The sequence below is a fragment of the Dromiciops gliroides genome, chromosome 2, assembly GCF_019393635.1.
Source record: "Dromiciops gliroides isolate mDroGli1 chromosome 2, mDroGli1.pri, whole genome shotgun sequence".
Lineage (NCBI taxonomy): Eukaryota > Metazoa > Chordata > Mammalia > Microbiotheria > Microbiotheriidae > Dromiciops > Dromiciops gliroides.
In genome coordinates, this window is record NC_057862.1 from 507,511,480 (window position 1) to 507,633,520 (window position 122,041).

Below are 122,041 nucleotides of genomic sequence, written 5' to 3' on the forward strand. Positions count from 1 at the left end.
GAAAGCATACATCCCAATGAAATCACAGATTCTTTGAAGCATTGAAGTCATTCAGGTGAAGACTAATTTGAGAAGTAACTATGTAAGTGGATAAAGGTGAATTGACTGGAGCCCTACTCTCCAGTGTATTTTTGCCAAAGTGGACCTTCAGAAAAAACAGCATCACATGATAGACAGGTATACAGTGGGATACTGTAGGTTGTTGGGGTTTTTTTATTTAATATATTATTTTCCCCCAATTACATGTAAAAACATTTTTAAGCACTCATTTTAACATTTTTTTTTAGTTTCAAATTCTCTCCCTCCCTCTTTCCCTTCCCTCTTCATTGAGAAGGCAAGCAATTTGATATAGGTTATATATGTGCAGTCATGCCAAGTCATTCACAGTTGATCATCATACAATATTGTTTCTCCTGGTTCTGTTCATTTCACTTTGCATCAGTTCATATGTCTTTCCAGGTTTTTCAGAGAGCATTCTGATCATCATTTCTTACAGCACAATAATATTCCATCACAATCAAACAGAAATTGTTTAGCCATTCCCCAATTAATGGATATCCATAATTTTCACCACTAAAAGAGCTGATATACATATTTTGCACATATATGTCCTTTTTCTTTTTCAAAAAAAATATCTTTGGGATATAAACCTACTAGAGGTATTGTTTGGTCAAAGGGTACACATGGTTTTATAGCCCTTTGGGCATAGTTCCAAATTGCTCTACAGAATGGTTAAATCAGTATACAACTTCAACAACAGTGTATTAGTGTCATTTTCCTTTTCCCAGTGGGAGAATGTTAAGGACTATTCATAATAATTAATGGTCTATGTTTATATAGAAATAACAGTGGGCAAAGACCTGGCTTCACGTTCTGGCACTTCCCTTTATTGGCTCTTTGGCTTATAAAATGAAAGGGTTGTGGTATATTATTAGGGAGACATTGTGGTACAATGGAAAGAGCATTGGATTTGAAGTCAAAGAACCTATATTCAAATGTTAGTTTTGCAACTTTGTCCATTGTCATAAAAAATCTCAAATACATTTGTAGTGGCATTATTTCTCCCCTCCTCCATTTCCTATTGAGCCCCTTTTTTTCTGTAAATGTCCTTCCATATGCCTTCAGCTTTAATAAAATACTATTAATAGATAGCATTTGTATATTAGAGGTTTAGAGAATCCTTGAAAACTTCCTTGTTTGATGGTTTTTATTTGTTTTTTGTTTGTTTGTTTTTGCGGGGCAATGGAGGTTAAGTGACTTGCCCAGGGTCACACATCTAGTAAGTGTCAAGTGTCTGAAGCCAGATTTGAACTCAGGTCCTTCTGAATCCAGGGTGGGTGCTTTATCCACTGTGCCACCTAGCTGCCCCTGTTTGATGTTTTTTAAATGCATAAAAATAAATATATAGGATTATAAAGGAAATAAATTATGTTAATATAGTTATAAAATTTATTTTCATTTTCACATACCCCATTTCAGAAACTCAATTGACTAACCCCTTAATTTCTACATATTGTCTCTTTTTTCTAAATAAGAAAACTTAGATTCCAATGGGGAAGCACTTTGTCCAAGGTCAAATAGTTTATATCTGAACCTAATGTAGAACCTCAGGTTTTCCAGCTTTAGTTTAAGTTTTGCTTCCAGTTCATAAACTGGCACTAATTTCCTCTGAAAGGAGGAAGGGGAGTGTGCTTTAATAGAAAATTGAGTGCCTTTTTGAGACTGCTGATCACCCTCTTTGGTACTGTATTTTCTCTAGGTTTTCGAGGTTCCACTCTCTACAGGTTCTTCTTCTATATATCTGACCACCCCTTATCAGTCTCCTTTGCTGAATCCTCTTTTAAATCATGCCCTCTTACCTGTGAGTCCCATGGGATTCTGCCCTGGGCCCTCTTTTCATCTCCCTCTATACTATTTCACTTAGTGATCTCATCTGCTCCCATGTATTCAATTATAATCTCTATGCAAATGAATCTTAAACTCACATCTCCAACTGCCTTTCAGACATCTTGAACTAGATGTCTAATAAACAACTTAAACTCAACATGTCCAAAACTGAGCTCATACTCTCTCCCCTTCCTGACTTCCCTATTACTGTTGAGTGTGGGCTAATACCCCAGACTCTTAACCCAGATGTCATCCTCAATTCATTTCCTCTCACTATCATATTCATTCTATTGCCAAGGCCTGTAGATTTCACCTTTTAATTATTTCCTATTTATCCTATACCTAGCTTGTTTGCACATATTTGTTTGCTAGGCCCCCATTTGATTATGAGCTCCTTGAGGACAGGGACTGTCTTTTGTCTCTTTTTGTATTCCCAGCACAAGATACAATGCCTGTCACTGTACTGAGGGCTGAATGTAGAGTCTAGAGAGCCTGTGTTCAAATCCAAATGCTGATATTCCCTAGCTTTGTGACTCTGGGCAAGTGCTTTCCCATCTGAGTTTCAATTTCTTCCTCTGTACAAATGAAGGGCTTGGCCTACTAGGATTTTTTCGGGGGGCGGGGGGGGGGCGGGGCAATGAGGGTTAAGTGACTTGCCCAGGGTCACACAGCTAGTAAGTGTCAAGTGTCTGATGTCGGATTTGAACTCAGGTCCTCCTGAATCCAGGACCGGTGCTTTATTCACTGCAGCCACCTAGCTACCCCGCCTACTGGGATTTTTAACCTGGAGACTGACATTTAAAAAAAATATCTTGGTAATTATTTCAATATAACTGAATTCCTTTGTTGTCATACATATTTTATCTCATGTAATTAAAAACATTATTCTGATAAAGGGTCCATAAGCTTCACTAGGTTACCAAAGGGATCCACGACACAAAAATACTTCCGAACTTTAGGCCAAAATAATCTCTACAATCCTATCAAGCCCTGACAGCCTAAAGCTAACGCGATGCTCCTTGAACCCGATGGCTCCGCCCACCCCTTTGTGGCTCCGCCCACCCCCTTTGTATCCCGCCCACTCCTTTCTCTGTCCTCTGAGCAGATCTATTCACCACTCCAGGGCTACAGAATTTTAAGTATGGGTGGAGCGGGAGGAGGGGTGGAACAGAGGCGTGGAGGCCCCTAAGGAGCATGCGCAAACCGTGGAGTCGTAGGGCATCTCTGAATCTACTGCCCAGGGTAGCAACATAGACACGCGGAGACGGCACCAGCCAATCAGCTCACGGGGAGGGGGTGGGGCCTCTCCCCTTCGGCTTTAGGAGAAGAACGTTTGGTGACTTCCGGCAATAAGCAAGGGCTGCCCTCCGGGTTGCAGAGCGAGACACTTCCACGGGATCAGGGCAGGAGCCAGGTAAGGGGGAGGACACCCCAAGACAGGCTCCCCTCTGTGCTCGGGCCGCCCCCGACTCCTTTGAGGCCCGCTCTCCCTCCTCCCACGCCCCCTCGGTCCTCCTCCCCCACCTCTGTGATCTTTCTGTCCCCCCCAGCCGTACTCCCCATTTCCCAGTCTCCTCCTTGTATGCTCCCCCGCTCCATCTCCGGTGATCTCCATCCTCTCTCTCCCACCCGCCCGTTCATTTGATCCGTTTTCACTCCCTTTCTCCTTGCCTCTGCTCTTTCGCGATCCCCTTCCCACCCTCTGCCATCTCCTTCCATCTTCCCTTCCCTATCCTTTCCCTTCCGGCTTTCATTGGTGCCTGTCTCCCCACTGCTTCTGCTACCCTCCCTTCCCCTGCATCCATTTCCCATCCTCCCTCCTTTCTTTGTTTCCACCTCTCCTTTTCCTTCCTCCTCTTCTGGGCTCTTTTGAACACCTCTTCTCCCTGTCACTCGTGCTCCTTGGCTGCCTCCTCCTCCTCCCTTCTGTGCTCACCCTTCTCCTGGCCTTCTCTCTTTATTCTACCCTTCCTCTCCAGCCCCTTGTCTTCGTCTGGCCTGCCTTAGCTGTCTACCTTACACCTTTACTGCTGTCTTTGTTGTCTCTTCTCCCCAGGCTCCTTCAACTCTCAGCTAAAAATCCCACCTTCTTCAGTAACCCTTTCCCATGCTGGTAATGCTAATAATCTGCCCTCAGAGATTATTTCTTGTCTGTCTTCTATATATTTGTTTGAATGTAGTTGTTTGCATGTTATCTTCCCCATTGGATTGTAAGTTTCTTGAGGGCAGGAACTAGCTTTTGCCTTCCTCTGTATCCCAGTGCTTAGCACACAGTCCCTGGCACATTGTAGGTACTTAATAAATACTTCTTGTCTTGACTGGACTCACCACCAACATGTATTACCCCAACTCACTTCTTAGTAAATGGAATCATATAACTTGGTTACCTTTTTTCCTTACCCCTGGTGATTGTCTTCTTCCTATTGTTAAGCTGTAATTCTAACCACCCTTCTCTATCAGATGCTGCCTCTTTTCTCCATCTTGTTAAAAACCCAATCACAGAATCACATCAAGATGTTGGGTCCAGATAAGACCCTAGAAAAGTATTTGATCTGGAACATAGATTCATTCTTCTTTACACTATACCATGCTTCTCCCATTTATAAAGACTAAAAATGTATTGACCTAAACAACATGAGGCTTTCTTCCTGGCCAAGACACCATCTCATTCTTCCCTTTTTGAGCAATTCTACAAAAAGCCATAAACAAAAAACAAAAACAAACCAAAAACACCATCTCCTGACATCATATTTGTATTTATTTTCCTTTGGATTCTCTCTATTTTCAAGCAGTCTCACAGATTATTCTCTTTGTTTTCTTTAACTTTATTCTCAATACTCAACCCTAGATTGAATACTAAAAAAATGTTCATTCTCTATTTCTTACCTTAATGAAACTCAGCCTTTATGTAAACAATCTGGAAATAGAATGATCCTAAATTATTTGTATTAATTTATAGAAGAAAGAATTTGAGTGGGTATCTGTAATGAAGAAATGTCTTATGGATGATGAGGCGTGGTGTGACTGAAGACTGTGAAGACTCTACCCTTAAGAAATATAATGAAAAATAATAAACAATCAAAAATATGTACTTCTCTTGGAGATCCATTTACTACCTATAAAACAACCTTGCCATTATAATCAGTTGTTAATGTTGTTTGTTATGCTGTTAAACTTAAACTATTTATAGATCGTACCTTATACTTAGAGTTTTTATTATTTTGAATACCAGTTTAATAACTAGTTTAATGATTTTCAAAGGTGTTTAGTTGCTTCCACCTAACTGAGAAAGAGATGGCTAAACATAAAGGGTTCAGAAAGCTTTTTTTGAGGGTTAAAGTTACATTTTATTTGAATCATGTTTTCCATATCTTACTGTAAAAGGCATCGTTTCCAATGTCAACTTAATGTAGCTGAAAGAGTCAATAGACTGAAGTTTCAATCCTGCCTCCAATACTTAAAAGTTGTGTAACTTTGGGGAAGTCAGTTTCAGACTTGATTTTCTCATCTGTAAAATGGAAATAACAACATTTGCACTACTCAATTTCGTATAGTTGTTTTGAGGAAAGTGCTTTATAAACATTTAAGTATTACATAAATGCCAGTTATCTGTATTATTCATAACTTTAGATCTTAAGTGTTACACAGTACCATGATAATGTGGGTATTAAATTCTGTTATGATTCTAGTTGATTTGAGGGAAGCAAGTGAGAAAGAAAATGCTGTAATATGGTTGAAGGATCAACTATTTCTTTTCTACCCTTGCTTCTGAAATGGACAGGGTTTTCTACCCATACTAGAGCTCATAACTTTTACTTAGTGCAATACCAGCTGTGGTTTTCCTCCTAGTGAGATGAGAGCTCATTTCCATATTTAACATGACATCATTTGTGATGAAATATTTAGTAGACTCATTACAAGTAATTATACAAGATATCACATGAAAAGACAGCTAGATATTTACCCAGAAACTGGATACTTACACATAGAATACTCCCTAACTATGATTTCTATATCTGCCACACCAGAGTTTCTCCAGTTGCCTCGAAGAGTATTGTGAGACAAAATTAATTTCAATTTCATATATTTTCAAGTACCAGATAACAAAATTTTCAAAGTCTCAATTTTAAAAAATGTTTTTAATCATTATACCATAGTGCTTTGCACATTGTAGGCACTTTATAAAATATTTGTTAAATTGGATTGTGAATATTCCAATTTTGTTCCTAATACTTGGGCTGTTGAGAGCAAAGTTAGAGCCATACCTTTTTCTCTTGAAGAAGCCAAGCCTTTAGTTAAGGACTTGAGGTAAAATGAAGTTCTGGGGGGCAGCCAGGTGGCACAGTAGATAAAGCACAGGCCCTGGATTCAGGAGGACCTGAGTTCAAATCCGACTTCAGACACTTAACATTTACTAGCTGTGTGACCCTGGGCAAGTCACTTAACCCTCATTGCCCTGCACAAAAAACAAACAAAAATGAAATTTTTATTTGAAACAGAATGAGGCAATTCTCCTTCCTTTTGTGGCTAAATTCCTTGAGAAGGCTGGCTTTATTGGATTCCTTTGCTTCCTTTCTTCTCAGTCTTGTCTTTACTGTCTACATTCTCACTTCTGACCCCACCGATGATTCAACCAAAACTGCTCTTTCCAAAGTCACTAATGGTGAAATCTAATAGCCTTTTCTCAATTCTCTTCCTTTTTGACCTCTCTGTAGCCTTTTACTCTTTGAATCACCTTTAACATTCTCTTCTCTTTAGGTTTTCATGGCACTGCTCTCTCCTGGTTCTCCTCCTGCCTATCTTCTCAGTCTTCTTTGTTGGATATTCATTCAGGTTAAGCCCACTAACCTCAGATGTCCCATAAGTCTTTGCCCTAATCTTTGTTCTTTTCTTCCATCTCTACTATTTTACTTGGTGATCTCATATCAGTTCTCAAGAATTCAAATATAATCTCTATGTTGATGTTTCTCAAAATCAATTTATCCTGGGGGCAGCTAGGTGGTACAGTGGATAGAGCACCAGCCCTGGATTCAGGAGGACCTGAATTCAAATCTGGCGTCAGACTCTTGACACTTACTAGCTGTGTGACCCTGGGCAAGTCACTTAACCCTCATTACCATGCCAAAAAAAAAAATCAATTTATCCTGCCCTGACCTCTCTGTTGACCTCCAGACCCCCATCTCCAAATGCCTTTCAGATATCTTGAATTTTATAAGCCATAGACATCTTAAATTCAACCTATTCAAAAGTGAACTCATGTTTTCCCCAAACCCTCCCTTCTTCCTAACTTCTCTATTGTTATTGAGGACACTACCATCTTCCCAGTCACCCAGGATCACAATTTAGGTGTCATCCTTGACTCTTCACTCTCACACACATACCCCCCACACATCCAACCTGTTGCCAAGGCCTGTCGATCTCACCTTTGTAACACCTCCCCAATATGCCTCATTCTCTCCTCTGAACAACTGAAATCACCTGCTGGTTGGCCTGCCTGCCACAAGTTTCTCCCTCCTCCGGTCCATCCTCCACTCAGCTATCAAAGTAATCTTTCTAAAACAAAGTTTCACCGTGTTACCCACTTACCCCCAAGTGACTCAGTAAACTCCAGTGTCTCCCTGTCACCTCTGTGATAAAATATGAAGTCCTCTGTTTGGCATTCAAAGCCCCTTATAACTTGCCTTCCCCAATTTCCTTTCCAGTCTTCTTAGACCTTACACATACTCTGATCTAGTGACACTGGCCTCCTTGCTCCTCCTCGAATAGGACAGTCTTATCTCCCAACTGGCTCTTTTCACCTGTCTGTCCCCCATGCTTGGAATGTTCTTCCTCTTCATCTTTTCCTTCTGGCTTCCATAGTTTCCTTCAACTTTTGTCTCAAGGAGAGCTAAAACCCCACCTTCTACATACAGAGAAGTTAAGAAAGATGCGAATCACATTTCTATTAAGGAAAAATGGAACCAGCTGTATTTGTCATTCCCAGCAATCACAGAATGTCAAGAGTTGGAGAAGGGTATACATTCTGAACATGGAAGATAATACAAAGGCACAGAGATAAGCAGCCACTGCATGCCAGGTTTTGTGCTGCACTATGTGATCACAGTGAGGTTTGATACACAGTGCTCCCTAAAGAGGCTTACAGTCTACTTGGTAAAATATGACATGTACATACAAACTGTTTTTAATTGGGTAAAAGTGACCAGTGAATGGCATAAACAGTAAGTGCTAATGAAATTTAAAAGATAGGAATTTTGATAACAAGGAGCTGAGAAAGTTTTATGGAAGAAATATGAAATAAACAATTCCTTGATGGAAGAAGAAGTTTCAAGATTTGGAAGGGCCCTTAGTGGCTAACTAGTCCAACCCATGTGTACAAAAGAAATCCCCATGTAGCTGACAAGTGGTTGTCAGGTTCTGTTAGAACTTTTCCATTGAAATTTCCTTTTTAGCTCAAACACAACTTCTGATAGGAAGCCTTTCCTGATCCTCTCTGGCATGCCATTTCATTTCAAATTACTTTGAATTTATTTTTAAATACTTATCTATGTATCTATTTTGTTCCCTGTTAAAATGTAACCTTTGGAAGAGAATGTTTCATTTTTGACTTTATATCCCAGCACCTAACATAGTACATATAGTAGGTGCTTCACAAAGACTTGTTGATTAATTCTATCTCAAATTTATCACATGACTTTGCCCTTTATCCTTGATAGAGGAAATTCCTCTCCATAAGTTTCCTTCATGGAAGAAAAAAACAGGGCTGATAAAAATCCACAGCAACCACAACAACAAATTACTTTGTTTATAGTTGTCCTAGAGTCCTACCTTTAACGCTTTAATTATGATGTCAAAGGATGATTATAATAGCTGATATTTAAGTACATTAAAGCTCACAAAACATTTTCTATCTATTTTTTCATTTAAGTCTTGTGGCAACCCTTTAGCATGAGTATTATTACTTTATTTTGCAGACAAGCAAATTGATTACCTAAAATCATACAAGTAGTAAATTGCATAATTGGGACTCTTACACACGTCTTTAGACTTCAGGTCCAGTGTTCTTTCTGTGGTGAATTCCAAAGAGAGAGTGATTTGTAGAAATGTAGCCTTAGTAATTGTGTTTCATAACGTTGAATTCTCTGATGGCCAAAAAGAACTCATCCTTTCGCCAAACCTATCCCTTCTTCTTCACATCTTTTTTTATGTCAAGGACACAAGATTTGCTATCCAAGAATCATCCTTGATTCTTCCTTCTTCAATTCCCCCCTAAACCTGATCATTTGCCAAGTCTTGTTGATTCTACCTTCTGTGTAATTTAATGTTCTAAATGTGAATTCTAATCTGTTCCCCCAGTTTTGGGGGAAACTGACTAAAATCACTGATAAAACAAGTTTAGGTTTTTAAGGGTTTATTGGAAAATAGAAAGAAAAAAGATTGAGAACAGAATTCCAACAGCCTGGCATTCCTATCTTTCCTCAAATTTCCTGTGAAGTCCTCTGCCACCACCACCATCAAGTCAGGAACCCAAAAAGCCCCAGAGTTCTCCACGCAGGCTCCCTCTCCTCCTTCCTGTCTCCTCCCAGAAAATAGGAGGCTCCTCAAGTTGATTGGCTGGTAGCCTTGATAGACAGCCCCCATGAGCAAACGTCATTTTCTGACACCAAGGAAAAGCCACAATGCCTCTGAGGCATTTTCCTCATGGTGGAGCTTTCCCACAGCAAGTCTCCAGTAGGTGGCATCATTCCAATCATTACAGTCCCCCCTTTTGTTCCTCAAGAAACAAAATGTTTCCTTGACGGAACAGTAAAAAGAATATAATAACTATTGCTAACTAATAATATGTGAACAACAATATAGAAAAGGAAGAGAGGAAAGTTTTGTCCAGAGGGGCGATTTTTTTTTGTCCTCATGAACCGACGCTTTGACATTAGTCTTGCAAAGGGAGAGCCTCTGCAGAGGGTACATGTAACAAATGCTGTATATTATAACAGAAAGGAGATAGTAAAAACTAACAAAACAAAACAGTTCATATAGAGTCTCTGATTTCTCTTGTCTTCTTGAAGTGGTAAGATGTCATCAGGAGGAAGCTAGATTCTGGTCTGGAAAACTGGATTCTGGACTCTGGTCTGGATTCTGGTCTGGAAAAACTGAATTCTGGACTCTGGTCTGGAAAGCTGGATTCTCTTCTTTAACTGTTTGAATTGCTGTATTTTTACTAAACCTTAGCATAGCATTGTCAATGATCAAATTAATAAATTCCATTACACTTCCCAATGCCTCTTACATATATTCTTTTCATTTTCAAAGCTACTACTCTAACTCAGGGCCTCATCACATGTTCCCTAGATTTCTACAATAGGCGCTTAATTGCTCACAGCATCACATAATTTTTACAGTTGGAAAGGACTTCAGCAGACTCTAGGCCAACCAATACCAGAAAGGGATTCTCATTATAACTTAACTGATAAGTAGCCATCCAGTTTATACTTGGAAGACCTCCAGTGAGGAAGAACTTAAAACCTTCAGAGAAGTTTTTTTTTTTTTCTGACATCAAGCCTAAATCTACTTTGTAACTTCCATCTGTTGTTTCTGTTCTACCCTCTGAGATCAGTCAATCAAACAAACAAATAGTTCTTTTGCATGATATCCATTCAGATATATGGGATGACAGCTATGATGTGCTGCCTGAATCTTGTCCAGAATCCACCTCTTTCCTTTCTAATCCATCTTCCATACATCTTCCAGATTGTTCCTCAAGAAGCTTCAAGTGGTTCTCTCTTGCCTCTAGTATAAAACATAAACACTGCTATTTGTCATTTAAAGCCCTTTACAATTGATCTCTAATTTAGCTTGTTGATTACACATTACTCTCTCTACATCTTGTTCCATCCAAACTAGCCTACTATTCCATCTCCTGTTCTCACCCTTGCAAGTTTCCCCTATGCCTAGAATACACTTCTCACCTTGTTGAACTCCTAACTCCCCTCAAGACTTAGCTTAAGTCTTTCCTGGTTCCCCTAGTTGTTGGTGATTTCTCTAAATTACTTTGCAAATATTTTGCATATACTTTATATTTATTGTTCACTCCATATCCTAACTGTTGGAAAATCTTCCTGTTTCTATGTTCTCAATATCTCTTGTATAAGCCTCCTTCTCTACACTAATAGAACCACAAAGCCAGTTTAAACTCTCATGACCTCTTGTGTAGACTGTTGCAATAGCCTTTTCACTCTTCTGCTAAGCTCGTGTTTCTCCAATTCAATCTATCCTCTACTCATTTGCCAAGATGCTTCCTTTACAGCTCCAGTGGCTGCCTTTTATCTTCTCCATTTGGCCCTTAAAGCTCTTTATTATCTTATCCCTGCCTACTTTTCCTGCCTTCTTTTGCCTGATTTCCCTCCACACACTCTATTATTCAGCAACACTGGTCTACTTGAAGATCCTTAAGCATGACATTTCATCTCCCATCTCCATGCCTTTTCACTGGCTGCCCCACCCCCATCTCTGGAAAAACAGTCCCCCCCACCTCTGCCTTCCTTCAAGACAGCCCAGGACCACATTCTGCAGGAAGCCTTTCCCAGATCTCCCTTCTCCCTCTTGCTGCTAATGTCCTCTCGTATTACAGGTACTCTGTATATATTTTCTATGTACCTAGTTATTTATACTCTATCTTCTCTTTTAGAATATGAGCTCCTTGAGGGCAGGGACTGTGTTTTTGCTTGTCTTTGTGTCCCCAGTGCTCATCAGAGTGCCTTGCACACAGTAAACACTTAATAAATGCTTGTTGACTAACTCACTTATCTGCATTACGTGTTGTTTACACTGAGTTGAATGTAGACTTCTGGAGGGCAGAGTCTTTTTTATTTTTGTCTTTGTATCCCCAGCACCTAGCTGAGTGCCTTGCACATAGTATGATTGTTGAATTGAATTATATTCCTTGCAAAGAAATTAAGTTGAATAGTGTGCTAAAGTAACACTTAAACAAAAGTTTCTCTAGTCAATTTTCCCTAATTCTTTTTCAAAATTTCTATCTGAAGCCTGAAGTTCAGGCATATAGCTCTGTCATAGTTGAAGGGAGCATTGTAGACAAGATTCCCCATGGAGAATCTTACTTTCATTTTATGAATTAGATCCCACATATGGAAAGGGATGACACCATCTCATACCCAAATGATAGAGCCTCAGAGAAGAGTAGAGGAGGCTAATGGAAATGATGTTAGATTTGGAGTCAGGAACCAGGTTCAAGTCTTCCCTCTGCTACTTACTACTTTTGTGACCTTGGGCAAAGCATGTCCCTCCTCTGGGTACCGGTTCCCTATGAAATAGGGAGGTCAGACTAAATGATCCCTAAAATCTCTTCCCACTCAAAGTCTATGATCCTACAAACTTTATCTACTCTTTTCCTGTCCTTATTCTCTGGCCCCATTCTGATTATAGATCTGGGGGTGACTGGTAACATAAGTGGCTTGAATATTTTAAAATGTTCAGTGTCTAAGAAGCAAGCTTGATTTTATAAGTATTCTTTGTAAAAGTGACAGGAAGAAGCAAAGCCATTTTAAAATGTTCTCCTGTTCTATGCTTTTAATTGTCCTTCTAAGACTATTACTTTTCTTACAGTATACTCTACAATTAATCCACATGTGATGAAGAAAAATGTACATTTGGGTGTGCAGTTTAGCACTGATGAAGAAATTTTCATTCATTTCCATTTGGATGTCCTATAGATATCTCAAATGTTTGTATGTCCAAAGCAAAATGTATTATTTTCCCCCTAAGTTCATCCCTTCTTCTAACTTTCCTCTTCCAGTTTTTCAGGTTCATAACTTGAGTCATCCTTGATTCTTTACCTTCTATTACTTTTCACATCCAAATGTGTGTTCCTTCCCTCCCCCACCTCAGTCCTCTGTGTGCTGGGGGCCCCAGCAGATTGGATTCTGTGGGAAGCTATTCCCAGCCTTCTTGCCAATACTCCCTTCTTCTCTCTCTTTCTTGCCTAGATGTTGAAGCTGCTCACTTATCCACCTTCATCCTTGCCCCTACAAGAGAGAATTCAGAGTCTGATCTACTATGACCCTTGGACCCATTCCCCACATTCCACTAGTCATATACAGGACCCCACCCTCACCATGTGGGCATAATCTCTCATATTAATTATATGAGCAGGGAGTCACCAACTTCAGTCCTTTCTGTAAGACAGTGAACTCAGAAGGGCAGCTAGGTAGAGCAGTGGATAGAGCACTGGCCCTGGATTCAGGAGGACCTGAGTTCAAATCCGGTCTCAGACACTTGACACTTACTAGCTGTGTGACCCTGGGCAAGTCACTTAGCCCTCATTGCCCCCCCCCCCAAAAAAAGACAATGAACTCATGGACCTTACCATCTGCCTTTACATTTTGTTCTAAAGTCCATCAAGTCTGCATTTGCACTGCAATTGAACTCTCATATATGTGTTATCTCTCCCAGTTAGGGTATGAGTTCCCTGAGAGCAGGTGGTAAAACTCAAGGCATTAAATGCCAATATAAATATCCCATTGTCATAGGTAAAGAGCCAGATGTACCCTCATAAGTATCATGGATTTGGTGGGATGAAATGTGTGCCTAGACACTGCACAGGTTTTCTGAAACATACAGATTAGATAAAGGGGGGGGGGGGTTGTTCATTAAAAAAGTATATCTAATATGAGGAAATCCAGGACCCAGAGGAAGAGAAGAAAGCCAGAGATGATTTGAGTAACAGTCAGTGTCTAGAGAGAGAAACAAGTAATTTTGTCATTGGAATATAATATATACCACCTAGATAGAGAGGAAATATATGTAATAAAATTGTTATGTGACCTTAACTAGGTCCTCATTGCTACTAGACTAATCCTTCTGTACCTCCCTAAACATCTCACTTTCCCATTCATCTAAACTGAACCTTTTTGTCCCTCCTCAAACCTTCCATGACTTCTCCTTTCCCCCCACCCTCTCAGCTGAGTACCTTGCCTCATACTTTACTGAAAAAATTGAGGCCATTCACCCCTCTTTTCAACTCCTCATCTCACATCAGTTCAATGCCTTCTGCCACTATCTTCTCCTTCAGCCCCTTCTCACATGAAGTGACATTCCTCGCCAAAACAAACTCTACATTTGCAAGTGATTCCATTGCATACCAACTCCTCCAGCAGACTGCCCCCTCTGACATACCCACTCTCACTGATCTTCAATCTCTCCCTGTCTGCTGAGTTTCCCTACTACTTACAAACATGCCCAAGTCTTTCCCTGCTATTGTACCATATCTGTTTTTCCTTAACTCCTTAAAAAGGCTGTCTACAATAGGTGCCTCCACTTCTCTCCTCTCGCTCTCTTCTTAACTCTACAGTCAAGCTTCTAACATCATCATTCAGCTGAACCCCCCTCCCCCCCCCCCCCCCCCCCCCCCCCGCGACAAAGTTACTAATTTTCTTTTAATTACCAAATCCAATGGCCTTGGCTTAGAACCTCTCCTCCTTGTCCTTTGCAGCCTTTGACACTGTTGGTCACCCTCATCTCCTTGATACTCTTCTGGGCTTTCAAGACACTACTTTAATCTCCTGGTTCTTCTCCTACTTATCTGACCAATTCTTCTCAGTCTCCTTTGCTAGTCTTCATCCAGGTCATGCCCACCAATTTCAGGTACTTCATAGACAGCTGTCCTGGGCCCTCTTCTTTTCTTCCTCTACACTTGGTGACCACATCAGCTCTCATGAATTCATCTATCTCTATTCTGCCGATTCTCAAATCTACTTTTCCATCCTTAATATCTCTACTAACTTACTGTCTTGCATCAACAGATGCCTTTTAGACATTTTGAACTAGATATTCTGTAGACATCATAAATTCAGCATGTCTAAAACTATACCCTCTAAATACTCCCCAATTCCAAACTTCCCTGTTTCTCTCAAGGGTATACCACCATCCTAGTTACCCAGGTTCACAACCCAAGAGTCATCCTTGATTCCTCACTTTTTTTACTCTCCCCCATCCCCCATAATCCAATCTGTTGCTAAGCTCTGTCAATTTTACCTTTGCTACATTTCTCAAATATTTCCTCTTTGCTGTGCTACTGTCACAACCCTGGTGTGGGTCCTCATCAAGTTATGCCCAGACAATTCCAGTAACCTCCTCAATGGATGCCTGCCTCAAGTCATTCCCCACCCCAATACATCCTTCATTCAGCCACCAAAGTGATTTTCCTAAAGCACAGGCATGAGCATGTCATGCCCCCCAGTTAACTGCAGTAGTTCCCTATCTCCTACCGGATCAAATACAAAAATCTCTTTGCACTCAGAGTCTATCAGAATCTACCCATCACCTAACTCTCCAAATTAGTGCTGCCCCACCCCCACACACACACCATGACACCAGCCTCCTTGCTGTTCCTCTGAAAAAAATTACATCTCCCACCTCCAGGCATTTTCTCTAACTATCCCCATTCCTGAATGTTCTCCCTCTTCATCAATGGCCTCATTGCTCCTCTGACTTCCTTCAGATCTCAACTGAAATCTCACCTTCTACAGAAAGTCTTTCTTAATCCCTCATAGTTTAAAGCCTTCCCTGTTGGTTATTTCCTATTTATTGTATACATAGTTTGTTGGTACGTGATTGTCTGCCTATTGTCTCCCCATTAGACTGTGAGCTTCTTGAGGGCAGTGACTTTCTTTGGCCTTGTTTTGTGTCTCCAGTGTATAGCACAGCACTTGACATAATAGTTGCTTAATAAATGCTTATTGACAGACTGACTAAATAAAGAGTTTTGGAAATATCACATTCCTGGTACAGAGACAAAATCTAGTAGTGATGGGAATCTTCCATTATCGGGACATCTGCCAGAGCTGTCTCTTAGTGATAATTTTATCCTTCAAAAGGTAGAGGAACCAAGAAGAGGAAATTCTGTTCTGGATCTTTTTCTCATTAACCTGAAGGTTGCTGGAACAGAAATAATTGGAATCCTAAGTCTGAAGTAACCAGTCCTTCCTAGAGATTTTGATAGAGGAAGATAAATAGAGGAGGGAAAGAAATCTGGGCATTTTCTGACATGCTTTCTAATTTGGGGGAAAGAAAATTTCCAAGGATTTATAAGAAAGATAGGTAAGGTTCCATGGAATAAAAGGCCTACAGGAGAAGTCAGCCTAAGAGGGATGGGAGATGCTCAGGAATAAAATTTTGAAAACCCAAAGAAAAAGGAATAACAAAGAATAACAGTGACATTTATCTGAAGAGACCAATGTGGATTCACAAGGAACTTACTGAAAAGTCAGATTGTAAAGAAATATGCAGATTATAGAAAGTACAAGGCCAAATGCCCAAGGATGATAATAGCAGCAACAGCAACAATAATAGCTAACATTTATATAGCACTTACCATGTGCCAGATACTCTGCTAACCAACTTACAGTTATTATTTCATTTGATCCTCACACCTATTACCCCTCATTCTACAGATGAGGAAACAGATGCAGCAGAAGCAAAGTGCCTTGCCCAGTGTCACACAGCTAATAATTGTCTGAGGCCAGATTTGAACTTAGGTCTTTCTGACTCTAGGCTCAGCACTCTATCCATTGGGTCACCTATCAATGTAAAAGCATGGCTTGACCTTGTAAAAATAGTGTCGGAAGTACTAAGTTTTAGAATGAGTCAAGATTGGTGATGGAAACTAAGGGCAACAAAATGGTTTGGGTTGGGTTTTTGTTGTTGTTATTTTATTTTATTTTTTTTAAGATTTTTTTTTTTGTGTGGCAATGGGGGGTTAAGTGACTTGCCCAGGGTCACACAGCTAGTAAGTGTCAAGTGTCTGAGGCCGGATTTGAACTCAGGTCCTCCTGAATCCAGGGCCAGTGCCTTATCCACTGCGCCACCTAGCTGCCCCTGTTGTTGTTATTTTAAAACTATATTAGAGGGGCATCTAGGTGGCACAGTGGAGATAAAGCATCAGCCCTGGATTCAGGAGGACCTGAGTTCAAATTTCACCTCTGATGCTTGACACGTAGTAGCTGTGTGACCCTGGGCAAGTCATTAACCCTCATTGCCCTCAAAAAAACCCAACTATATTAGAGCAAAGAGAGGTTCAAAGAAGAGATAAGCACCTTTTCTCGGAATAAATGGGACAGGGATTACTGATTATAAAGAAGGATAAAACTGCCTTTTTTTTTTTTTTTGCTTCTATGGAAAATGACTATAATTGGCAAGTTTTCTAAGGAAAATGACCTTTACATTATAATTGGCATGAAAATGATTAACAGGGAGTTGATATCCAAGATGGAAGATAATAAGAGAGTGTATAGCTATCTTTGATGAATTAAAAGTCACATGGTGAAAGAACTGGCAGATGTGATTTCTGAGCCACTGTCAGGGATACTTCAAAGGTCACGGAAACTGAAAGCAGTGCTATAAGGTTGGAGAAAAAGCAGCCATTGTCTTGGTTTTCAAAAATGCAAAGAGAGTAGATCTTGACTTGAATTCCTGAGAAAATTCTGGAAGAGATCGTGCCAGGGGCAGCTAGATGGCGCAGTGGATAGAGCACTGGCCCTGGATTCAGGAGTACCTGAGTTCAAATCCAGCCTCAGACACTTAACACTTACTAGCTGTGTGACCCTGGGCAAGTCACTTAACCCCAATTGCCCCGCAAAAAAAAAAAAAAAAAAAAGAATAGATCATGCCAAACCAACTTTATTACTTTTTTGGGCAAGATTACCAAGCTAGGAGATCTGGGTATGCAAAGGATATCGTTTAGTTAGATATTAGCATAGCTTTTGATAAAATATTTTTTTACTATTCTTGTGGAGAATTTGGAGAGAGATGGGTTAGGAGATAACATGATCCAGTGGATTCAGAACTGGCTAGATGACTAGACTCTGAATAATTTTGTTAATGATTCAAATTCAGTGTCAGAGTAGCAGATCTCTAGTGGAATACCCCACAAGAATCTGTGCTCAGCTTTATGCTGTTTAACAGTTTTGTCATTGACTTGAATAAAAGTATAGATCACCTGCTCACTAATTGTGCAAATGACAAAAATCTGGGATTTTCAGTTAGTTAACACTACCAGTTAATAGAATCAGAATCCTGAAAGGCAGCATTGGGCTCATTCTAGCTAGCAAAATGAAATTCATTACAGATAAATATAAATACTTAGCCTTAGGTACCAAAAAACAAACTTTGTACAAGGTAGAAGTATGGTTAGCATTTGTTCTAAAAGCATCTGAAGGCTTTAATGGACTACAAACTCCATATGACGTAACAGATATAGCAGTTCCCCAAGAGGCAACTTAATTTTGAACTACATTAAGAAAGACATAACTTCCAGGATTAGGGGAAGTGATAGTCTTGATCTATTCTTCCTCTTCAGACTTTATCTGGAGTACTGTGGTGAGTTCTAGGTTCCATAATTTAAGAAGGATATTGCAGGGGGCAGCTAGGTGGCACAGTGGATGAAGCACTGACCCTGGATTCAAGACGACCTGAGTTCAAATCTGGCCTCAGACACTTGACACTTACTAGCTGTGTGACCTTGGGCAAGTCACTTAACTCTCATTGTCCCAGCTGAAAAAAAAAAAAGGGATATTGCTAAACCATTGAGTGCTCAGAAGAAGGCATTCAGAATGATTATAGACCTAGAGTCTATGTCATATAAGGATCATTTGAAGAAAGTAGAATGGTGTAGTATGGAGAAGAGAAGACGCAAGGAAGATATGAGATCTGTCTTCAAACATTTGAAGGATTGTCATATGGAAGAAGAGTTAAGACTTGTTCTGCCTGGCTGAGAAGGCAGAACCAGGAGCAACGGGTGAAAGTTGAAGAGGCAAATTTCAGCTAGATGTAAAGAATCCCTTCTATTAAAGCTAGAATAGGTCGCCTATATAGGTGATGGCTTTACCTTCCTTATTGGTCTTCAAACAGAAGCAAGACAACCACTTGTTGAAAATATTATAGTAGATTCCTTTCTTGTTTGGATTGAACTAGATGGTCATTTAGGTCCCTTCCAATTCTCAAATTCTAGCTCTTCCTCCTTGAATTGTTGAAACTTAATCAACAAGCATTTAGCACTTGTTTTGTGCCAGGCAGCATGATACTACATGCTTAGGGTACAAAAAAAGAAGTGAAAATCTCTACCGTCATAGACTTACTTTATAATGGGGTGAGGAATGGGAGAGGATGACTTGGTTTGCTGATAAATGTTTAACTACCATCTTGGGGGGGGGGGGAATGTGTGATACTTTAAAGTTTAATATGTATTTTTTACACTTTATTAAGTCCAAACAATCAACAATAACATAACAAAATGTTATAAACAATAACAATAAAAATAATAGCAAACAATAAATCAATTCCAGATTTGTAGTATTTTCTGATTTCCGAGTTGTAAATAAGCACTGAAAATTTAACAATCAACAGGATCTCATAGTTTGTTTAAGTTGGCTGTAATACACCCCTGTACTATACAAGATACATACAATACATATAGAGTAGGTAAAAACCAAACTACGAAAAGAAGTTTTTAGCAGTTGAAACAGCTTGGTTGTGAAGAGTTTTAAATCCCAACAAGACTTTATATTTGATTCAAGAAATAATATGGAGCCACTGAAGTTTATTGAGTACAGGAGTAGTTTGGTCAGACCTGTACTTTAGAAAAAAAAAACACTTTGGCAGCTGTGTGGAAGATGGATTGAAGTGGTGAGAGACTCAAGGGAAGGAAACCAGTTAGAAGGCTATTGCAATATGGAATTATGCCCAGAGAGTTATAAAACTGTGTAAATCCCTTGACCCAGCAATACCATAGGTATTCCCAGGGTGATCAGGGAAAAAGGAAAAGAACTTTATGTTCTAAAATATTTACAGTAGTTCTCTTCGTGAGAGCAAAGAACTGGAAATTGAGGGGATGCCTATCAGTTGAGGAATGGCTAAACAAGTTGTGGTACACGATTGTGATGGAATACTACTGTGCTGTAAGAAATGATGAACTGGTTGATTTTAGAAAAACACAGAAAGACTTGTATGAAATAATGAAAAGTGAAATAAGCAGAACCAAGAGAACGTTGTATACAATAACAGCAATATTGTTGAAAGAATAATTGTGAACAGATTATTCTATTTATTATAAATACTCAAATCAATTACAAAGGATGATGTTCTCTACCTCCAGAGAAAGAGCTGATAAATAGAAGTGTGCATGGTATGGTTCTACATATATTTATAAATCTGTGTCAAATGGTGATCTTCTCTAGTGCAGGGTACAAAGGGAGGAGGACAGCTGGGAACTTAAAATGCAACAAAATAAAAATAAAAACATGGGGAAAAAAGAAGGCTATTGCAGTAGTATGAGGAGTGAACTAAGCTAACATTGTTCTACTAGCTCTGGTTTCTAGTGCCCATAGTATGTTATAGAAAAAGGGTTAATGTAACCATTGTCAACATGAAGCAATTTTTAAAATTACATATACCTTATAACATAAATTATATATTTTTATAGGAAAAATATGCCATTTTTGGGTCAAGACTGGAGATCTCCTGGATGGAGTTGGATTAAAACAGATGATGGCTGGAAAAGATGTGAATCCTGTAGTCAAGAACTGGAGAGAGAAAACAACCAATGTAATATCAATCATGGCATGTAAGCTATCTCTGTCTATTTATTTGTGCTTTGATATAGATTCTTTTTTTTTAAATGACAAATTCATGAAATAGACATTTTTTACTTGTTAAAACATCTTTCTGGTAAAGATATGCAGTCGCTTTAAGCATGGGCTTGTACTTCCGTCTACTATTTTGTGAGGCATTTATAGTCTTCCAACTATTAGAATATGGTGATAATCAAAACTACTGTATTTTCTTATATTCATTTGCATTTTGGCTTCATTAATTTGTTCAAATAGACCAGATTGTAATTGCAATTATGTGCAGTGTCATCTCATTTTTGTCCTTCTGATTTGGTGTTGAGTTTACCTTTCCTCTGACTAGTTAATATACTGACTACATATCCATTATTCTGAAATTACGATGCCATCAGAAACCAATTTTTAATATATCATCAATTTCGTGTGTGTGTGTGTGTGTGTGTGTGTGTGTGTGTGTGTGTGTGTGTGTGTGTGTATGCTCACTCTGGTTCATCTTCTAGTTATAATTCTTAAAAGTAGTTGTTTTTGTTGATTGCCCTTCATTCTCAAAGAGGACATGACATTGGAGTGATGTCACAACTTGTAGTGAATTAGATTTAAGTGAGGCAGGACTTTGCAAAGTCACCAGCTTCACTTTTTCCTACAGAGCCATCTGGGTCCAGTGGCAAGATATATGTCAGGATGACTGGAGATGGCCCCAGATATTTAAGGCAATTGAGTTAATTGGCTTCCCCAAGGTCACACAGCTAATAAGTGTCTGAGATCACATTTGAACTCAGGTTCTCCCAACTTCAGGTCCAGTGCTCTATCTACTGCTCCACCTAGTTGCCCTTTGAAGGTAATATTCATCACCCATAGAAGAAAAGCTTAGCATACAAACCTTTGGCCTTTTTTCTTTTTTAAATTAAATTTGTTTTAAATCACCAAAAATCCTACTCCCTTTCCATTACCACTTCCTCCCCATTAAGTAATAAAGAAAAGGGGCAGCTAGGTGGTGCAGTGGATAGAGCACTGGCCCTGGAGTGAAGAGGACCTGAGTTCAAATCTGGTCTCAGACACTTAACACTTACTAGCTGTGTGACCCAGGGCAAGTCACTTAACCCCAATTGCCTCACCAAAAAAAAAAAAAAAGTAATAAAGAAAAACAAACCCCCCATTACCAACATGTATAGTCAAACTAAATAAATTCCCACATTGGCCACTGAAAAAAAAAATCTCAATCTACTCTGAATCTTTCTGTCAGGACATGGATCATCTTTCATCCTGAGTATTTTGGAATTGGGGTTATTCTAAAGTTCTAAAGTCTTTCAAAGTTGTTTATCTTTACAGGAATATTATTTTATAAATTATTCTGGTTCTGCTTACTTCATTCTGCATCATTTCATACAAGTTTTCCCCAATTTCTCTGAAAGTGTCACCTTTATAATTTCATGTAGCACAGTGTTCTATTAATATACCATAAATTGCTTAGCCATTTTGCAATTCATGGTTACTCCCTCACTTTCCAATTCTATGCCACAATAAAAAGAACTGCTATAAATATTTTTGTTCATATGGATCCTTTTCTTCTTTCTTTGATATCTTTGGAGTGTAAATCTAATATTGGTATCACTGGGTGTAAGGGCATGCACAGTTTAATAACTTGGGGGCATAGTTCCCAATTGATTTCCAGAACGACTGGACTCATTCACAATTCTATCATTTGTGTGTTTTCCCATAACCTCTCCAGCATTTATCAATTTCATTTTTTGTCACCTTTACCATTCTGATAAGTGTGAGGTGTAATTTCAGAGTTGTTTTAATTTACATTTATTTAATTATTAGTAATTTAGATAATTTTTATATGGCTATTGATAGCTTCTATTTCTTTCTCTTAAAAGTACTTGTTGGGGCCGGCTAGGTGGCTCAGTGGATAAAGCACTGGCCCTGGATTCAGGAGTTCCTAAGTTCAAATCCAGCCTCAGACACTTGACACTTACCAGCTGTGTGACCCTGGGCAAGTCACTTAACCCCCATTGCCCTGCCAAAAAAAAAAAGGACTTGTTCATATCTATCAATCTATTGGGAAATAGCACTTATTCTTATAAATTTAAATCCGTGGCTTATATATTTTAGAAATAAGATATTTATCAGAGAAACTTTCTACTAAGACTTTAAAAAAAAATTACCTGCTTCTCCTGATTTTAACCACATTGACTTTGTGTAAAACCTTGTGATTTAATCATACATATTCATTTTACCTTCTGTAATCCTCTCTATCTCTTATTTGATCATGGACTTTCCCCCATCCATCATCTGACAGATAATTTCTTCCTTGCTCCTCTAATTTATAGTCATACTTTCTATCCATGTCATGAACCCATTTGCAACTTATCGTGTTATACAGTATGAGATGTTTATCTATACCTAGTTACTGCCAAACTGCTTTCCAGTTTGGGCATCAATTTTTGTAAGTAAGTAAGTTGGATATGATAAGAATCAAATAAATTAACTGTGCCTTGATAGGGAGGAAATGATATAGGAATCATTTCAGAAGCAGTGTTATCTATGTACAGTCAGACAGCCTTCAACTAGTTAGAGCAAAAGTCAAAATCAACACCAAATTAGAAGGATAAAGATGAGAAGATAATGCTATCCATAGTTACAACCCCAAATCAAACTTATATTAGCTGTTGACTCTGAAACCTCCACAGAAGTACTACTTCAATCATCTCAGAAAGGAAGTAACTCTGGTTTCTGAAAGGCTATGCCAGCACAACACAGATTCAACTCTGAATGATATCATCAAACTAAAAAGGCTTCATTTATATTCTGGAGATAGACTATCTATTGTCTAACTAAGTACACAGAGGCTTATCAGCATTAGGTTGACCACTAGGTGATTAATTCTTTGGTCATGGCAACTTATAAAACAACCAGAAATACAAAATGGCTTTATAGGGGCAGCTAGGTGGTGCAGTGGATAGAGCACAGGCCCTGGAGTCAGGAGTACCTGAGTTCAAATCAGGCCTCAGACACTTAACACTTACTAGCTGTGTGACCCTGGGCAAGTCACTTAACCCTAATTGCCTCACGTAAAAAAAACAAAAACAAACAAACAAAAAACCAAAATGGCTTTATATCCTGTGTGTTCTCCCTCTCACTTCTGGGTGACTGTGGTAGAGTAAATGGAAAAGGGAGCAGAAGGTACTAAGAATTATACATCTTTTTATATTACTTACAAATCTTAATTTGACTCTTAGTACTCTGTATGTGAAATCATTGTCCAGTGAACAATCTGAGGACCAGAACTATAGCAATAACAGCATTCTTGCTATGAAGAAAACCAAAATTTCAGTGAAATGGAAGGATACGTGCCAGTTTTTCAATGGAATGTCAGTTGAAGGCATTGGTGTCATCATGTTCCAAAAGGGGAATAAAAAATAAGACATGTGGTCACCTTACCTTAACATTCATGATTAGCATAAGCCAAAAGACCACCATGAAGATAACTACACCTTATGCACTAACATCTGTTAGAAAGGATGAAGCAGAGAAATCTTGATAAGATCATCCAGACCAAATTAACATATACCTTGATACTTGCTAACTTAAATACAAAGAGGAGACAGAGGAGAAAAGTGAAAAATGTTGAAGATGATTCATTATTAAAATTTAAAGCAGATTATTTATAGCTAGGCTGAGCTGGTATTTTTAAAAGGAAGAGTGACCTAAATTACTTTACAAAGGGGGCAGCTAGGTGGCACAGTGGATCTGGGCCCTGGATTCAGGAGGACCCGAGTTCAAATCCGGCCTCAGACAACTTGACACTTACTAGCTGTGTGACCCTGGGCAAGTCACTTAACCCCAATTGCCACACACACACACACACACACACACACACACACACACACACACAATCCTTTACATGGGAATAATAATACTTGACTACCTATCTCACAAGGTTATGCATGTAAAGCAATTTGTAAACTGTAATATTCTGTACAAATACCAGCTTTTTGCTATTGCTGCTGCTGTTACTATACATGCTCTGCACTTCAGACATCCATGGTTTCATCAGTGTGGGAATTCCTTCCACTCTGTGTCACTGACATAGATGATTTATAAATCCCTCTTGATGAGCTCCTGTCATTATTTTAGTCTGGACCTGTGATTTCATTGGCATAGGTAAATCCTGGCATATGGCAACTTCCCCAAGAAATGCAAATTGGCAACTTGTGTGTGATGTACAGTCTATTATAGCAGGTATGTATCAGAGGCAAGAAAACAAGAAAAGTGCTTTTTTAAACTGTAGTGTTACAGAAGTACATTGTTACCAAAAACTTACACAATTCACTTAGCATCTCTAGCCCCTTCAGCTTTTTATACCTAGGTCCAAATCAGCCCTCTGTCCACTATACCACATGCCTGTCTGCTGCTATCATACCTCAAGATAATAGGGTCTTTCCAAATCAAAAATTAAAACAAATTATACAGTTTTTAAAAGTTAAAACTTAGAACAAATTATATCACTTTAAACATAATGGGGGAGGGGGGCTAATAAAGTTTTTGTTACACATATGTAGAAATGTTAGGTTTCTAAATTGTCTTTGCTGTACATGCCCAGTGCCCTTATAACAGTTATAGAGATTGTACCAGAATTTAAAAAATATGTGTGTACGTACATACATACATGCATGCATGCATGTATGCATGCACACAAACACCCTGAAGTGCTTTAGTACTTGAGAGGAGATGTCACAGATAGTTCTACCTCAAGGTCTATTTTTTATTTGATACTGCTTACTCATTTATTCTCCCACCCCTGCCCCAAACCCACAGTGCATATTTTGAGTAGCTGTGACTTTATGTATCACATATTTGTCTATTTCCCACATTTAATTAAGAAAAGAGCACAGAAACAAGGTTTATATGGTTAAAAAAAAAATTTCTCCCCTTTCCCCCTCCCAGCCTTTTTCTCCTTTGCAATAGCAGCTGAAATTAGAAGATCTTTTCTAAGTGGAATAAAACTTGGACTTGCTAGGTCAAAGTTAAATTAAAAGAGCTGGTTCTTTGTGACACTAGGTCAGGAGAAGAAAGCAGGTATCTACTTCAACTCAGCTACTTTTCATACCTTACCCTTTACTCCTTGCCTCTTTCTTAACTTTTGTAAATAAAGGGAAAGGGTAGGCAGAAACAAAGCTCTCAGCTTTCTAGTGAAACTTTAATCCTATGAAAGGGGGTTAGCATTGAGCAGGAACTTGGTTTATAGTGACTTCCTGATCCTTCTTTCCTTGGAATTAAAAGTGACCCAAACTCCAAACCTAAAATTTGAAAAGGAAAATAATCCTAAAATTATAAACAACACTTTTTGATCCACTCATAAATAATGTCATCATCTTATCTCTTTGCAAACTTGGTAATTCTGTCAAGGCTTTTCTGAAAGTATTGAATACGGAAGTGATTTAGTTTCTACTTAATGTCCCATTTCTTTTTGCAAAGGATGGTGAAAATAACCAAAATTAATGAAGGCTGCCACAACTGACTGTAGAAAAGACCGACATGCACAAACAATTCTGTGTAGCTTCTTTTTCTATTTTAGAGTAGAAAATATCAGTAAAAGGAAGGAGGAAATTATTCTTGTAAATTAAAGTATAAGTTACTTGTTTCCACAATACTTGGTCTAGTGGCACCCAACTAGTATCTATTTTCAGGTTTTAAAGGTATTTTTCTAACAGCATTCACTTTAATAAAGTTAATCCTAATCAGTCAAGTATATAACCAGTTTTTATGTGTGGTTCTACATTATATTTAATGCTATTTGTGTGCTGAAGCTATCTAAAGTACTTTGCTACTGAAGAGTAAAGAAAGGGGGCCTTATCATAGGATTTATAAGCTTAGAGGACAGCAAAGTCCCCATGAAACACTTTTTTTATGTTTGGGATGTTCTGCCTCTTTACAGTTTTATTTTCAATATCCAGGCTCCTTTCAAGACAACTTTAAGTGCTAACTCCTACACAAGGCCTTTTCTAATTATCTAATTGAAAGTATTCCTACATGTCCCCAAAATTTCTTTTGAGGACAGTGAGTTTTTTTGTTTTTTCTTTTATTAGTATCCCCAGTACCCTCAGATTTAGTTGATGCTTATTGAATTGAATTGGGTGCAGAATGATGATGGACCAAGGTGAATTGTAAAGTAAATAGATTTTGAGAATCATTTTGGAATGAATGGTATCATATAAACCATCCATAATATAGTAATATGATCCTTTTGAAGCAGATATGAAATAGTTTTTATCCCTCAAAGATACAGTTGAGGTACAGAACTTGAGACTAAGTTTCATAGTGAGAAATAGAACCCAGATTTCTTTGGTTTACCACTTCATTTTTGCTTCAAATTTTGCCCCATGAGAGTAATTGCAAAAATATATATTTCAAATAGAAGGAAGTTATAACTTGAAAGGTCCTTGGTGACCATCTACTCCAGTTCCCTTTCTGTGTGTTTTCAATTTTGTGTCTTTCCCTTTCTTTTTATTACTTGATAAATCCATGTTTAAAATTGACGCTTAATCTGGAAAATGTTAGTAACCATCCTTGTAACAACTTTTTCTTTAGAAAGTGGTTTTCTTCTCCCTTTTCTTATTTCATCACATTGATTAGGCTAATGGTATCCAATAAATCTTTTCAGCTTGTTCATAATTTGCCAGATTCTTTCCTATAATTATCATTGATCATATGGTCTTGAATTCATTTGTGAGGGAGAACTCTGTATTCATGGCACTGATGCATGCAGAATTAAGGATAGTCACCTGATATTGCTGTGCTCTGGAGAGAGTAACAGAAATCTTGGTGTCATGGCCAAGATAAAATCATTTGCTGCCATGAAAGTTGGGTTTCTTAAAATTTCTTCCTATGGAGGATGGTCAACACACATGGTGAAAGGTGAACATATTCAACAATCTAATGAAGCTTTCTTGTGAATACCATTATTTTTTCACCCTCAAAATATTTACATGTTCCTTTCCTGTTTCTACAGGATCATTTGACGGAACTTTAAATTGTTTTTTAATTGTTACTAGTTAAAATCAATTTATGTAGTACCTTGACCTTTCTTCTCAATTTGTCTAAGTTTGTAGCCAGTCACTATAACTAAAACCCCATTAAATGTCAGCATTTATTATTAATCATTTAACCAAAATTCTATTCCATTTCTTATTTTGTAGTGATGTGAACCTGAACTTTTTAAAGGCTCTGGTGGTGAAATAATAACTCTAGGTACTACTAGGCTAGAAAGGAATAGTATATCCTCCTGGTGATAGACATTGTATTTGTTGTCCTAGAACTGGACTAGCTCATCACCAGTGGATTGACCATCAGGTGATGCATATTTTTTGGCCATAGAAATTCACTGAATTGTGGAAACATGGAAATTCTTGTTTTTTAATATGCATTTTTATTCATATTTCAAAAATATAAACAATTTCTTTTGTGATCTGCATAAGTAGAAAGAATACATGTTCTGATTTAAAATAACGGATCCTTGAAATTCGAAAAATATTTCTTTGTACGTTTAGTGAAAAAGATGTTTGTTTTAGTTTTGACCTCATCATGTTTCAAATATGTATATGGAGTAGGAATTCAGTTCACTCAGGAAATAGTTGGTTTAAAAAAATCACTCCTTCACAATTCTTTTTTTAGTAAATTGCTATGTATGCCACATAGCTCAGCTTATTTAATACACTTAAACTTCTCAGCTTCTATATATCTTATTAATACAATACTCCTCTCCCAACTCAGATTGTCTTATCTCTATTTGTTTTCCTTTAGTATATACTATACTTTCTTCCTGCTCCCACTTCTTCCCAAACAAAAGAAGCAAACACAGGCAAAACTTTCTTTTTCCTCTGGTACTTCAAGGGTATTGTTTTCTTTGCTTGTTTTTTCCCCTCGGTGGTAGTGGAGAGAGGAAATACTAAAGTGTACTGAAACAACAGAATTATTCGCTTAGTTTGGGACCAGTTCTCTTTAGAGACCCTCATCTTTATCAGCTTGACCAACTGAAACAAAACTCCTCTTTGTTCACCAGAGGTAAATTAAACTAAAAACTCCCATTCTCCTACCTCCCTCCATCGTTTACAACATAGAGAACGGAAAGACAGGATGTACCTACTAAGATAATGGGGAAGTTACAAATTCACACAAAGAGAAGGGGGAGCCCCTTAGGATGCAAGGTTCTGTATGACCAATCCAGCAAAAGAATTGTAATTAATAAGTCAAAAGCATATATTAAACACCTGTGTACTGTGGCTGTACCATATTTGGCTAGGTGGCGCTAGAGCTCAGGGTCACCAGGAAAACTTGAGTTAAAATGCAGCCTCAATCTGGCCTCAGACACTTAACACTTACTAGCTGTGTGACCCTGGGCAAGTCACTTAACCCCAGTTGCCTCACCAAAAAAAAAAAAAATCCAGCCTCAGACACTTATTAGTTGTGTGACCCTGGGCAAGTCACTTAACCTCTGTTTGCCTTAGTTTCCTCAATTGTAAAATGATGATAATAAAAAGCACCTACCTTCCAAGGCTGTTGTGAGTATCAAATGAGATAATAACTGTAAAGTGTTTAGAACAGTGCCTGGAACATAGTAAATGTTATATAAATGTCAGAAATACTGCTGCAACAAGGCACCGGGGATACAAAGACAAAAGTGAAACAAACAGTCCCTTCAATGAGTTTACACACCGTTCAGAATCTATTTTGTCACTTGGAAATTTCTTGGTCTTTTATATATGTGGTGATGGAGATTTGACAATACAGATAGAAGGTCTCTCACCTACTCTCATTGGGTGACACTTGAATTTTGAAATAAATTATGCATTATGAAGCAATGATAAAGTGTGGTTTGGTTGAAAGAGGTGGAAAGATGGGAAGGAGCAGCAAAATGAGAAGTCACTAATTTAGTCTGTATGAAGCCCCATCTTATGTTCTGCATCACAGACATAGTCATTCCTATTGAACTGTAAAATGGAACTCTGTAGCCGACTATCATTTTGCTGGGTGGCATTTGTTAAACATATTCTAATTTTTGAAGTGTTTTGTTCTTTGTAGATGTTGGCATGCATTACTTAAATTCTCTGGATGACTTAAAAATGTGTCAGTCACTTGAATAGTTTGTGTTATATATTCAGTGAGCTCACTTTTAAATCTCAGAGATGAAACTTTGTTCCTAGTTAAGAAAGCATATGAACTTCATTATGGTTATAAAAAGGGTGCTCAGAATAAGACTTAGGTCCCTTACTTCTGCTGTAATATTTATGTTAAGTCTGCTTACTAGTTGAAAACATAGAGCTCATCACAAACCATTTGTGGTTCCTAGGATTTAGGGAAAGTAAAAAATATATGTGATTCTCACCCAAGTCTAAATATACTGTATAATATCAAATATGCTATCATAGATTATTATGTATTGTGAATTATGATGTAGTACATAGTGAAAAATATTACCTATACTTTTTTCCATTTTAAACTTGAATTAAGGGGCAGCTAGGTGGCTCAGTGAATAAAGCACTGACCTTGGATTCAGGAAGACCTGAGTTCAAATCCAGCCTCAGACACTTGACATTTAACTAGCTGTGTGACCCTGGGCAAGTCACTTAACCCTCATTGCCCTGCAAAAAAAAGGAAAAAAAAAACTTGAATTAAGATGAACTCAGTGATTCAGATCGCATTAATGAAGTTCAGCATACCAAGGCAGGGGGAAAGACAAGTAGTAATCTCCATTTGGAGTCATCATTTTGTCCTCAGCCTCGTTTATTAACTCATACAGACCTAAAAGACCTTGTTTGTAATCTTAATTTCTTCAACAATAAGCTGAACTACTAACTTCTGGAATAAAAGGGTGCTATCTCCTGTAAGAAGGCACTAAAATATGTCCAAAACATGAAACTCTGCTTGAGAACTATTAAGTATAAAGAGTATGCTTGGCATACCTTTGGGCATGTGGAAGTGATTGCACTTTTGCTAGAATTATATTTTGAGCATATCAATTACTGACACTATTTGTGAACAAACAGCAGAATTAGAAAAAAATACATTTAAAAAAACCAAATGAACATAGGCCTCAAAGAACTGATCCCAGGAAACAAAAATGAAGTAAACCTATTGATGGCTAGACTTGAAAAAAGTTTTCTTGCCTCCATATTATGCATTATACTTGATTTAATGAAAAAATTAGTCAAGATGATATATTGAAATGTTATAGGTTTTCTTTTTCTGAAAAAAATAACTTTGCAAGTCTGAGTGAGGCTAAAATTAAAGGAATATTTATGTATTCTCAAAGGAAGTGAGAAAATATGAACCTCTTGAAAGCAGGTGAATAAAGAAAATGCTACATAAAAATCATTATAAAAAAGTAAATAAAAGCTTTTGGGGGAAAACTACAAGTCAGAAAACTACCAAGAAATTGCCATTGATCTTCTCAAAGGCAGTGAAATTATGGGATATAACCTGTCACTCAAGATTCATTTCTTGATTCACATTTGGACTTCTTCCCAGAAAACCTAGGTGCCTATCAATCTGAGGAATGCATCCATCAAGAAATTTCCACAATGGAAAAGCCATATCAAGGCAGGTGAAAACAAAACATGCTGGCTGAGGAGGAATATTGGATATTGAGAATGGATATTCCATTGGTGGAACAACAGGAAATGGAGGGGATGTGGGAAAATTGGGATACTAATCACTGTTGGTGGAGTTGTGAACAGATCCAACTATTCTGGAGAGCAATTTGGAACCATGCTTAAAAGGCTATAAAACTGTACATACCGTGATCCAGCAATACCACTGCTAGGTTTATATCCCCAAAGAGAGAAAAAGACCTATTTGTACAAAAATATTTATAGCAGCTCTTTTTGTGGTAACTAAGAATTGGAAATCAAAGGAATGCCCATCAGTTGAGAAATGGCTGAACAAGCTGTGGTATATGATTGTAATGGAATATTATTGTACTATAAGAAATGACAAGTAGGGAACAGCTAGGTGGCGCAGTGGATAGAGCACCAGCCTTAGAGTCAGGAGGACCTGAGTTCAAATCCAACCTCAGACACTTAACACTTATTAGCTGTGTGACCCTAGGCAAGTCACTTAACCCCAATTGCCTCACCAAAAGAAAGGAAGGAAGGAAGGAAGGAAGGAAGGAAGGAAGGAAGGAAGGAAGGAAGGAAGGAAGAAAGAAATGACAAGCAGGATGATTTCAGAAAGGCCTGGAAAGACTTGTATGAACTGATGTATAGTGAAGTAAGCAGAATCTGAAGTATGTTATACACAGTGACAGCAATATTTGATGAAGAACTGTGAATGACTTAACTATTCTCAGCAATACAGTGATCCAAGACAATCCCAAAAGATTATTGATGAAGCATACTATCCACCTCTAAAGAAAGAACTGATATTGATTGAACACAGAGTGAAGCATACTATTTTTCATTTTATTTCTTTCATATTTTTATTCAAGTTTTCTTTTTTTCTTTCTTTTTTTTGTGGGGCAACTTGGGTTAAGTGACTTGCCCAGGGTCACACAGCTAATAATTGTCAAGTGTCTGAGGCTGGATTTGAATTCAGGTCCTCCTGAATCCAGGGTTGGTGCTTTTATCCACTGTGCCACCTAGCTGCCCCCTCGAGTTTTCTTATACAAAATGACTAATATGATATTGGTTTATGTAATTCCACATGTATAACCTGATTTCTTATTGCCTTAGGGAAGGGGGAGGAAGGAAAGGAAGGAGGGGTAGCATTTGGAACTTAAAACTTTAAATAAAAATGTTTATTTTAAAAAATAAATATGTAGGTACACTTGTAATATATCCTTATTCAAATATTCAGTTATGTGTAGACATACAATCAGATTAACCTCACCTTATGTTCTTGTAGAGCAACTTCAAATGTATTCATTTTATAAAGTACAGAGGAAATAGAAAGTTCTTTCTGAAGCTTCTTGGTAACATATTTCCATAGTTATGATAGAAATCATTGAGAAAATATGATACACAAATACAGCAAGACTTCCCCTGATTCCCCAGATATTTATTAAGTGCGTCTGCTTTGTTCAAGGTTAGATGTACTAGAACATATTAGAATAATTGAACTTTTAAAGATGCCTTTTAATTCAAAAGGATTTAATTTTGTAAAATTATTTAATAATTTCACAACCTCTTAAGATAATTAGTGACACTTTAGATACCATGAAACCAGGATGGCAGATTAGCATTTGTGATGACCAAATGATCTTTTTAATCTTTTGTTTACTTAATGCTTGAAATATCTTTAAATAATGCTAATTGGGATTTTAAAAGAAACGTTTACAATAATTGCTATTTATATTTATTAAACCCAACAGTACAAATTAGCCAACCTGGTTTGTAGGTAGGATACCTATTCACTATCATCCAGTGTCTAAATACCTCTATTACAGAGCAAGAGGGGTAAGACTATATTCCAAGCATATTCATTCTAAAAGATTGTACTGTAAAACCAAAAAAGAAAAAAAAAGTAAATTGATTCAGGGAGATGATAACAATGACAGTGCCAGGGGGTTTTCAGTTACATTGAATTTTATAATGATTCTGGTGTTACTGCAGGTGAATTACCAATCTCTCATAAATGAGTGGGAAAATCTCAAAGATTAATGAAGGTTCCAGAGGCCTCAGATTCTCCTGTTTAATATCTTCATTCACTGAAATAGTTACTGAAGCTATTCCACTACAATACAGTAATTGCTTTGTGATGATTCATATTCAAAAGATTCCCTTCAAAATCTACTGCTGAAGTTATTGAGACTTCTCATTAATTATCTTACTTTGATTTTGAAAGGTCAATTTAATTAGATGGACAGTTATACATATGCATGCATCCTTCAGCATCAGGAACAAATTTGGTCCTAACAACTAATGAACTAAACCAAGTGGCCAACCTTATAGGTGGGTGAGACTAATTCCTAAATTATCAGTGATATGTTATAAGTATATAAATTATCTAGAATAAGTACATATAAGTATAAATCATCTAGAATCTTTAATGTTGACTTACAAACATACAAGCATGAAGATGCTTAAAATTTAGTTCCTAGTGGATTTGCATGCAGTTTCAAACAAACTATATATAAGAAATCAATAAAAAATTTTAAAGTAATATTAACTACCAAAATTATATAATTCTTCTGTATATACTAAATGAAAGAAAATTAAGGTAGTAATCTCAGAGTCCGAGGGAATCATTCTATATCCAAAATGTTTTGCATTCTTGAGATAATACCATTTTTATAATTATTTTGTTTTGTTTTGGGGTTTTTTGTGTGTGAATGTGTGTTGTCATTTTAAAATGCATGCCATGTTTTATCATTAGCTTTTCAGTGCATATGAGTACCTATGCACCAGGGGGCAGTGTTGCTTCTATTGCCTGAGTTTTAGACTGAGACTTGTTCATCTTTTTTTTTTAAGCTGTTTAATAACATTGAAATGGGTTTAAGTTATCATCATCCTCATCTTCACACAAAATAGGTTTTGACATATAGATCTATTTCAATAATCTAAAACATAGTTGACATTTTCTCATCTTTTCTTGGCAGTTTTCTTCCAGTTTGTCTTTTAAACTACCTTTGGTATTCTATCATTATGCATTCATTTTGATAGCTTTTCTCTCACTTGCCCCATTCTAAACTACATGTAGAAATTCTCCAATCCCTGTTGTCCCAAATTTCTGGGGTTTTTTATCCTTTATAACAATTTTTAAAATGCTCCTTTTGCCATTTTGATCGTAATTTAGCATCTATAGTCATTTACTTAATAAACTTCCTTTCAGTTATGTAATTTATTCTCTTATACTTTAACACTGGAAATTTATCAGTTTGGGAACTTCTTCTCCCAAATCTGATGACAACAAAAGATAATTTAGTAGGTAAGTCTTATATTTCATTGTCATCAACTTTGGTAGAAAGAGTTCCTGGATTCCTGCTGTGTGCCAGTGCTTTACAGATACCTTATTTGATCCTCACAATGACACTGCAAAGTAAATGCAGTTTTATCTCCATTTTAAAATTGAGGAAATCAAGACAGATGGAGGTTAAATGACTTGCCCAGGGTCACACAGTATCTGAGGTTAGATTTGAAATCTGGTCTTTCTAACTCCAGGCCCAGTACTCTATCCACTGTGCTACCTAACTGCACTGACCCATACATTAGTGGTACATTTGGGTCCATTTGTAGTCAGTTAACATGGCATGAATGATTGGGAACTGAGAAGAAGTGATCAAGCATAGGAAAGAGCAGAAATCCAGAAAGAAGGAAATATTAAAGAGGAGAGGGTGATAAATTGTTCCAAGTGCAGCAGAGAGGTCAGAGAGTCAGGGGATTGACAGAAGACAACTACCTTGGGCATTTATACAGTAACCTCTGTGAGCAGATTAAGTTTAGTGGTAAGGTCAGAAGCCAAATTGCCAGGAATTGAGAAGATAGAGTAGAAAAAATGGAACTACCAATGGTTTGAGGATCAAGGATCCAGGAGACAAGAAGAGTTTGTAGATTAGAAAGAGAGGTGATGATAATGCAGGCAATCTGCTAGAGAAGGAGAAGATAGGGTCAGGGATGTATGTAGAGAGGTTAGCCTTGTTGAGAAGAGGTACTTACTTCTTCATCAAACATTGGAGTAAAGGAGAAAAAGGTGAGGAAATGGTGTCAAAGAGATGAGGAAGAATTGTCTGATGAGGAGAAGAGGGAGTTCTTTTTTTTTTCTTTTTTTGGTGAGGCAATTGGGGTTAAGTGACTTGCCCAGGGTCACACAGCTAGTAAGTATCAAGTATCTGAGGCCACATTTGAACTTAGGTCCTCCTGAATCCAGGGCCAGTGCTCTATCCACAGCGCCACCTAGCGCTGTGGATAGTATTTTAACAAGGTGAGAACACATCTCACCTAGTCTATCAAAGGCAATCTAGCTAAAAGTATGAAAGGATCATCTGCTCATTTTATATATTTCTGACAAGCCATTGAATGTACTGCCATGATAATTGTCAGAAAACCTCTTCCATTTGACTAAGAAAATTTGATAAAACTTGTAGGGCATGTTTTAAGCAAGGAATCTAGGTTCGAACCTGAGAGATTAAAGCAAATGGGAGCTGGGTCCTGCAAAATCCCTAAAGAGGACCTAGTAGGACAGGGAGATTGTCGGGGAGGACAGCCCTTTGACTTCCCTTACTAAATTCTAAGTCTAGCTGACTGTTCATAACCATATGGTTATCAGATAATCAGGGCTGGAAGCACGCTTGTGGGGGCTCATGAGCTATAGCCCTAGGAAAGACAAATCCCAACCCTTCAGGGTTACTCTTGGAATCCTGAGTGGGAAATGTAGCCAAGCTCTGGAGCGCTCTCTGACTCATCAGTATAAGTGGGAGTTGGGATAGTTGCCCTAGAGTATGTGCTACAAAAGTATGAGCAGGGGCATTAGGTGAAAGGGTGGGAGAAAAGTAATGTTGGAGACTTGAAGAGAAAATAAAAAAGTTTAAAGGACCTTAGAGCAGAATGGTATAAAGAATCAACTAAGGAGGAGTATAAGAATTACTTTGTTCTGGTCAAGTGCCAGTCAGGATTTAGAAAACAAATTTGTAGGAGCCATTCAGCATGATTGAGAGACTCTCTTCAGCTTCATTTAGTAGCATGTGAGGAAGAGCAGAAAAGGTGAAGTATGGGAGTGATCCAGGGCTGCAGTCCTCTTGTTGAGCAGCAATAAGACAAGAAAGCTAGAAAGTGGAGAAGAAAAGAAAGGGAAATAAGTACCCAAATGATACTTTCTATGTGCCAGACACTGGGTTAAATGCTTTACAAATATTGTCTCATTTGATTCTTACAAGAGCCCTGCAAGGTAGCTGCTATTATTATCCCCATTTTTGGGTTGAGAAAATTGAGGCAAACAAGGGTTAAGTGACTTCCCACTCCACTGTCCCACCAACGGTGACAACTGTGAGATTTAAAATTGGATATTAGATCATAAATCTCCCCTACTTAACCTTTCCCTTAATTTATCTCCCAAACTAGTAAATGGAAGCAGCTTTTGGTTTTCTAGATAGACCTTTTTATTTATAGTTATGATAGTCACAAGGTGATGTTGATTAGAAGGATAGGAAAGTAGAAACACAATACAAATCGTCTTAAGTCTAAGCTTAGTCTATATTCCTTATAAAAACTCACCAAACCGAAAAAGGCCACCTTTGGAGAGAGAGTCTGTGCCGCGCCGTCAGGAGTCCCGCCAAGCAGGCAAAAGGCCTCCTCTCGTTCTCTCCACCCCGGAATGTACCCGGCAGGCAGTCTGACATGCGCAGCAGGCGGACTGTTCATCTCCTCCCCAAAAGGGTGGTCCTTGAAAAACTGGCGTCTTTCAGTTATCCTAACCGACTGTTAAAAACTTTCATATTTTACCACATTTCCCCCCTTTGCTGACTAATAATATGCGAACAACAATACAGAAAAGGAAGAGAGGAAAGTTTTGTCCAGTGGTGCGATTTTTTTTTTTTCCTCATGAACCGACGCTTTGACATTAGTCTTGCAAAGGGAGAGCCTCTGCAGAGAGTACATGTTACAGATAGTATATAACAGAAAGGAGATAGAAAACCAAAAGCTGCTTCCATTTACTAGTTTGGGAGATAAATTAAGGGAAAGGTTAAGTAGGGGAGATTTATGATCTAATATCCAATTTTAAATCTCACACTAATAAATATTTAATATAAAAATGACTCTGAAAGGATGGTGTCATATCCATGAGACTTGTCTTATTTGTATTCCAGATTCTCCAAAATGGGCAAAATGTCATTATTTTAGAGCTATCTACACAGGCAGCTGGGTGACTCAGTGGATAGAGCACTGGGCCTGGAGTCAGGAAGACCTGAGTTCAAATGTGAACTAGGAAACTTATTAGCTCTGTGACCCTCAGCAATGGTAATTGCCCCAATTGCCTTAATCCACTGGAGGAGGATATGGCAAACCATTCCAGTATCTTTGCCAAGAAAATCTCATGAACAGCATGGTCCATGGGGTCATGAAATGTTGGACGTGACTGTACAACTGACCAACAACATATTCTGAAAGCAGTAGAGAAGTTCTATTGGAGATAAGGATGTACTCAGAAGAGGACAAATTAAGAAACATGGAGAATGTAATTTAAACCTCAATTATCTGTGTAGTATAACACAAAGAATATGAGTTTTAAAATCAGCTCTGCTATTTACTACTAACTGTGTGGCCATAGGCAAGTCAGGTAATCCCTAGCACTCAGTTTCCTCAATTCTAAAATGAGGTGATTAAACAAGGATCTAGATGATCTATCTCTAAGATCCCTTCAGCTCCAAAAATAATAAATCTTGTTTTTAAGACAGACATAAGCTTTACATTGAAAACCAGTGAGTTCTAAATAGAATTCCTGAGTTAATCTTACCATACTCTCCTGAGTTACAGTTCTGAGTTGTCATTGATTTTTCCAAGAAATAAGATTCTTATTAGTATAAAACATAGTAAAAGAATGGACCTCTGAAGTCTGCATTTTTCTGACATTATTACCATATTCTACAATATTGGTCAATGAAAACTTGGGTCTCTTTGTTTTCTTTTAATACACTACAAGATCAAACAGGGAGTCAAAGAAATTGAGTGAGTCAAGAAGTCAATAGAAAGGGAGGGACTGAAAATTAAAATGCTCTCCTTCATGCTTTCTCCCTCTGGCCCTTGAACTTCTTCTCTTGAGTATACCGTGTACATAATGTTATCCATATATCCCTTTTTGAGGATCTTGTTTCTTTTGATAATAATTTGGTTGTGGTTCTCATCCCATGAAGACATAGCAATGCCTGGGAGGTCAGATTTGCCACCTCTCAAGTCCATCTTACTTATGGAATAGTTTCAAACTTAGTATATTTTTGTATTGTATTTTGTATTGAATTTGAGGCTGGCTTTTACTACTACCTTCTTGTATTTTGTCTCCCATGAATACCTGTAATTTCAATTGCTCATCATCCTTCCTCATTATAACTTAAACAAAATTATATCTTTGAACCTTTGTTTGACAAGAAAAGCATGAATAGAGGCAATGTTGCTTTCTATAAAATGTAAAAATATATCATAGGGTACAAGTACCTATGTTATGCCAAACTCTGTGTTATGGTCCTTTTGAGTTTCTCAGGGTAAGGATAGGTGATAGGAATGTTGGAAAGAATTAAATTTTCTAATCCTTTCATGTCTAGAAATGAAAAGTACAAAACTATCTATTGATAATTTGCAGCGTTAATATTGATGACACATGTACATATATACTACATGAATATAATTTTAAACAGCTTACATATCAGTATCTCTCTTTGAGTAGAGTCAATCGATAATTACCATTTGCATTTACCTAGTTAACACCTGACTTTCCCGACATTCATCTTTACTGAGATGAATGTCCCTGAGTTCCTATGTACAGTTACATAATCCAAATATATGATTACCCATAGTAATATATAAGCACATTCGACAGTATTCACTAAGTGTCTATCTACCATACAGGACTGTGAGATGAGTATTTTGTGGATCTTAAAGCACAATATAAGTATCAGTTCTTATAATTACTGTGTTCAGAATGCTGAACTAGGTGCTAGAGAAGATAAAAAAAAAATTAAGTGGGACAAAGCCCTTTGCCTTAATGAAATTTATAGTACAATAGAGGGAAATGGTATACATATAATTATAATGCAGAATCAAATATAAATGCCTAATAGATACAAAGAATGTAAGGGAGGAAGAAAATCTGAGAAGTCTTCATAGAGGAACACATACATTAAAATGAGTAGTTACAAAAACAAAATGAGTGGTAGTTGAAATTTATAATTGACTTCTAAGACTTTAAGAACTCTGTTGCAATGACCAACCATGATTCTAAAGGACTGATGAAGAAGCATGCCATTCACCTGTTGACAGAGGTTGATGGACCCAAAATGCAGAATAAGATATACATTTTCAGACATGGCAAGTATAGGGATTTGTTTTACTTGACAATACATATTTGTTACAAGGACTTTTTTTTCATTGATAGGAGGGAGAAGGGAAGGAGAAGATAGGGTAGGAAAAAAAAAGGAGAAAAGCTAGTCAGTCAACCAGAAAGAATCACAGGCAAGTAAGATATCTTTGAAAATAACATGTGAAATATATATATATATATGTGTGTGTGTGTGTGTGTGTGTATGTGTGTGTGTCTGTATACATAGAAGCAAGCCATACATAAAAGATCTACAATCCCCTTATACTTTATATGGAAATAACCATTTTATTTAGTGATTTTTAAGGTTAAAATAAAATTTAAAAGTGTGCAAAAAATTACACTTGAGAGATAATTTAATGAGTTTTCATCTTTATGTATAGGAGAAAGTATGGACTAGATAAGAAAGGCTATAGGAAGGTAGTTCATAGTCAACATGGTTTTCAAAGATTTTAGTAGAGGAGGAGGAAATAAGCATTTATTAAGCACCTGCTGCATGCCAGACACCATATTAAACACTTTTACAAATATTGTCTCATTTGATCCTCACAACAATCCTGTGAGATAAGTGTTATTATGATCCTCGTTTTATAGATGAAGAAATTGAGGTAGACAAAGGTCATATGACTTGTCCAGCACCACACAGCTAGTGACTAAGACCAGATTTGAATTTCGGTCTTCCTGAGTTGTGGCCAGTATATCCACTGTACTACCTCGCTGTAGAATAAAAAGGAATTTGCCACTTCTGGTTATATAATTTGCTTTCTCTTAATTTAGTTAAACTGGTCCTGAAAAATGCAGTTTTCTACTGAAAAAAAAAAAAGAACCCAGGGATAAGATATTAGTGAATGATAATATTTGACATTTATATATGCTACTTTATAGCTTACTTAGAGATTTTCAAGCATTATTTCTTTTGATCATAATAGCCTTTTTAAGGAAGGAAGAACAAGTATTGTTACCCATTTTACAGATAAGATAATAGACTTAGTGAAGTTGGGACTTATCCCAAAGCCATACAACCAAAGTAATGGAAAGAACTGGGATTCAAAGCCAATTCTTGCGACTGACTACAAATCCAGGACTCTGGCATTACAGCTACCTCTCTACAGATATGCAAATGGTTGAATAGACATATGAAATAAATAGCGAATAGATTTTTAAATCTTTTTTTACATTAAAAAACATGCATTAGGGGCAGCAGTGGATAAAGCACCAGCCCTGGAGTCAGGAGTACCTGAGTTCAAATCCGGCCTCAGACACTTAACACTTACTAGCTGTGTGACCCTGGGCAAGTCACTTAACCCCAATTGCCTCACAAAAAAAACAAAACAAAAAAACCCATGCATTTTTGTATCTTGAAGTAATTGTTATTAGAAGAGAGTCTAGCATCTAAAAATTTTACCTAAGCAAAACAGTTTTGAGAGAGATATCAGAATATCTGCTTAAGAATTATTTCTTTGACTTTCTTGGATTAGAACTCTGACTATGTATATACCATGTTCATTTTGTTAAATGTGATCTTTCAGGGAACTCATCAGATATATGTATGTGTCCCTGTAACTTTCTCCATTTGAACGCCTGTAAAACTGGTATAGCACATATGCTTTCCCAAACTCTTGGCTCTCAGTGTGACAGATTAACCAGTTCAAGACAATCGAAGAAAATGGATAATGGAAGTAATTATCTTTATACAGCTGGTTTTATTATTTGACAAAATGAAAACCCTTTTCATGTATGTAAAAAAGAAATCATCCATTTTGTGGGCTCCGAGATAAAAGATTAAAGTGACAGATAGGAAAATTGAATGACTATGTCTTTTTAGTCTTTTAGTACTTTCATTAATTCTTGCATAATTTCATTCAAACAGTAGTAAAAAGAGAACATATTGTTATAGGGATAATAAGTGATAATGCAGGATAGTAAGGACTAAAGAATTAGAGACAGTTCATGAGATGAACTAGATGACCTAATGGGTCCCTTCTACCCCTAAATATATGATCATTTGGTCAAATAGGTGTTACTGCATTATGTTTTTGTTTTTGTTTTTAGTGAGGCAATTGGGGTTAAGTGACTTGCCCAGGGTCACACAGCTAGTAAGTGTTAAGTGTCTGAGGCCGGATTCGAACTCAGGCACTCCTGGATCCAGGGCCGGTGCTCCATCCACTGCGCCACCTAGCTGCCCCATTTTTTTTTTTTTTTTTAGTGACTGCATTATGTTTTAAACATTACCAAGTGAGTAAATTATTGCAGTACCATACATCAGAACACTTGAGCAGTCATCACAGCAGTAAATCTTGGACATAAAATAAGGGAGTCTGTCTTCAAGTCCTTTATTAAGTTATTTACTTGAAGTCCTTTATTTAAATTAATTTTTGAACAAGAAAAAAAACTTTTTAGGTATTCTAAACTCAGTAATTAATTGATCACCAAATTCTGTAAGATAAAAATTTGAATGAAAAGTGGAATAGAAAATATGATCTCCGGGCAGCTAGGTGGCGCAGTGGATAAAGCACCAGCCCTGGAGTCAGGAGTACCTGAGTTCAAATCTGGCCTCAGACACTTAACACTTACTAGCTGTGTGACCCTGGGCAAGTCACTTAACCCCCATTGCCTCACTTAAAAAAAAAAAGAAAATACGACCTCAACTAGTTTTCAGCAATGCTAACTGATAATGAGATGTCCATGAAGATGAGGGCAAACATTCCACAATATTTCCTGTGCTTGACTATGCACAGAATGTTAGTTTATAGCAATGAGGAAAGAACTGAAGTTTGTGCTTGTCTGGGGTAGATTGGAAATAATGATGTGTGTGATGTGCCAGCATGTTTATGTAATAGAAGAACTCCTCTCAAAAAACCAAAAATGACAGTTATATTAAAGGCAGTTTATCATGCAGAGAAATACTGAGTGGATCATGTAGCAAGAATAATAACAGATAGATTGACTGCTTGGTGTGTAGACCATAACCCGCTATTCTACAAATGGCTAACGGGAAGGTGGAAAACTCAGCGGGATGTGCCCAGTGGTTTCCCTATTTGGGCAGAAATGGAAATGGCAATTCAGGATGATCAGTTTCGTTATTCAGTGGCTTTGCTTCCAGTCAGCCAATGAAAGGTTTGAATGTAAATTATTTAGGGACTTCTGTAAAGTAAAAGTTGAGTGCCAAGCATAGCTGGTCTGATCAACAGCACGTACAATGAAGTATTTGTCCCCCTGTGAAGTACAAATAAATTAGGTTATTTAAGAGTTATACCTAAAACTGGAATGCCACTGCATGTATGGATTAACATGGGACAATTGGAAAACATTGAAAGTAAGGTTTAGATTTAGAAATATGAAGTCTCTGCTGGATGACTGGCTTAGGGGAAGGAAGAACAGAGACTAGATTAGTATTGAGGCAAAAATTGAAGAAACCCAAGAACTTTGTTTTCATCTCTCTCTCTTTCTCTCTCTCTCTCTCTCTCTCTCTCTCTCTCTCTCTCTCTCTCTCTCTCTCTCTGATCATTTATTCTTTCATATAGGTTTTTTCTCATATCAAAAAGCCAGGAGCAACTTAAATATTAGCAATAATTTACTTTTTTATTACTGCCACTGCCAAACTTGATTACCCAACTGTTTTTCTGAGCCACCGTTTCTTTATTATTTTTTTGTTTAGTTGTTTTTCAGTTGTGTCTGACTTTGATCAGATTTTGGGTTTCTTCTCCAGCTTATTTAAGAGCTGAGGAAACTGAGGCAGACAGGGTTAAGTGACTTACCCAGGATCACACAACTAGTCTTGAGGTCAGATTTGAACTCTGGAATGAGACTGCCTGACTCCAGTCCTGGCACTCTAGGCCCAACACTTTATCCACTGCAGTACCTATCTGCCCCACTTCTTACTTTCTTAAACCCCTATAATTTCTCATGTACTTCTCAAACCAGATTTGTCTGTGTGTGACACTTCTGAGAAAAATTTTATTAGCTTTTTGGGTTTTGTTTCATCTAACTAAAGTCAACTATCTGGTGGTCATCAACTATAATTTTATATTTTTTATGAAGTTTCTTTATAGGAGAAGGAGCAAACTGCCTACATAAAACTGGCAGAAATACCACATAGAGTAGAAGAGGAAAAAAAGGTCAAAGGCAACAAAATCAAAAAAAGGAACCAGCAGTAAAATTGTTGGACTCATCTGTTTGAACAAAGTATGGGTGACAAACAAGAACTAGATGTTCCAAAGCAAGGAGGCACTTTTGACCTCATAAGTATCATTGAGACTTGAATGGTAGGACTAGAGATTGAAATATGGTTCCTTATTGACAAGGAATGGAGTAGGTTATAAGGTGAGAATGGGTGGCTAGCACTGTATATTGAGAAGATATTCTCATATTAGAAAATCTAGAATTGTGCATAGATTTGAGTGAAAATCAGTGGAGGCAGAAATAGAAGCATTATTATCATAGAAGTTGACTATGAGGGCAGCTAAGTGGCACAGTGGATAGAGCACCAGCCCTGGATTCAGGAGTACCTGAGTTCAAATCCGACCTCAGACACTTAACAATTACTAGCTGTGTGACCTGAGCAAGTCACTTAACTTCAATTGCCTCACCAAAAAAACAAAAAAAAACAAACAAAAAAAGAAGTTGACTATGGACCACTTGGACAGAAAGAAAATATAGGTGTATTCAGGAAATAGAACACAAACTTAGCACAGAAGCATGATTTAGTAGTTGTGAGGATCATATGATGTAAAGTGCTTTGCAAACCTTAAACAGCTATATACATAATAGCTCTTGTTATTGTTGTTATTAGTAGGGGGTCTCCCATTACTGTATTCAAATATTTGTTGGAGTTCAATCTCTGTCCCCTGTGCCAAATGGACCTCTGCCTAATCTTGGCTTCTTAGAATCCCAGGCTTCTTTAAAGATTCAGCTCAAATAGTACCTTCTATAGGAATTTTTTTCCTGGTCCTTCAGGCTGATTATGCCTTCTGTTATAAGGTTTCCTTATATCTCCATAGTATGTGTCTTGTTTTTGTAGTTGTTGTTTGTCCTTTGTTCTCGAAGAGGGCCATGACATAGGGGTAATGTCATGACTTGCACTTATTTGGATTTAAGTGAGGGAGGGTTTGTGCAAGTTTACCAACTTCACTCTCTCCTCCAGAGCTGTCTGGGTCCAGTGGCAAGATAATATATCAATACAACTAGAGATGGCCCTGGATATTTAAGGCATTTGGGGTTAAGTGACTTTCCAGGGTTCGCACAGTTAATATCTGAGGTGAGATTTGAACTCAGGTCCTCTTGACTCCAGGACCAGTGCTCTATCCACTGCACCACCTAGCAATACATGTATCTTGTGTATGCCTATTTATAGATGTGTCTTCTCCTCCATTAGAATGTCAGCTCTTTCAGGACAGAGACTTTTCATTTTTTTTTTAATTTGTATTCCCAGCACTTAGTACAGTGCCTGATGCATAGTAACATGCTTACTAAATGCTTGTTGATTGATTTCTAATATAGAATAGCAGAAAATTTCTTGACTTATTTTGATATCATGTTTCAAAAAGCAGAAGAACCAATGAAGATTGACAAGGAGGATTGCCATTCTGTATATGATTCCTACCAACAAGACCAGGTTGCTGAATTAGAAATGATTTGTGATAGAGAATGAAAGGAAGCACAGATATAATGTGACCACCATAAATTTAGTAGTAATGGATTTCAAAAGTTTTAGAGACAGGCTAGCCAAAGTCTTGTTGTTAAATATTCCGTAGGAAACTTCAACCCAGGAAGAATGAGAAGAATGAAATGCAAAAAAAAACAAAAAAATGGGATCATGAAAAAAGGAACTATCTAAAGAAACCAATATGGTTTCTCTCTCCATTCCCACAGTGTAAGCTTAATAAAGGCGGAGATGGTTCTGTGTTTAATAAAGTTTTTTTTGAATGAATGAATCTTAATTTAAAAAAAAAAAAGACAGTATAAAAGATGTAGGCAACGGTGGATAATGGAGGATATGTACCAAAATCTAGCAAGTTCTGTAAGAATAGTGCCAGGAGGCCTACTGCTGGGGAGCTAATAACAGCAAAAAGTCTCCTTCCCCTTTCTCCCTAGAAAGAATAGGACTGATTGACATGAATGAATGATGCTAGTGGATGACAGAGAAAAGACAGAACTGCTTAACTTTTATTTTGCTTGTTTTCTCTGCCAAGGAGAATAGTCATCACACCAAAAAGATGGAACACAAATGGTTCAGAGAAAGCTGGAACTGAAGATAAGTAGGAGATTATAACATTAACACCTAATGCCCTTAATGCCAAGGGTATTTAACCATTTTTGTGTTATAGTCCCTTTGGCACTTTGGTGAAATCAATGAATTCATTCTCAGAATAATGTTTTTAAACATGTTAAATAAAATGCATAGGATTACAAAGGAAACAAGTTAAGGAAATTAAGTTCACAAACCCAAAGTTAAGAACTTTTGTCTTCATGAGTTTTAGATGGCAGGTATAAACAAACTATATCCCAGAGTACTGAAAGTATCTCTTAGCCACCATGAACTCTTAACCACTCTCAGTGGTCTTTGATAGAGAGGTGTTGCAGCATTAGCAAATAGCAAATGTTTTCCTGATTTTTAAGAAGGAAAAAGAGGGATAGGAATGGTGACGCATGCCTATTATCCCAACTACCAGGGAGGCTGAGTCTGATCTCTTGAGATTGGGAGTTGTTGAGCTTCCAGATGCTATACTGATTGGATGTACACCTTAAGTTTGGTATTATTAATATGGCAAACCCCTACCAGGTTGCCTGAGGAGGAGCAGACTGGAACAGGGCTTCTTAAAATTTTTCCACTCATGACCCTTTTCACCCATGAAAATTTTTATGGGACCCCAGGCATATAGGTATATAAAATAGGTATACATAACCTTTTGCTGTTGCCAAATTTTTCATAACCCCCACATTCATTTATGTGACCCCAAATGGGGTCACAACCCACAGTTTAAGAAGCTAGGAACTAGATCAACTCATAACAGAGCAGATTAAAGATCTCGTGCTTATCAGCAGTGGTATTGGGCCATAAGTAGCTCCTGAACTTCCAGCCTGGGTGAGATAGAGAGATGCAATCTTTTTTTTTTTTTTTTTTAAGTTGTGGGCAGGGGGACTAGGAGGGGAAAAGTAGACTTTGCAAACTACAAGGCCAGTGAGCTTGACTTTAATTCCTAACAAAATTCTAGAATGTGTTATTAAAGGGATGGTTAGTAAACACCTAGAAAAGGACGTTATGATCATAAACAGACAGCATGGTTTCATTAAAAACCAGTCATTCAAGTCTAACCTCATTTCCTTTTTTTTTTGAGTGGGTTATTAAACTGATAGTTTACAAAGTAGATTTGGAACTAATTGAATGAATTGAACTTAAAAGGTCTTTGTCAGTTTGAAGAGAAATCACTAGTAGACTGACTGCCTAAAGAATTTGTGCTTGGCAGTGTGCTATCTTGATGTTTTTATCAGTGACATGTATCATGATATAGATGGAATAATTGACAAATTTGAGGCAACACAAAGCTAGGAGAAATAGCTAATATGTTTGTTGAGAGTGTTCAGGGGTGGCTAGGTGGCGCAGTAGATAAAGCACCGGCCCTGGATTCAGGAGTTCCTGAGTTCAAATCCGGCCTCAAACACTTGACACTTACTAGCTGTGTGACCCTGGGCAAGTCACTTAACCCCCATTACCCTGCAAAAAAAAAAAAAGAGAGAGAGTGTTCAGATATAAAAACAATCAACAAGCATTTATTAAACACCTGCTGAATGTCATGCACTGTGCTAGGAGTTGGGAATACAAAAAAAAAAGAAAACAGTCTCTGCCCTTGGGGAGCATATGCAATACCTAAAAAGAAGGCTGAAACTGTAACTCAAATCAAATAAGACATCATTGAAAAGAGATAAGTCTTATACTTTGGTTTTTAAAAATCTATTTCATAAATACAAGTTTGGGGAAACATGGCTAAAGAGCTCCTTCTGAAAGACAAGTTTTAGGGGTTTTCTGGACTGTGAATATAATGTGAATTAATAGTATTATAACACAACCAAAAAATTAATATGAGCAAAGGCTGCATTAAAAGATGTGTTAGCTGGGACTCAGGAGATGATAGTCCCTCTCTACTTTATCCTAGTCAAACTATATCTGGGATGTTATGTTCAATTCAGAACAACACATTTTGAGAAAGACATTGATAAGCTGAAGAGTATCTAGAGAAAAGAGACTAGTATGGTCAGTGAGATCATATGATATAAGGAGCAGTTAAAGCAACTAAAGATAGCTGAGAAAAGAGAAGGATTATAGGGGGGAACCATTGGCCTATGTTTTGCAAATGTCTTCATGTATTTATTTGATTGACCGTTGTGTAGAAAATGGAGGGATTAGAGTTGTTCATCTTGACCCCAGAGAGCAGAACTAGGAGCAATGAGTAGAAATTGCAAAAAGGCAGAATTTAGGGAACACTTTGTTACCCAAAAGCAATATCAGCACTCTCAGGAGGTAGTGAGTTCCCCTGCATTAGAAGCATTCAGGCCAAGACAGGATGACCACTTTTGCATGGTATATTATAGAGTGAATGATTTTTTTCAAGTACAGTTTGAGTTGTTTTTCAGTGCTGAGACTGTGATTCTAAGTATCTTAATATAATTGTTGACATCTAATTACCAGAACATAAGAATCATACTTTTTTTAGGGCTGAAAGAAATCTTAGAAATAATCAAGGGGCAGCTAGGTGGCACAGTGGATAGAGCATTGGCCCTAGATTCAGAAGGACCTGAGTTCAAATCCAACCTCAGATACTTGACACTTAATTAGCTGTGTGACCTTGGGCAAGTCACTTAACCCCAATTGCCTCACTCAAAAAAAAAAACCAACCAGAAATAATCAAGAAGTATGATTGACAAAGGGGTTATATTTTATAAAAGTGTGATTTAATATGGAATTTTAAAAATGAAATTGGGTCTTCAGTGGTCAAGAAAAAGAAGTATTGAAATTGGGAGTAGAGAAACTTTCCCCTTGTCAAGGTTTAAAAAGAATGCCACTCAGAGAAGGAAGAGAAAAAAGAGGACCACTAACTCTACAATTAGAGCTGGAAAAGAAATTGAGGCATTTCCTGATGAGAAGGAATCTGAAAACTCTTGAGGAGGGAGGAGCTGTTTGACTTCCAAGGAGTGATGAAGTAGAGTTTTATTGGATGAGGAATCATCCAATAAAAATCAACAAAAGGGGAAAAAGGGGTTTTTGTTTGTTTAGCTATATTATTACAAGAAAAAAGAGGATCACAGAACGGATAGGACTTTTGTTTGGCATGGAAAGGACAATGATAATTCAGGCTAGATAAAAAGGAAAGCTGGTTCATTCATATTTTGCTTCTGTTTTCTTTGCCAAGAATACTATTGTGCTGGAAATGACTAAATAGTAAGAAAATAATAAAACACACTGAGTTGTCCTTGACTAATTTAAGTCAATAGGCCCAAACGAACTCTATCTTCAGGAACTGAAATAAGTGTCATATGTGATTTGTGAGCAGGGAACTATGAGTGATATGTCAAAGATTTTGAAAAACGATACATGCCACAAGGTTGAGAAATGTAAATATTGTCCTAATTTTTTAAAAAGGGGGTCCCCAAACTATAGGCCTGACCTTGATTTCTGGGAAAATCCTAGAATGGATTATTAAAGAGATTTTTGGTAAATGTTTTGTCATCGTTGTTGTTTGTCCTTCGTTCTCAAAGAGGGCTATGACATCAGGGTGATGTCATGAGTTGCACTGAAGTAGATTTAAGTGAGTGAGGGTTGTGTAAGTTTACCAACCTCACTCTCTCTTCCAGAGCCATCTGGGTCCAGTGGCAGGACGACTGGAGATGACCCACAATGTTTTTTAAGGCAATTGGGGTTAAGTGACTTGCCCAAGGTCACACAGCTAGCAAGTGTCTGAGGTGAGATTTGAACTCTGGTCCACCTGACTCCAGGGGCAGTGCTCTATCTACTGTCCCACCTAGCTGCTCTTGGTAAATGTCCAGAACAAGAAGCAACAAATAAAGAGTTAGCATGGTTTCATCAAGAACAAATCTGATAGACTTATTTCCTCTCTTGGCTGTTATTAAACTAGTATATGAGGAGACTTTTACAAATGTAATATACCTAGATTATGCAGAGCATTTGATAAAGTGTCATATACTGTGCCTTGTACTTATTAGAGATGTAAACTAGAGGATAGTACAATTAGATGTGTTCAGAACTGATAGAATGACTGAATTAAAGAATGTTTTAATGCTTTCACGTCAGCTTGACAGAATGTTACCAATGGAGTGTCCCTATACTGTTGAACATTTTTATCAATCCAATCATCCTAGTGAAGCGATGGATGATGCAGCTCAAAAGGATAGCCAACACTAGGTGTTAATCAGGATCCAAAAGAATTATAACAAGCTAGACCATTAAGCTGAAAGTTTTGCTGCAGGGAAGGGATGAAAAAATATATTTCCCTCCCATCTTTTCAGAGGTGGACGCCTTTTGATGTGGAACACTTCACTCAGTTGATTTATTAGTTGGTTTTACTAAATGTTCTTCCCCACTTTTTTATCCTTTGTTACACTGGATAGTTCTTTGAATGGGGGAGAGAAGGAAAAGAATATATTTGGAAATGAAGATAATGTAAAAATATATTTTATTATAAGTTGAACTGAAATAAGAAACTCAGTAATGATATCTCTTATTAGCATTCAGTAATTTAACTTCACATGTTCAAGTCTGGAGAGGAATAGTTAAACAGCAGTTTGGCTTAAAAAGATATGAATACTTTAGTGAATTGTAGATTCATTAGGATCCAGCAGTATGATGTAGCAGATTTAAAAAAAAAAAAAACAGCTAATGTGATCTTGGGCTGCATTAAGAGGAGAATAGCTTCCAGCATAAGGAAGTGATATTCCTGTTGTGTTCCTCTCTTGTTGCCCCATATATTATATTTAGTTCTGAGTGGCACATTTTAGGAATGACATTGATAAACTGAATAGACTTCAGAGAAAAGCAAGCAAGATGAGGAAGGTCCTTGAATTTGTTCCATACAAGGATCACTTGAAGAATTTGGGGATGTTCAAACTGGAGGAAAAAAGCCATGTTAATTGTGATCAATTGTTTGAAGAGCTTTCACATGTGGAAGAGAGATTGGATGTGTTTTGTTTGGCCCTATAGGAAAAAACTAAAAGCAACAGGTGGAAGTGACAAAGAGACAAATTGAAGTGTGATGTAGAGAAAAAATTTCCTAACATTGAGAGCTGCCCCAAAGTCAGCTTTGCTACATACTGCGTTCTTCATTAGAGATCTTTAAGAGCCTGAATGATCTTTTCTATATATGTGAGAATTCTTCTTGGTTATAGGTTGGACTAGATGTTTGCTGAATTCCTTTTCTAACTCCTTTATTATGTCAGTCTTAAAGAGTGCTTGTCCAATTAGTTAAATAATGAATTTGGCTTCAACATATTTTAACTTATTGTACATTGTTTCAGCTTAGCATTATTTAAGCACCCTAAAGGTAAATTGGTATTCCCAGGAAGTGGTTTAAAAAAAGCTTTTTTTGAGAATTTATTCAACATCCCTTCCTGCCCTTAATTTTTATCACCAGAAGGGATAAAAAATATCTCATTGAGAAGCTTTGTGCATTCGCATACTTGTTGCTAGATGGATTATAGACTGAAAACCGAAGGGTCAGTGAGTCCAGCCTATTATTTTACAGAAGAGGAAACTGAGACTTCAAAGAGCCTAAATTTCTTAAGATTCACACCAAATAGGGGCAGCTAAGTGGCTCAGTGGATAAACCCCCGGCCCTGGATTCAGAGGTCCCGAGTTCAAATGTGGCCTCAGACACTTGACACTTACTATCTGTGTGACCTTGGGCAAGTCACTTAACCCTCATTCCCCAGGGGCTGTGGGGAGGATTCACATTAAATTGCAGGGCTAATATTTCAACCCTGAGCCTGTGACTCCAAATCCAGCACTTTCCAGTGAAGCATTTGCAAAAGGAAGGGGGTGGGAGAAATTTTCCCTTCAAATTTTTGTTCTCTTTACATTTACTTCCCCTCTTCCTAAGACTCTTGTGTGGACAGTGGTGCTGCAGTTGGAAAACTTTTCATCTTGGTGAAACCAGATTTCATAATTTTTTGTGTGTGGGGGGCAGTGAGGGTTAAATGACTTGCCCAGGGTCACACAGCTAGTAAGTGTCAAATGTCTGAGGCCGGATTTGAAATCAGGTACTCCTGAATCCAGGGCCAGTGCTTTATCCACTGTGCCACCTAGCTGCCCCCCAGATTTCATTAATTTTTGAGGCAATCTAAGACAATGAATGGAAGCGATTTTAGTTCCTTTTTCACTGATGGGTATATCTTTCAACAGATTCTTTGATTTATCCCTTTGGTTGTCCATTTGAAAAACTGCAGTGATATAAGATACTTTTGATATAGAATCATAGTTCTTCATTGGTAGGCAAGCACATTAAGAATTCTTTGCTTAAAACCCTAAAGTTCTTTGGAAAATGGTGCTATATACCCTCTTGCAAGCCCTCATCACTCTATAACTGGACTATTGCAATAGACTGCTGGTTGATCTCCCTATGTTGTCTCTCTCCATTCTGGTCTGTCCTCCTCTGCCTAAAGTGCATGTCAGACCTAAGCATCCCCCTATCCCCTCTGTCCCTCCAGTAAACTCCACTTCCTCCTTGTTGCTGCTGGTATCAAATATACAATTTTCTGTTTGGTTTTCAAAGCTCTTAATAACCTGTCTTCTTTCTGGGCTTCTAACACCCCCAACCCCAATGTACTCTGTGATCCACTGACACTGATCTTCTTGTTGCTTATCACACATACTTCATCTCTCAGCTCTGGGAATTCTCACTGGCTGTCCCACCTGCCCAGAATTCTCTCCTTCCTAATCCCCACCTCTTGGCTTCCCTGGCTTCCTTCAAGTTTCAGCTACAATCCCACCTTCTGCTGGTAGCCTTTCCCATTCCCCTTTAATGCTGGTGTATTTCCCTTGGCTGATTATTTCCAATTTATTTATATCTCAAGTATATTCACAGTATATATTGTGTTTATCATAGTAGTTTACATATTGTTTCCCCCATTAGACTGTGAGGTCCTTGAGAAGAGGGAATCTGCTTTTCTTTGTATATACCCAATGTACAGTGCCTGGCATATAGTAGGCACTTAAAAAATTTTATTGATTGACTGTCCTCTCCTTTAAGGAATATATAATCAACAAAGGAAATGTGCATCCTTTTTATTTATGGTTTAATATTAGAATACCAGTTACAATTTAGGTAAATAATCATTGCAACCATGGATGATATTTGAGGCATATTTCTAGCCTTTAGAGTAAATTATTATATGAACTTAAATTTCTGTGCCTTGGGATCATAGAATCATAGGTGTAGAGCTAGAAGGGACCTCAGAGCCCATTTAGTCAAACAACTTCATTATAGATGAAGAAAGCCCAGAGAGGTTAAATGTCTTACCTTTATCTGATTGCTTCTATTTAGAGATGGTTTGAAGATTCTTTCACATTTTTAGCCTCTTTTTTTCATTGCAAATAATTACTTTTGATAGGCACATGCTGCACTGTTGGATGGGTTTGTTCTAATATGTCTGTAAAAGGATTCCTGTAGTTTTAATTACATTTTAGGCAGTTTGCCTAAAAGAGAGTGACTGAAGTGCTACTGGCACACTTAACTTTTGATGAAAATAATTTTAAATTCTGGTGGTATAATATGTCAGACAAATTGTAGATTTATGAAGACCTTGTACTTGAAAACTTATCAGTTTTTTGCACTTAAAACTTGTCGCATCATGTAAGTACCATTCTGTTTAAAAAACTTATTTACCTATCAGGGTAAGTGATGATTAGATTATCATGCTTGTAAAAGCAGGCCATGAAGTTGTCCTTTGAGATATAAGCACATTTTACAATTTTTGGAGATAGTAGATAAACTACTTTGATTTGGGGAAATACAAGGCATGTTTAATAAGATTTATACAGCATTAAATAATATTAAACGAATGTACTATTTTACGTTAGGAATGCTATCTTTTGTAAATATTTATTGTTCTGATTCCTTTGAAATTTTTAATGTTTTAACTGTTAAGAATTCTTCCATAGAATTACTCCATCTTTAAATAATATTGGCAGAAATACTAAATACAAAGAAAGTTACATTTAAAGAGCCTTCTACTTCTTAATTTTTTTTTCTTTTGGTAAAACCAAAACTTGTCACTGGTTGTTTCCCCTCTTGACTTTCTTACATCTCTCAATTGTATTGTCATATGCCCAGTAACCCATGCTTGAGACCACAGAGTCCTATTCCCTAGTTCCCAAATCCAATTTTTCATTAGATCCTATTGATTCTATTTGCACAATATATCTTCAATATATCTCTTCTTCTCTATTGTTCCTGCCAGTGTATTATCTTCATGTGATCTACTGTAACACTTCTCATTCAAAAACCTTTACTAATTCCCCACTGTATAACAAATTAAGTCAACTTACAATAAATGTTTTATAGCCCCCCCACACACACTTCCCAAGTAGTCTCCTCTCTCCCAAACTAAGTCTTTTTTTTTTTGTAACAAAGAAGTTCAGATAAACAAAACAAATCAATACTTTGGCCATGTTTGATAGCTTATTCATCACTCCACAGCTGAAGGCCACCTCCTCTGTCCTGAGCATGGTAAGTCGTACTTTACCATCCATCCTCTGACATCACAGTTAGTTACTGAATTGAACAGAGTTCTGAAGTCCTCCATTTTAAAAAATTTCATTATGGTCATCTTTGCTTTGCTTCTATTCATGCAAGTCTTTCCAAATTTCTCCAAAACTTGTTTCTTATTACACAGTAGTATTCTATTGCATTCATATACCACAATTTGTTTAGTTATTCCTCACCTTATAAGCACCCATTCTTCTGCTATCCCTTTGCTATAATAAAAAGTGCTGCTATAAATATTTTTGTAATGATAATACATTTCCTTTTGACTGTGATTTTCTTGGAGAACGTTTAGTAGTGATTTCACTGCATCAGAGGGAATTTACAGTTTAGTGATTTCTCTAGTCAAATTGTTTCTCAATAGTTCAACCAACATGTATTAATGTGTCTGCCTTGACATAGCTCTCAAACATTTACCATTTTATTTGTAAGATGAGACTTTAAAGCATTTTAAATTTCCTTTTCTCTTATTATTAAGTGATTTGTGGTATTCTTTCGTATGGTTGTTGATAGCTTATATCTTCTATTGAAGTTTTTGAAAATTGACTGTTCATATCCTTCAGTGATTTATCAGTTGAGGAAGGATTTGTGTGTATGTATGTTTGTGTAAATGTTTATGTGTATATAGACATACAAACATATATGTTCATATATGTATTTGTGTATATATTTATATATGTGAGTGGGTATGAATGAGCATAATAAAGATATACATGTTCACATATTGATAGGTGTGTGTGTATACACACATACACACACATATATATATATATATATATATATACATTTTTATCTATCATATATAGTTTAGATTTTTACCTTTACTGGATATATTGGCTATGAAGATTTTTTAAAAGTCTGACATTAGCCTAACATTTTAGAAGTTCTGTGTAATCCTAAATATTTCCAGATCTTTCTTTCCCTACTCTTCTTCATGTATCCTATATTCTAACCAAAATACTTATCATTCCCTATATGCATCCCATGCTTTCCTCCTTTTTGCCTTTGTCAATACTCTCTCCACTGCATAGAACGACACTCCATTTCCCCTTTTCTTTTTAACTAAATCTGATATATCCTTCAAGGTCTAGTCCCAGTGCGATATCTTGCATGAACCCTTTCTTTTTTCCCTCTGGAAGAACTTGTCTTTCCTCTGAATTTGTTTAGTAGGGCTTTAGTTTTTCTTTATTTTAGGAACTTACTACATTCTGTTTTGTGAAGGATTATTTGGAAACAATACATCTCCCCTACCATACTCTCAAGTTCCTTTAAAGCCTGTCTTTTTCATCTTTTATAACCCAGCATGGTATTTTGTTGTTGTTGTTGTTTTGATTTTTGCCCCCAAAGGCCAGTCTGGTTCCTGCTATGTTAAAATGGGTCTATGTACTCTGAACCTTTTAAAGGAATCCAAGGAGATCATAGGCTATGCCATCCTTGGGGAAGCCTTAGGAAGCTGAAGTCAACACAAGGAACTGTGTCCTTATGATCTTCTAGAAGCTCAGGGCAGCTAGTTGAGCCACCCCTGTGATTTCATAGAACCAAAATCCTTCTTACCTATAGACAAAACAATCAAAGACTCTTATGGGGTCTTCATAACTGGAATAGTGTCTTCCATTTGTATAGTTAACATTAATTATAGTTTGCAAAATATTTTTTTTATACATGAGGCTGTGTCAAAAGCCACAGGACCCTGAACCATTAACAAACTGGGCATGGGCATTTTCTCTCTTGAATTCTCCTATGTGTTAGACTTTCTTTGGGACATCAAAAAATAAAATTGAGTACATTTCCATTTCTATCTTTGCTTCTGCCCCTCTTACATCACTGTAGCACCTTTTAGATATATGGCATCTGTCTTCTCTGCATTCCTTCTTGCTCCTCAGTGTGAGATTTAAAATTGGATATTAGATCATAAATCTCCCCTACTTAACCTTTCCCTTAATTTATCTCCCAGACTAGTAAATGGAAGAAGATTTTGGTTTTCTAGATAGACCTTTTTATTTATTGTTATGGTAGTCACAAGGTGATGTTGATTAGAAGGATAGGAAAGTAGAAACACAATACAAATCGTCTTAAGTCTAAGCTTAGTCTATATTCCTTATAAAAAATCTCACCAAACCGAAAAGGCCACCTTTGGAGAGAGAGACCATCTGTGCTGCGCCGTCAGGAGTCCCGCCAAGCAGGCCAAAGCCTCCTCTTCCATTCTCTCCACCCCGGAAGTCAAGTGCCCCGCAGGCAGTCTGACATGCGCAGCAGGCGGACTGTTCGTCTCCTCCCCAAAAGGGTGGTCCTTGAAAAACTGGCGTCTTTCAGTTATCCTAACCGACTGTTAAAAACTTTCATATTTTACCACATCAGTTTATAGGGTAAAAAAACACATCTGTCTTCACTTTCATCCGCATTACAAGGCCTATTTGCTAACATTGTTGAAACAATAAATATGACTCTTTATTTGATATAGTTAGGTTTTAGTCAGGAAGGCTTCCAGATCCAAAAGCTGCTATACTCAATATTTGGATAGTTTGACAGGAGATAGTTTAAGATTGAATATTATTAGATTTAACCTGGATCAACACATCACTGTGGATTGGAATTATTTAGTGTTTGCTGTTGAATGCTAGATTTGTTTGTATGAGGTTGTGTTTTTTTTCCAAAATGCACTTTTGCTTGTCTTGTTGATTTACAACTATTGCTATTTCTGCTTAAGTCTCTTCTGACAATGATAAATAGATTCATTTGGCAAACTCAGCTGTTTTTATTAAAAGTGAATGTTTTTGAGTAGAAAGGGGCTTGTATACAATTTTCTTGTCAAAGAACCATGATGGGGAAATAAAGCGATGTTACTTCCTTCTTGTTGAGCATCAATTCCACATACCTTGAGCTATTCTCAGCTTATCTTCAGAAGGCTCTTACTTTCAAACTAAAGATGGTGTTAGTTATCAGTGTATGTTGGGAAAAGTGTATGATTTTATCTTTATTTTTTGTAAGTCTAGGACTGATACATTTTTCCATGTCTGGGAAGTAAAAACTTTAGTCTAAAAAAAAATACACAAAAGAATGGAATACATGAATGACTTTTGATTTTGTTCTTTTCCCAAATAAAAAATGTATTTTTAAGAAATCACAAAATCTGTGTGACTGTTTTTAATGTATAAATATACAAAGTTTTCCTATATAGGTTTTCTTGTTTTAGTTAAGCCATGTAAAATGTATAATATATTTGATTAATAGCTAAGAAAATATTACATTGCTGTAATAATTTAGGAGACATTTATTGAATACTTACTGTGTTTGATGGTGCCATATTTAAAATGGTATCTGTATTAAGAATGTGTATTAGACATTCAAGCAGAAAATAGGAAAGCCCTTTAAAAAGCTTTTTTTTAAAAATAAATGCTTTTATCTAGAAAATGGTTCCCATTAGTGGTTCATGAACCCCATGGGGTGTTCACAACAATGGTTAAAGGGGAATTTCACTAAAAAATGTTTAATGGTGCCCTAAGCAGGAAATAATTGCAGAATATTATGAGTACTATATTAAATTACCCTAGGGATTCACAAATTTGATGTTGTTGAAAGGGGTTCATGGAACAAAAAAAAAACAACATTGGTAACCACTGTTCTAGAATATCATTGTGTTTATAATTATTTGTAAATTCTATCAGTGTCTGAAATGGCTTCAACCTAATATGCCAAAATTCTCCTGAGGATCTAATAAATTGTTATTCTCTTCCTGGCATAGTTTTTTTGATAAGTTATCTCCTGGCCTCAATTTTCAGAGGAAGCAGGGTAAAATTTCAGATTTCCACAAATAGAAGTTTCTACCCTAATAGTTTCAATGTGATCTATTATTCTGTAAATCCTCATTTTAATTTTAGAATGAAAATATACATTTTGATACTCAATGCATCAGTTTGGGTGTGTCTTCCACTATTATATCACATCCCATTTGTATCTTCTCATCCTGTGTATTTCTTGTTCATCAACCTATAAATCTTCCAAACAAGAGACCCCATGTGCTGAAAGCTTTCTGTGGGTCTTTCAATATTTATGTGTTTCATCTGGAACTGTCTTTATCCCTAACCCTTACATCTTTTTTTCCTATAAAAAATTTCCTTGATAATAGTTTTTATTCCACTTCTTGCACACAGATCATATTTGAAAATGTTACAGCCTATGACTGCCTACCAAGTATGCCCATATGTCTTCAGAATAAAAATATGAATGGATGTTTTTCCTTGGTCTCCCAAATTCTAAGCTCAATTTTTATTGATACCCTCTTATAATATTGTGTGGTAGAGGAAAAAGTGAATGAAGAGTTTGCTAGATGATATTTTTAATAAAATATATCTGTTCTTTCAGTATTGTAAATAGTGAGGATGAAGATATATTCGACCCTGGAGAGTGTGAATTTGCAGCCAAAAAAAGGAAAAAGGATCACTTTAGGAAAAGCACAAATACTCAATGTAAGATAATTTTCCATAACATAGTTTAACACATATATGTATATGTGTGTATGAGTGTGTGTCATTGAATCACTTATTAACTTTGATACTTATTAAATAGATAGGAGAGGCTTTTTGTTTTTTTGTTTTGTGTTATTTGGGTTTTGGTCTGGACCTCTGATTTTATTGGTGTGAAGGAACACGTAGTATAGAAATTCCTTATCCATGCAGCAGCTCATCTGTAATTTAAATATAGTCTTAAAGAGATACTTGGGGCACTAAGAGATTAAGTGACTTGCCCACAATCACACAGTTAGTAAGTGTCAGAGACAGAACTTGAACCCAGGTCTCCAAGGCTGAGACCATATTTATCCAGTATGCCACATTATATCTGTATGCATTTAGCTCTGCATCTTTTTTTTTTTTAATGTCCAGGTTTTCAGGTTGGGACAATGGGGACACTGTTAGACTTCTGGGATGTAAAAAGTGAAATAAAGAAAAACATGCTGTCTGAGTGACTGGCAGAGCTATCACAAAACCTAATCATTTCATTCCTGTTACAGGAACTCAGGCCTTCAGTTGAAGCCGTTAACTTAAGCCAGTTATTTTATATTGTGTAGAATTCTAATAATTTTAGTTAACTTGTTTCCTAACCTGAAGCAATTTAATGGGCGGGAGGGAGCCAGAGGAGAAAATTATGATAGCAAGAATTAACAGCTGATCAGCCACCAACATTGGGGGGATATAAAAACTATTTTTAAAAGAAATAAAATATAAAAGTACAATAATCTAATGCCTGTATTGAGAATTTCAGTAGCCTCTAAAGGAATCACTGTTCTAGAACAATGTGTTAATTGATGTGTGATGATGATGCTTCAAATCATCAAAAAGATTAAACTGTGCTTGTTTAAGAAGAGAACATTTTAGAAAGATTTTGGTCCAAAACAGTTAAAATTAAGTTTGGAGGCTTTAAAGAAAATTCCCATATATAGAACACCATATTCCATGATGAAGGAAGCATTCATTTTCTGGGGTCATTGGTAAGGAAAATCCTACTTATGAACTGGAAACCAATATCATTAAAAATACTTAAATTGGGGCAGCTAGGTGGCGCAGTGGATAGAGCACCGGCCCTGGAGTCAGGAGTACCTGAGTTCAAATCCGGCCTCAGACATTTAACACTTACTAGCTGTGTGACCCTGGGCAAGTCACTTAACCCCAATTGCCTCACTAAAAAAAAAAAGAAAAAACAAAAAAACAAAAACAAACAAACAAAAAATACTTAAATTGTTTAAAAAAAATTAAGAAAGAATTTAAAAAGAAAATTTTAAGTTAAAATGTTTGAATATTTTAATTGTTTCTTCCCCATAACCTGTATCTTAGATATCTCTAGCTTCACTGATACCACTTTTTATTTGATTCTTCTAAATTCACAATATATCATTGGTATTTGCCTTAATGTGATTCATTTTTTTCCAAAGAAATAAGTTTTAGAGACTACTTGTAAGGCCCTGAAATAGCTAATAAAAGTGATTATTTTTTCCTTAGCTAAGTAAATTAATGTGGTTATGATTATCAAAACCCTACCAGTTCTATTCAAAGTTGATATTATGAAAAAATTTTAGAAAAACATAAAAACAATGTATTGAATTTTTAAGTTAATCTTTATTTCAGGTTTTTATCGTGAAAAATGGATTTATGTGCATAAAGAAAGCACCAGAGAAGTAAGTATTTTATCATATGTAGAATGAAAGGTTTTGTAATGTTGCATATCTTTTTTTCTGTTTTACTGAAATAATTATCTACTTGTCAAATAAGTTTTGATGAACATTGAAAATTGAAAAAAAATTTAAATTTTCCATCATCTTTTTTTTGGTGAGGCAGTTGGAGTTAAGTGACTTGCCCAGGGTCACACAGCTAGTAAGTGTCAAGGGTCTGAGGCTGTATTTGAACTCAAGTCCTCCTGAATCCAGGGCCGGTGCTCCATCCACTATGCCACCTAGCTGCCCCTCCGTCATTTAATTTAACAAATATTTTAATACATTCTACATGTAAGGCATTTTGATAATAGAGATAATACATGGTTCCTGCCCTCAAGATGCTTACAATTTAGTTGGGGAGATAGAGAGAAGATATCAATTATATAAATTACAAATTTAAGACAAATGTCTTAAATACCTTAGTATTTAAGTAATATAAAGTACTATGGAGATTCAGGGGAAGAAGGAAGCAGACTCTACAGTTAAATCCATGAAAATTTTGTGGAGGGTTAGCATTTGAGCTGGACCTTAATAGATGGGTTCATTTCACATGAATCAGTGAGTCAAGCAGCATTTATTAAGCATCCACTACATGCCAATCACTGTGATAGGTGCAGGAGAGACAAAGACAAAAGTGAAAGACCCTTCATTCTTAAAGAGCTTGTTTCTGTCTTGGAAACAATAATGCACATAAAGACCATGAGGATTCTGTTCTATGTGTATGAAAAAAATAGGCATGGGAATGATGTTTACTGTCTGTGTGACCTTGGACAAATCCCTTTAGCTCCCTTAGCCTTGTTTTTTTTTTCATTTAAATATGAAGAGGTTGGAGTAAGTGGGCTCTGTAGTCCCTTCTAACTCTAGAACTATTATCCAGGGATGTTTGCATCAAGTTGTGAGCAGAGATTGGGATTGTAAGAAATGGTCACTTCAAGTATAATAAGTTAAAACTTTTCCTTTCTTTGACAAGCCAAACTTGGAATTTTCACAATGCCTCATCTCTGGCAGAACTTGGGCACTTATTGTGTGCTCAACTGTGTGCAAAGCTTAGTTTGTCCTTTAGACCAAGGAACAAATATATTCATTCAGCATGCTTTGTGGCAATTGAGGAAAATGGCTCAGGGAGCAAGTAAGTGTTCATTATGTACTAATTCTGCCAAGCTAAGTTAAGTGAAAGCTTCCAAGAATGTTTATGGAAAAATTTGTCAGTTTAAAAGATACCAGCACCCCCAAAAAGCTCTCTAAAGACCAGAACATAAAAAATGCAATTCATTTAACTCATTTGGTGGCATTAAAAGTATTTAACAGATATAGCTCCCTCTGTCCTTGAAACTTCATAAGAAATTGTTTTAAAGAATCCTATTTGATTTGCAAAAAATACAAAGAATTAGAAATAAATATATGAAAGCCTATTACATTTCATATTATTTGCCAACATAATGAATTCTTGCAAATCTTGGGAGGGCAAACAAATATTTAGAATACATCTCAGTGCTGTGTTCTGTTTCAGTAGGCAGTACAGGATTTTGTCCCTCAGTTCAGTTACACTTTGGCACTGAACCTGTCCTTGGGAGGCTTGCACAAGAGTAACCTGTCCCTTTACCATGCACCTAGAAGGAGAGAAGAAGAAAACATACCTTCTCTTCTTGTCTCCACTTCTGAAACTAGCCTTTCTGAGATCATTTTGAAAATTTTCAACCCCTATGTATATAACCTCGAGCACACTATATTCCTTTCACTTCTAACTTGAAAATGTTTTGCCTATTTAAAGCACTGTGTGTCTTGAATCAGGTTTAAATTGTAATAGATGAACTATGGAATTTGACATGCAAATTGGTATGGAAGATATCTGATTTATGTTGTCCTTGGAGGGAGATAAAGAGAGAATCTTACAATAAGCATTCCAGGAGACAATAGTAATGTTTAAGGTGTGTTTCTGGATGAAGAGTTGTATTTTGAAAAGAGAGACATGAAAAGAATGAATTCATATAGCTTTTGTGTAGTGTGAACATCAAAATCAGAATAAAGTAAGGAATGAGTGAAATATCTTGGGTAAAGAGGACAGTAGTGTTAAAAGGAAATTTCCCTCATTAATAGACCATGAGGATTCTATTCTATGTGTATGAAAAAATAGGTGTTTGCTGTTGGATAAAATTTTGTTTATCTAAAGAAAAATCTAAGTTTAAAACCTAATTATATTAATGTATTCCCAAATAAGTAATTTTTTTTCTGTTGGCTCAGTTTTCTGTTAAGATTCAATTTACCTGTTAGATTGATATGATTTGTCTTTTAATCCAAACCTACAGATAGCTGCTCACTCTCTATCATTCTGAAATCATCTTGCTTGTCATTTCTTACACCATAATAGAATTCTGTCACAATCATATACCACAGCTTATTCAATCTTTCCCCAACTGAAGGGTATCCCCTCAATTTCCAATTCTTTGCCATTATCATTCACTCACAAAATGACATCACAAAATGATAGGAGGAGGCAAAGTATTCTCTTAACTGGTTATACCTACTGTTACCCAGCCTCTTGTAGCAATGGCCTTCCCACCTCCTTCCTTTGACAAATGAAGCTTAACATTTTTAGAATGCCTGGTAGAACTTAAGCATTTATTGTATGCTTAACTGTGTGCAAAGCTTTTGCTCACTTTGTTAGCCTGACTTATAAAGTAATTCCATCCTGCCAGGTTTTCACTGGATTCGGGCTTATTTTTCAGCCTCAAAAAAGGCAAAATATCAGTTTTTCTTATAAAGTGACTTTTAGGCACACATTTTAAAAAACCAAATCCATAGGCATCTGGAAAATAGCACTATCATAACTATAGACAAACCTAGTAGCCCTTCACCGGATTTCAGATAAATTGAAATTTGGTTTCAGAGTGAAAGCTGTAGCCAACTTGCGATTCTCCTGTTAAGACTCGGCATTTCTTCCTGAATTACAGGTACCAGTTCAAATTTAGGTTTACTTGATGAATAAGTAACCAGGGAAAATGGTTATTACAGTCTTGAATATTTCTTTCCAAGCCATGGCAGAACCTGAGAATACCACCCATCTTTTGGTGTAGGAAATATATCTGTCTATGCCATAGCATAATAGCCTTTTAGGTAGAGCCAAGACTATGGAAAGGACACTAGCCATTTTCAGTTTTCTTTTTTCTACAGTTGTAGTTATATGTTCCATATTTCTTATTACATCATTTTACTTATTCCTATTATGTTAATAACATTTGACTATGTAAAAATCTCCTTCATATTGATTGAATCATATTTCTGTCATAGCATGTATTTACGTTGAAGTATAATGTTACTATAAGTAATAGACAAAAAGTTTTCTTCCATTTTTGTCTGGCTTCATTTCATTTTTCTTCTCTTTAAGCCTTTAGATCTCTCTCTGTCTGTCTATCTATCTATCTATCTATCTGTCTAGTCACAATAGCTGTGATTAAAGTCCTAGCAAGTACAAAAGTGACATGACCCTTAAGTTCTTGTCCTGAGATCCATATGACATTTTAGGTTGTAGTCCTACCTTTGCAATTTCCTGATTAGGAAACCCATGGTTTCATGTGACTGATTATCAAAAGAAGACATTGGGAATCCAAAGGCAAAGGTGGACAGTCCCTGTCTTCAAGGACTTTACACTATTTTCAGGAAGACAGTGGATCTCAAGTATGTAGCTATTGAACTCTTATAAATATTTAAACACCTCTGATATTATTGGTATGGATCTTCCCTCTGATCATGTGGAGTCTTCAGGACTTATCATTGCTGAAAAACTCACCACCCAGAAGCCTATTTGATTATGAGTCCCTCCAAACTTAGCTAGACTGGTTCATTCAGTCCATTACCAAGTCCATACTTGAAGCCCTTCTAGCCTGATAGAACTGTTAAGGCTAAAATTCTAGCTAGTCTGTCTAAAATATCTAATGAGTGGTCACCAATAAATTATAAGCTTTAGCAAGAGTTAGGCTTTTAAAAATTTATTAAGGAGAATAAGAATTTGGTAAAGAGAGAGAGAAAGGCCTACATTCCTCTATTTATTAAACGGAGAGAGCATTCCTAGCTCCGCTCTCTGCCAGAGTCCACATGAAAGAGCCCCAGTCAGAGCACCAGGCTCTTCCTTCTTCCTCCCACAAGCAAACATCACTTCCTGACGCCAAAGAAAAGACGCATGGTCTTGCCCTCAAAGACCTTCACCTCTTGGGCAGAGCTCTTCTACAGTAAGTCTCCAGCGGGTGGCGTCATTCCAATCATTACAGAACTTACCAGAGCATTTTGGGACAACCATGGAGAATTCTAGTCATCACCTGTTGTTGTCATCATGCTTCTTTCTTTTCCTTTATTTTACTAGAATGATTTGTCCTTTCCTTCTCCAGCTTATTTTACAGATGAGGAAACTGAGACAAACAAGGTTAAGTGACTTGTCCAGTGTCACACAGCTAGTAAGTGTCTGAGACCAGATTTGAACTCAGACACTTCCTGACTCTAGGACTGGAGCACTATCCACTGTACCACCTACCTATCCCATATAATTTTTAGGGGGTTTTTTGTGTTTTTTTGGGGGGGTTTTGGCAGGGCAATGAGGGTTAAGTGACTTGCTCAGGGTCACATAGCTAGTAAGTGTCAAGTGTCTGAGGCTGGATTTGAACTCAGGTCCTCCTGAATCCAAGGCCAGTGCTTTGTCCACTGTGCCACATAGCTGCCCCCCATTTTTAGGGTTTTGAATTTCCTGTTATCTTCTAGCTAGTTGCTTACATTTCACATGAACTATTTTGAAAATTAACTCTAGTATTTAATTATTTTAGATGGTTAACTGGTTAGAATAATGTAAAATTGTTATTTTCCTCTATTTTCTTCTAAGTATTGATTAGACTTCTAGAATGTTTTATCAAAACATCAATGCAAACAAAACAAAACAAAACAAAAAAACATCAATGCCTTTACTGATTTGTTTTCAAATTTGTATTTCACTCTGTATTTATCTCTTAAATTATTTTTTTCCATTGTTTTTAGAGGCATGGCTATTGTACCTTGGGAGAAGCCTTTAACCGCTTAGACTTTTCAAGTGCAATTCAAGATATCCGAAGGTTCAACTATGTTGTCAAAGTAAGGACTTGGATCTCAGAAATCTTTATTAATGTCATATATAACTAATCTACCTGGCCTTTATACATTTGGCATCTTGAATGTTGAATATGATTAATGTGTTTTTTATAAGAGAAAAAAGTTTGTCTGAATTGCTTTGTGGAAAAACCATTCAGGAAAAAATTACACAGCCCATGATAGAATTGTTAAGTTGAAAGGAAGCTCAAAAAAGCTTAAACTTTTCTTTTGCTTTTTTGTAGGATTGTAGTTCAGCTTCCCTCATCAAAAAATAGTCATCATTTAGAGTAAAACCTGGATCCTAGTTCTGCAGTACTGTGCATATATTTCCTCATTTACTTGGACAAGCCCTATATTTTGGTTATCCCTTTTATAATTCATGAAACTGGGGGCAGCTAGGTGGAACAGTGGATAGAGCACCGGCCCTGGAGTCAGGAGGACCTGAGTTCAAATCCGGCCTAAGACACTTAACACTTAACTAGCTGTGTGACCCTGGGCAAGTCACTTAACCCCAATTGCCTCACACACACAAAAATAATAATAATAATAATTGATGAAACTGAGATACCTCAAGTTAAATTACTTGTCCAAAAGCACAACTGAGTAGCTCAGGCAGCAAGTCTCAGTTTAAAAAAAAAATCAAATTTTTTTCCACATAAGGTCTGAATGAAAGAATAATTAATATTTTATAATAGACAGTCATGTGTTCTAATCTCCACAAGAGGTTTTGAGTTTTGCAGATGGAAAGAAAGCTAGAGAGAGACTAGAGCTGCATGGGAAAAAAGCCAGATGACAAGCAAGAATTTTTAAGGATGTTTGCCTTTTTGTTTATTCTCAAGGAGAGATCCTTTTTCTCCTTCAGTCTTCTGCAGAATGACACAAAATTTTGGACTTTGTATGAAGGGAGAGGCCATACATAGACTAAGGGTACTTATGTATTTGTTTAAATTACTGCCTAGAGCAGATGGAAATTGTTTTGGAACATGTCCATTTTTAAACCTCTTGAGCACTGTAGGAGGCAAACATAATAATTTTCACTAACAGCCATCTTTATTGTCTTTGGTTACAAGAGAAATGTGTGTTGTTTTTCTATTCTCTTAAGTATTTGTAGTAAGTTTTCACTGATATTTTACTTAACTGCCATGGCTTTATCAACATGACTAATATCAAATTATCTGTATGCTCAGTGAGTATTATTGATACTGTTGGATTGTTTTCATTAATTTAGAGGCAATCTTGTTAACTTAGAAAAAGAGCTTTGTGATTTCTGGAAAAGAATGTTTTTGCACTTTTTCTAATGTGTTCAAGAATTTGTCTTTTTAAGAACTTGTGCATAAAAATGCTTCAATTAAGCTTTCCAGATAACATATAACATTTTATATAGAAATCCCTAGTTATGCCAAAATTACCATTATCAAATTCTGGAGGTTGGCCAGATACATTACATTTCTTTTGAATATAATAATATGAGATTTCAATGTCTTAATTATAAATTGTTTCAGTAATCAAATGAAAAGTCATGCTAGTTAACAGTCTCAGTCTTTGGCTCTTGCTAAGTTATATGGAACAAAGTTTGATACTCTTTTGAGTCACAAATCCAAAAAAAAATTAAACTTTATATGCCTCAGTTCAGCTTTTAAGATGTTAAGATAATTAAAATGTTTTGCTTTGTTTTGTTTTTTGTTCAAATGTATTTGAGGCAATCTATGCCATATAGGGCAGCTAGGGGTGGCGCAGTGAATAGAGTGCTGGGCCTGAAATCAGGAAGACTTATTTCTTTAGTTCAAATCTGGCCTCTGATACCTTACTAGCTTTGTGAGCCTGGGCAAGTCTCTTAACTCTGCATGATTCAGTTTCCCCATCTATAAAATGAGTTGGAAGGGGCAGCTAAGGGGTGCAGTGGGTAAAGCACTGGCCCTGGATTCAGGAGGACCTGAGTTGAAATCCGGCCTCAGACACTTGACACTTACTAGCTATATGACCCTGGGCAAGTCACTTAACGCTCATTGTCCCACCCAAAAAAAAAAAAAAAAAAGAGCTGGAGAAGGAAATGGCAAACCACTCCAATATCTTTGCCAAGAAAAACCCAGGGGCAGCTAGGTTGTGCAGTGGATAGAGTACCGGCCCTGGAGTCAGGAGTACCTGAGTTCAAATCCGGCCTCATACACTTAACACTTACTAGCTGTGTGACCCTGGGCAAGTCACTTAACCCCAATTGCCTCACTAAAAAAAAAAAAAAAAAGAAAAAGAAAAACCCAAATGGGGTCAAATAGAGTCAGACTTGACTGAAATGACTAAACAATGACAATATGCCATATAATACCTTATTTGCCTTTATAATTCAGCTTTATTTTTAAAGATTATATATTTCTCAAGTTCTTTTTAAGAGGAGTGAATATCTAAAGATTCATGTAGTTTTAAGAACCATTAATTACCTCTACCATGGTATGACCTTTTATGCAACTGCTTGCTGAGAATGAGAGAATTAGTGTAATGAAACCTATGCATTTGGGCTAATGGATAGGTTAACTTAGGACTGTGATACAAGTAATGAATAAACAATAGAACTCTTTAATGTGTTCCTTTTGTACTTGATGAATTTTTCTTTGGCTGTACAGCAGTACTTAAATGTCTTTAATCATCAAGTCATGATATATAGAATTTTGGAAAATATTTTTAAAGTTCATTATTATTTTAAAAACTGATCATAATTTTTATGTTTTTACCCTGTAAAAAATGTCTTAGCGTATCTTAGAAAAGAATATGATAGAACATTTCAAAATTTTAAATTTCTTTCTTGGATTCATAAAATACTTTATATTTTATTTCTTAATAACTTAGTTGTTAGAAATAATACCATAACACTCATTCACATTGTTAATATAGTTTCCGTAAATCATTATGTTGGGTTGCTTTAAAAAATGACTAGAATAGGGGCAGCTAGGTGGCTCAGTGGATAAAGCAGTGGCCCTGGATTCAGGAAGATCTGAGTTCAAATCTGACCTCAGACACTTGATACTTTACTAGCTGTATGACCCTGGGCAAGTCACTTAATGCACATTGCCCTGCAAAAAAAGAAAAAAAAGGGAAAAAAAGACTAGAATAATTCATTGAACTGTTGAAATTCACCTATATCCAAAGCTTCAGTAAAAATGTTTTTTTTTCTTACATTGGCAAACTATAGGAAGCTAGTCATTTCTCTCCTACTGATTACATTAGATTAGTGTTTCATTATGTGCTTCTCATTAAAAAAAAGAAAAATTCCTCTCATGCATCATGTATTCTGTTTTCAATTCCTACCCTCTGGTTCATAGTTGAGCCTCATTTGCTTTCCCCTCACCCCCTTTATAATAAAGTAAGTTGACTTTTCTTTGGAAATTTTATTTTATGATCTTCTACTCTTAGGAAAATTAGCACATAAAGTTATATTATTTTTGATGAGCATTTTAAAATTTATGATTAATACAGTTATCAAAGGACACAAAATTGTTAGGTGACTTGAAATTTTTTCATCTTAAAGAGAATTGAATCACAAATTGCAACTCAAAACAACTACAAATTACAATTTTAAAAGATTTTTTTAATTAAACAGTTTTCAGCAGGTTTGGAGACTAAGGAAAGTTAAGCATGGTTTGGTTATTGCTCAGTAGATTACCTTTTTATTGAAGGTAATATACTTTAACACCACTAAAAACATTTGTTTCTTCAAAGCCCTTTATTGAAAATGGGCTTTAAGATTTTTTCCATGCAGAATAGTATACCTGTAAATCCGTAAAACCAATTCCTGGGGGCAGCTAGGTGGTGCAGTGGATAAAGCACCAGCCCTGGATTCAGGAGTACCTGAGTTCAAATTTGGCCTCAGACACACTTGACATTTACTAGCTGTGTGACCGTGGGCAAGTCACTTAACCCCCATTGGCCCACCAAACAAACAAACAAAAAAGAAATTAAAAGGAAAAAAACCCAATTCCTGCCAGAAAAAGCCAAAGATATCTAGCTGCTACTTCTGTGCATTCATATACAATTTAATTATGGTAACAAAAAATAATTTAGATAGTTTCTATACAAAAGGTGAGTTTATTTAAGGGGGAAAGTGGGAAAGTACCCATACTGTGTATCAAGAGTTAATTTATTTTTATAGTTTCTGTTTCTATAGGCTTCTGAGCCAAGACATAATAATGTCTTTAACAAGTGGGTTGGTTGACTGTAGAAGTGCCATACTATTTAACCCATAGCTTTTTTGTAATCTTACAGTAAATAGGTGATTACTAAACCATAGTTATATACTACTGGAAATCAAATTTTATTGCATGCCCAACCTTACAGAACAATTGTGAAGCCAGAAGAAGGTGGAAAAGGTTCTGAGTTTATCTACTCTCCACCCCTTTTCCCCAGGTCATCCCAAAGCTTATATATTTTTGTCCAGGACAGAAGTGAGGTCTTCCTTTCATGGTGTTCATAGAATGGAGAATTGACTTAATTTTTACACATAAGACTTTTTTACTTTATTTCCCTTGGGGGGAAAATAGCACAATTTAATATGAATATGCTAAGTACTTACTACATGCAAGATTTTTACCACAAATTAAGAAAAAAGCTTCTGTTCTAAGAAGAGAGGGAAAAGGGGGAAGCTAGGTGGCACAGTAGATTTGAACCTGAGTTCAAATCCGGCCTCAGACACTTAACACTTACTAGCTGTGTGACCCTGGGCAAGTCACTTAACCCCAATTGCCTCACTTAAAAAAAAAAAAAAGAAAGAAAAAAAGAAGAGAGGGAAAAGATAAAAGATTAACAGAAGATATATTGAGGATAAAGAACATTGAGAACCAAGGCAGGATCAGGAAAGGCTTGTTGGTGAAGATGGCACCTCTGACAAGCCTTGAAGTGATTCTCAAGGTGGAGATGAAATGAATGGTAGGTTCAAATGCAACAAATCTTCAGTTTTTGGGCTATGTTACCTCCAGAAAGTAAAGCATTGAATAGGTGAAGTTTCTGAACAATTTTGGGGTTGGGGCCAGGCAGAACAGAAACAGATCTATTGTCAATGAAGAGAAACAAGGAAAACATGGTAGCCACAAGGGAATAGACAGAAGAAAAATTATCCCTAGAATAGCGCTACAGTTTGGGGATGTGTTGGGTAGAAAAATCAATTCAATAAACGTTTATTAGGTTCTTACTGTTGTAAATTATTAAGCAGTTTATTTTATTTTACAAGATGCTAGATATACCCCCCCAAAAAAAAAAAGCAGAGCACTCTCTGGCCTGAGGGAGTTTATATTCACAGGATTCAATAAAAGGCTAAACCAAGCTATATATCTTCTATGCTTTAATATCTTGCATGGGCTTCACTGTAGCAGCACAGTATTGACGTTAATACTTAATTGGATGTGTGACCTTATCAAGGTTGGTACTGCTTCCCATAGTGTAGATAGCAACCCATCTGAACCCTCTCATCCTGTGTTACTTTTGTCCGTAATCCTCCCATAAATTCACCCAATGTGCTAGAGGCTTTCCTTTAGACCTCTGCATTAGAATATAATCTTGATACTAGGGGTTATTTCATTTTTGTATTCCCAGCCCCGAACACATCACTTGACACATAGTTTTGAAACACTAATAATTGCTTCCGTTTCCCCCTTTCATTAAATGAAATGTTTGTGGATGATTCTTAGTACCCTTTGTCCCCCTTTCACCCATTCTGCCAGTGGGGACTGTGGGCCATTTTGTGTTTTACTTTGTTTGATAATGCTAAAGAATTAGGATCTGATCTACTGATGATAAGTCTCTTCTTCCAGACCAGCTGTCAGAAGTCTGACAGTCTTTGTCAGGACTGTTCTTGAAGCCTTTCTAGCATAATACAAACTATCAGAGATTCTATTCTGTTGGCATAGCCTTTAAGAACCCAAGTTTACCTTCACACCATGATGACTCATTGGGGTATAACTTTTGTGATAGTTTTTATGCTCATAATACTAATGATATGTAGTAATTTATATAGGGATAAGATTTCACAGTGTTTTCTTCCCAACAATGTTATAAGATACTATAAAGATCACCTTATCATTAAAATTAAATTATATTCAGCATCTGTTTCCTAAGGCATCAATATATTTGATATGTTTCAGGAAACTTTTGGAGATAATTGAAATAAAAAACATTTTGGCAATATAATTTCCTTTATGACAAAGTAATATAAATATTTATAAAACTTGTCAAATGATCATCCACTCCTGACATTTCCTGTCCTACTCAAGGAATAACTTACTTGTGTGTCTAGATACAATTCATGTCCTCAGTTGAACTGCACAGCCATGGTAATAATTATATTTCTTCATTTATAAATATTTGTACCTGAGGTTATCTACAATGAGTTAGTTTATGCCTCTGGGTTCCTGAATTCTCTCTGTCCTCCCTTCAGTGTCATTTCACTGCTTTTTCCAGGTTCCCTCCTGACCTGTCTGACTTTTTAGTCTTCGGAATCATTAATTTCCTACCTTCTAAGCTTGGGTTTCCCCCAAATGTTATCTCTTGGGTCTTTATTTCCTCCATTTCTGCAGGATACTGTATTTTTAGAAATCACTGTACTAAAGTGATTATTTTCATGCTTAATTATTTTAAAGTTTATTATGAATTATTTCCTAATTTAGAAAAGTATATAGATTCGGGGCAGCTAGGTGGCACAGTGGATAGAGCACTGGCCCTGGAGTCAGGAGTACCTGAGTTCAAATCCAGCCTCAGACACTTAACACTTACTAGCTGTGTGACCTTGGGCAAGTCACTTAACCCCAATTGCCTCACTAAAAAAGAAAGAAAGAAAGAAAGAAAAGTATATAGATTCTATTTTGCTCATGACTAGAAGATTCATTTTCTAGTACTTTGGTGATAGACGATTTCCCCCTTCTCCCCCCTCCCATATTTTCATCCCTAAGAAAAGTTTTTCCCCTACTCCAGTGTATGGAAGTGATATAGCAAATGGGACCAGCAGAGACCAGCCAACCAACCAAGAAAGGCTTTTAGGATGAGTCTTGGGACAGAGTGTGTCTTTCCAAGCATCAGCCTAGCTAATTTGGGAGAGACTTACTAGCACTCTATGCTACAACTCATGAAATAATTAACTGAGGCTTTGAGAGGTTGCAATCTGCATTTATTCCTTGATAACAATTCCAATATTTAATAGCCCTTATTGGTAGAAAATACTTTCTGACATATTTCCTAAATTATTTCTACTATGGATTAAATTATTTCTTATTCTGTCTGAAGCATAGAGAGTAGTTCATTCCTAGCTTCCTTGAATAAATATTTATGGAAATTTGGAGCCTTCTTTTCCATAGGATCAGTAAGTACTGCCACTTTTACTAGTACTTACTAGCTTTTAAAATTAATATGTGGGGGGTGGCTAGGTGGCGCAGTGGATAAAGCACCGACCCTGGATTCAGGAGTACCTGAGTTCAAATCCGGCCTCAGACACTTGACACTTACTAGCTGTGTGACCCTGGGCAAGTCACTTAACCCTCATTGCCCCGCAAAAAAAAAAAAAAATTAATATGTGAGGATGACCATTCTGCCCTCTTCCAGGTTTTCCATGAAATTCTTAAACTGGCAAGTTCTGAATTAAAAGGAACCTTTCTTCATTATTATATTCATCATTATAACTTGATAAGCTGACTTCAGTAGAGTTGAAAAGAACTGGCCTCATAGTTTCAACATAACATAGGAAAATAAAAAGCAAGTAAAACATAGATTGGTGGTTATGTTAGATAGATTATTATATAATGTATGTATATAGCATATTATATATACATATACACACGCATGTATAACATATGTGTTTGGTAGTAATACTCCATAGGGATCAGAAAAATGAAAGCACTGATTTACAACAAATATCTACCTATAAGAACCTTACATGGTATATTGTCTACATTAGACCTGATTAATTTTTCATTAAGCTTATTTTCTGATTTTCTATAAATCCTGACCATGTGGGCCAATGCCTATTTTCAGGCTTTTATTAATGATTCTGTTAGAAATGCAGCTAAGAGCTCGAATAGTATTGCTAGGAGCTCACAGCTCAAAGAATCCAAGCAGGCAGCTGTGTGTGGTTGAAGGCATCTTTATTCATCTTCGAAGATGGGAACTCTTCTGAATGTGCTGGAGAGTGCACTGAAGTGAGGTCCCACACTATTATTTATACCCACCAAGGGTCCCTCTTGACCAATCACATTACAGTTTCCATTTATATACAGCATTACAAAAACAACCAATCACAGCATATAGTACCAACCTCCCATATATGGTAACTGTAAGGACCAATCAGATTGCACCAATTGACCAATCAGATTGTGATACTAGACCTTAACCTTATTCTGGGCAAGAATGTCCCCATTCCTCCCTACAACAGTGCTGTGTGAACATACATAAACATACATAACTTTTTGAGAAACAAAACTTAAATCGGGGTTTGAACGTCAGGGTCATGTGGGAATCACCTCAGGTGCTTCAAGGTGAGTCCCAGCTTAGCTTGGCTCCCACAAAGGGCAGGCCCCATTCCAGGCCCTGCTTGGGCATAAGGCCCAGGAGCCTCAGCTCCTCAGAGCCTTGTGTGCCAGATGCCCCCTGCTGGGAGGTTCCGGCAACAAAGTTGTGGGGTTTGAAACTAGACTCACTCTCTGTCTTTAGGGCTCTGAGAAGAGTCCAAATATGGTCTTTTCTCTCAATTCTATGAGAATTTTGTTACTGAATGGCACAGTAGCTCTTTAATAATGTAGCACTACCTTTTATGCAATCACTTTTACCCAGGTGTCACCATTATATCTACTTAAATTCACAGTTGTATAGGAACTTTAAAAGATAATACAAATTCAAATTTAGACTGAGTTTCTGTTAGACTGCAAAAGAGACAAACTACTTCCAAAGCTACAGACTTCTTTTTGAGAAGTTCATAGTAGGTAAACTTGGGAAGAACTGATTACGTAAAGAACAGCTACTCATTTTTATTGCCATTAATTCATAGGGTATACTGTAACTACCTAAAATACCTAAAATTAATGGTTGGCTCCTCTCAAAAAAAGACGTTTCCACCTTTGGGAAGAGATGGCATTTTATGTCACCTACAAGAAATGCAAACAATATGAGTTTCAATTTGGATTAGCTTTTGAGTTGAACCATTTCTTCCAACTTCTTCATGAACTCTTATTTTCCAAGTATCCATTAGGTACATAAGATTGCATTGGACTCTCTCAGTAGATAAATTAACAACTCATCTTTATGGTAGCAGCAGAAACCATTTTTTAAAATACTAGGTTGCTTAAGCAATTAGTGATCTTTATTTTTTGGGAAAAGACCAACTAGTTGCTAATTGTTGTTGTTGTTTGTCCATCATTCTCAAAGAGGACCATAATACTGAGGTGATGTCATGACTTACAGTAAACTGGATTTAAGTGAGGGAGGGCTATGCAAAGTCACCAGCCTCACTTTCTCCTTCAGAGCCATCTGGGTCCTGTGGCAAAATATACATCAGGACGACTAGAGATGGCCCCAGATGTTTAAGGCAATTTGGGTTAAGTGACTTGCCCAGGGTCACACAGCTAGTAAGTGTCTGAGGTCAAATTTGAACTCAGATCTTCCCAACTTCAGGATCAGTGCTTTATCCACTGCACCACCTAGCTGCCCCAATTGGCTAATAAATAACTATCATAGGGCCTTTGATGATAGAGTATTACAGATGTTCAGAAAACATAAGAAATTTCTTTAAAATGTTTATTAGTGGGGCAGCTAGGTAGCACAGTGGATAAAGCACTGGCCCCGGATTCAGGAGGATCTGAATTCAAATCCGGCCTCAGACACTTGACACTAGCTGTGTAACCCTGGGTAAGTCACTTAACCCTCATTGCCCTGCCCAAATGTGTGTGTGTGTGTGTGTGTGTGTGTGTGTTGTTCATTTATTTATTTATTAGAATTATTTATTTATTTTTTGCGGGGCAATGGTGGTTAAGTGACTTGCCCAGGGTCACACAGCTAGTAAGTGTCAAGTGTCTGAGGCCGGATTTGAACTCAGGTACTCCTGAATCCAGGGCCAGTGTTTTATCCACTGCGCCACCTAGCCGCCCCGTGTTGTTTATTTATTAATAATACCAACAAAGATATTTTAAATTATCAGTTCAATTTTGTTAGTCCATCATAATGCTAGCTTTTGTTGGTATATCTCCTTATAAACAGAGTATTTATATGGTTCAGTAGATAGAGCACTGGGCCTGGAGTAGAAAGACCTAAGTTCCAATCTGGCCTTAGAAACTTATTATCTGTGGCCTTGGGCAAGTCACTTAACCTCTTTGCCTCAGTTTCCTCATTTGTAAAATGGAGAATAATACCACCTTACCTCCCAGGGTTGTTGTGAAGATAAAAGGAGAAAATAATTGCAAACTGCTTAGCACAGTGCCTAGGAAATAATAAATGCTATGTAAGTTTTGGCTATTATTACTATTACACATCCAAAATAGAACCATTGTCTTTCCCCTTAAAAAACCGTTCCTTCTAACTTTCCTGTTTGTCTTAAGAGCAACATCACCCCTTCCACTCACCCAGTTTCACAACCCTAAACTCCACCTTGGCTCTTCCCTCTCCTTTACTCCCTATGTTTAATCAGTTGCCAGATATTGTCAATACACAATATCACTCCTGTTTTCCCCTTCTCACCACTCAAAAGGCCACCAACCTAGTTCAGGCCATCATCACTTCTCTCCTGAACTTTAACCTCCTAATTGGCCCCTTTGTGTCTAGTCTTTCTGATTTCAGGCTTTCTCATCTCCAGTCCATTCTTTACAGAGTTGCTTGTCTTATTCCTAAAGCACAGGTCAAACCATGTGATTCTTTCAAAAATCTTAAGTGGTTTAACTTCTCAAATACTTAAATAACTCTATCTTTAAAAAAAGAAATTGAACAAGCCATAAATGAGCTCCCTGAGAAGAAAATCCCCAGAATCATATGGATTTATAAGCAACATTGAAGGAACAATTAATTCCAGTACTATATAAACTATTTGAAAAAATAGGTAAAGACTGCTATCAAATTCCTTCTGTGACACAAATATGCCCTTAATACCTAGACCAAAGAGAGCAGAAACAGAGAAAACTATAGAAAAATTTCCCTAATGAATATTGATGCCAGTAATATTGACAATATAAGTGAAATGGATGAATATTTACAAAAACGTAAATTTCCCACATTGACAGAAAAGGAAATAACCATATCTTAAAAAGTGAAATTGAACAAACCATAAATAAGTTCTCCAAGAAAAAAATCCCCAGGACCAGATAGATATACAGGTGAATTCCACCATTCATTTAAAGAACAATTCCAATACTTTAGAAACTATAGGTAAATGAGTCCTACCAAATTCTTTCTGTGACACAAATATGGTTCTGATACCTAAACCAGGGAGAGCAAAAACAGAAAGAAAACTATAGGACATTTTCCCTAATGAATTTGATGCAAAAATTTTAAATAAAATACTAGCAAGATTACAGCAGCATATCAAGAATATCAAGATAATCAATGAAAAAAAGTGAAGGTGGCAGTTGATCAGTGGAATAGAAGAAGTCCACAATATACAGAAGTAAATGACCACAGAAAACTGTTCATAAATGCAAAGATCCAAGCTTTTGGGTCAAGAACCCACTATTTGACAAAAGCTGCTGGGGAAACTGGAAAACAGTCTGGCAAAAACTAAGCATAAATCAACCATCTAATACTGTATGTGCCAAAATAGACTGAAAATGTTTACATGATTTGGACATAAAGTGATATCATAAGCAAATTAAGGAAAAGATCATAACCAAATAAGAGATAGAGGAGATCACAGAATAAATCTGATTACATTAAATTTAAAAGTTGCACAAACAAAACCAGTGCAGGCAAAATTACAAGGAATACAGGAAGCTGGGGGGAAATGTTTGCAGCGAGTTTCTCTGATAAAGTTCAAATTTCTCAATTATATAAGGGACTGGAACAAATTTATAAAATAAAGGCCATTCCCTGTTGATAAATGGTCAAAGGATATAAACAGGAAGTTTTCAGAAAAAGAAATTAAAACTATCAATAGTCATATAAAAATGTTCTGTCACTAAAATTTGAGAGAAAAAAAATAAAACAACTCTAAGCTAACACCTCAGACCCAACAGATTGACTAACATGACAGAAAAGGAAAATGATAAAGGCAGGAGGGAACATGGAAGAATAGATAAATTAATAGACTGTTGGTGGACTTGTGTAACAACCTCTCCATTTCTTCTGCAAAATGAACATAGTAACAAAGGCAAACCAGCACTGACTTCTTCACATAGTTGTCCTGAGGAAAGTATTTTGTAAGCATTCTGGAGAATGATTTGGAACTATGCCTGAACTGCATACCCTTTGACCCAGCAATGCTGTCACTAGGTCTGAATCCCAAAGAGATCAAAGGAAAAGGAAAAGGATCTGTATGTACAAAAATGCTTATAACAGTTCTCTTTGTGGTGGCAAAGAAATGGAAATTGAGAGCATGCCATCAATTGGGGAATGGTTAAACAAGTTGTGACATATAATTGTGATGAAATACTATTGTGCTGTAAAAAAAATGACAAAGAAGGTGGTTTCAGACAAACTTGGGAAAATGAAATATTAACTTTTCGACCTGGCATTTAAAACACTTCACAATTTGTTTCTAGTCTACCTTTCCTGACCCATTTCACATTTTCTAGCCGTTATGTACTCCCTATTACAGCCAAACCAGCCTAATTGTTGTTTCACTACAAAATGTTTCACAGGATATTACTGCCCACCCCAATTTCTCAAATGTATCTCTTCTTCATTTCTGTCTCTTACAATCCTTAGCTTTTTCAAGGCTTAGCCCAGGTGCTACCTTTTATGGTAAGCCTGTATCTGCCTACTAGTGTTATTGGGTTTTTTCCTTCGTTCAGTTATCTCATATTTCCTTGTTTTGTATTGTGACATTTTAAAAGTTTAAGGGGCATAATTTCTGGGTAATTTAATCATTTTATTAATAATGCCAGCATGTTTATAAACAAAAGGATGATCATTTGGCCATCTCTCTTAGACTAAAACAGTCATGGGGATGAGCTCAGGACATATATATGCCCATTGGAAGAGGGGTGTTCCCAATGAGAAAATGACCATTACAGTGAGGGGCTGAACCTATTCAAATGAACTTTGATTATGTCATTTACTTCTAAGTTACTCCTAGATTTGAGCAATCTGTTCAAAGAATTTATTCCCATCCAAACCTGAAAGTATAAGCAGTTAAAAAAAAGTCTAGAAATATGAATTACTAATGGAATGGTGGAATTTTACCCTGATACCATTCAATCAGCAAGGTTATATATTAAGGAACTTTCCTATCGCCTTATCAAGATGTGTAGACAAGCTCTTATTCAATTTGAAAGGGCAACTAGATTCCAGAAAACTGGGTGAAAGGCATGTGATGCTACCCAAGAAACATCTTGTAACTGGTTGACAATCAAGTCATACCCCTGGACAACTAGTTGGAGCAGTAGATAGAGCACTGGGCCTAGAGTCAAGAAGACCCGAGTTCAAATCTAGCTGCAGATACTTATTAGCTGTATGACCCTGGGCAAGTCACATAATCTCCTTCTGCCTCAGTTTCCTCATGTGTAAAATGGGGATAACGACACCTACTTCCCAGGGCAGTTGTGAGTCTCAAATGAGATAATTATTAGAAAATGATTGGCACAGTGCCTAGCACATATATAAATGTATTATTATGATTATTATTAAAATGAGAGAGTTGGGCTAGATGGCCTTGGAGTTTCTATCTTGCCCCAAATCTATGATCCTGTGATTCCCAGGCCCAAAATGGAATAGTTCTCAAGAATCTGACCTTCCTCAAAAATAACTTCATCCTTGAAATGCAAAGAAATCAATGAGGGGAACTATTCTAGACCCCTGATCTTTACCAACAAGAACAGGTAAGGGCAAGATTGGGAGGAAGAGATATGATAAAAGCCATAAAATATGTGAGGGAGAAAGAAAAGGCATAGACTGATGTTCCCTGTAGGTCTTTACAGAGCAAGTGACAAATTCTCTGACGTTTTCTCTGGCTGTCCTTCATGCCTGGAACACTATCCCTTCTCTACTCTGCCTACTGACCTCCTTGGCTAAAATACTATCTTTTACTGGAAGCCTTCCCCAACCCCTTTCAATTCTATTGCCTTCCTTCTGTTGATTATGTACTATTTATCCTCTATATAGCTTGTTTTGTATATATTTAATATGTTTTGTCTCCCATTAGACTGTAAACCACTTGAGGGCAGGGACTATCATTTGCCTCTTTTTTGGATCCCCACCACTTAGCACAATGCCTGGAAAATAGTAGGTGCTTGATAGATGTTTATTGATTGACTAATTCTTCAGGGAAAAAAGGTGGGTGAGGGGTAAATTGAAGCCCTTTGAGAGAACCGATGTAAATTATCAAACATGAGAACTTTTGGTAGCTAACTCCATGGTACTTTTGGTAGCTAACTCCAGCCTCATAGGGAGGCTTAATTCAGTACTTAAATCTCTTTTCCAGAGGGAAAATGAAAAAAAAGATTTCATATCACAAGGACATCTGTTATCAGAGTATTAGGGCAGGAATTTTAGTATATTCATTAACATAACAAGTACACCAAGGGACAACTGGTAGAGTAACTTTCACTTCCAAAGAGCAATCAATAGTAAGCAATACTCATTTTATCTCAAAGAGGGGGGGAAAGATGGCATTTTGACTTTACAAAAGGAAAATGTAGCAATAATTTAAAATGCAGAAGCTGATGTGAACTATTAGCCAATTGGGGAATTATCCATCAAAAGGCTTTCTGAATTGAATGAATCAGATTTTGCTTCTGTTTTCTCTGCCAAGAAAAATAATCTTTGGGCTGGAAAAAAACAGAACAGAAATGGATGATAAAGCTTTAATTTCTGAGATCAGTAGGAGAAATAATAAGAGAACACCTTTGATGCCTTCGACGAGTTCTGATCTTGAAGCCCAACTATATAATCCAGAGTACTGAAAGTACTGGTAGATTTGATTGCTGAACCTGTGCCAGTAACCTGTGAAAGATCATCAGCAATAGGGGAGAATTGGAGAAGGGTAAATTTTGTCCTCATTTTCAAACAGGAAAAAGAGCAGTCTGCAAACTACAGAGCAATGGTGTTGATTTTAATATCTGGAAAAATTCTAGTATGTATTATTGAGGAGATGATCAGTGAACAGTTCTAAAAGAGATAGCAGACACCTGAGTTCCGTTTTTAACAGGGTTGAGAGAGAGAGATCTCAATATATCTATATAATAGGTATATAGATATAGTGATCTAGTAACCTCCCCCCACAAAACTAATAACCTAAGATCTGTACCCCTTCAGTTTTACATATGAATCAGTTTAGACTCAGAAAGGGAAATTTACCTACCAAGGGATCACAAAGCTAGTGAGTCAGAATTTGAAGATAGGTCTTCTCAATTCAAATAGATTAGAAGCTTTTTATTATTCAGAGACATTACTTCTCCAAAGCTTCTTTATTGTTCCCCTGGCCAGAGTTAAACGTTAACATACATCAGGCCACTTTCTCATGAAATATACAAAACATCCTTAAGATTTGAGTCTGAGCCTTTCATAAATATTAAATGTTTTGGTAGCCTGGCATTTAAATGTTACAGCAACATATTAGCATTTTGTAAATACATAATTCATTGTTTTATAATTTGTATTTCTTTATTTAATAGCTTTATATCCTATTTTTCTTTTAAAGCTCTTGCAGCTAATCGCGAAATCCCAGTTAACTTCATTAAGTGGAGTGGCACAAAAAAATTACTTCAACATTTTGGACAAAATTGTTCAAAAGGGTAAGAATGATTGGTATGTTGGTGTTTGGGGTCATAATCAAAAAACTTTGATATAATTTTGTTTTTTAAGTATGTACTGCTCATATCAGTTGTTAAGGTCAGAGTTATAGTAGACAGAAATTTTACATAAACCTTTTAATTCTAAATGTTTCATTTTTTTTTAATTTGTGGCATTTGAAGCAAGCATGTAAAGTATCATTCTGATAATTAGGAAAGTGACTTACTTATTCCCTAAATTTTGGAGACATTTTACCTCCTTTAGATAGCTCCTTACTAATAACCTAACAAGGAAAAATAATCAGCTCTGTCAGATTTTCAATTTACACATTAGAAAATCCAGAGATTTTTTTAGATAGCAGATACTTCTGAGATTAATTAGGAGGCATTAATAAGTGAAGCTTGAATTGCCTTTCAGAAGTTTGTTTTGAATTCTCTCTCAGGTAACTGGGCTATACACATATAAGTGTGTCCATCTATTAGTAAGTGTATAAGGGCACTTATGTAAGGGAGCTAGATCGTTCATTGGACAGAACACTGGGTCTGGAGTCAGGAAGATCTGGGTTCAGATTTTGCCTCAGACATTTACTATGAGTGTGACCCTGGGCAAGTCACTTAATCTGTTTGCCTTAATCTACTGAAGAAGAACATGGTAAATTACTCCATTATGTTTGTCAAGAAAACCCTTTGGACAGTATGGGCCACAGGGTAATGAAGATTTGGACACGACTTCAACAACTGAACAGCAAGTGCACATATGCAGAAATCTATGGTTAAAAGTATACATGCAAGGGGGCAGCTAGGTGGCACAGTGGATGAAGCACCGACCCTGGATTCAGGAGTACCTGAGTTCAAATCTGGCCTCAGACACTTGACACTTACTAGCTGTGTGACCCTGGGCAAGCCACTTAACCCCCATTGCCCTGCAAAAAAAAAAAAAAGTATACATGTGGGGAAGCTATGTGGTGCAGTGGATAAAACACCAGCCCTAGATTCAGGAGGACCTGAGTTCAAATACAGCCTCAGACACTTGACACTTACTAGCTGTGTGACCTTGGGCAAGTCACTTAACCCTCATTGCCCTACAAAAAAACAAACAAACAAAATTTTTAAATAAGTATATATGACACTTAAATGTTACATGACTTTCCAATCATAATGAAGTCACTATAAACTAGTATATTGAGGGGCAGCTAGGTGGCTCAGTGGATAAAGCACCGGCTCTGGACTCAGGAGGACCTGAGTTCAAATACAGCCTCAGACGCTTGACACTTACTAGCTATGTGACCCTGGGCAAGTCACTTAACCCTAATTGCCCTGCCAAAAATAAATAAATAAAAGGATAGATAGATAAAAACTAGTATATTGAAATATTATATTGCCTTTTAAAAAACAATTGTAAAAATTTCCCCCAAACTATTTACTCCTCTCCCTCAAAAAAAAAAAAATTACTACTAGGCAGTCATGAAAACTGTCACATTTTATTCCCATGCGATGGTATCTTGGAAGCAGTGCCTCTTCAAATTTGTGGTAAAATTTGAAAAATTTTAAATTGATGATTAACTCCAACACCAACTCTTACACTGTCTTTATTTTTCCAGTTCTGGATGACCAGCAAAATCCTCGCTTAATCAAAGATCTTCTTCAGGATCTGAGTTCTACACTTTGTATTCTTATTAGGGGAGTAGGAAAATCTGTTTTGGTTGGAAATATCAATATTTGGATTTGCAGGCTAGAAACCATCCTTACCTGGCAACAACAGCTACAGAACCTTCAGATGAACAAGGTATGTATGTGTGGTTTTTTTTCTTTACTGTACAATATATGCTTAATAATACCAGCAATTTCCAGAATGCTTTATAAACACTGAAAAGAGGAACCATGGTACATTGAGAAGGGTATTGGATTAGAAATCAAAGGACCTGGGTTCAAACTCCACCCATCTTTACTGCCTGGATAATCTTGAACAGGTCACAGGTAACTTCTTTGGCCCTCAGTTTCCTCCTTTTTTTTTTTACATATAAGGTATTTTATTTTTTCCGTTACATGTAAAGATAGTTCTCAACTTTTGTTTATACAAGCTTTACAATTTCAGATTTTTCTCCCTCCCTTCCCTCCCTCCCCCCTCCCCTAGACAGCGGGTAATCTGATATAGGTTATATCTATATATCTATATATCCATATCCATATCGATATATATATATGCACACACACACACACATATATATATACACATAATAACATTAATCCTATTTCTGCATTAATAGTTTCCTCCTTTTTAAAATGAGAGGGTTGAACTCCATGGTATCTAAGGTGCCTTCTTGATCTAAATCAATGATCACTGATCCTTCGATTCTATACTTAATATATTTAATTTGCTCTAACATTATGGTGACCGTAATCTGTAACAGATTCCATTATATATGCTTACATGTATCCTAAAAATCAATCACAGTTCTAGGTTTTGAATACTTGTTTTGCTCTTACCAGTCATAATCAAAAGATTTTAAGATGAATTAGAGTCAGACGAAACCTTAAATATTGCACTAGTTCTTGGTGGAAGTATAGCAAGAATGAGAATCATCCAATGGGTCTGAGCCCTTAGGTGTGTTGGAGGTAAATTAATTTAGGTAGCTCTTCCAGACCTTTCAGGAAGCAGACAGTAATCCTTTATTTAGTTTGTAGACCATCCAGCCTTTAAGCTGTTTATTTTCCCATATCTTATCTGAGAGTGAATTCAGATCCATTGTATTTGTTGCTTCCAAGCAATTATGCTAACTAGTTTTCTGAAGTAAAGTTGGCAAATAAAATAATTTTAATGTCCTACCCTTTTCTGTTAAATTACTAAGCATTTATTTAGTACCTACTGTAGACCAGCTGACCTCTGAAATCCTTCCACCTTTGAGATTCTTTGATTCTGAAAAGGTCCCTAGATTATTGTGGTCTTTTGCTTTTGTGTGGCATCCTGCCCAGCCAAGGCTGCTAGCTTGCCTACCAGCCTGATTGATGGGCTTCTGCATTTTACTGTTCAGGTACATTCTTTCCCTAAGGCTCCATTATTCTCCCTACTGCTTTGAAAGACACATTAAACATTGTCTCCCCTTCACTTTCTGGAAGGAACTCACACCCTAATCAAGAATCTCTCCAACAACATCCTCAGGGAAGAGCCATTTAGCCTTCACTTGAGAACCTACTGTGGTCGACTCGCTGTGTCCAGTCCCTTTTGGGCAGTTGCAATCACTAGGAAGTTTTTTGTTACATCAAGTCTAAATCATCCTTTTTAAGTTTAGCCTTCTGGGATCAGGGAAAACAAGTTTAATCTCTATTCTCTGTGACTGTCCACAAATACTTGGAAGAAAGTTATCATGTTCTCCTTGCCCCCAAGCTGTCTGTTCTTAATATTAAATATCCCCACTTCCTTCAGTTGAAGCCATATTGCTTGGTTTCTGTTCCTGACATCACCATGCTTATTCTTCTCTGGACTTCCTCTAATTTATTCATTTCCTTCCTAGGAACATAAGATTATAGACTCAGCTAGGCAGAACCCCCTCATTTTAATGATTAAGAAATTTAAGACTGAGGCAGAGCTATGGTCCTCACTTCAAATCCAGCATCCTTTCTGTCACTCCATTGTCTCACTAAAATGTATCCAGAACCAAATATATTCTGACTATGAAAGAATATAGTTGAGACTAATTAGCTTCCTTATTCTAGATACCATCCTTAAAATAACAAACTAAGTTGATAATAGGGGTTTTTATTTTTTTTTTAGGCAATTGGAGTTAAGTGACTTGCCCAGGGTCACACAGCTAGTAAGTGTTAAGTGTCTGAGTCCGGATTTGAACTCAGGTCCTCCTGACTCCAGGGCCAGTGCTCTATCCCCTGTGCCACCTAGCTGCCCCTGATAATAGGGTTTTTAAAAATGTGTTTGTTTGCCATGTGTCACTACTGACTTATTGAGTTCACAATTTACTAAAACCCTAGATCTCTGGACCATGAACTACTACTTAGGAATACTGACCTCATCCTGTACTTGAGCAGCTGATTTTGTGGAACCAGAATTACAGAATTTTTGAGTTGAAGGAGACCTAAACCATCCCATGCCCAAAGGGAATCCACATTATAATGTAGCCAACATACTACAGTTAGCCTTTGTTTGACAACATCCAAAGTCTGCCCATAACCCCCAGGCAACCTGTTCCTCTCTGGGGTAGCTCTAACTATTAGAAAGATTGGTTGGTTGGTTGTTTTTAACATTAAACCTCAATTTTTACCTTTTTGAAATTTTTACCCATTGTTCCTGGTTTTGCCATCTCGGGCCAAAGAGAACAAGTTTGATGTGTACAAAAATTAATTATTCATAACTATAACTAACCTGGAAAATTATAAAACTGTACTTATGAAAAATTATAATTATATGAAAAATAATAAGTTTAGAGAAATTATAATTGGGCCATAAGTCCCATCTGGGTCGCCATTCAAATGTTGAATATTTTTGACTTGACTGGGCCTAATTTGGGGGGACTGATGCTATGGATGACTAAACTGGGGACTTATGACTATTTGGCTATCTGACTTCGTTAATTTAATGTGGGCCGTTTATAAAGTTCCACCATACTGCTCCATTCCCAAGTTAATAAGCAAAATATTAAGAAGCCTCTTAACTAAATAATCAAAGCAGAGTTTATTTATGAGATACTATTTCAAATTAGGAATACAAGGAAATAAAGTACAACCTGACTGCTTTCTTGAGGTCTCTTTCCCACCTGCTTCACTTTGAACTTCTTGAATACAATAAGGACCTTAGCTGCCTCCGGCCTCAGGGCACGTTACACTTTCCCTGGTTTGTATTAAGGCCTGTAACCTTCTGTCTGTCTGCCCTGTCCGTTTGCCCTTCGGCCTCTCTTTTGCCTGCTCCTAGTCCTTCTGGTCTTCTCCTGCGTCCTTGTAGCCCTGTCTCTAGTCTCCAATCTCTGCCATCTCCTCAGCTGCCTCTTGACCTCTTCTTGTCCATCGGAACCCCTGAGTCTTGTCTATCTAGCCCGTCCTCAGCCCGTCTCCCTCTCTAGTCCGCCCCCCTTCCTTCTAGTCCGTCCTTGCTCCTTTTCTATCTAGTCTGTCTCCCCCCTTCCGTCTCACTCCCAGGTCTATATATACCTTTTCTTCTCTCCACTCAAATCTCAGGGCTTTCTTCGCCCCCAGGGACCAAGCTAATCCACCAGCCAGAGCTGCAGCTGGGGGGGGGGGGGGGCGGGGGCGCGGTGTGCTCTTGAGCTTCATGCCTCTCAGATAGCTCAGGCCAGAGGGAGCTGGGGGCTTTCCCTCCCCCCCACCCCAGCTGTCTGACCTGGTGTCTTGTATAGCCCACGGGGCTTTTTCGCTCAGCTGAAGCTGAGGAGGAGGGGGAGAGACCCTGAGGGTCTAAGGCTTTCTAATCTCAGCCTAAAGGTACGGTCCCCAAATCAAAATAAATTTCCACAGATGCCTTCTCCATATAGTAGTCCTTCATGTACTTAAATGTTGGTATCATATGCTCACAAACCTTTGTTTCCCCAGGTTGAAATGGCATCTTTAATTATCAACCAGTTCTCATATTGTACGAATTCAGAGATTTCTACTCTCCTGATTTCCCTACTCTAGATACTCTTCAGCTTATCAGTGTCCTCTGTGAGCACTATACTCCAGACATAGTCTGCCCAGAGTAGTGTCTCATGGGACCGTCATCTCCTTATTCCTGGAATTGAGGCCTCTCTTACTGGAGCTCAAGATCAAATAAACATTTTGGGTTGCCATATCATACTGCTGACACACTGAACTCACAAACCACTAAAATCTCTAGATCTTTTTCAAACAAATTGCGATCTGGGGGCGGCTAGGTGGCACAGTGGATAGAGCACCAGCCCTAGAGTCAGGAGTACCTGAGTTCAAATCCGGACTCAGACACTTAACACTTACTAGCTGTGTGACCCTGAGCAAGTCACTTAATCCCAATTGCCTCATTAAAAAAAAAAAATCAAACTGCTATCTAGCCATGTCTCCTACATCTTGTAATTCTGAGGCTTTTTTTTAACCCAAGCTTAAGACTTGCATTATTCCCCACTGGATATCATCTTACTAGATTCAACCCAGTGTTCTTACCTGTCAATCATTTGAATCCTGACTCTGACATAACAGTTTCTTAACTAGCCCTTCTAGCTTTGTCATTTGAAATTTTTTTTTTAAACATACCACGAATGTTTCTTTTTCCAGGTCCTAGATAAAAAAATGGCAGGGCACACAGGGCCACTTTTCTGGGGAATTACTCTAGAAAGTTCCCTCCAAGTTGCTATTAAACCATTAATGAGTATTCTTTGAGTCTTGCCATTTATCAAGTATTAAAGACATACTAAAGTATATATATATATATATATAGTATTAAAGACATATTAAAGTATACCATCATCTAAGCCATATTTCTCACAGAAATAGCATAAGATATTTTATGACTTTGCTAAAAGTAAACTAAATCTTTAGCATTCCTCATGTACCTTGTTTGATAATGCTATCAGAAAAAAAGGAAGTAAGGTCACCTCATCTTTCTATTCTTTCACCACTCATCAGTCAGAAACTTTCTCCTTCCCTCTTTGTGATCTTCATGTCTTTTCTCTAGATCTTTGGCTTAGGATTCCAGCCACAACCCAAGAGGAAGAATATGCATTATACCAGGTTCCCACAATCCCTGTTTGCCTCCATTAGGGCTGCAAATAGTAGTGATGTGGGCAAATGAATAAGAGAATACATATGCCATTCCCCCAGTTTGAGTATATACAGTTTTGCTTGCATGAACTGGTAAATTCATTACCAGGAAAAGAAAAGAATAAATCAGAAAAAGAAGTTTCTGAAGTGACATTGTCTAAAGTGACCTGGAATAAGAAGTTCATAGATTAAATTCATAATGATACCAACTGTCGTTGTTAGTAATTGTTTAAGCAAAAACTGAAGGTCAGAACTCAAAAGAAACAAATTTGGCTTCATAGTTGTCACTAAGACTTCAGGGGGGATTAAGCCCATAACTAAAATCTGGCTCTCAACTGTTAAATCTTTCTCAGAAGAAATAGGATGGGAAAAAGGAGGTATAAGTGAGATAGCATTATATTTTAAGATATATTTATATGAAAAAATTTTATTAAAGATATATTCATATGAGAAAACCCATACAGTAGAGGAAAGAGATTTGATGGAGGGTATTTGTTTTTTGTTTTTTGGGGTTTTTTACATTTTTTCTTCTTTTTTATCATAAAAATATTTTATTATTTTCCAGTTATATGTAAAGATAGTTTTCAACATTTGTTTTCATAAGATTTTTAGTTCCAATTTTTTCTCCCTCTCTCTCTTTCCTCCCCAAGACAGAAAGCAAATTGTTATAGGTTCTGTATATACAATCACATAAAACATATTTCTGCATTAGTCATATTGTGAAAGAAGACTAGAACACAAGGGGAAATACCTAAAAAAAGAAAAAAAAGACAGCCAAAAAGTAGAAACAGTATGGTTCAAGCTGCATTCAGGATCCACAATTCTTTTTTCTAGATGTGGAGAACATTTTGGATGTGGAGAACATTTTCTATCATGAGTTCTTTGGAATTATCTTGGATCATTGCACTGCTAAGAAGAGCCAAATCTATCACAGTTGATCATCACAGAATGTTGCTGTTACTGTGTACAATGTTCTCCTCATTCTGTTCACTTCACTCAGCATCAGTCCACTTAAGTCTTTCCAGGATTTTCTGAAATCTGCCTGTTCATTTCTTTCTTTCTTTTTTTCTTTTTTGTTTTGTTTTGTTTTGGTGAGGCAGTTGGGGTTAAGTGACTGGCCCAGGGTCACACAGCTAGTAAGTGTTAAGTGTCTGAGGCCAGATTTGAACTCAGGTTCTCCTGACTCCAAGGGCTGGTGCTCTATCCACTGCACCACCTAGCTGCCCCCTGTTCATTTCTTATAACACAGTAGTATTCCATTACATTCATATACCACAACTTGTTCAGCCATTCCCCAATTGATGGGCATTCTCTCGATTTCCAATTCTTTGCCACCACAAAGAGAGCTGCTATAAATATTTTTGTACATGTGGATTCTTTTCCCTTTTTTATAATCTCTTTGGGATACAGACCTAGTAGTGGTATTGCTGAGTCAAAGGGTATGCACATATGGAGGATATTTGTATGAATATCCATGGAGGGAAAAACAGAAGTAATTTTATCATCTAGGCAGTGATACTGTAGAGACCTGAGACAGAAAGAGGAGATAGGTAAGGAGTTTTGGAAATAGATCATAAGTCCAATTCAGAGGCATAATAATGCAGAGTGACTTCAATTATTCAGTCATCTCCTAAAACTTTCTTTCTCCTAACACAACAGAGTTAAAGAAAACAAAATAAAACAAAATGCATAAACAAAACATATATAGGAGCAAAATGTATGGATTGATATGGATATTGCTGACCAATATATCTAGGGAAAAGAGGGAAAATTAAGAAAATAAATACTGTCGTTTTCCCAGACATTTTCCAGATGAATTAAATGCTCATTCCATAGATTGATTCTTATGCCAACTATCAACTGCTACATGAAGGTTAGTGGCCATAGATTTAGCTTGGGTTGGGGAGAGGGGAGAAGTAATAACTAATAACTTCTTGACTTTCCTTAATGATTATCTCATCCAAGAGGAGGAGCCAACAAGGGCAGAACTGGTTGTTAGGGTAGAAATGATTGGAATCCTGGGAGAAAGTAATCATTTCCTCCTATAATTTATGATAGAAGAAAAATAACTGGGCATAGTTCGACGTACTCTAGATTTTATAGAGCAGATTGCAAACAGTTTAGAAGATGGATAAATAGGAGCCCATGAGCTAAAATTCTTTGGGTAAAGACTGCCCAAAAGGTAAATGGGAGCTGACTGAAGAGATCAGTGTGATTGCCCAGGCGTCCCACCAATATTCCCACACCTACCCACATATGTCTGTATGTGTGTGTGTGTGTGTAGATACATATCTATAGCTATCTGTACGCATATAGATAGACAGGCAGACATATACAAATTTGTGTATATGTTATGTATATGATGGAATCAATGGCAGTCAACAGAGGATGAATATAAGAGTTTTTCATACTATTATAAAAATAGAGCTGAGAGGACTAATGCTCAGAAGGAAGCAAGACTGTAACACAGTGCTAAGAGCCAAAAAATAGTTTTATTCATTTTTATATTTTTTAGGTTATATTGGGAAAAATATTGAGATGAAAAAAGTAGGACTACAGCTTGGAGTGGATAGGAAAAGGATAACTCAAAAGAGAGAGAAGAGATAGGTGCTTAGTTCTTACCTGTTTTTATGCTTTAAAAAAAAATGATTACTCAACTGAGAAATGAGAGAGGGAATAGCCAAAGGGGATGGGATGGATAAGGACATAGTAAGCAACATCTAGCTACCATTGATAAACATAAGTAGACTGGCCTAGATGAACCATATTTTTGGGAACTGTAAGAACTGGTAAATGTTATTCCTATCGTGATATTTGAAAGATCAAGAACATGAAAGGTCACAAAGGACTGAAAAAAGGCAAATTTTGCCATGATTTTAAAAAAAAGTAGAGAATGGAGTTTTCAATATATAGACCAGTGAATTTGACTTTGAATTCTGGGGAAATTCTAAAACATCATTAAAGAAGTGGTTAGGGAATATCTAGAAAAGGAAGTCTGATTTCAAAAAGTCAGCATATCTTCCTCAAAAACAGGTCATGCCAAGCTAATATTTCCTTTTTGACAGAGTTACTAAACTAGTCAATCAGCACTGTTGTAGCAAAGTATTTGATAAAGTATTTCAATGTTATTCTTGGGTTAAAGATAGAGAGGTGTGGATTAGACTAAAGTACAGTTGATAATTCAAAACTGATTGAATGACCATGTTCAGAGTCATTGATAATGGTTCAATTTTAGTTTGGCAGGATGTCTCCAGTGTAGTGCTATAAAGGAATTAATGCTTAGCTCTGTTCTGTTTTACATTTTCAGTGATTTACTTGTTCAGTGATTTGGATAAGGGCATAGATGGCATGTTCATCTGATTTGCAGATGACACAAAGGTAATGCACTGGATGACAGTCAAGATCCAAAAAGGTGTTGATAGGCTCAAGCATTGAGCCAAATCTAATGAGATGAAATTCAGTCGGGATAAATGTGGTCTTACTGAGCTGAAGAAGTCAACTTCACAAGTTGATTAGATAACAACTTAAAAAAAGATTTAGAGGCGTCAAAAACATTCATTTGATATTGGGCTGCATTAAAAGAACCTTAGCCTTCAGGAATAAGGGTGGTAGTCTCTCTGTACCATGCTCTGGTCAAACCACACCTAGAATATCATGTTAAATTCTGAGCTTCACAGTTTAGGGAGGACAGTGATTAGCTAGAGAGCATTTAGAGCTGGTCAGCCAGGACAATGAAGAGCCTGGAGCATGTCATAGAAGGATTGGTTAAAGCAATTGAGGGTGTTTAACCCAGAGAATAGCAGATTCAAAGGGAATGTAGTAACTGTTCAAGTATTTGTGAAGGGCTATCATGTGGACGAAGCATTAGATTTGTTCTTTTTGGCCCCAGAGAGCAGAACTAAGAGCAATGGTGACATAATTTCCAGAAAAACTATGTGGCTGTCCCAAAATGAAATAGGCTCCCTTCATCTGTAGTAGATTACCCTTTCAGCGAAGGTCTTCAAGCACAGGGCAGACGGCCACTTGGTGGGAATGGCATTCTTTTTCACATGTACTTTTGTACTCAATAACCCCTGAGGCCATCAGATCTTAATTCTAGAGTTAAAAGGGACCTTGGACGTCATCTAAACCAACCTGCTCATTTTCCAGTGAAAAATCTGAGGCCCAGAGAAGTAAGCTAATTAACTGAGGTCACATCAGTAAAAGGTAGCAAAGGTGGGATTCAGACAAATGGCATCTAGCTCCAACTCTGGCATTCTTTCTACAGCAAGCCCCCTAGCCTCCAAGTTGCTCTTGTCATGTCCTCTTCAAGTTAATTTCTACTGATAGCCTCTTTTAAAAAAAAAAATCCCATTGTTTACCTGGCATGGAATATAAGTTTCTTAATATCTTTATGATTGCTCATATTGCATTTTTTTCCTGGTTCATATTACTGACAGTGGATAGAAGCATATCAGGCCTTGCCATGTCTACATTACTTTGTAATAACTTGTCATTTCTCTACCCACTACCACTACTTTCCATGTTCTTTTTTTTATTCTCACATGATTTTATGAGTTACTCTAAGAATTTTTACTTCCCCTATGAATGCTAGTTGAAACCAGTGATAAAAGCTTATTCACGGTGTCAAATGATTCAGCTGCATTATGTTGCTTCTAAAGTAAGCCAGCCAAATTAGCCTGAGACTGCTTAATATAATAAGTCATGGTCTTTCAACCTGCTGGTCTAATGCTGAATTGGTGCCTTATGTTTATTCATAGTCAATTTTAAGGTGATACCAGAAGTCAGAGAGTGGAATAATAATGGCCAAGGGCTTCCACAGATCATTGATAGTCTGAAGTGCAGGACCATTTCTTGAAATTAAATTCAGCTTGGCCTCAGAGAATCTGGTTGCTTATTTCCATCTCCTGACACTTTTTTTTCCTTTAATTTTCATGCATTATTCTAACAAAAGAGATCTTGGTAACCTTACAAAAATTCTTTCTCAAATTTTAATCTACCAGAAATACATAGAATATAATTATAGATTGGTAAGTCTCTCAAAGCAGCGGCAACCTCCCTCCCAATTATCTTAATTAAACATTGCTTCCATCTGACAATTCTATGAAATTTTGGTCCTACCAGTTCACTTCCCTGACATAAACTTAGTATGCCAGCTTGGGACAGCAGGTGGGAAATCTATTGCTTCTCAGTATGCATTTTTAAGCCATAATTGAGCCATTATTAGATTAACCATTTTAAAAACCTTTATTACTTCTAACAGAAATACTATCTACCTCTAACCAGCTAGCATTTTCTCCTTAAAAATTTTCCCCAAATGGGTTAATTTTGATACGCTCATTACTACTTTAGTGATAGCATTGTAAAAATAAAAAGCAGCTGCATACCTTCATAGCTGAGATTCAGTCACTTTAAAATTGATTGATCTCTTACATATCTGCCCTATTTTCTTTTACTCACTGTAGTAATCTTTATTCTTAATCCATAAAACAGTAATCTAACTTTCTCTGACTGACTGTTCATCACACAGATCTCCTCTTTGAAGACAGATAGTACTTACTATCTCAAATGAGCAAAATCTGGTAGTTAGTTCTGAGACCGAAGAGGTGAAAAATACCAAAACTCCCTTAAGTCCTTTGGGAAGTAGGTAAGGCATAAATACTGAACAAATAAAGAAAAAAATTCCCAAGCAGCAATCAGGTCTTCAGTCTGGCTCAAACAGCTTCATTTTGCTTTGGAGATGTCTTTGTTCTTCTTGGTAGATGAAAGGTTTGAAAATCCTTTAAAAAGAAGTTCTGGTACTTTATCGTATTTCAAAAAAAAAAAAAATGGCAGCTGTGTGGATAGTTAGTGGGTTTGATTAGAATCCTGTAGTTCCTCCAAATGTTTGAAGTGATTCCTGTGAAAAGATGCATGTCTATTCACTGACACATGGAAAACTCACTCATTGGATTAACTGTGCCTGTTTGTCTTCTCATTAAGCATTGTTTTGTGAAATCGAGTAGTATCATTTTATGAAAGTGTGAAGCTGCAAGCTCTTTTCTTCCCCTAAAACACTCTGGTTTCCCCCCTAAGATGGAATTAGTGTGCTGCCTGCTATTTACAATTCTGATTCTTTATGAATCTTGTGCTGCAATTTAAAATGCATTACTGCTTTTTATTTTAAAAGGCATCTGCTTAAATTCATGCTTGATGTGTATCATCACAGTAACTTGAGATAGGTACAGCCATTAGTATTACTGTGTGACTTATGGGCAAAGGTAGGACAGAAACCCTGTTCTCTGTACTTAACCATATATTCTTTCCACCTGGCTTTCCAGCCTGCCTTAAGAAAGTTTCTCATTTCAGCAGCCAAGTTTTTATAAAATGGCATAGTTGTAGATATTCTCTTCTCTTAGTGTAGGGAAGAAGGGAACACCTGTTCAAATTTTGTTTAATTCTGGTAGTGGTGGAAAGGCTATTCGGGATAATTTTACATACACATGATCTTTTGTGTGTCCATCCTGCTTAATGGATGTTGCCACTGCTAAACAGTAAGTATAAAGTTGCTAGCTACATCCCTGAATAAAATATGCTTAGATGTTTCCATCCAGTCAAAAGATAACCCATGTATCTTTTGAATAACCTATATAATCACTTTATATTCTGTATGAACTATGCAATTCTATCCACATTTTTCAGATTTTATAAATTCACTAATTATCCAAGTACTTAAAACTGCAAGGCAAGCACTGATAACAAAGTACAAGAACTGCTTTAAAAATAGGTGCCAGTGCTAATAGTGTTTGTATTGATCTGTTTTTAGGATATTATCGTATGTGTCATTATTTTCCCAGCACACTTTCTTATTCTACTATCTATAACTTTTCTAGGGGCCAGGAAGAAGAAAGCCAAAGGGGTCAGTAGCCAAGCAAACTGTGCCTTCCATTCGTTTGAGCTGGCTTGAGTGGCCCCAGGAGTCTAGTCCTTAGGGCTTTGCCATAACCCAGAGAGCTCAACTTATTTCTTCTTAGGACAGATCATAGGGTATAGATTCATATTAGTCAGCAGTTTTTGCTGAATGATTCCTATGTACAATTATCTCATGCCTATGGGAGTTCTCAAGTGAAACAAAAGAGACAGCCCCTGTCTTAACAGTTGGAACTTGGAAGAAAAAGCATCCATATATTAAAAAGCATCATAAATAAGTACAGGTCACCAAGGCAAACACCACCTAAGAAAAGACATACAAAGTAGTTTTCTTTTTACATTCCTACACTTGCCTTGTAGTATGTGTAGTAGTAACTGGCAAGTATTTCACTGACAAGTTTCTATTTTGATACAGTAGTTCAGGTTTGGTACCATATATATTGGACCCATTGGATGACCCTAAACAACCTGAACCCCTGAATTAACCCTGGAATTACAATCTTCCTGTAGACTTTAACATATATTCAATTCTTCTGGTTTACATAATCACAAACCTTTCTGATAGCTTTCATTTTTTTGTCTAGAAGTTAGAAATATAAGTATTTCTCTTAATAGCTCTTCAGTGATAAGATTCTCTGGTTATACTCTCTGAATTGCTAAACAAGTTCACACTCAGAAATACTATGGTGGGTAAGGACAGGAAGTATTTGGCATATTTCTTTACCAGACTTTAGTAGAATTCTTCCCAAAGGAGAACTATTTTCATAGCTATACAAAAAATGATGGCTGCGTGGCATGTGTGTGTGCATGCATGCATTATATGTGTGTGTTTTAAAATCTGGAAGAGCTCAAGTTTCCAAAGCCCAATCCAGTGTTCTTTCTTGACTGGCTGACCAATTAGGCTACTCAATAAAAAATTAGAGTTTTCATTTATCAGCCTCTGTCTTTCTGTCTTTATACTCACTACTATAATTCCTCAGAAGATTGTGGGCATCTTCTGTGTTCTTATAGTATAGTAATTCCCACCACTTAAATCCTACACCTATACCTTATTTGAAGTCACCATTGCTTCATATACAATTGTAGTGTATTAGCCAGTTGAAGATAATGATAATATTTTTCTCTTGAAATGTTAAATTTAAATGTAAATAAACCGTGTTTTCTTTCTTGCTTCTTTCAATGAAATGCCCATTGTTTGTTTTTTTTCAGCAAGTAAATAATGGCCTTACACTTAGTGATCTTCCTCTACACATGCTGAATAATATATTATACAGATTCTCAGATGGATGGGATATCATTACTTTAGGTCAAGTGACCCCGACATTATACATGCTCAGTGAAGACAGGCAATTATGGAAGAAACTTTGCCAATACCATTTTGCAGAAAAACAGGTAAGATGTATATGGTGGTAGAAATGTGTTTCTCTGCATTTTGAAAAGATTATATGTAAATATAGTCATTAACTCAACTGTGCCCTGCAAAGCCCTGATATGACTACTATTTCAGTAAAACTAGTGACATTCAAAAGCAGAATGAACTGCTTCATGAAGTAGTGGGGTCCCTCCTTATGGAAGCCTTCAGACAAAAGTAGGATGTTGTGTAAGGAATGTTTGTTCAGGTAAAGTTTGAACTCAGTGGCCTCCGAGGTCCCCTTCATATCTAAGATTCTGTTTATGATAATCACCTGTTGTCTATTCTAAGTACATTTTGTAGATTGTAGAAAGATATTGTTTGATATGTGGGAGAAAAAAAAGTAATTCCTGAGAAAAACATGATTAAGTGATATGAGATCACTTTTTATTTCCTTTTTGGTGAAGGATTGTAGAAGTAAAAGTTGATTTTTTTTTCCTCTTAAATTGTTTGTTTCCTTTTGCCTTCACTGATGTACAGATTTTCTTAGCCCAAGTAGTAAAAAAAACCCATCATCTTCAAAATTGACTCAATAAAACTACCTATAATCTATTAATTTATAGGTCTACATAGTATATGGATTATAACAATATGAATATGAAATATATGAGCATCATTTAGATGTTAATTTATGTAAACCTCATGGGTTGGGAAGTATTTTTTTAATTTAATTTTTTTGTGGGGCAGTGTGGATTAAGTGACTTGCTTAGGGTCACACAGCTAGTAAGTGTTAAGAGTCTGAGGCTGGATTTGAACTCAGGTCCTCCTGAATCCAGGGCCTGTGCTTTATCCACTGTGCCACCTACCTGCCCCCAGGGAAAGTATTTTAGAGTCTGTGAGACTGGGGTGAGTTGAATATAGCAGTTTTTACTTGAATCTCATTATTTTAAATCTTATGCATATACAGAAATGTATGTTTACACACACACATACATATATACACATATGTATATGTACATATAAAACATAAAAAGTGAACATCTTACCAGAAGTCACAGGGTTAAGAAGAGCACCATGTACTTGTGTTTATATTTCCAATATGAAATTAATGAAAGGAAAAAAATTAAAACTAAATATTTGTTTGAACTTTTTAGGAATAAATTTAAAGTAGTTTTTAAAAGATCATATTAGCTAGGTGCATCAGTAATTGTTGTCTAAAGATCCCTTTTAAAACTCATCTACCTATTCATCTCAGTATAATTTATGACATTTAAATTGAGGGAAAATAATTTGTATCATAATTTTCCAGGGTAAACTGAATGAAATTTATTTCCATTAATACAGGCATAAGATCCACCATAGAGAATTGAGAAATGAGGAATTTCCTAATAGAATTGATGAATGGCTAACAAAGAGAGGCTGCAGGTCCTTTATAAAAATAGATGTAGGTGCCTGGGACTTTTTAGGTGTAGTTCTAGTTGATATTTCTAGGTAGTTGTTGATTTAATTTAATTTTAAAAAGCATAAATTCAATGACTATATAATTACAAATGCACCATCAACTTATATTTTATGTGCTCTATTCCCAAGTTATCATCTGTTCATTTATTCATCCAACCTATATTTATTCAGTACCTACTTTGTACAAGGCATTATCTTCCAGATTCATAATAGATAATAAAATTGTCATCAGAGGACAAGTTAACATTACTCACATTGGTGCTTGTTCTAAGAATTGAAGCACATTTTCAAAGGTCATTAGAAAAAAAGTGTTTGGGAGAAAATAATCCCTTTTTATTAGAAAACTGAATTACTTAATACTTCTAAAGATCTTTGATTTCATCAGTGTGGGTGTTCCTTCCACCATCAGCAGATTGGAAGCAGCACTTCCCTGCTTGGCTCTTCCACGAGTTGCTATGGACAGAAAATTCATCTCTTGGTGGCCACACCTTTCTGACTCCCTACGCTGAGACTGAGAGCTGAGAATAAGATTTTAATAGAGGAATGAACATGAGTTATGATTAAAGACTTTGCCTTTTGGAGCTTTGATGTATACTAGCTTATCTTGGATCATCTGAACAGACTGAAAAAAGGAAAAATAGCCCTCCAGAAAGGGTAAAGTTGCTCATAGAGCTGGCTCATATATACAAGCCAAACCTGGATAAACTCTCTCCTTTTGATTTATACTGAACATCAAAGTTGGGACTCTTGGAAGGATTTCAGACCTTTCTGAATATGAAGTTTGGGCTGTTTTGATGCTAACAAAAAAATTCTGGCTAAATTCCATGGATTCAGTTATCATCTCTATGCAGATGATTCTCAGATCTGTTTATCCAACCCTACCCTCATTTCCTAACTGCCAGTTTCACATCCTCAGCTGCTATTGGACATCTTGAATTAAATGTCCCATAGATGTCTTAAATTCAACATGTCCAATACTGAACTTATTCTCTTTCCCTCAAAACAGTCCCTCTTCCTAATTTCCCTGTTACTGATGAGTGTGTTGCCATTCTTCCAGTCACAAAAGCTCCCAACCTAAGTGTCATCCTAATTTTTTTACTTTCACTCCCATTATTCAATATGTTGCCAAGTCCTATAGATTCTACTTTCATATCATCTCCCATACACACCCCTTACTTTCCTCTGACATTACCACCCCACTAGTGCAGACCCCTGCTATCTACCTGTGGACTATTCTAACAGCCTTCTGGTGGTTCTTGCCGCCTTGTCCCTCCCCATTTTTGTCCATCTTTTACTTAGTTGTCAAAAAAGATCTTCCTAAAGGACAGGAGTGACTATGTCACCCCCTCTACTCAATCAGCTCCAATGGTCCTGTTATCTCCAGTATCAAATATAAAATACTTTGGTTTTTCAAGTCTTTCATAAATTGGCCCTTTCCTGCCTTTTCAGTGCTACAGGCTTCCTCCACTGTTCCTGGACTGAATACTCTGCATTTTCACAGGCTACCTCTCATGCCTGAAATGTGCCCTCTCATCATCTCTGCCTCCTGGCTCCCTTCAGGCCTCAGATAATAATCCCACCTTTTGAAAGAAGCAATTCTCAGTCCTTCTTAATACTAGAGCATTCCCTCTGAGATTATCTCCAATTTACCCTTATGTAATTTACTTGTCCGTAATTAGTTTGTATATTGTCTTCTCCCCTCCCCCAATTAGCTTATGAGATTTTTGAGGGCAGGGTTACACACGGAAAAATAACACCAATTATAGGTCACACCCAGGTCTTCTGTAAGTCAGAGTTTGTGGGAAAGTATAGTTTTATCAAACTGTTGCAGCAAATACATTTCCAAATTCCATTTCTATCACTGGGGAAAAGTAAGTAACCTTGAAGCAAGACACAGGAGAACTGTGAGCATCCATTCACAATAACAAGTTTGTGATTTTTATTTTTCAAATTTTATACCTATAGAGCTAGAGAATCTATTACCAGTTTATCTTAACAGTGCATGCAGTTAGTTTTAAGGTAGCACTTTGGAGCGATCAGCAGCTAACACTGGATTTTTTAAAAGTAGTGTTTCTTTTAAGGGGAGAAGAAATGAGAATCTTATAGATAATTGAGGATATAGATAACTCTCCTCAAAACTTGAAAATTATTAATTCTTAAGTATGCAAAGGGTCCTAATCTAAGACTTAATATTTTATCCAGATGAATTCAGTTTTTTAAAGCAATTACTTTCATTTATACTTTGTGTTTTTTTTTAAACAGAAATAATTGTTCTTAATGCTATAATTTGAAAATTATCTTCTGATTCCAAAGAAATTGCTTTTCCTTCTAGTTCTGTCGACATTTGATACTCTCTGAAAAAGGTCACATTGAATGGAAGCTTATGTACTTTGCACTTCAGAAATGTTATCCCATCAAGGAGCAATATGGAGACACTTTGCATTTTTGCAGGCACTGCAGCATTCTTTTTTGGAAGGTAAGTTTTTTAAATATACTGAGATCAAGGTACTAGAATTAAAAATTAGAAATTAAAACAAATTGTTAATTATTCCAATATATTTCTAAGGATAAAACATGATTGATAGTTCTAACTTCATAGCAATTATAGCTACCCAGAAAAATTAAATGGCCTACCTTTTATGCAGTGAGTTGCCCATCACTAGAAGTGTTTGAATTAGGGGTTGTCAGGGATACTGTAGATTTGATTCTGGAATGGAGTAGGAAGTTATATTAGCTAACGGGGAGGAGCTAGAGCCAGCTCATGCCTGTTGACAAACTGATTGTTAAATTCTCAGCGTGAGCATTTACACCTCAGAAATCTACAAATGCTACAAATCAGAGCTGAATTGGATGTTTTATTGATTGCCTGGTCATGATAAAGTAGTGGATAGAATATTAATAATTCATATTAAGCTTAAAAGCACATTATATATATATTTATATGTGTGTGTGTGTTTAGGAGAAGTTATTAAACATTTACCAGCACATCCCTGGTATTAGGTGACTAGTAATGGCATCCAACTCTTGAGTCTGTGCTTCTGTGTAATCATTGTTCAAATGTATTTGGATATTGAAACCCAACTTTTTTCACATAAGTAGACTACTTGTAATATGTAATAAACATATTTGGAGAGTTTTGTTGTTTGGCTGCTTTTACTGAGTTACTTCAAGCTATGACTGTGTACCCTGCAGAACTGTCAAAGTGAAGTTGTTTTCTTTCTGCTCCCTTCCTAGCGGTCTGCTTAGAACAGGTGCTTCACCCAGCTCTAGTCAGGAATTGTTATCTTGAGCCAACAGCCACCACACACAAAGAGGTCTAGAATTTCACTACTTAGCTCTAACATACTCGGATTGACCCTAGTCCCAGGGATCCATGTCTACCCCCTGGAAAATGCCAGGGTTCTGAAGGATGACTGTGAGAGTACAGGAGATACAGGAAGAGCTTTTTGACCTGAACTGGGTATCAGTCCTGTAGGGCAGATGATCAGGCTCTTCATGTCATGGGGCTATTAGCTTTCTATAATCACCCACCAGAGTAGCAATGCATTTTTCTAGTTCTTATAAGCTTCTTTCCCTTAAATTGAATTATTAGAAATCTTAACATTCAGAAAATGTGGATGTTTTGAAAGAAATCTTAGCAATATTGATTTTACAGTCACAAACACAGGAGTGTTTGGTTACATATTTGTATGATTGAAGGTTAACAAGCAGCCTGACTTGAAAAGATCATTTAGGACCACTTTTTTCAGTGGCTCCTGCTCTTTCAGAAAATATCAAAATAGTCTATATTGAAAACATTCTTCCTTTTTTTTTCATTATTTCTTTGCTATTAACTAGCCAGAAAAAAAATGTGCCTTAAAAAAGTATTTTACTGATTCAGTAATGTTTCTTCATGCTATTTCTTTCTATCCTGATCAGTAGCATAGCAATAGAAGGATCATAATTTGGCTCTTTGGAATGCATTTTCAGTACTTGAATTTCAGTCTGGATGTATCTAGTACTCAAGTATTCACTCCAAACAAAACAATGAGTCTGTAAAGGGGAGACCCAAGTTGGAGAACTGTAAAGCCCTTGTGGGTGCACCACTGACCCTGGCTTTCTTCAGTTCCTCTTTCCTTTCCCAGGAACAGCATCACCTCTCCTACTAATGCAAAGAATGAAGCTGACCTCTGCTGTGTTGTTCCTCTCTTTAACCTTGTATTTGTCTGCTCCACAGCTTCCTTTGGGTTCGAAGAACAAATCTTATTTCTGCAATTTCTGAATGTCTTTGATAGGTGATAGACTGGGTTTGTTTTCCTTTTGTTATTTGGAAATTTCTCTCTCATTTGCTCCTAGGTGGTTTGTAATGAAAAATAAGTTGTCAGAAGAGATAATTTAAGCAAATTTTGAAACTAGATTTTTAATTTCAGATTATAATTGTCATGGATGTCTGGCTATAATTTTTTTTCATCCATTGGTGGCTGCAGTGGATAATGGAATAATGTCCAGTACTTAAATGTCATCATCAGTGGCTTTGTTTTGTTTTTACCAGACTTGTAATTTCATTAGTATGGAGAACTCCTAGTAAAGAAACTTCCTCCACCAGTTCAGATCAGTGCATATCCCCTGCAATTTAAAGTCTCAGTGAATTAGCTGAGGTACTAAAAAGTTAAGTGGGACTTACCACTGGAAACACAGGAAGTCTGTCAGGTGGGACTTAAACCCAAGTCTGCCTGATAACAAATGTCCTATGGAACTATTGGCCTTCAAATATATAACTTAAAACATAATTCTTTTTTCTTCCTCACATCCTTTCCTAATGATTGTTTTGCTTCAAAAAAAAGAAAAAAGCATGCAAGATTATAATAGCCAAGTACTAAGATGAATATTGTTTTGGTTTGTTTTGTTTTGTAAGTAATTAAATAGTTTTAAAACTTACAGATGGGGGGAATATTTTCTCTTAGTTTCCCAACATGGGAAGATTTTTTTCTTTTAATTTCAGGATATTTATTAATATTATCTTTAATTATATATTTTCTGTAACAAGAGAAATAGACTCTGCTCAGAAGAAAGAAAATGAAAATCTAATAAGTAGTGCGGTTTATTGGCAGAAAAGACCTAAGTTCAGTCCCATTTCTGTGTAACTGTAGAGAAGTCCCTTCCCTTCCCTGGGTCTCAAATTCCTAATCTGTAAAATGAGGGGATTAGACTAGATAATCTCTAAAGCCACATATTTAAAGCTCTAACAACATACTTTGTTTATATCATGTCAAAAATACATGGCCTTTCATCGGACAACAAAAAAAAGTAAAATGAAGTGCATGGCATAAATCGGCAAAGATGGAAATACTCTATGTTGGAAGGGATAATGAAAGATTAGCACTCTAATGCATTGCTGGTGGAGCAATGAATAAATTTAACCATTTTGGAAAGCAGTTTGGACATATATAGATAAAATAGCTAAAATGTACCCTTTGACACAGGGATTCCACTACTAAATTATATACTCCAAGTAGGCCACTAATTAAAATATTAAAAAGTCCTATAATCACTTGTACTACCCACCTCATGGGGGTTATTGTGAGGAAAATAAAGTAAAATAAAATAAAATAAAGTAAACCCTATAGCATTCCAAAGGTATGGATAGTTTTTTAAGCAAATTGAAAATATAAAGAATCATATTTACAGAAAAGATAAATTAGGATATATTATTTCCTGTAGAGCTTGACTAGCAGCTGAATATTTATCTTAGACAGACAATACAGACAATTGGACAGATGGCCAATAAGTTGAGCCTAGAGTTGACTAGGAGAAGAAGTACTGGATTGCCTTAGGGATATTGCAAAGCTTTTTTAAACAGTTCCAAGGTTCCCATGGAAACAAAGGCTCAACTTTTTAATACCAACATTCTCCCAGCATTGCTATATGACAGTGAGACATGAAATATAAGTTTCTAAAGAACTTTTCAAAAATGAATGTAACACACAGATAGCCATAATGCCCTACAAGTACCCTTAGTATTAGGAGAAATTAGGGAAGGACACTAGCATGATAGACAGACCTTCTGTGAATAACTTATGGGAGGACATAGACTAAGAGTCACAAAAGCCATGGACCAGCATGAATGGGTTGTTATTTGCATTGTTGGGGTGAATCCCTTCCTTCCCAAATAAGATCCCATATAAATTAGATTCCATGAAGTCAGCCCTTCCAAGACATAACATTATCAAAGAATTAATATAAATTATAAAACAAGCCTAAAATTAATTAAACCTGTATTTTAATACCAAAATATTTTTTTCAATATCTTGTTCATGGGGATAGAGAGCATACTTAATCCTTTTTTAGTAATTGCAGCTATTGAATCAATGGCTTCTTTACAAAGGAACCAGTCCCAAAGATGATCAGCTCGCTTTTGTTGTTGTTCAGTCATTTCAGTTGTGTCCAACTCTTCGTAACTCCATTTGGGATTTTCTTGGCAAAGAGAGTGGAGTGATTTGCCATTTTCTTCTCCAGCTCATTGTACATATGGGGAAACTTAGGCAAACAGGATTAAGTGACTTGCCCAGAGTAATGCAGCTAGTAAGTGTCTGAGGCCAGATTTGAACCCAGGAAGATGAGTCTTCCTGACTCAATGGCTGGCACTCTATCCATTGTACCACTGAGCAGTTCTCTACAGAGTCAGTCATTAATGCTACATCTGTCTAATCAAATGAGATAATATTTTAAGGGTTTCCCACACAGTCCCTGACACAGTAGGCACTATATAAAAATGCTTATTCCCTTCTCCCATCCCCCATCTATTTCTGTAGCAATACACCACATCTTTCCAAGTCATACTTGCTTACAAAAGAAATATTTAGTTGTTAATCTATATGTATAAGAAGGCAGAAATTTGGTCTTTGTATAATTGATAGATCTTCTCTCCAGTTTAGTTTCCAAAGAAATCGATGATATTTTCTATTTTAACTCAAGATTCTCTTCCAGTATGCTTTATACAACTTTGTCTGACATCCCAATAAGTACTTTTCTCTTTCCAGAAAACTGAATATAGGGTTGAGAGGCATTGGTTTTAGATTAACTGAAAGCATTATCAGAGCTCACAGAATTGGTAAGGAGTTGGCATGATTATTATCTGGCCATTTCTATCTTACAACAGATATTTTGTCCCAATTTGTAAATTTGGATTTTTGAGGTAAATAGCTATGCATCTTCTCTGCTTGTCCCCAGGCTACCTCCCATCTGGATTCCCTTAATTATACTAAGCATAGTGACTTTATTTTCCTGTATCAGCAAGTCTCCTAAAGAAAAAAAATAGCATATTCAATTTCTACCATCTTTTCTTTCTGAAAGAACCCAAATTGTTTTATTCAAAGGTTAATCCATTCAGTATGCCTGCATATACAGTTCTTATATTGGAAATTTTACCAACTATAGGTTATAATTGAGGAATCTCAGCAAAAGGTCCTCAAGTCCAGTTTTCTCCATATAGGATCATAGAGGACCATAGATTTTGAACTGGAAAAGACCTCTGTGCTCATCTAGACTAAAGCTTCTTAAACTGTGGTTTGTCACCCCATATGGGGTCCTATTACTAAATGTGGGGGGCCGTGAAAAATTTGGCAGTAATAAAAGGTTATATATACCCATTTTATATACCTATCTACCTGGGGTCGCAGAAGAATTTCTCAGGCAAAAAGGGGTTGAGAAGGGGCAGCTAGGTGGCACAGTGGATAGAGCACCAGCCCTAGAGTCAGGGGGACCTGAGTTCAAATCCAGCCTCAGACACTTGACACTTACTAGCTGTGTGAGCCTGGGCAAGTCACTTAACCTTCATAGCCCTGCCAAAAAAAAAGGGTTGGGGGAGAGTTGAGAGTGGGAAAAAGTTTAAGCCCTGCTCTAGACCAATCTCCTCATTATCAGAAGAGGGAACTAAGACCTTGAGAAGTTAAGTGACTTGCCCAAGATTATGCGTATAGTAAAGCTCAGGGGATTTAAACTCAGATTTTTTGACTCTAAAGTCAGTGTTCTTTCCTCTGTACTCTGTACTATGTTGCTTTTCGTATCAGGGGCATACGGATTTATTAGTCCTACATACTGTGAGATTTAAAATTGGATATTAGATCATAAATCTCCCCTCTTTAACCTTTCCCTTAATTTATCTCCCAGACTAGTAAGTGGAAGAAGCTTCTGGTTTTCTAGTTAGAGCTTTTATTGTATGGTAGTTACAAGGTGATGTTGATTAGAGGGATAGGAAAGTAGAAATACAAAACAAATCATCTTAAGTTTAAGCTTAGTCTATATTCCGTATAAAACTCACCAAAACCCAAAGCCACCTTTGGGGAGAGAGAGAGAGACCGTGTCAAGCGCGTGCTGCTGCTAACTGCGAGCCGGGCCGAGTCGAACTCCAGTCAGCGTCTGGAGTACAGCGCAGTCAGGAGACCAGCAGAGCAGGAAAAAGATCCCACTTCCGTTCTCTCCTAAGCTCGCACCCCAGAAGTGGAGTGCTAGCAGGCCGACTGGCTTGCGTAACTCATACCGTTGGTCTCCTCCCCGAAAGGGTGGTCCTTAAAGAAAAACTGGCGTCTCTCCATTATCACTAACCGACTGTTAAAACTTTTTACCACAATACCACATATGATAAATGGCCGTGGCAAAGCACAATAAGCCTTTCAAAGTGGATTTTCATTCCTACTGTATCTTTGATCAACCTACCAAAGCTGTAATTAGAGTGAGATAATAATTTTTTTAAAAGTATCTAACTTTTTTTAGAACTTTAAGGTTGAAGAAAAAGCATTGTACATATATTATCTTATTTAATCCTTTTACCATTCCTGTGCAGTAGGTACTAATATTATTCTCATTTTATATGTGAGAAAACTGAGGCTGAGAGAATTAACTTCTGCATGATCTCTGACTTACCTGGCCAGGGTCACACAGCTAGGAAGCATCTGTGTCAGGGCTTCTTAAACTTTTTCCACTCACAACTCCTTTTTGCCTGAGAAATTTTTACACGACCCCCAGCATATAAGTATATCAAATAAGTATACAGATCAAACAATTACTGCCAGATTTTTTGCAACCCTCACATTCAATTACATTCAAAAGCCCACAGTTTAAGAAGCTTTGCTCTGTGACACCTACCTGCCTCTGATGATAATCAGGTCTTTGACCCAGCAATCTTAAATTTAGGTCCAAGAGCTCTTCTCCTCCTTTATCAAATAAAACCAACTGTGCTCAGAGCTTTGTTAGCAAAAATAATTTGTTAAAATGGGGAGCTACCAGATGCTGCTGCTTCTCCATATCCCTTCTCCAACAAGTCACCTTTTGCCCATCTTTGGCTTGTTCCATGCCCTTAGAGGTTGCCTCCGCGGGATCAACTTCTTAGTGCTCTGGGGTATGTACCCACTGGAGCCAAGGTCTCCAGTTACCCCTCACACAGGGTAGTGTCCCTCGGCTGTCTCCCACTGTGGGGCTTGTGTTCCCTCCCCAAAGTCTCCACCTTCCCCTTTGCCTTTGAAGGATCCTTTTCATGGTGCCATTCCTAGGTGCCACCGTTGCTGGGTCCAGTTTTATAACCTGTTCACTCTTTCTCAGGTCTGATTTTCTCTCTTCAACCTATGACTTGTGAATCCATTGGAAAATTGAGCTATCTGCAGTGAGTCAGGGCAGAGATTTTAAGGAGCTGGAACTAGATCTTTTCATATATTCCAGCTTGGCCTTTGAGTGCCAGCAACTCCTGATGGTTATCTGAATTTCATTCTGCAATGTCAATAAGTCACATTATACTCATCCTAGTCTTAGTAAAACTAGAGGTGAACTCTGGGAGAGAGTATTGTAATCTCAGAATTTATAGGGATGTAGTAGATAAGTTAAAGAATGAGGCAGTCAGGGACAGCTAGGTAGCACAGTGGATAGAGTACTGGCCCTGAAGTCAGGAGGACCTGAGTTCAAATCCGGCCTCAGACACTTAACACTTATAGCTGTGTGACCCTGGGCAAGTCACTTAACCCCAATTGCCACACACACACACACACACACACACACACACACACACACACAAAAGAAAGAATGAGGCATTTAGTGGAGAAGGGGTCATTCAGTCTGCTTGAAAACCTCTAGTAAGGAATAAAGCACCATCCCTGGATTCAGAAGGACCTGAGTTCCAATGTGGCCTCAGACACCTGACACTTACTAGCTGTGTGACCCTGGGCAAGTCATTTAACCCTCATTGACCCGCAAAACAAATAAACAAAAAAAAACCCACCTCCAATAAGAGGAAATCAACAAGTTCCCAAAACTTATAGAAAGTTTCCTTGCAGCTACCCCCATGAGGAAGGTAGCATCATAAGCCAATTACCATTGTCGATAAGAGGATACCACTGCCAGTACTAAATCTTTCCAAAATTTCTAGTGCAGCTGAACAGTCTGCCTTCAGCTCAGAGCTTATGGTAGCTTAGTCTCTCCAAGGTTAGGAAGAGAAAGCTATCTCATCAGGAATACAATTCCCAGGATTCACATTTAAGCTCTGGAGCCCTCATTTACTACTTGCCAGAAAGTCGGTTGCCTCAAAAGCCCAGGTAACACTGAGTTTGGGAGAAGTCTAGCTTGATAAAGAACAAGATCTTTAATCAGTTAAAAAGGTGATTTCTTATGTGTGTCTTAGAGCAAACTGGGAAAAAATTCCTGGTAACTAAATATTCTTTAGTTCATCAAGGTTTCATCAGAGCAGAAATAAGGGAAGGATACTAATCATCTCATAGCTATAATGACCCACAACTCTGCATGGCTTATTCGGCTTTTCATTTCATTTACTGCCTTTTTGAACAGTACTGGAAAGACTTTTAAGTAAAAACTAAAAGTGATTGGATAAGTACCAAGAACAAAATGCAATTCAAGTACTTTGAATCCCTTGCAACAGTTATATTTTTCTTTAAGCAAACTAGATATTGAAAAACCCAGATTTGCAAAAGGTAATCTGGGGTATGGTGACTCATTTTGTAGAAGCTTGTTGTTTTTTTTTTTTTAATTGCTTCAAATAGAAATTTCCCATGGCACTTTTAAAAATGATTCATTTTCTAAAAATTTTTATTTTTACACAATTAGATAATAGATCTGGAACTGAAAGGGATCTCAGAGGCCATCTAGTCCAGTTCTCTTGGTTTTCTGACAAGGAAATGAAGGCCCAAAATGATTAAATTGCCTGAGGTTACATAGGTATGAAGTGGCAGAACTAGGATTTTAACCCAAACCCTTTGACTCCAAATCCAGTACTTTCCACTGTACCACCTTGCTTCACCCTTATAGAAATAGGCATAAGGTATAACATATCTGGTCAGTAATTACATGCTGATGGACTAAAGTCCTCCTACACTGCACTTCTGTGGGGCAGGGGGGGGAGGGGCTCAGTATATGAGGAGGAGTGGGCACATAGTTACTGAAGTGATTTACAGGCCATCCCTCACTGCTTTCCCTTCATTAAATTAACTGAGTTGACTGGAAGATAGTGACCATCTGCTACCCTTCTCTAACAAAAAACAAGAAGAAAATGTCTTTTATTTGCCATAGTCATACTATAACTTGAACCAGATAAAAGCTCACTGTTGGCCAAGCTGAACCTCTTTGCTGAATAAATTACTGACTTAATTTTATATACACTTCATCTTATCTATCCATGAGAACAATTCCTTTATAATAGCATAAGGTGCAGTTGTTCTGCACTCAAGATCTAAAGAACTTAGGACCATCAGATGCGGGGTTTTAAGCTCTGCCTCCCCTTTTCCCCTAAATTCACATTCACCTATTTTTTACAGATGTATGCTATATTTAAAGTACCTCTGCCCAGGCATGAGGTTAGTGAGCCAGAATATTGTATGCACTGTCAGAGGTAGTCACTATACTTTTGGCTTAATTGGGGTGGGGGTGTCACAAGAGAGGTGAGAAGAGGAGGGTTCAGTCTGAAGGAGGTATTTTTAAAAATATGTAAAGCAGTCCAACTACCTCCCGTTTTATGTATCTGTGGTTAGGTGGGTGTATGGTTTCTCTCGTTTTGATTTTTGACTCATGGTTACCTAGGGAATAAAAATTGTTAAAAATAATTCAGTGAAATTAGTAATGGTCAGAACATTTTTTTTTACATTGAAGCTGGGGAAATAGCCTACTTTTTATTATTGCATGGATTGTCTTTCAGGGCCAAATTAATTGCCAGTTTCCTTCCCAATACTTTTGATATGCACATAAAAAGAACACATGCACTCAATAATTTATATATTCAAAAATAAATCATCAGCAGTAAGAATATGGTAGGTAAATCTGAAAATGGCCTGTAGTATTTATTAAAATATTTCAAATGTATATTACACTAGGATATACAACATGTGTTATGTATGTACACTGTAGGGTTTAACTCATGAAAGAAAACAGAAATGCTGATCTTATATTTAAGAGATTACTGCTTGATAAAGCATGTCTAATTAATATAGCAAAATTCATGCAAAAAATTGTGATGAGGCATATAAAGTAGAAATATTGGTATTTTCCTATGTCCTTTTTTAAGGATGTTTTTGGAGTTAACTTTACCTAGCTGTTCCATTAATATTTATCCATTTGAGAGCTCTGAAAGGAAGAGGATGTTTTTTTCATTGTCCATGACGGTTTCTTCAAGTCAATGAGTTTTTGAGATACTTCTTGTTGCTTGTGCATGCTTTATTTTTGCTATGGTTCAATATACCAAAATTTAATTTCTTTAGTTTGGCAGTTTGGGATGGAAGAGAGAAAATAGATTTTTTTTGTGGTGAAATAGAACTTTCTTTTTACAAATGTGTTCCAAACCTAAATGCTTAAATTCTGTCTGACCCTTTCCCAAACTTAACTTTTCCTTTTTTACTTTACTGCATTCCCCTCCTGCTTCTTTCTTCATGATCTTCAAGGACTACCATCTTGCTTTATTATTTAAGGTACTTTCATGTTTTACCATATACATTGTGTCTGTCTGTTTGGAATGTACAAAACTAGGAGTAATGTTCCATCTTGTGTCGATTGTGGCTTGTTCTGTTTCAATCTGCGCCCGTCTCTATCCTAACTCAGAGCTTTTAATCTTTTGTATTGCATGTTTATGTGAATGGTTTAAGCATTAAGCATTTGTTATTAAAGTTCAAACGCCAATAAACAGTTGCCACTAGATCTAATTTATGTAATGGGGCATGAAAATATGGCTACCTTTAGCTCTACACTAATAATCAAATGCTTTTAATTGAAAGGATTTTGAAGTCCAATTTAATAAAAGTTAAGTCATGAGGGGCAATGTAGAACTATTAATATGTTCTTTCTAATTTAAATAACAAATATATACACAGAATACTGTATTTCTCTGAAATTTTGCTAGTAAATCAGTTTTGAAAATATGAATTGCATGTGTCCTGTGTATTCTTTATTTCTGCCTATTACTTAAGTGCCTTAATCTTTCCTAGCATCCAGCTGTTCTTATTACAAAGTTTTTAGACTTTTTCTTGTATCATTTTTCTTATTATGTTAAACAGATACCACATATATCAGAAGCCATCAGTAGTGGTTCTAGATTTCCTGTGTCACTTATATTGCCCCCCTGTGTTAGTTATTACCACCCAACTAAGCTACTGTAACTTCCACCCCTAGCAATAACAGAGTTGCATAACATCTTTCTTCCAGGAGCCTGAGGCATTCTAAGAATGCCTTTTTTTGAATTGAGTTCCATGTGGAAGTACCTAGTATAGTGCCATGGCAAACATCATTGTAAAGTGCTTTCCCATGCCCCTAAAAAAGTGAACTTGTATTGTTAACAGAAGAAAAATCTAAGAGTGAGATTTAATCAAGGAAAAAAGTGTATCTGGGATGAGAGACAAGAATGGGGATCAATGCTTGAGTAAAAGGAAGAAGGAAGAAGTAATGATGAGAGAAAATCAGATCATCTCAACTAGGGCTGCAGAAAGCTCTAGGGTTTTAATATAAGAGAAGATTCTTAGGCAGAAAAATGAAATCTTTTTATTGATGCTTATATCATTTTAACCTTAAGAATATGATCCTTTTCTTAGGGACACTCTCTAAAGGTGAAGTACATTTATTATCCTTGACTAACTTAAATAGTAATTCCCAGAGGAAATCCTTTAACTGGAAGTTGTCATTGCTGTAGTTCTCTGAACAATGCTAATAATTAATAATCAAACTTTCATAAACACACCCTCAAAATAGTGTCAAATGTCCTTGTACATTTCAGCAAATATTTGAGCTTTAAAGAGAGGACTCTGCACTTTAGGATATTACTCAGATTTTTGCCAGCCTATTTATATAACCTCTGCCTCCTGTTCTCTCTCCCTCTGTAGGATTCAGGACACCCCTGTACAGCTAACAATCCTGACAGCTGCTTCATGCCAGTGTCACCCCAGCACTTCATTGATCTCTTCAAATTTTAAATGCAGCCCTTGCACTTTGCCTCTTTGTTTTTGAAAATGATGTGTGGTATATTTTATGTGCGAGATCTAATGGTAAATGTGCAGTGTGGTAAAAAGGGATTGGGTGGGGGCAGGACATTCCATGAAGCCTGGGTTTGCTGGAATGAATATTAAACCATTTTTGAAGTACATGTTCTAAAGAGAATGTGAGGTAAAATTATACATACTTTTGCATATTGTAATATTTATTTGACTAATGAGATGGGTAATTAAGGAAAGAGGGACTCGTACAACAGTTCCTTTTTTTAAAAAACTGTTTTCTACACATCAAATTTTGCACATTTATAAATATAATTCAACTAAAATCTTTTGGACTTTGAGAATCAAGCCATTACTAATAAACACTAATGGCCAAGTACATGCAAATTTTAAGTTATGATTATCTTGTTTTATGGTAAAGGATAAAACTGACCCCTGTGTATATACATTATGCAGAATATTTATTTTTCTTAAAGTGTATTTTATGAACTGCATTGGATATGTCCAAATCAGTTATTATTGATGTGCAACTAATCTAGGGAAACAGTAGCCATATTCTTTTGATTTGTATGTGTTGGATGGGATGACATTTGTGCAAAAATGATGACTAGCCTAGGGAAAATTATAACCTTTGACTGTATTGTCTTCAAGGCGCTCAGTAGCCCAAGCCACTGGAAAGACTTTAGTACCTCTTACTTACTGAAGCACTAACTTACAAAAGCACCAACTTTTTTGCAGAAACTTTTTTTGTATCCTAAAAAGAAATAACGAAATAAGTCCAATGCTGAAGAAATTCAGGAGTTAAGCATTTGTCCAGAAATTGAGTCATGTAAAGCCCAAAACATATTGTAAAATGTTGCTTGTTTTGAAGCTAATTTTGTAGACAAATGTAATAAATCATGATTATCTGTTCATTTCTTTTTTGTCATTTTTTAAACTTTAATGAAAAAAATAATTAAAATCATGGACTCTTATCTTAGAGAACCAACTTACCTGATTTCCTGCTGATACATAAATACTTCTTTGCAATATCTTCAATCCTTAGTGAGCCAGCCTATGCATTAATGTCTCTAGTACAGAGAACTCACTACTTCAGAAGGCATCTCATACCTATTTCTCCTAGGTGATACAATGGATAGTCACTGTATCAGAAATCAGGAAGACTTGAATTCAAATCCAATCTCAAACACTTAATAGCTGTGCAGGGCAAGTCACAATCTCTGTCTGCCTCAGTTTCTTCATCATAAAAAGGATAAGAATAGTACCTATATCCCAGGGTTAGAATAAAGTGAGATTTTCATAAAGTGCTTCATAAACATTAATATTCTGTGTAAATACTATTATTACTATTCAGAATTGCCTCCAGTGCCACATGAAAGAAAAAAAAGCATTTATTAAGCACTTACTATGTGCTTATGTTATGGTTGTTCAGTCATTTCAATCATCTCTGGCTCTTCATGAGCTCCCATTTTGGGTTTTCTTGACAAAGATACTGGAGTGATTTACCATGTTCTTCTCCAGCTCATTTTATATATGAAAAAACTCAGGCAAACAGGGTTGTGACTTGCCCAGGGTCACATAGCTAGTAAGTGTCTGAGGCCAGATTTGACTCAGGAAATCTTCCTGACTCCAGGCCCAATACTCTATCCAGCTGCCCTATATGCATCTACATACACATACATGTGTATCCACACATATGTGTACATATGTATGCATGTATGTATAAATATAAAAGCAAGCACCCCCTGCCCTCAAGGAGCATGCATTCTAGTGAAGGAAACAACATACATAGGAATAATCAATAAACTTATGGGAGCTGATGAAATCACCAAAGAAGAGAGTATCCAGGAAGAAGAAAAGAAAACTCTAGACAAAACCTTGAGGGATGGCTCAATTTGGTTGTGATGTGGATGAAGATTAAGCAAAGAAGACTGAGGAGGAATTAGCAGACAAATAGTACTAGAAGAGAACAATGTCACAAAAAATCTAAAGAGGAAAATGTGTCCTGGAAAAGAGGATGATCATTAATGTCAGAAGCAGCAGAAAGGTCAAGAAAGAGGAGGACTGACGAAAGACCATTAGGTTTGTCAATCAAGAGATCATTGGTAACTTTGGAGAGAACAATTTCAGTTGAATGATGGGTTTGGAAGGCAGATTGCAAAGGGTTATAAAAAGAGCAAGAGGAGAAGCAGGGGCACTATGGGGGCAGCTTTCTTGAGAAGAAGGGAAAGATGACAGGAACCAAAGGAAAGGTGTTTGGGTTTTTTTAACGGAACAGAAGGGCAGGGGCATGCTTGTAAAGTTACATGAAAGGAACCAATAGGTTAGGAGAAACTGAAGATTGGTGTGAGTGGAGATGATAATGGGGGCAATCCCTTGGATAAGATGTGATGGAATGAGAGGAAGTGGTGATTCACCTTGATAAGGAGAAGTGTCGCCTCTTGATGTGAGACACATGAACAAGGAGAGTGGAGGAAGACATCTAGGTGTAATATGAAATGAGGAAGAGAGTAAAGGGAGCTCTTGGTGAATAACATTTTTTTCAATGAGGTTCTCCATGGAAAGGAGGGGAATATGTCATAGAGGGCTTGAAGAGAGAGACTAATGTTCAGGGCAGCTTACTGCTGAGTATGATAGCAAGCTGATTGATTAGATAATCAAATATTCAGTACCTACTATATGTATAGTGTTGTGCTAAATACTGGAGATACAAAAATATGAAAAATGCCCTTAAGGGGGGCAGCTAGTTGGTGCAGTGGATAAAGCACTGGCCCTGGATTCAGGAGGACCTGAGTTCAAATCTGGCCTCAGACACTTGACACTTACTAGCTGTGTGAACCTTGGCAAGTCACTTAACCCCCATAGCCCTGGAAAAAAAAAATGCCCTTAAGGAGCTTACAACCTTATGGGGGAAGACACACAAAAGGAAGCTGAAAAGCTGGAAGGGGAGAAGGAGGGAAGGTACATTATGGGGGGCATGATGGAATGCTCTCAAATGAGCACATCTGGGTGAGAAATGAAGAGATGGTTGGCCTGAGTGCCCTCCTTACAAGAAGATTTGAGGAAGTATGAAAAGGATCGCCTCGTAGTGGTGACCCCAGTGAAGTTATGTAATATAAAGTGGTATTGTTCCCAGTGGGCTCAGTTTCTTATGCTCCATTCACATGAACATGAGCAAAGGAGCCAGTAATGAGTGTGAGGTTTGGCAAGGTGCTATTGGCAATAGGGCATAGAGACAATTCAAGGAAGAAAAGAAACAAGCATTTATTAAGCACCTACTATGTGCTAGGCACTGTGCTATGTATTTTATAAATATCTCATCTGATTGACATACAGAAGACAGTGTAGATTTAAACTGGTTCACCAAACAGTCAAGATAGGAAAATGGGGATATTGTAACCAATACAGGGGTAATGATTTGGGAGAGAACATAGGCTGGGGGTCATAAGATGAAGAACAAGGGGCAGCTAGGTGGCACAGTGGATAGAGCACCGGCCCTGGAGTCAGGAGGACCTGAGTTCAAATCCAGCCTCAGACACTTGACACTTACTAGCTGTGTGACCCTGGGCAACTCACTTAACCCCCAATTGCCTCACCAAAAAAAAAAAAAAAATATATATATATATATATATATATATATATATATATATATATATAAAATGAAGAACAAGATTGGAGGTCATAAGGCATAGGGAAAGACAATGACAAAAGATTAAGATCAGATAATGAAATTTTGGAGTTCATTAACCTAGAAGTAGAACGTGTGTGTGTGCGCGGTGTGGCAAGATCAAAAGTATGACAATCTTTTATTGACTAGATTTATGAACTGAGAAATTAGGGTATTAATGAAATCCCATAACATGAGGTTGAGTTGTAGTACAAAAGATTTGAGTCAGGTACTGTTCAATCAGAAAAGATGAAGAATGACCTAGAAGATCAGTAAATAAATAATAACTACCAGTATCTACATGAAGTGATAGATGTGAATAGCATATACCTGAAAAAAGCAGAAATGATGATAGCAGAGGGAGAGTCTATAGGTGGAAATGAGGAGTGTTCCCACTCCTGATTCTGCACAGTGAGTATGAAGAGGGGGATAAGTTAAAGCGCAACAATAACTGGAAAGGATAGCTAGGGATGCAATATCATCAGGAGAGACCCCACACTACCACCACCCCCAGGATTTACTGAGTATTAGATGACAGAAATGAGAAAGGAAAGGATTTAAAATGAAAGCAAATTTATTGGTGATGAAGTACACATAGCAGAAAACACAGTGGAAAGGGTAAGTAGATGGAGTATGGCACTTAAGGAGGAAGATGGGAATGAGGCAGCAGCCAGATGGAGATGGAGAATAAGGTTTGCACTTCAGCAGCTAGGGGTTCAGAATCACTGTGATGAGAGTAAGAGAATGAGAATATGCTAACCATTTGGTAATGAGTCTAGGTAAAGCATCTACGGTTAGAGAGGTTCATTAAGGGGAGTAAGTAATCATACTATTTAAGCTCCTACCTCGAGATCCAACCTCATAGGAGTTCAGTTTTCTGGTAGGAAGTGGGGTGGAAGTAATGGCCTGAGTGAAGACAACATATTTAGAGATGTCTAGGTAATGCTACGGAGGTCTAGAAGCAAGCAGGATAAGGCCAAGGTTGACCTATCAAAACGCAGGGAAGGGACAGCTAGGTGGCACAGTGGATAAAGCACTGGCCCTGGATTCAAGAGGACCCAAGTTAAAGTCCAGCCTCAGGCACTTGACACCTGCTAGCTGTGTGACCCTGGGCAAGTCACTTAACCCTCATTGCCCAGAAAAAAGAAAAAAGAAAAAAAAACACAGGGAAGTTCCAAAAGCCTCTGGTCTGGTAAGAAGTGATAGTGACCACCCCAGTGGAGACAGCATGGCTGGCAATGTCCATCACTGGAGGTCTTCAAGCAAGTCTGGTTTGTAGAAGTTCTAGCCAACCTTTACAGTCTTCTTATATATTCTCCCCATGCATTCTATCATATAGCTACATTGGCCCATATGAAATCTCACACAACATAATATACCTTTTCGCTAACTCATCCCCTTTCCTGTAATGCCCTGCCTCCTCACTTTTCTTTACTTCCCTGACTTCCTTCAAAACTGTTTAAATCTCACCTGCAAAAGGTCTTTCCAGGTCCCCCTCAACTGCTAATGCCTTCCACTCTACTCTGTATATATCTTGTATACAATTATTGCTTCTCTGCAAATGATTCTCAGATGTGTTGACATAAAGTTTCCCATCTCCAATTACCTATTATACATCTTGAACTAAGTGTCTCATAGATATTCTAAAAGTCAACATGTCCAAAACCGAACTCAGTATTTTTCCCCAACCCCTAACCTTCCCCTCTTCCTTACTTCCCTATTACTATGAAGAACACTGCCATCCTCCTAGTCATCGAGGCTCACAGGAAGGAGGTATCCTACTCAACTCCTCATTCTCACCTGCCATATCCAACATAATGCCAAGTCCTGTCAATTCCACCTTCATAGCATAACAATTCTTGCATGAGTCCCTTCTCTCCTTTGACATCACCACCACCCTAGTGCAGGCCCTCATCACTCAAGCATGGACTTTTATGAGAGTCTGATGGTTGGTCTTTTTGCAGCAGTCCTCTCCTCACTCCAGTTCATCCTCCGATTAGCTGTCAAAATAATCTTCCTAAAGCCATGTCATTCCCTGATTTTCGGCTTTGTTTTTTGGTTTTTGGCAGGGCAATGAGGGTTAAGTGACCTGCTCAGGGTCACACAGCTAGTGTCAAGTGTCTGAGGCCAGATATGAACTCAGGTCCTCCTGAATCCAGGGCCGGTGCTTTATCCACTGTGCCATCTAGCTGCCCCATGTCATTCCCATATTCAGTGGCTCCCTATCATTTCCAGGACCAAATATAAAATCCCGTTTGGCCTTTCAAGTCCTTCCTATCCTTCCAGTCTTCCTACACTTTATTCCCTACCCCAATTCACTCTACAATTCAGTGACACTGGCATCCTTGCTGTTGCTCCTTAGAAAAACACTCCACCTCCTGACTTGTTTTTTCACTGTCTGTCCCCCATGCCTGGGATGTTCTCCCTTGTTTTCCCTGTTACTGGCTTCCTTGGCTTCTTTCAAGTATTGACTAAAATCCCACCTTCTTGAAAGTTTCCCCATCCCCCTTCATGCTGGTGTCTTCCCTCAGGGATTACCTCCAATTTATCCTGTATATTTTTTATTGTCGTCTCTCTCATTAGACTCTTATTTTCTTGCGGGCAGGGACTGTTTTTGTCTTTCTTTGTATTCCCAGTGCTTCTTGGAAATAGTAAGCACTTAATTAATGCTTGGTCACTTTAATTATTTGCATATCATTTTGCATCCTGAGGGACCTAGATTATCCAAGAATTGGAAAATGTATACTGCCAGTGCCTGACTATAAGTATACCCTTTAGGATGAATGTCACCCAGCAAGAGCAAACCTTACCTACTTCACAGCATTGTTGCTAAGAATCACTTAGTACACTTTGAAGTGATCATTAATATGAAATCTTATTTTTATTCTTCCTGCCATTTCTATGGTACCTCTCTTTTCAATCTTCATAGCCTTTTACAGCCCTCTTCCCCTATAACCGTTTACTCTCCTTTCGTTTATAAGTCTTATGCCCCACTTCTTTGGTACTGCATTTACTGCTTCCCCATTTACCTACTCATGAAGTCTTAAAAGAATTGAGAGATGGAAAGGACTGTAATTACAGATCATCTAATCCAACACCATCATTTTATACATGTGGAAACAAAGTTTAGAGACAGGGTAAATGACCTGTCCAAGATCATGTAGGTAGTTAGTGACAGTAAAAATTGGAACTCAGATCCTCTGACCTCAAATACAGTGTTCTTTCCTTTATACCATACTGTTTGACGAGAGTTGTCTCAGCTCTTAGAAAATAACTTTTCCTCTTCATCCTCCTTTGGGACCAAAAAATCAGAAAACACAAATCAAAAACAGCCATATCCGGGGCAGCTAGATCGCGCAGTGGATAAAACACTGGCCCTGGATTCAGGAGGACCTGAGTTCAAATCTGGCCTCAGATACTTAACACTTACTAACTGTGTGACCCTGGGCAAGTCACTTAACCCCAATTGCCTCACCAAAAAACAAAAACCAGCCATATCCTATTGACAAAGTCTGGTAAAGTAAATATAGTGCTGGACTTGAAGTTAGAAAGATTTGCCTCCGGAACAGCTATGTGATACAGTGGATAGAGCACCAGCCCTAGATTCAGGAGGACCTGAGTTCAAATCCCATCTCAGACACTCAACACTTACTAGCTGTGTGACCCTGGGCAAGTCACTTAACCCTCATTGCCTCACAAAAAGAAAGAAACAAAGAAACACCTGCCTCAGATATTTACTAGCTGTGTGACCCTAGACAAGTCACTTTCCCTCTCTGTACTTCATAGGACTTATCAACAAAGCCATGCAAGGCTGCAGTCTACATTGATGGGGGGAGAAGGGTTCTGTATACTGAAAAAATATCCATCAAGTCAAAAACAACAAAATTGCTCTCAAACACAAACCAAATGATGAGGAACTAGAACTCCAGCAAACAATTTCAATCCAGATTAATTGTCTGGATTGTGATGTAAAGCTATAACATGTACACATAATTTTGGCACAGAATAGTGCCAACGTGTACAGAAAATAGATACATGATAGTATGTGAGACAGCAAAATGTTGTTACAAAGCAATTTGTTCTTCTGAAAGTACCTTAAGGTACCCTAAGAGCCCTAGTATAAGATTCTATAAATTCTATTCGAGCATAAGATTTTATAAATGAACATATAACATATACATACCTATATTTTTGCTTCTATTCTTTGTATTCGCAGTGCTTAGCACAGTAAATTATATGTAGTAGGAACTGATTAAATGTTTCTTGCAGAGGACATAGTCCCTAGATAATGGGAAGGATAGTTGGATAGAAAGTTGAGATCTAGGTTCAAAAGCCATTTCTGCCACTTACTAGCTGTGTGACTTAGGGCTTCGCTCAGGCTCATTTTCTTCATGTCAAATGAGGGAGCTGAACTGGATAATCTCTAACAGTTCTTCTGACTCTGATAGTCTAAGAGTCTAGGCCTCAGTTTCCTAATGTGTAAAAATGAGTGTCAGGGGCGGCTAGGTGGCACAGTGGATAAAGCATAGGCCCTGAAGTCAGGAGTACCTGAGTTCAAATCCTGCCTCAGACACTTAACACTTACTAGCTGTGTGACCTTGGGCAAGTCACTTAACCCCAATTGCCTCACTAAAAAAAAAAAAAAATGAGTGTCAGACTAGATGACCTTTAAAGTCCCTTCCACTCTAGATCTGTGATCCTATAAAATTGTTAAATGATAACATTTCATTGTTTCTAGGATGACTATTTAACTGGGCAACAAACTGAAAATCTAAGGTAAACATGAAGACTAATAGAATTAATTAACATAGCAAAGCATCAGACATCGCAACTTGAAATACTACAGATCAGGTCAAAGGATTTGCAAATATGTATCTCCAAAAATAGTCATTTTTATTTGGCCCTAAAACTGCTGGACTTTTAGAGGCCAGGTTCTCAATAGATTCCATGATTTTCTTTTATATGCTTCTGAGTGTTGAGCTTTTAGGGGCTTATACAACATAAAATTCTTGGCATCTCCTGATTGCTCATGGCCAAAATCCTAAAGTGGTCTCCAGGGAGATGATTGTTTAGCAACTGGGTTTCAAAACTACCACTTTTTAAAGAGAAAACCTAAATAAAGCAGAAAGGTTTTTCCTCCTTCATGTTTGTTCTAATTTCTGAAAATGCAGCTAAATTAACTCAAACCTGTTATTTAAAGAGCCTATATGAATATTTTCCTAAAAATTCCACATGTGGCCAGACTGGTTCATAATAGAGAGCATAAAGCAAGAGATTCAGAACCCCTGGGTTCGGGACCTGCTCACTGTAAAACCTTGGAGCAGGTCACTTCTTTATTTGTAAAATGAAGGGGCTGGCTTGAATGACCTCTAAGATCACTTTCAGCTCTAACACTGTATGAATCTGTCATTTGAGTATAAATGAAGTTACAGATTATTCATAAACACTAAATCTGAAGCAAATCTGAAGTTTCATGTGTCAACTGTTTTTTAAAAGGGTGAAACATTGCCTGTCCCTAGTTTTATCTTTATTTCTCAGTTTCATCCAACTTATTAAGCTGCTGCTCTGTTGGGGCTACAAAGATGAAAAATAACCCAGTTACTGCTCTCATGAAGCTTACAACCTACTGACATAATGGGATATGCAGATCAATCCAGTGCATTTCAATTTGACTTTTTTTTTTTTAAGGGAGGTGATACTTGTTTTTATAACGCCTTTCTTGTTTATATTTTTTTGTTTTTATATCACGGTCATTTCTAGATATCCCCCACTGCCACCTTTGGGATTGATGCCTCCACTGTAACGACAAATAAAAGAGTTAAATAACACTATTAGTCCAAATGTTTGCAGTGTTCTGAGCTAGGTGGCACTTTGGAGATTGCTGAGCCTAGAGTCAGGAAGGCATCCTCATAGGTTCAAATCTGGCCTCAGACACTTTAAAATACTCAATGCTA

At 37.0% G+C, this 122,041-nt stretch overlaps 1 protein-coding gene across 3 annotated transcripts; it reads left to right on the top strand.

Annotated features, from left to right (window-relative positions):
- Positions 1-3,124: 3,124 nt before the first annotated feature.
- On the top strand, positions 3,125-113,334 carry FBXO25 (F-box protein 25). 3 transcript variants are annotated; one of them, XM_043989684.1, is made up of 11 exons: positions 3,125-3,301; positions 20,375-20,515; positions 58,676-58,779; positions 60,433-60,482; positions 65,538-65,630; positions 81,430-81,523; positions 83,122-83,306; positions 96,374-96,556; positions 100,309-100,452; positions 110,885-110,911; positions 112,313-113,334. In XM_043989684.1, the coding sequence occupies exons 2-11, from the start codon at positions 20,382-20,384 to the stop codon at positions 112,400-112,402; spliced, it is 1,104 nt and encodes a 367-aa protein (XP_043845619.1). In that variant the 5' UTR covers positions 3,125-3,301; positions 20,375-20,381; the 3' UTR covers positions 112,403-113,334. The 3 variants fall into 3 exon arrangements, with proteins under 3 accessions (XP_043845619.1, XP_043845620.1, XP_043845621.1); XM_043989685.1 differs by lacking the exon at positions 110,885-110,911; XM_043989686.1 differs by lacking the exons at positions 3,125-3,301; positions 20,375-20,515; positions 60,433-60,482; positions 110,885-110,911 and having other exon boundaries at positions 58,693-58,779.
- Positions 113,335-122,041: the final 8,707 nt, after the last annotated feature.

What these genes read in the sequence shown, in the direction of transcription:
- FBXO25 (XM_043989684.1), top strand. Translation starts at nt 20,382, where the DNA reads ATGCCATTTTTGGGTCAAGACTGGAGATCTCCTGGATGGAGTTGGATT. An exon ending in TGTAATATCAATCATGGCAT is followed by an intron (nt 20,516 to 58,675) that starts GTAAGCTATCTC and finishes CTGTTCTTTCAG; the next exon opens with TATTGTAAATAGTGAGGATG. An exon ending in GAAAAGCACAAATACTCAAT is followed by an intron (nt 58,780 to 60,432) that starts GTAAGATAATTT and finishes TCTTTATTTCAG; the next exon opens with GTTTTTATCGTGAAAAATGG.